Source organism: Limanda limanda, chromosome 8 (genome assembly GCF_963576545.1).
Source record: "Limanda limanda chromosome 8, fLimLim1.1, whole genome shotgun sequence".
NCBI lineage: Eukaryota > Metazoa > Chordata > Actinopteri > Pleuronectiformes > Pleuronectidae > Limanda > Limanda limanda.
The window spans coordinates 17,612,204-17,721,797 of NC_083643.1; the positions used below are offsets into that span (position 1 = coordinate 17,612,204).

The following is a 109,594-nucleotide window of genomic DNA, read 5'->3' on the forward strand; positions in this document are numbered from 1 at the left end:
AACAAATGTAAGTATATTTAAAAACTAGAATAACCCTCAGTAGAGCACATACCAACACCAAGGCCTAACAAGCTGCACTTTATCTCACACACTCATGGATATCATTTCTGATACATTTTTGAACACCCCTTCCTTTTTTTAAAAAAGAGAAGGGAAATATTTACTGGTCGCCTGAAGTGTTTAATATATTCAACACAAATGTTCATTAAATACATGACACTATTCATGATGACACATTGATTAGCTCACATTCACTGCCCATTATCCCAAAGTTACTATTATTGTTTGATCGGCCAATCACACCTTTAAGAAGAATGTGTCCCACCTAGCAACAGACCTGACCACACCCACTCCCTAAACGAAAACTGTCAGAGGAGTTTCCTAAGTCACTCCTGAGCCTGGACGCCTTGATCGAAAGGTTTGGCTCAGTCAAGAGTGTGCTCAATGTGTGTGTGTGTGTGTGTGTGTGTGTGTGTGTGTGTGTGTGTGTGTGCACAGCCCCAGATGTTTTACATAGTAGCACACCCAGACTGTTTTTTCTGCCAAATTCCAAATAGGATTCCTCTGTGTGTTCAGAAGTTGGCGCCTGTATCAACAGTTTGCAGTGACTGATTTATGTTTTTTTTACCGTTCACAGCGGCTTCATTAAAACATTCAACATGTGCATTTAGTGAACTGAGCAAAACTTTAATCCAACGCAGACGATCTTCATTTAAACATGAGGCATCCCATCGGTTCCCTAACCACAACTTCTCTTCTGTAAAAACAACTTTCCTTGTGTCTTTTTGAAATGACCTCATCCTCTTCAGTGGCAATGTTGAATCAAAAATGTGTTCTTTTCTCTAAGATTACCTAAAATAAATGGGTTTTCAACAAAAAATGTTCATTTATTACATTTAAACTATAATTCACAATGTAACAATACAAGTCTTTCCTGAATCAAAAGTTTAATGAACGGACAAAATCACTGATATATGAGCTACTGAGACATAGGCTGTTCCCGTCACAAACTCAGCAGAGCACATGCGTCCGCCGAGGCCGAACAGTCCCTTTATTCAATCAAGCTGAGAGAGAATTTCACACACTCATAGATGATTGTTCACTAAATAAACCTGATTGTTTTCATCAAGATTAATTGTTCCCTAGGAAATCAGTGGAAATGACCCATACCTCATCCTTCCACCAGGTTTCATGGTTCTCTGTCTAGTAGATATTTTGTAATACTGCTAACTAACAAACACAGAGAAACAAGTGAAGAAACAAAAAGCAAAAGTAATTTTTAAGTGATGTTAAATTCAGTGTCCGACGGCCAAAAAATGAACTTGTTGGCCATGTGACCAGGCTCGTGACAAAGTCTGAGTGTAGTTTTATCTGAAAGGTCGTGTGGGTCAGTCACCGTCATACAGCTGCTCTGTTCACATGTGTGCTAACAGGAGCACAGCAGCAGCAGCTTATAGATTAACAACAGAAAGAAAAGACCCAGACTTTCATGATACGAGTGTACAAAGTGTAGGTTGACAGTTTGAGCTGCTAATCACACAATCGCACAATCTGACAGAGGAATGACAGTGGCTGTTTGTAACTTCAGTACCATGGTACACTGATAAACCCACACTGATCATATGTGATTAAGGTAAGTTTAAGAAATCCAAATAGCTGATCTAAATTAGTTTCTTAAATATTAGTGTGTCCTCAGTCTGATGCAAAAAGCTTGAGATAATCATTAATAAATTCCATGTCGTGGAAGACATTTACATACAGAGATGAATCGTAGTTGAGTTAATTTAAAAAGTGTCTCTTCACATTATGACAATGATGACGTGACGTTTCAAAGTCAGCCCCTGAGATTAGTTGATCGCGATAAAGGTCCAAGAGTAAACTGTTAAATCTTTTGCAAACGGCGACAGGTCATGTTCGCATTAGAGTTTGATTTCCTTCGACGCTATCGCTCTGTTGATCTCCTCCGTCAGCGGGACGTAGCTCTTTCTCTCAGGATCCAGGAAGTACAGACGATCTGTGATTTGAGCCGGGTCGAATCCTTCCTGCACCAAGGTCACTTTCCTCATCTTGAACGTCCCCGTCATCTCCAGGCAGGGCTACAACAACGAAAAATTGAGGAGGTTAGAAGCGTTTCAGTCCAACTTCAGTTTCTGAGCAACACGAGGGACGCACCATGAATCCTGACCCGACTTCAGTGTTTTCCCTACACTCACAGCTCACTCAATAACTTCCTGTCCTCATGTGAACACATTAGCTGCTTTCACACATGCACTGAACTCTGGGGAATTTCCAGATTTCTCTGTTTTTAAGAATCCCCTGCTGCGTTGTTCATGTGAGAAAGAACTCAGGAGAAAGTCCGGATCAATATGTGCGGACCTCCAGCCTAGTGCATTATAATTCACCCATAATTTATTTGATAGGAATTTGACAATAAATATTAATTCAAATTTAAACCATTCCAATATGAATAGTAAACCTTTAAAAATAATGTCTAGCATCTTTTTAAGTATAAAATTTCCATGGAGACAATGAAGCAGCTTGTATATTTCCTGAGAGGCTAAATCTGAGGCTAAAATGATGTGAATACTGTAAGGGAAATATAACAGTTGACCATAATAATCATGTTTATTTCCGCTTTTGATTGATCATGATTGAATCTCTAGACACAGTAAACCTGATTTTCTGTGTCATAATGTAACCTTTATCATGCTGCCTCTTGTACTACTGAATGCATATTGGCCTGATTGCTAGACTAGGCATTGTTGTATTCATGTGATCAAAGGATCTCAACCTTTCCTGTTTAACAAACCCCCTCCAGAGTGGGAGGGGTTAGCCGAATGTATATAAGAACTGAACTGTTTTCTATCTGGGTGCATATTACAAACTAAACCCTGTGGTATGCACCATGCTCGAGCATTAAAGGTGATGATACTGTAAGAGTTGTTTGAGACTCGTTTCTTCGTTGGTAGTGGGATTGTAGAAATTGCCACGACAATACACAGGAAAAGTTAACCCAGACTCATCGTACATTCTGATCAACTCAGAGCTTAGCAGTAAGAGTATATTATATTAGAAATTCTACGCCGTGTCTCAGGAGGACGCAAGACCCAGAGATTGTGCGGACTTTCTCTGCCTGGAGCCAATGTGATCTCTGCAGTAGAATGAAGACGTTACAGTCCAGACCCAGTTCTGTTGAGTTCCTCTGCAGGTCATGTTGAAAGCTGCTTTAGTGAGCTAGTCTGGTTAGAGGAAGCAACTTGAACTGAGCTTTCACGTGTAGTTGCATATAGATGATCAAGATCAAGAAGAAGCCAATAAGCAGCAGTAATTAAATATATATATCGATTTTCATTTTACCTGAATTCTGATGAATCGAGGTCTGGCGTATCCTGGGAGGTTGTCGACCACCTGCTTGTAGACGTCTGAGCAGTCAAAATCTTCTCCTTCCTTCAAAGTGACAGCCGCCATACCGATTCGACCTTCATGACCTTATCAGTGTTTGATTCACAAACAGGAAATCTTGTTAATGTATCGTTCATTTATTTATGATTACCTTCAACTTAAGAGACACATTTCTACAGAACATGAGTGTTCTTTTACCTTTAACTTCAACACCATAGACGTTTGCTTCAAAAATGCAATGAGCCTTTGTGAGATTGTCTGCGACCTCTGATGTGGCAACGTTCTCTCCTTTCCATCTGTAATAAAGGCACAGAGAAAATGTTTCTTCAAATAAACAGCATGTTGAAACAGCAGTGTTGCAACTCGGACACATGATCAATGATGAATCCAGGGTCTTTGGTCATTTTGAATCATTACCATACCCATGACTTCCTTATTGGTACTGAACTGAGACAAACTGTGAATATATCTTATTGTGCTGGGTATGAAAAATTGGCTGAGTAGTCTAAACTTAGACATTTTCCAAATCTTGAATTAAAATGCTGTAATCCAATTATGTCTATTATCTGTAAAAACAATAACAAAAGATGAATTGTTACTTTAAAATTGTATGTAGCAATGATGCATTATCCCTAAAAGGACTGTCCACACTGAGCGGTCCAACCAAACAGAAAATGAATCTGAAATGTCCCTTCTGGTGCGTGGCCCTCTCACTAGAATAATGTGGACATCATCAGTGACATCACACCAAGTGCAATTTAAAATAAATAGGGGGATAGGGTCTTGAGATTTTCGTCTAAAACACATTTTATAGTCAGGACTACATTTCCTCTGCACCTCAGTCAATCGGATGAATGGATGTCGATAAATTCAAAATTAAAGGAGTCGGCCAGAGAGAAGGATTTTTCTGTTTTGTAAAATAGATTTGTTAAAAACAGGATCATCCTTTAAGAAAACCAAAGCAAAAAAACAGATCGATAAGTACCTAAATCGATAAACATACCTGAAAGTGTCACCGACTCGATCCTGGAAGTACACAAAGTTCTCGTGGTCAAACCGGAGCAGATCCCCCGTGTTGAAGTACATGTCGCCCTTTTTCATAACGTTGTGGAGCCTCTTCTTCTCGTTCTGTTTCTGGTTACCAGCGTATCCAATGAAGGGAGACCTCTGAGTTATCTTTCCCACCAAAAGTCCTGTCTCACCTGATAAGGAGATACAGGAAAAATAGTCATCAGAAATTTCCATAGAGCCACAGTGACCTCATGAAGTGGCACACCAGGAATCCAAAGGGTTAGTGTGAGAGTGGGATGTCCACTCACCTCTGGCTGCTTCGATGCACAGACCCTCAGAGTTCCTGACAGGCTCCTCGTTCTCAATGTCAAACTTGATCAAAGTGTAGGGGAAGAATAACTAAGAGAGAACAGAGACAAAATTCATCAAAATTTTAAATTATAGTGAAAATCCTTGCATTTGATTTAATAGTTGATTAAGTTTTGCTTTGCTTAACAAGAGTCTACAGTGATGTCGCTCTGAGGCTCTTTTGAGCGAAATGCTAATGCTAGCATGTCCAAAATAAAAAGGCTAACGTTTAGAGGGAATAATTCTCTGCATCTTAGCCCACATTTGCTAATGAAGCTAGTGCTCAACATGAAGAACAGCTGCTGTTGGGAATATCATCTCTATTGCAGGTTTAATCCAAACTAACAGACGTTTAAATTAAAAACATTGTTTAAAATTTTTTAGAAATTAATGTATAAACACAGTGTTCAGTATGGAGTGTGGCCCTCAAACAATGTTGGTCAGTGGCCCTAGATAAGAAAAAGGTTCAACCCGGGTCCCCTGTGCTAAAGTCAGAGATTACCAGTATCATTGCAATTCATCCTAAGGGGAACATGGATTTCTGGACTAAATTCATTAAGAGTCAGAGGAAGTTGTTAGGCTTCATCCTCTTGGGACCTTGAATGTCTATTTAGTGTCAATCCATCCGGTATTGTTGAAACATATCAGCCTGAGAGACGGACAGTGACCGTCCCTGAAGCCACATGACCACCATGACTAACTTACCGTGTGGACAAAATTGAGTCGCCCCACCGCTCCGATCTTGGACGTGTAGTTGATGAAGCCGATGTTTCCCTCTGTGGCAGCGTACAACTCTCTGACTTGAATGGCACCGAAGCGATTCAGGAACTCCGACCAAATGTCTTCCCGGACTCCGTTCCCGATGGCGATCTTCACTTTGTGGTCCTTGTCGTTGTCCCTCTGCAAACAGTGGCATCACTTCTGATTAGTAAGAGACACAATTAAAACAGGTGGTGATTTATGTAACCTCAAGTTGGCCCCGTTACCTTGGGCGTGTTGCAGAGGTAGCGCATTGTTTCACCGATGTACTGCACTACCGTCACGTTATATTTCCTGCAGTCGTCCCAGAACTGAGAGGCAGAGAACTTTCTCTTCAGAATCACGGTCATACCTGCAGCAGACATGACGTCACGCAGATTATACAGCTTTTATCTCACTGCGAACACAATCACCTTTTTCAAAGCCTAAATTCAGCCGTGTAAATTATTTTATTCTTCTTCTCATGAGACGATCAGATCACTACCTCTCTCAATGGCTCCTGACATCCCGATGAGGAAGCCTGCGCTGTGATACAGAGGAAGATTGATGTAGAAGATGTCGTCTGCGGTGATCCCGCACGCTGCCTGGATGAAGGAGGCGGCCCAAACCCTCTCATGGGTGACAACCGCTGCTTTGGGTGAACCTGCGAAGGTAAAAGAACAATTAAACATCTCTGGGTTTTGAATGCAACAAATAGAGGGATCTGTTTTTACAGTTTCAAAACATCTATACATAGATGAACCCACTCCTTCAGTGTGACCCACCTTTCTGCTGTTCATTCACTGTACTGGGTATATCTTTTAACTTTTTCTATTCAATTTACTCTAAGAGCAGGCGATAACCGTGAGAGTCACAAACTCCTCTGCATCAGGTTTTGGTTGTGCACAGTTAGTTTCTTCTGGGCTTAAAAGGGGAAAGAAAAAGATGACCCCGGCCGCACTCTAATGCACAGCACCAAACAGTGAAAGTTAACAACTAGCCGGTGAATGTGGTGGAGCATTCAGCCGCTAAAGAGCAACATATTTCAAGCCGGAGTTGTTGTTGGTGGCAAGAAACAAGAATCCAAATACACACTGATATCGCTCCTCGTCTGCTGGATGTGTAAATAACTAAATAACACGTTCAACATGTCCGTAATAACGTGATAAATGGCCACAGCAATCAAATTAACCAAAGACAACAAAGAAACATCTATATGTGTTGCGCTGACTGTGGCCATCATTTCAAAGTGTTTCATATAGAATTTTTGTAATTGTGAACGTCACTTTAACATCACAGGATTATCAGAGTGCGTACATCAAACCCACACAGTAGGAGTTATAAAGTGTACAAATATTGTGTAAACCAAACATTACTTTGGTTTGATTGAGACATCTGTTGCATGTTTGCCTCCTTACTCTTTTACTGGAGATAGAGCGGTTCGTCCACTTAGCAGAAGGTCGGTGGTTCAATCCCCATCCCCCCATTACATCCTGAACCTGCCCCTGATGGCTCTGATGTGACTGTGTGAGTGATGTGTGATAAAGAAAGTGTTGCACATAGATTCACTGTATGGAAAGTGCTTTGACTGGTCACTAAAAATATATAAATACAGACTATTTATAATTTTCTATTTGGTTAAATAGATGCATGATTTCTAACAGTGTGTGGGGGGAGATTGAGTCCTGCTCTAACAATCCAGCATCAGAGTTTCCCCGTGGAGTTTATGACCACTAGTCGAGCTATGAAGCAGCTTTTTATGAGTGGGTCCCCATTCAGTTTGTGTTGAGCACAATGACACATTATGCAAAAAGAAATGCAGACATTTTCTTATTTGTTGTGTTTTCAGACAAAGTATCCTGGTGTACCTGTGGTGCCTGAGGTGTAGATGTACAGAGCTGTGCTCTTTATATTGACATTGGCTCTGAGGTCCCTGGACAGAGGCTGGTCTGAGGCCTGGGAGATCTTGTCAGACAAAGACTGTATGCCCTGGACATGGCAGCTGTCCGACAGCATATACACACTGATCCCCTGCTCCCTGAGGGTCGGTAGAACCTCCTCCACAGCGTCCTGCAGCTCTGCAAACATAGAAAAGCCTTCAGCTCCATTCTTATATGTCGGAGCGCTGTGTTGCACAATCCTGCACATGTATGCCTGCATCACGTTACCTCGGGTCCCACTGGGATACGAGCACATGGTGCTGGCAGCTCAGCTCAAATGCATTTTTCAGTAGTAAAACTCCATGAGCCATAGCGAGTGTGGAAAACTGGAGTCCTGAGAGCAATGTTTCCTCAAATAACCTCGATCTGCAAGAGTGAATGTGGAGCACACTGACTGAGTCCTGGCAGGAGGTGAAGGGATTAAAACTAAAAACCTCTTTACTGGTCTACATTCTTCTTTGCTACTTTACAATAACACGGCTCAGGTTGGTTTTTAACCTGAACTCGAAACGCAGCAGAAAAAGGAGTATATTTAAATTGTATATTTATTTATATGTAAAATATTTACTTGTCAAGGAGAGACTGCAACAAGTTGGATTAAATCTGTGTATGACATATCTCCATGGAACAGGTATCTGCTGTGACTCATGTATATATTTTAAAGTTTCTAAAAAAACACAAAATAATAAATCCCTACAATCCAAAGGAATTTCAGTTTTTATCTGCTTTATTCGACACTTTACTTCTCACTTCTGGTTCAGACTAAAATAAAGAAATCATTAACAGCCTTTCCGCAGAGTTGTTCATGAAGTCTAATCAGCACTGCTGCAGTTACCTTCATAAACACATAACATGCTATATGAACAGATATAACATATACTAAAAACATACATGTAATTACACACAGGTAACAGATAAATGAAACCAGACATGTCTTATCTTCGGTCGAACAATACGATCTTTCAGTCTGAAATGTGCACAAGGGCCCAAATAGACCCATATACATATATAAATTATTTTATAACCTTTTGTTTTATTGTCTTGTCTACCTCAGTCTGGTTATCAGCTGCTGTAACAAGTGAATATTCCTGGCGTGGGATCAACCAAGTTTTATCTGATCTTGTTCCTTCAAATTAAGTTTTAACAGAAATACATAAACTCTATTCTAAAACCAGGGGATTCATAAAATGTCTGAATACTACAAATAATTCAACTGATCTATAAAAATCATTGATCAGTTATTTCTAAAACTCTTTGCTCATAAGTTGCATAACAGTTTCTATCTGATCCTCTGGGGTCAAAGAAGTTTTTCTACTTTCAAAGAATTGGTCACCAGTTACTGAGGGTTCCTTGAACTCAAACACTTCACCCACCCGTCCATCAGCATAGTGGTGAGTGGATAATGAGTGAAGTTTCCCAGAGCAAATTAAAGATGCATCATAATAACTGACCCCCCCTCCGGACCCCTGGCCCTCTGTCCTGCGGCCCTGGCCCTGGTCTCTCTCCTACCTGGGGACGTGATGATGACCCTGGCCCCAGAGCAGGAGAAGCAGTGCAGCAGGGACGTGGACCGGATGTTGAAGTTCAGCAGGGCTGAGGGACACCCCAGTTTGGACAAGCCGAGCCAGATCCACACGAAGCTGGGCTCGTTGGGCAGGAACAGGGCCACCGCGTCCCCCTCCTGCAGCCGGGCGGCCGCCTGCAGGGCGCGGGCCACCTGGTTGCTCCGCTTGTCCACATCTCCGTAAGAGAAGTCCCGTCCCTCGAAGCGCAGGAAGGTTTTCTCCGGGTGTCTCTTGACCGCGTCCAGGAAACAGTCCAAGATGCTGTAGAAACTCTTGCTCTTCTTGTACTTGATGAGCCGGACGCCGAGTCGGAGGCTCCGGAGGATGTACGTCAGGTCCGCGGCCCAGTACGGGAAAAGTGCTGTGATGACCGGCAGGGCGAGCAGAGCCAGGCCGGCCAGCACCGTGAACCACATGTACATGTTGCAGCTCTGCCAGTGAGCTGGCTCATGAGTGTGTGTGTGTGTTAGTGTGTGTGTGTGTGAGGGGGAGGAAACCCTGGATATTTGTGACAAAGTTCAGCAGCACCCCCCCGCTGACCCCTCCCTCATTCCGGACGGAGAGCGGGTGTTCGCCCCCTTTTTTTGCACTTCACTTCTTGCAGTGTTTGCCCGGTTCTCATGTTGTGTTGTTCACCTGCTGCTGGGGGGGGGGGGGGGGGTGAGCTCCTCCGCAGAGAGGAGACACGGAGGACAAGAGACAGACACGATGAGACAAACTCACCCCATCCACACTGACTTACTTACACCCGCGACACCTGCAGGCCAGAGAGAGAACTGCACTCGGTGTTGTTTTTTAGAAGGACGTCGTGAAGCGACAGCAGCAACCATTCTGATTTATGAGGACAGACACACACAGTCGTGTCTCCATGACTGCAGAGGACATTACATTGACTTACATTGAGTTTCTGGAGACTTATTCGAACCTTAACCATTGTTACTACTTACCTTACCTTAACTTTACCTTAATCTAACCTTAACCTTAGATTAAACTTAACCTTAAAACTTAAAACCAGGACCTCAGAGATGAAGTTTTGCATCAGTAGGACCAGACTGGTTTCCCAATGAAGTGTACTGGTCCTGTCAATGTCAGTGCTGGAAAAGGCCAGAAAAACAAGGGCAGGAAGGCACACACACACACACACACGCACGCACACACAGACACACACACGGCTCTTAATGTTCAGCTAAACCACAGAGAAAGCCAAGAAAAAGAACCACATATTTTACACTTAATACTTTATGTATTTAACCCGCTGGTTAATGAGGCTGCTCTCCATGTCTGAGCTGCTGTCAAACCAACATCTGGGTCAGCGTGCTCCCAAACAGAGGGTCATGGCTGTTGTGTCATGTTCAACCCTCTGTCGTGCTTTACAGACACAGATGAGGATTTGTGTTGAACATGACACAACAAACCAGTCCCGTGTGGTTATTTTAAGAAAGTCACACGAGTAATTAAACTCAACGTGTCATAAAGTCTGCAGGACTTAAAAAGTCGCCTTTCGACATTAGCATAGATTAATGAGCCCAAAATAACAGACTCTAATATTTGCAGGAAAAACATGAGGTATCAGTGGTGTCTGAAGTGTGAGTGTGTGAGAAATTAGTAATTTAGTCCACATTAATAATTCATTTCTTTTTAAATTTAAAGGGGACATTTTAGAGCATGTGATATCTTTATTTTAACTTTGACTTAGATATTCAGCTGTGTCTTGCAAAGCATGGGTTCAGATCTAATAAACAGTATAGGAGGAAAATAAGAGATAGTTTCATTGCTTTATTTGATTCTTTTAAGCACAAGAGGACATGTGTGACGGTGTTGGTCATGGTCATTTCTGTGTCAGATCATCGGCCCTCAGTAGAGGGAGGGACGTCACAGCAGACTCTCATACAAAGAGAGGTGTATTGTATCCAGGCCAGCGATGTCCCCTCCTACACTGACAACAGGCTCAACAGAGCACAATGCACCGAGAAGGGGCCGTTTTGTCAAGAGGCTCACAGCTCGGTTTTCTTCAACAGGAAAAACTTGCTTGTTGTTTCATCGGAAGCCAGATTGTGACTGCAGCAGTGTGTAAGTGTTCTGTATATATGTCACTCGCAGCTCAGTGCAACAGCATCAAATGTGTGATACAGAATCATGAGGGGATAGTTGTGAAATGATTACAGAGGTAGAAGAACAAACATGGCGTGAAGATAAATCACAACCCAGCATCTCTCAATGGTTTTTCCTAAATATAAAAGAATCTTTCATATTTTGATTTTCCCTGATGTCACTCCATTGAAGATGTCCAGGGTTAGTGGGATGTAATTCCTCTCTTTCTCATCCAGGAAGTAGAGTGGGTCTGTTATTAGATTTGGGTCGAAGCCCTCCTCCACCAGCTTCCCCTTCAAATACTTGAACGTGCCCGTTACCTTGATGGAACTCTGCAACAAAATGATTTAATTACATGAATTAGTAAATAAATCAAGCACTCAACACCACAGAAAGAATCCATCCACTTGTCCTATGAGCTGTAACTGGGTGAGGGGCGGGGTACTTTCTGGATGGGTCACCAGAGTATCACAGGGCGGACAAACATTTGAAAGGATTTTAAATGACTGAGGAAAATGCACCTGAATCCTGATAAACCGTGGTCGTGCGTAGGCTGGCAGGAAGTTTTCAACGTGTTTAAAAACATCTGCAGAGTCTAACTTCTGTCCGTCTCTTAAAGTGACAGCAGCCATCCCAGCCCTGCCCTCCTGACCTGTAACAGAACATTAAATCAAGATACACAAGAAATCAGTTTACTGTACTGATTTAATGTGCATAATCATACATAGTACATGTAGTGACATAATGGTACCCCTGTTATCACAGCTCTTAAAGGGGCACTCCACCAATCTTACTTATAAACATCAGTAGGATAGATAACCTGTGATAAAAGATGTATAATTTGTTGTCAAGCTATGGGAGAGAAAATGACTGTAAGTCAAACCCAGGGTGTGAGTGGGCTTGTGACAAAATAAAACACGTTGTATCATGGGAAATGTAGGATCCAGCGTTTTGACAATTTACTCATACTGGGAACTCAAAGAAATGCTTTAAACAAACTAGTTTGTACAATTTGCCTTCTGACCTCATTTGAGGGTCAAAATGTTTTTCTGAACCTCAACACACCGAGTCAGGCTTTTGCCCGGAGCCCTCAAAATCTCTTGAAACACTCCTGCTTTTCGGTGTTTGACAACATGACATCACTTTGAGATATCTTGACTATTAAGTCGTAAATATACTCCGGTGTCTTCCAAACAAGTTCTAGTCTTTTTTCTTCACCCGTCTCTTGCCAGCCTCTCGGATCTTGTGGCCAATCAGACTTCAGCGTCAGTCCACCAGTCCAGACGCACTTCAGTGTTTGAAAGTTCACTCTGATCCAAATCGTACGTTGTAACATGTTGCAATGTAGGTTATCTGTCTGTGTTTTGAACTTTGCTCTGCCTGTGTCTTTTTTGTCCTCTCTGGTAGATTTTTTAATTTACATGAACTACGCCCGATCCCTGGGGCGAGGTCGTCTATTAGCACATCACGGTGGGACTGGGAGAACTTGAAACCCAGGATTAACTTGATCTCAGTCTGGTTTCAGAGTCTAAAACCAGTGATGCGATCAGTATGCACATAAAACTGCTTTTATTGGTCAAAGTTTACTAGCAGGGCATTGACTTCCACACACTGACAGATTCTGTGCAAACAAGGGTTCACCAGAGGCAAGGTCCACTGGGATTTATAACAAGAGCTGTGACCTTTTACCTGAAAACAATGTGTCTGGTCTGGAACATACACACAGAAACAAAACCAACACGTGGAGCCCACATTTAACTTGCTCTGTAGTTACCACAATGTAGTGATTTATAGTTAAACCTATCAAACATCTTGGAGAGAATACACAATAAATCTGAAGTGGTCATTAGGTTGGTTGTAGCCTTCATAAACTGAGAAGGAAGAAAAACGAAATTCCCTTTCACTTTGAAATGAGCAGATACTTGTTGATGTTCCCTGTTCATTTTAGTTATAATCAATTATTAAACAGTAAGAAGTGACTTAACATCTTGGTGAACTATTAACATGAGTTCAGTTGGGGTTTGTATAGTTGCACAGCGCCAATAGATGGCTGTAAACAGATACATAAATAGATTATTATTAGATATGAGTAATTTAGTTTTCGTAATTATTTTGTCAGATCAATATTGTGTGAGACAAATGAGATAAAACCAACATTAATTCAATTTTAAATGTTGAATGTTAAATTAATTATTATTTCATTATTTTAATTATTTATTTATGTTTTATTTTATTAAAATATTAAATGCCTGCTGGGGCTTTTCAGATTTCTGAAACAAGGTATATGTTAGGGATAAAATAATCAATTCACTGATTTAATAATTAATTAGGGTTAAATCATGAAATTAAATGTCCTAAAGATTATGTGAAAGGATTCAATTTACTCACTTTATACAATTTTTTTGATTAATTTAAGAATTGATGATTTGTTTACGTCATTAAAACAAAAATGCCAAAGAGTTCTAATAAGCAGCCTCTAAAATATGAGCACATGCTGCTCATCAGTTTAAAGTTATTGTCGAGTGAATATAGTGTTGAATAAAGTGTTTTCAAATCTGAAGACGGCATATTGGTTTTTAAGAAGTTGTGATTTTCACAAAAACTAAATGAAATTAGTTGTTATTTGCTGCCCTGATTTATTCAACAATTTCTGCTGCTGCGTCTGTTTGAGGAAGATGTCCAGTGAGAATTACCTGGCACTTTAATTCCGTACACGTTGGCCTCCTTGATGCAGTCGGCCTCCGTCATGACGTCAGCCACCTCAGTTGTTGCCACATTTTCTCCTTTCCATCTGATGACGATAAAAAACAAATCTTACAGGCTGCGTGGCACCACGAGGTTTCAACTGCACGTGACAGAAACCCAACCTGAACGTGTCTCCGACTCGATCGTGAAAATAGATGAAATCCTCCTCATCGACTAGTAGCAGGTCGCCAGTGTTAAAGTACACGTCTCCTTTCTTGAAGACGTCGTGCAGCTTCTTCTTCTCTGTCTGCTGCAGGTCTCTGGCATAACCAAAGAACGGAGTCCTCATTGATATTTCAGATACCAACAGTCCAGACTCACCTGAGGGAAGAGGTACAAACAGGAGAAGTTGCTGAGGTGACCCCACCAGTCTCTTATGGGGTCATGTACAACAGAGACCTAGATGCAACATACTGTTTAAAGTAACAATTATAAAGTGTTGTGGGGCACAGGGATCATTCAGATGTATGAATGTATAAAATCAACTTAAATATTTTTAATAATGTACAGATTACACCGAGGTGAAAAGTGTAAATGGAGAAACTCATAAATATCTGTTACCTTGACATGTCTGATCTTTTTTCATCAAGATCTATGAACTCTTCTCAAAAAATTGTCGAAATCTCAAACAAACATTTGATGGGTTATTTCCTGACCCATAATGCATCCTTCCACAGTGTTTTTTGTTTATAAACAAACAAACAAAAGACAGTACCAGAGTTTTTCTACATAATGATCCAATAATATTTCCATCTTTATATATTCCGGTGTCTGAATGGTATTATAGACTTGTCCCATTTAAGGACATGTAGTTTAAATATGTAAGTATTGACCTTTTAAAAGCCAACCAAGTGTAACTTATAACATTTTAATAGTAACCATATCATTCATGGTACTGACCCACCTTTCGCAGCCTTTATGCAGAACCCAGATGAATCCCGCACAGGTTCTCCTGTCTCTACGTTGTATTTGATCACACAGATTGGGAAAATCATCTGCAAGACAAAAACAGCAACGATGTTGATGAACACATTTTACTTCATAATGTAGGATATAAACATGAACTGTTACCCTGTTGAGGAAGGAGTCTCGCCCCACAGCGCCGATCTTGCCGGTGTAATTGTGCAGAGCAATGTTCCCTTCTGTCGCTCCGTAAAATTCTCGGATTTGGATTTTCCCAAACCTGCTGTTGAATTCTCTCCAGACATCAGCTCGAATCCCGTTGCCCAGCGCGAGTCTGACTTTGTGGTCCCGATCGTTGGGTCTCTGACAGGAAAGACGGTAGAAGAACATCAGAGGTGACAGTAGCTGCGTTAGTGTTGGTGCTGTCACAGACGGTGCGTACCTTTGGTGTGTTGCAGAGGTAACGCATGATCTCACCGATGTACTGTACGACAGTAACGTTATATTTTCTGCAGTCGTCCCAAAACTGAGAGGCAGAAAATTTACTCCTCAAAGCCACAGTGATACCTGCACACAAACAGCAAGGTGACAAACAGCCACCATGGAGGAAGAGGTGGGGGACATTTTTTAAATGATATATATTTTAATATTTTCTTAGCAGAAAAATCTGATTTGTTTCTATTGTTTTATAAAAACATTAAAACTACCACCGTTGTAATCTGATGCACACAATGAGCCCATGTTTACCACTCGTGTTACAGATCTGCTCATTTGAACAATAATGACAGCTCTTCTAAAGTGAAGCCACAGCGTCTTGGTTGCCCCCTGGTGGCTGGATAGAGTGCAGGTCATTAATCCCCCCTCCTCCATGGTAGTGTGTGGGACATGGACTAAACTAAAACGTCAAAGTACACACGTCAAATATATTTTTCTGTGATTTTAGGTACTTCTTATCACACTGATCTTTTTTGAAAAGATCCTTCTCCCAGTAAGTTTGGGTTTAATTGGTTATTAGATGCTATAAAATCATGGTTGACATCTGAGACTGAAGGCCGGCGCATGCTTCTGCGTCGTCAGGGGCCCGCAGGCACGCAGCTGTAACGCAGGACTCGTTGTCATTCATGGTTCTCCAACCGTTGCGCGTGTTGCCATGCAATTCCCCGCCAGAACACTAGGCGCAGTAATGTTTTTTGTCGAAGTCAGCTCTTCTTCGTGTGTTGCACGAAGAAGAGCGATTTATTTACATCGCCATGGCGGCTCCGCAGAGCCTTTTTCTGGCGGAAAAATCCGCCAGTTAGTGACGGGTTATACTAGTGGACATAGTGTTGGATCTCTTCTGCCAAGTGCTCTTCTATCTGGTCCATATTCGTTCTTCTAAATCTTCCGTGGTTTCCGGGCATGAACCGGAAATGCGACTCCGGAAATGATGTAGTCAGCAGACCAATCACAGCCCTCGCGGCCGGGTGACGCTTGCGGGGCTTTGCCGTCTAGTTAGAAAAATTGGCCGCCGCACGTAAGGACGTAGGAAGGGCCGTGAGGGGCCCGGAAGGGCTCCTGCGTCTCCGTTCCCATGAAAACGCAGAAGCATGCGCCGGCCTTGACTCGTGATTGGCCGAGTACGTGAATGGGCAGGACCTTGATATCGCAGCTACCCCCTCCTCCCCACCGCCACTGGGCAGACTCTAGCTCCAAATGAGCGAGATGGTAGCGTTCGTATCAGGGATATTTTCATTTCTGGACAGTGGGAGTAACTGGGGTTGTGTCATCCATCTTTATATACAGGCTGTGGTTTGAGAGGATTTTAAAGATGATGATATTAAACACAATGAGTGAGTACGTTGCATTTACAGTCTCATTACTTCCACTATGAGTGACAGAGGCTGGACGCACCGACCCTTTAAAAAAAAAAAAGTTTGTCTTAGTTTTGTTGACAGTAAGTAAAGTAAAGTAAGTAAATGTCGAATAACACTTTAACCTCCTCTTTGAATTAAATGACTGTTCAACCCAGAGGTGTGCATACCTCTCTCAATGGCTCCGGTGCAGCCGAGGAAGCCGGTGCTGTGATACAGAGGGAGGCTAACGTAGATCACATCACTGGAATTCACTCCAGATGTGCGCTGAAGCCAAGATAAGACCCACAGCTTGGCGTGAGTGATCACCGCTGCTTTAGGGAGACCTGGTGAAAAGAAGCCAGATGCTGCATGTAGCTGACATGTCGCTGTGGGATCACACATGTAAGAGCCTGAAGTAGCTCACCTGTTGTTCCAGATGTGTATATGTAGGCTGCTGGACTGTGCAGGGTCACGTGGGACCTTAAATCCTTGGACAGGGGCTCAGAAGAGGCCAGGCTCATTTTATCTGTGAAGCTCTCCATGCCGACGGTCGTGCTCGTGTCAGACAGGATGTAAACAGTGACCTGCTGCTCCAGCAGACTGGGCAGGATCTCCTCCACTGCCTCCTGCAACTCTGGAGAGAAAACCCAAGGAGCTTGATCGTTCTCTGACACTCAGAGACTTCAAATAGTTGAAGAAGAATGTGATCACATTCACAGTGGACAGCGTAACATTGTTTTTTGTAAGAGGCCACAAATCAAAACCTCTGGTAATTTTCGTATATATAACAAATCATATTATATAACGTATTCAAACATGCAGTAGGATTTGAAGTTAATGTAAAGTGCAACTAAACCTAAGTAACCTAAACGGAAATACTTAGGTACAAGTACCTAAAGATTTTAAGTAAGTTCAGTGTTGTGAGTAGCTGTACATACTTTCTACTAAGCTCCTCATTAATGTGCTGGCCTTTGTATTTGTATAAAGTGTGTTTGTCACCATTTAATATCATTATTAGGATTATTCCATGTTTTTAATCAAACCTCATCATTACTCCATGCACATCACACATGTTAACAGAATCAACCATTAATCTGATGATTCTGACATGTCATTAAAGTACATGTGCAACTCCTGAGGATACAATGACCTGGATGACTGAGAGTTTTCACACTTCATTTAGTCACATTGTACAGACGACTTTATGAATCCCGTGCTCATGATGCATCCCAGAAGTTTATGAAATATAGAGATGAAAAGACAAAGAAAGTGCTTTACTGCAGCAGCGGAAATCTTTATAACCTGGCTCCTACAATCAGTCACTGACCGACAGAACATTAATGAATGATTTACATCCTCATTCCCAAGTTTTAAACCCATTTTAAAATGTTCCCTTATTAGAAAGAGGGGTTTAGGGCCAGGCAATAAAGAAATATCATCAATAGAATTTTTATAAATAACAATATAATAAATGTTCAATACATCCTGATAGAGCTTATATTTTATGTAAGTTCAGTGAGGAATTATCTCACAACATTCACTCAGGAACAAAACTTTATCTTTACAGTGAACAGAAATAACAATGTTACATTTGTATGATATGATATAATATCGACTGATATATGATCATTTTTTATTTCGAATTTAATTCATGGCTGTACTGCCCAGCCCAAATAAAGTGTGTATTTTGTAAATATTATATGCATATAGTTGGAAGATAATAAAATGTCACACATATAACTGATTCACTTCAGATTTGTCAAATGTTTCGCTGTTTATCAAGTTTTTGTCATAAAAAACCCCCCACAGCCTTTAACTCAGGATCTAATCACAAACTTAAATCTAAAACTAAATAATAATGGGACATATATTGTGATAATTATTGATATTGACATTTTATTTTTTTATCTTGGTATAATTTTTGGTCATATAACTCAGCCCTAGTTTGTATTTAACTTAAGCTGCCTCAGGATCTGGAATCACTGATTAAATACAGTGTTTGTGTGCACATGGGTCCTGAGCTCCACTGGGTGTTTTACAGGCTGCAATGAAATTAATAAACCTGACATGTTATTTATATTTATTAGGGCCCGAGCACTGACAGGCACTGAAATTGTAAGGATTATTATTATTATTTTCAGGCAAATGGATTGGCTATGAGGGCTTTAACATGCTCAAATTCTTACCAAAATTAGCAGAAAATTAGAAAGTGGTGAAAATTTACTTTTTTTTTCTTAATTTATATATTTTTTTTGTATTATTTAATTAAAAATATATATATATATTTACCTCCTGCTTGCGCCGAAGCGGACTTCGCACTTCCGGTGCAGAAGCAGTCTGCGCACATCCTGCGCAGTAGTGGACTGCGTAGGATTCATTTGATTTCATTTGATTTCATTAAATTGATCTTTTCAATTTAATTAAATTTTTATATATTTTTGTTTTTAAATTTACATAGTTTAGGATATTGTGCAATGTATAGGTGGTTGAAGTTCTGTCAAATTTAGGGGATTGCTGGAGGATAGATTGTGATCATTTTATAAACCTCTGGTGATGGAGGCTGTGGGTCAATGTTATAAATATTGTCTTTGAATGTTAAAATTAATCTGACTTATGCACCTGCAGCAGCCACCAGGGTCGAAGCTCCGCAGCAGCTGAAGCAGTGCAACAGGGACTTGGATCTGACGTTGTGGTTGAGGAACGCGGCGGGGCATCCGAGCTTCGCCAGGCCGAGCCACAGCCACAGGAACACGGGCTCGTTCCCCACGAACATCGCCACCGTGTCGCCCTGCTTCAGGCGGCCGCTCTGCAGGAACACTCGGGCGGCCTGGTTGCTGAGCGCGTCCGCGTCCCGGTACGTGAACGTCTCATCCTTGAAACGGAGGTACGGTTTGTGCGGGTGCGTCCTCACCGCGTCCAGGAACCGGTCCAGGACCGTGTAGTGGTCCCGGATGTGTTTCAGGATCCGGCGTCCCGTTTGGACTTTGCCCAGCAGGTGTTGGAGGTCCAGGTGGAGGTAAGGGAAGCGGAGGAAGAGGAGGCCGAGCAGGAGCACAGCTGCACACAGGGTCCAGAGGAGCATGGTGATGTGTGGAGGAGTTCCGTTAGAGAGGCCAAGTTTCAAAGTGAGGAGGGAGAGGAGGGTTGGTGAAGGTGATGAGGAGGAGGAGACAAACTGGTTATAAATCAACACAGCTCCCACAGGAACTGGAATGACTGATTTACACTGAGATCATTTACTCATATGTTTTAAAGGGAGAAATCACTCTGCAGGATTCTGTAGTGTGTTCAGTCAGGGGTGGACTGGCCATCTGGCATACCGGGAATAATCCCGGTGGGCCGTTGACCCAATGTGGGCCGGTCTGGTCCGCTATGTTGTTGTTTTGTTTTTTTTCTCTTCTTCCTTTCTAAATTCCCTCCAATTGGGCCGGCCAATTGGCTACAGAGGGCTAGCAGTGTGTTGCCAGCATCGACACATATTATTGGTCTATTGTTTGTCATTGTCAATCAATCATGGGCTGACAGGCTCAGAGAGCCCCGACAGTGCTGTCAATCACATCACAAACCGGGGGCGGGGGGGGGGGCGGGACCTCATGGCATTGGCGGGGGGAGTCGCGGGACTGGCTGCTGCTGAGACAGAAACTTAACTTAATGGATAATAAGAGTAAAAAAACGCCCGGGTGGCGCTGAGAAGCATCGGGAAAAAAAGCTGAAGTCTCTGGAGGTGGAGGCTGCTAAATGTGCCAAACTGACGGACCTATGTGGTGCCGGGTTCACCAGCCCAGCAGCAGCAGGTGCGCCGGGAGACGAGCGAGGAGGACTCGACAATGATGAGTGAGTGGAGGCAGACATGTGAGCGCGCATTTTCAATTTTCAATACATTCTCAAAACTGGCTCGTTACTTGAGCAGCGGAGGTTGGCGTCGCACGCCTCTACCCACGGCGCACCCCCCTCTCTCTCTCACTCTCTCTCTCTCTCTCTCTCACTCGCTGCCCCCTCCCTCCTGAGATGTGCAGGTCCGGTGGCGTGTTTGCCGTTGGGGGGGGGGGGGGTGCAGCGCTCCGCAGGTTCACCTTCAGAAATCTTGTTACGACTTTTACTTCCTCTAGAATAGGATAAGAGATAGTGTCTTATTTTGTGTGCCTATAGTATAGTGGTTATACTGTGGTTTATTAATGTTCTTGGGCAGACACAAGAGGCACTTGTTTATAGTTAATTAGAAGTTCAGATGCACTGGTCCATTACTATTTGAACCTCAGCATCTAGGGTTCAAAATTGGTAAAATTATACATTATATGCATATTGTTGTTGTAATTTTTCAGTCAGTTGAGATAAATCTTGAGGAGAAACATTTTGGGTTGTTTTGTGTCTGTATAGACCTACTATAAAAAGCACTTTGCATTTTTAATTTTAGTTCTTGTACTTTTGATACTTAAGTACATTTCAACACCAAATACTTTTGATACTTAAGTACTTTTAATATGAGCTACTGTAAGACATTTAGAAGACATAAGTTACGTCAATTTAATGGCAGATGTGCTCTGCTAATTATGTGGGCCGGTCTGAGCCAAATAATGCCCGGGCCGTTTTCGTTTTGTTCTCCCAGTCCAGCCCTGTGTTCAGTAGTCAGTGTTCCTCTGTGGTGTCGTTTCAAAGGTTCCTCCTAAACTCGTGGATATTATTCCTAGATGGGGGTTTGCTGTGTTTCTTTTTTCCCCTTCTTTTTTTGGTTACGGCGTTTTGTGTTCACCCTACAGTTGTTTAATAAAATACTTGTTTTCTTTAAACGCATCCTACTGGCTTCTTGTTTTTGGCCCAGTTTATTTTTAAATCGTTTGTCCCTCATGCACCAGACGTCTTAGGGACATAACACAGTAACACACACTCATAGATATTAGTTCTGTCAGGGAAATGTACCATTCGACCACAATATGATCATGTTTATTTCCCCTTTGATTGATCATGAGTGAATCTCATACAATGTAACCTTAATCATGCTGTATCCTGTACTGATTGAATCTGGGCCTGAATGCTTTAACTAAAGAATTGTTGTTTAGATTTCATCAGAAGATCCCACCCTTTGACTTTGTAAGAACCCCAACCAGAGTGAGAGGAGTGAGCCAAAGTTATAAAGACAAAGAACTGTTTCCCAATCTGTGTGTATATTACAAACTAACCTTTGTTGTATGCACCATGCAGTGTTTCCCCTAGGTTTACAGCTTTGGGGGGGGGGACAAACACGGACACAAAAACTTAAAGGAATCATGATGTTAATGTGTTTCTTTTAATGATTTTGAATTGACATTGGATTTCGGCGCTGACAGGCTATTCTGTGATGCTCAGACGTCATGTGTTTGTCCAGGTTGTCCCTTCTGTAGGACTGGCAGGGAGACTATAAATGGCCGGGTCTGGTTTCCCCTCACAACTGCCTGTTTATGCTGTCTACGTATGCGACATAACATTCTTAAAAACAGTGGTGTATAAAGTACTTGAAAGCCATACTTGAGTAAAAGTACAGATATCTTACTTGAAAGTGACTCCGGTTAAAGTAAAAGTCACCCGTCAGAAAATGACTTGAGTTAAAGTCTTAGAGTTGCTCATATTAAATGTATTAAATGTACTTAAGTATCAAAAGTATCTGGTGTTGAAATGTACTTAAGTATCAAAAGTAAAAGTACAAGTACCAAATTTTATTTCAACTGACTAAAAAATTATAACAACACTATATATATAATGTATAATTTTACAAATTTTGAACCCGAGATGCTGAGGTTAAAATAGTATTGGACAAGTGCATCTGAACTTCTAGCGACAACAAAGAATCAACACAACAGAATAAACAAGTGCCTCTTGATTCTACCTAAGAACACTAATAGACCAAATTAACATTTTGTGTCTATTAGCTGTATTTTGCATTTTAACTGCCTGGATGTTTACCTGCCCGCCAGCTTGTCCACACATCTACATGTAAGCCTGTTTATTTATCATTAGACTATCTTCACTGAATGGGCCTGGGGTTGTGTTTGCATTTGTTTCCAGCAGGGTGACAATACACCTGTAGGGTATCTTGCCTGTAGGGACGACAAAGTGAAGACACAACCCTGCCTGAAGTGGTACACATTAGCCAGTTTGTACAATATATATATAAAGACTCAACAGCTTCTAAGTTGTGTTGAGTCAGCACAAAGGGCGACTAAGGATTGGAATTGGCAATATATAGATATATAATATCTTTGCAAAAATTATATTGGCATTATAGTGAGTGGAAAACTGGGCCTGATTACCCAGGGTTCCATTTGGGAGGTCCATTAAAAAAATGAATTGTGTGCGTGAATATGCAGTAGTAGTAGTCCATGACACAGTGTTTGTTTTTGGTTGTGTTGGCTGAAAGTTGTTTTTGCGTTTGCTTATATAATTGGTTGTGTTGTTTGTTTTTCCATCTGGACTTGTTTTAAATCTGTTTGTTTTGTGGACATGTAAGACTAAGTAGACACGGCTAACCAATGATAGTCTATTTGCCAACAGTTTTTGTTTAAACCAACTACTTCCAAAATTTTCTTTAAGAAAAGTTAACCACTTGCTGCTTCGAGCTATGTATTTATGTGCAGATGTTGACACGAAGCAGGAAAGGGAAAACTAATGTGAATCGAAAAAGGAATACCTTCAAAAAATTATGTAAAGTCACCTAATAAAAGCCCTCAAAAAGCCAATTCATTTGCCTGAATAATAATCCTTACAATTTCAATAGGGCCACATGGGCCTTCTAATAGCTTCAGATCAGGGACTTGTGTCTGTCCTTGTTCTGTTAGATCTCAGTGCAGCATTCGACACAATTGACCATCAAATTTTATTAGAGAGACTAAAACAGTTAATTAACATTAAAGGAACGGCCTTAAACTGGTTTAAATCTTATTTTGCTGATCGCTCCCAATTCGTTCAAATCAATGATGAGTCATCGGTGCGCACCAAAGTTAACCATGGTGTCCCACAGGGGTCTGTGCTCGGCCCACTTTTATTCTCATTATATATGCTTCCACTAGGAAACATTATCAGGACACACTCGGTAAATTTCCACTGCTATGCGGATGACACCCAGTTATATTTGTCAATAAAACCTGATCAAAGTAATCAATTAACTAAACTTCGAGCATGTCTCAAGGACATAAAAACCTGGATGACCCGCAATTTTCTCTTATTAAACTCAGATAAAACAGAGGTTATAATACTCGGCCCTAAACACCTTAGAGAAACATTATCTAATGACATAGCTGTGCTAGATGACATTGCCCTTGCTTCCAATGACACAGTCAGGAACTTGGGAGTGATCTTCGATCCTGATTTGTCCTTTAATAGTCACTTAAAAGTCATTTCTAGGACCGCGTTTTTCCACTTGCGTATTATCTCAAAAATCAGACATGTCCTTTCGCAAAAAGATGCAGAAAAAGTAGTCCACGCCTTTGTTACATCGAGACTGGACTACTGTAATTTACTATTATCAGGCTCCAGCAGCAAGTCGTTAAAGACTCTGCAGCTGGTCCAAAATGCCGCAGCACGTGTCCTGATGAGAACTAAGAAAAGAGAGCACATTTCTCCAGTATTAGCATCACTACACTGGCTTCCTGTAAAATCAAGAATAGAATTTAAAATTCTCCTCCTCACCTTCAAGGCCCTTAATGATATGGCACCTCTTTACCTTAAAGAGATGTTAGTTCCATATCAACCTACTAGAGCACTCCGATCCCAGAACTCAGGTTTACTTGTTGTCCCTAAAGTCTCTAAAAGTAGAGTAGGAGCCAGAGCTTTTAGCCATCAAGCCCCACTCCTGTGGAATAATCTCTCACTTTCAGTTAGGGAAGCAGACACGCTCTGTTTGTTTAAAAGTAGACTCAAAACCTTCCTTTTTGATAAAGCTTATAGTTAGAGGTAATTAGTGCGATGTTCCAAAATTGATTAAATGGCAAAAACCCCTGATGATGCTAAGACGCACAGGGAATTTATGACACAAGACACACGGAGCTTCTCTTTCCTGCTTCTCCTTCCTTTTCTCCATATTTATCACATCAAGATAATTCTTATCTCATCAGTACATGTTACTAACTTGACCCCTTTCCCGGAGTTTCTGTGCCTTAGCGCCCGCGGATGCAGGGCCACAGCTGTGGCCACACCATGGATTATGACTGTGGATCGCGCGTCAGAGGTCGCAATGGTGGATCCAGTTCGGTGGATTCTGTATCGTGCCAGCTGATCGTCGTTGTAATGGAGGATCCTTTGTCGCGTTGGCATCGGATGATGAGGGACCACGACCGAGGCGGCAGCTGATAATGGATTCTAACTGGCGGCGGTGGACAATGACTGTGGATTATAGTGGATCCCATCCTGATGCTGGATCGTGGTCTTGCTGGCTGCTGGCCAGAGACTGTGATTGCAGCGGGACTGCCTGACACATAGTACTGAAAAATGTTTACCCTCATCGATGCTGCTAAAAATCCTGATGATGTTTTCTTACACCTGACATCTATTGCACTTCTGTCCGTCCTGGTAGAGGGATCCCTCACCTGTGGCTCTCTCTGAGGTTTCTACATATTTTTACCTGTGAAAAGGGTTTTTAGTAGTTTTTCCTTACTCTTGCTGAGGGGTTAAGGACAGAGGATGTCACACAATGTTAAAGCCCTATGAGACGAATTGTTATTTGTGAATGTGGGCTATACAAATAAACTTGATTGATTGATTGACATGTCTGTCAGTGCCTGGGCCCTAATAATAAAGACTGAACCGAGCTCCTGCAGGAGCGAGAGAGCGAGAGAGGCGCTCCGTGCGTAAAGCTGCACGTTCCGCCAACCTCCGCTGCTCAAGTAACGAGCCAGTTTTGAGAATGTAAGAAGTAGAAAGTACAGCTATTTGTGCTCAAATGTAGCGAGTAAAAGTTAAAAGTCGTCAGGAAAATAAATACTCAAGTAAAGTACAGATATGTGAAAAATCTACTTAAGTACACTTAAATAACTGAAAGAACACCTGAGTAAAATCCACAAAAGTCTAGGGCATGTTGGAGTCCAGCTGACCCATGTCCTTTGTAAACCTGTTCAGAACTCTTCCGATGGGATTCGTGTCAAAGAAGCGCACAGGCGCTCGGAGTATGGACTTGAACATTTGGTTCTTATGTTTATCTCGTCTACACGAAGCCCTTTCAGGAAAACACGGAAACGCTGCAGTGGAGTGGTTGAAATCGCTGTAAAGACGTCATGGAGCATGCGCTTAAAGTGAAAGAAGACTAAAGTCGAGATCCTACTAGCAACCTTCCCATAACGACTTCTCTACCACCTGAAATCACTGTTACAATAGCAATCAAACAGGACTAGTTAGAATAGAGCACTTCGCCATAACCCTCGTTTGTGTTAAGTTACCGTTTTGAAACTTCCGTCTATAATAAAAATCTTTTCACGTCAGATTTGCCGGTTTTGAACAATGGTCCGATGAAAATAGATTAAATAGTGATAGATGGAAGGGACGAAGCGGGGTTAATAATGGTTCAGGCTGAGGTTCCGAGGCGAGGTGCGTTCACGGTAAAATACAACATGCGTAGAAAGCAGAATCGCGGGCTGACCGGCGCTGAGAAATGTGCTTCCCGTGAGAACAGCCAGGCGCCTGCGCGCTGGAGAATTGCGCGGCCCGGCGCTTCGGCGTCCGGTGTAATACTTAAGTTATCAAGATCAGTCTTGTACAACCAGGGGGAGTATTGCCCCTCTTACAGCCAAGCTGGGTCAGAACCTGTCATCCGGTGGTGACTGAGCAGATTCTTGTCTGGGGCAGGGCGTGCAACACGTGGGCTCTTCTCTGAACTCGGACCCGGAGCAGGAGAGCTCCTCCGGCTGCTCCTCGCAGGAGAGCTCCTCCGGCTGCTCCTCGTAGCAGAGTGGCTGTTACCATCGCCACCTGGGAGCGCGGTTATTTTTAACTGCTTCTCAGGTGGTTCATGCGACATGTTTTCAGGTGGATGCTCTCTGTCCGCTGGTTGCTCACCTGTGTGTGCGCGCACGTGTCTGTGTGTGCGCGCATTTGGATGGAACTCCGCCGTGCGCCATACAGAGAGCTGAGGAGAACTCTAACCGCGCGACCATGTCGAGACAGAAATGCAAACTATAGACCTGTTTTATAGGTAATGTAACTTAAAATGATTTATGTAGAAATCTGGCGCCATATTAAAAAATAAAAAATAAATAATTAACTTGACCTTCCAGGGGGGGCGGGAGGTGCCGTTGGGGGGGGCGCAGCGCCCCCCTAATAGAATGGTAGGGGAAACACTGCCATGCTCTGAGCATTAAAGTGTGACAATACTGTAAGAGAATTGTGTCTCGATCCTCGTTGGTAGAGTGGGATTGTAGAAATTGCCACGACAGTTCCCTAGTAAGTCTGATGTCAACAAGATCTATGAATTATTCCCTTACAAATCAGTGAAAATGACAAATATATATATAAATATATCACAATTGTAAAGTGATTCTGGATATGTGCAGATCTATGGCAAAATATAATGGATTTTTCCCAATCCTTTCACTGAGTTTCATGAAAAATTGCTCAGTTGTGTTTGGTAATCCTGCTAACAAACAAACAAACAAAATAACAGGCTGGGGTCTTACAAAAACTCATCTCTTGTATAAACAATATTTTAGATTCACAACAACATGGTTTGATTCACAAAAGAAAGATTCTCTCTTAATTTGCAAGAAAACAATAAGGTTTATTCAAATGAAATAAAGCAATATATATAAATATAAAACATTCATAATCTATGCACAGCATGACATTAATAAGACAAACATATTTACAAAATATAAAAACCTAAAACAAACTAAAATCTAAGTCTGGGAGAAAGATTGAAAAAACTGTGACATAAGCTCTGAGTAGACGTTGACTTTATCTAACACTCGGTGGGTTTATGGAGGCGAACTGCCAGCACCTCATGCAAGGTGTCACAGGTTCCAATTCATGCTGAGGGCAGAGCTGCGACTTTAGACCTGAAGACATTCTTTTCAAAGTGGACAAACCCCTGATGTACGTATCAGCTATATCAGGAAAGAAACACCTGAACACTCATGGACATTAACCTCCATCAGGTAACACTGATATTCATAACTAATTTACTAACTTATCACGGCTGTGTTTATCAAATCTCTCGGGCCAACAGAAAGACACTGAGCACTAAATAATCTCACAGTTTCTGCTGCTCCTGCTGAGGATGTGAAGAGCAGCACGGTGTTGGCAGTGTTTCAGGACAGACCTGCAGCTGCGCTTTATTTAAAACGGGACTGAAATGTGATGGAGAGAGAGAAAAAGAGAAACGTTTTTGGAGTGTTGCCTGAGGTGACAGATCGTACAAAGCAGAGAGAAACTCTGGTTCTTTTACATTGAAAGAAATAGTTTGACATTATGGACAAATATGCATGTTTGTCTCTTGTCAACAGTTGAATGTTGAATATTAGCAATAAAAAAAAAAGCACTAATGAAATGAAACCAGGGGGGACTCACAAAGTGAACACCCATCTGCTCATCTGCATCTTTCTCATTGAATCTTATTTTAATCTCAGTCAATAAATAGTAAATTAAATTTATTTCTTATTTAGGACCAGCAGTTAAAATATACGGGTGGCTTCTGTTACCTTTTGTTAACAGTTTCCAGTCTTTAAACCAAGTTAACCAGCTGCTCACTGTAGCTTCATGTTTAGCTTACAAACATGCTAGTATCAACCTTCTCATCGAACGCAACAAGTGATTAAATGTGCTCGCCAATATGTCAAACTATTCCTTTAACGATCTTAACACAACACAGACATATAAAACGCTGCAATCAACTTAAAAGACAAAGGTTCTACACTCATGTAAACTGTGTACACTGCATTGAAGGCACTATTTGGTTATGTAAGTGAAATCATCCAGTCAGTTTTGACTACTTAATATTTCCCCTCATATCTGCCACTTTGTATTTTTGTTGGTATAAGGGACTTTCAAAGCCGCTGTCCTGCTGCCGCTGCCTCAGCTCGGAGAACAGAGGCCTGGAAGCTCCTCTTTGCTGCTGCTCAGCCTCAGAGCCGGGGGTTGGCTCTCTGTGGGTACTTGTCTTCACACTGGGAAAGTTTAAAGTCTGGGTTTGAGGCATCTTCTTGGCGATTTCATTATAAACTGTCAGGTCGGACGCATCCGGGGAGAGACCACTGAACGCTTTAAAGTCGCTGGCCGATGTCACAGAGACAGAAAACGGCTTCACCGGTTCCACTTGCCTCCCTGAGAAAGAGAGTCGGGGAACTGGGAAGCTTCTGTCTGAGTCGCTGCTGGTCATGCTCCAGTCCGTGTGTTTCTCACCTCTCACAGGAGCCTCATGGACGAGAAAAGCTTTGCTCTGTTGCTCGGAGTCCGGGTGGTGGTCGGCTCCCTGCAGGTACAGCTCCCTGCTCTTGCTCCTCGCAGACGCACCGACTGAGTTCACCTGGGATGGAGGCGCCCTGGGATGAGAAGAGGTCGTCTGTTTGGACGTTTTGTGGGAGAGAGGGTTCGTGCGAGCAGAGGTTTGGGGTTTCGTGGCTGCGTCCTCTGGGGCGTCCTCCTTCCCACAAGAGGAACTGTCCTGGTGGCTGGAAGGTTTAGTCCTGTCGGCAGCAGCTGCTTTCTGCTCTGGGTCAGCTGACGTTTTTTCTCTTCTCTCCTCTGCTCTGATGTCAGAAAGCTCGGGTAGGGTCGACGGGTTCATGTTGAAAGCTGCGTTTCTAACTGGAGGGCAATCTGCTAACAACGAAAACACATCAACAAACATTGATATTTTGAGAGAATAATCCACAGTAACACAGCCTATGTACAACAGGACTCACTTGGTAAACTGTAGGTCTTTCCAGATTTACCTCGGACAGGCGTCTCCAGCACTTTAGCCATGGCCGCCAGCTTGCTTGCTGCATTCATTATTTTCTTTTCAGCTCTGCAGAACAGGAGAGGATCGATACAATTAGCCTGAGGAGCCACGATGAAGCAAGCACACAAACTTTAACAAACAAGTATGGCGTCTTGCCCTGTGGTTTTTCCTCCATCCTCCAGTAGCTCCTGCAGACAGGTCAGATAATAAAGCCGCATCTTTCTGGCCGTGTCCTGTCGCTCCCTCTGCACCTCCATGCGGATCATCTCTGCTGCTCGCTCCCGACTCTCCTGGAGGTAACGCAGCATGTCCTCTGTCAAAAAATAAACACAATCACAGGCCGTGAGTTTGATTCCATCACAGGTGTAATATTGTAGATTTACCACTTATTAATGGTGTCCATAAGAATCACATAACTCCAGAACAGATATCACCTACAAGAAATAATAAATCTATGAATGATAACAAACCTCTGATCTTTTCTACAGTCATCAAATATTGCTGCTTCATCTCATCCAGGCCTTGCTGAAGATCAGAACTCCTGCAAAAAAGAACATTTAATCTGTTGGTATTGCTCAACTGAAATTCATAAACACAACTAATGTCATCTATGAATGTTACCAACACCATCCTCATCCTGAAACTTAAGAAATTGATTTATTCCACACTTCAAAAAAAGCCTCTAGTTTAAATCTATTAGTTTCAGTTTCAAGTAACATAGAATGTTCTACTTATACTAAATATCTATAAAACTCTTATCTGACTGAATGATTTGTGGCAGCCACTTGCTTTACTTTGTCTCAATTTGTAACAGAATAGGATTAAATGTTTGATAACATCACATCACTCAAATGAAGGCAGATTGATATATTTTATAAACTAGGAGAAGATGGGTTTTTGCAAATTACTGCAATAAAATACTGCAAGGTTTTTGGGTAAAAATAGAAAGTGATTATTTTTTGACACGTTTGTATAAACAAAATATAAATGGTAACCATACAGTGAGAGAAACCATTCATACATTCATTAAGACTTTACTAAATTAGAATAAAGATAATAAAAACAGCACAAACCCTGACAATTCTTTGGCTTTCTTCACTTCCTCCAGCTGCTGCAGATGTTCCTCCTTCGCCTTTTGTAAGCTGTGCTCATGCTCGTCTGCGAGAGATCAGGCATCTCATCAACACAAAGGCACAGGTGTAGTTGAGTAATACATTTGAAATGCATAGAAATGTACCTTTGAGGCGCTGCACTGTGGTTTTGTGTCCTCGAACACTGAGCTGGAGTTGACGGCAGGTTTTCTCCAAGTGTCTCTGGAGCTCCTGGTTTTTCTTCTGCAGTTTACTTGAAGTCTCAGAGCATTCCTTCCTGCAACGAGCCGACTCCTTCCTCTGCGACAAAGAGCCTGGACAACGTGGACAATATCGTTGAGGACATTTGTCGATGGGAACTTTTATATAGTCTAATCAAATCTGTTAATACTGAATCTCAAATGAACAAAGTACAAATGTTTCCCAATGCCATGTGAAGTGAAAAGACATGACATACTCAGCATTTTGTCCATTTCTTGTTCATGTTGTTTCTGTGTTTCTTTTAACACACGGATGAGTCTCTCCTCACTGATCTGAAGGACGGAAATGAAACCATGAAGCAGCCCAAACATAGCACCGCATCACAGACACAATCAGAGAAAACGATGGCATTCAGTAGAGCACAGTCCCCTTGAATACCATCAAACGACCCCACATTTCACAGACTCATAGAAACCAATCTCCAAAATGTTCCTGCTTTTAAAACATAAACAATGTCATATTGCTCAATGTTCAAAGTGAGAAACAAATCCTGGATCCGCCCCCTGATCCGGATCTGAACCAAAATTGGATTGGCTCTTCCCAGACTTGTACCATTCTTCCACCATGTTTGGTGTTAATCCATCCAGTAGCTTTTGTCTAATGCTGACAATGGTGGAGAGAAATATTGACAAGTGATTGGAGCAGCATATAACCACGGCTGCACTCTGTGTTTGGCAACGACCTTTGTTTTTATGAAGATTAACCAAATTAATAATTTCCCAACACATCCTCCTGAATTCTTTACAGATTACCCCACTCCATTCATCGGTAGACGACAGATAACCCAATAACAACTCACTTTCTTCCACTCCTTCTTGCTCTGGGATATTGCCCTGCTGACCACGTCTTTGCAGGATGTTTGGAGGACCTGTGTTATTGTTGTCTCTGCTGCAGCCTCGCTGGTCCTCCTGGTGTTGTCAGTGCCCTGCTGATCAGTTTTGGGATCTCCAAGAAGTTGTGCCTGGACATGTGCCATTCCAGATTGAAGCTCTGCCAACACCTCCTCCCTCATCTGCTGTCTCTGAGTCAGCTCACTCTCAGCGTGCTGACATCTCCACTCCTCTTCTCGGACACTCAGAGTCTCCTGAAGCTTGGCCTCCATCTGCAGGAGCAGCTCCCTCTTCTGGAGCTCAGCGTCCTCTCTGGCTTGCTCCAGCTTCTTGTGCTGCTCTTGCAGCTTGGTGTGATACACCTGCTCACTGCGGAACTGAATGGCGGAGATCTCCTGCTGTTTGTCTCTGTTCCAGACCGCTCTAGCTCCGGCCAGCTCGGCCTTCAGCAGGGCAGCTTGTGCTCTCCTCACTTGCTCCACCTGGCACTGCAGTGTCAGCACCTCCTCCTGTAGCTCCTCCAGCCTCTGCGCTCCAGAGCTCTGCTCCTCCTGCTGGTTCGTGTGTTTCTTATGCCAATGCTCCTCTGCCACCCTCAGAGCTTGGGACACCTGGAACAATTAAAGGATTGTACATGATCACAACAGAAAAGCCAGATAACAACATTTGTTTACTCACAGATAGAAAACATCATACTTGTTGTTCAGTGTGTTTTTCTTGCAGTTCTTCCCATTTCTCTTTCTCTGTTTGGAGAGAGGCTTGATATTCTGGTAATGAAGTCAAATCCTCGACCCAGCGATTGTAGGCCCTGGTCACTGCACCTTCAACCTGTTACACCATCACAGATGTATAAGAATTATACATGTAAAACACAAAGTAGTAAATAGCATTAAAAAAGCCAAGTACAGCGGTATTGGTTTGTTGTTTCCAATTGGTCCCACCCATACAAAACTATAAGATAAAGCAGATGTATGATAAAGACAACTCAGTGACCTGCTTAGCCATGTCCTCCAGATGATTCTCCTGAAGCTCTCTCTGGACTTGTTTCCTGGCCTCCTCCACAGCCTTACGTTTGACTTTGTCAGCCTCCAGTTGCAGCTGTTGTTTCAGGGCGCTGAGCCTGGAGTCCAACTCCTCAGGAGTAGTCGTCTCACTGATGCCCTCGACCTCCTCTGTTTGACAGGTAACCTCAGCAGTCTTTCTGTGCTTCTCCCTCCTTTCCTCCTCCATCTACACAAAAGTAGGAGAAAAACCTTCAGGTCAGAGATGAAATTCTCATTTGGGAGATAAGGGAGCTGACAGTGATTGTAGGGAATCATACTTTTTCCACTTCCTCCCTACATACGGCCTTGGCTGAGGCTACATGAGAGTTCACCTGCTGCTGGATCTCAGCCTCCTTCTGTTTGGACCAGAGAGCTTTCAGTTGGTTTACTGAGGCCTGATGCTGAGCATCCAGCTCCACCCTAAGCTTCTCCACAGCTGTAACACTCTCCTCTCTCATTTTTTGCTGGGAATAAAACCCAATCAATCATAAATGCTTCAATGTAGCTTTGTGTGATTTCTCATACACATTATAGGATCTTTTATTTTCTTACCTCAATATTTCTGATCACAGCCTCCTCCTTCTCCCTGTTGTGTATTCTTTCTTCGACCATGTCTTTCTCTTTGCAGACAGATATATAACATTCTTGTACAGCCAACATCTTATCATTGGCCTCAGATAGATGGGTCCTGTACAGGAAGACATGAACACTATTAACAAGTTGCAAAGGTTTAAAGTTGACTTGGATTCTCAGTATCAGGGCCTGAGGACGTACTGTAACTGTTGGATCTGCTGCAGGTGTTGTGCAGTCAGCTGTTCAACCTGAGCATCATGTTCCAGCATGAGCTCGGTTTGGACCCTGGTCACTACGTCATCCCTGTACTGCTGATGAATCCGTTCAGATCTACATGAAGAAACAGAGATTGCCTACATGAATCAACACAATAGATAAAATAAGCAGTATGTGATCAGCATCCCTGTGTTTCACCTCTGAGCAGCCTCCTGCTTTTCTTGGTCCAGCTCCTGGATCATCTCCCTCATCTTCGAGCACAGCTCCGCGTTGGCAGACCTCACCTTCTCCTCACTCTGTTTCAGCTCTTGATTCTTTTTCTCTAGCACCTAAAATTCACACAGAAGAAGTCTTTCAATATTTAGTGCAAAAAGAAAGACCATTATAAATGAGAATACCAAAGACCACAAACCTCCACTTGTTCCTGCAAGTGTTTCTTATCTTCCTCTAGTTTCACAAACTCTTTGTGAGACTCCCCAGTCATGTCGAGATGTTTCATCTGACTTTTCTCTCTGACCTGTGAACATAAATGAGTTGTTATGATCACTTTACATATTAGAGCTATTTCATCTATTACAATTAATTTGTACCATGCAATTTATTCCAAGTTTTAGTTCGCTATTCTTGTGCGTCATGGAAAACGGTTTTATTAGGTTCCTCATCTACCTTAAATGTCAGCAGTTCAATATTAATATAGCTTGTGTTCATACAGGGCGAGTCCTTACCGAAGAGCTCAGCTTGGCTTCTTCTAACTGACTGCTGAGTTCATTTACTTGGCTCCGACAGTGCTGAAGCTCCTCCTGCAGCTGAGAGATTTTCTGCCGCTTCCCTTTCAGACTACTCAGACAGCGCTGCATCTCCACACGCAGCTGCCGCGAAGCCTCGTCCTTGGGCAGCTTGGAGTCTGACAGATGAGCCAAGGCCGGGCTGATGAAACAGCATAGCATAGTTAGAAATTTGTTGTTTCACAGAAAATACTTGCAGTCATTGCACAAAGACAAAAAGACGCAGGATGTGAAGATAATCAGAGGCCCTATAATGATTCCAGCGTTACCTTTGGAGGATGCCATTTTTCCTGCTCATTTTCTTTAATCCTAAATCCACACAGGAATCAGACAGCTGATGATCCCAGTCACTGTTCAGATCTAATGCAATAACGCCATGTTTCACAGCAGATTCATACATAGTGATCTGCTCCTTCAAATCAGCCAGGTCCTCCTTCAGGGTAAACATGTACAAATAAAAAAGATTTAATTTGCATGTAAAACGTTTTCAGAGTGGTTTTATTTGTGGCAGAGAACGAGAGAGCAAACCTGCAAAGCTTTGTTCATGTTTTCAGTCAGAGCCTTGGCTGATTGAGTCTGTTGAAGTTTAATTTGCACCTGACTCATCTCCTGCACTGAGGCTGAAGAAAAAATATCAATTAGTATTAAGCAAAGTAAAAAATATGAGCACAGAAGTTAATTTAGGTCCACAAACAGACGCCTTCACTCACTTGTCTGCAGTAGCTTAGCACATTGATGCTGACTCTCCTCCAGTCGCTGAGTGAGGCCGTTGATGACTCTTGCCCTCTCAAGCTGCTCCTCCTCTCTCTGGCACTCCAGCTGCTTCACCTGCTCTCGTAACCTCTGACTGAAATCAGTCTTGCAGGATCAATACAAAGCCGTTAATGTTTATGACTTATGACAATGTCTGATGAACACCCTGTTCACACATTAATCTCAGAAAAACCACAGACCTGTTCATGCAGAGCCTGAGAGGAAGAGTCGATCTTCTGCTTCAGGGTTAACAGTGCAACGTCTTGCTGTTCTCGGATGATGGTGAGGTCCCGGTCGTGCTGCTCTCGCACTCTGGACAGGTTGTCGGAACGACAAAGCTCCAACATCTGCTGCTTCATGCTGTCCACTGCAGCGTCCGCCACCCGCTGCTTCCTCAGGTTCTGCAAACAAAGTAAAACTATTGGACAAAAGTCTAATCTTTAATCAAAATTTCACTGTAAATATTAACGCTCTCTCCTTGTCTCAGTAAGGTCTGCAAATGATTTCGATTATTTGATCCGATTTAAATTTCAAAGGTTTTTATATTCTGAAGCTGACAATACTTTCAAATGCATTACATAAATACTGTGTGACGGATTATTGTCTTTCTTCTTTATTTTTTCCATAAACTGAACTTGGCTGATAAAGATGGTTGTAGTTTTTACATATATCTGACTAATCTACTGCAACAAGCTTAAAGAAATTACAGAAAACCTGATATATTACACACCATCTTGTATTTTGCTTTAAACACTTATGATGTGGTTAAACAGTGGCGTGTGTCAGCACAGAACTCACCTCATGGTCTCTCTCAGTAAGGACCTGTATTTGCTGCTCCATAGCCTTCACTCTATTTTTCATCTGCACCTCTTGCTCCTTTACCTCTTCAACCAATCGACTTGATTCCTTGAGACTTATTGCAAAGCCATCCTTTTCATCTATTGATAAGAAAAATGACAATGCCCTCGTGAGAAGCACATCCAACAAAAATAAGGATTCAACAGGCCAGTGCAGGATTCACCGATTCTATAGATAGCACAAGCCCACTCAACAGCCACAAGGGGGCAGATGAATGAGTAAAGATGTATGATCTTATTTCATTATATCAATCTCAATAAATTATAAGTTATGTTCTGCAGTCAAGTGAAAGGCAAAGCCCACCCCCCATTTTGCAGGTACAAACTGTTTAAACATACCTTTGACAATTGCAAATTGATGCTCGATGTATCTCATATTACGCCTTGAATCTTCCAGTTTTTGCTCCAAGTCTTCAATTTGTCTCTGCTGAGCTTTGTTTAAAATCTGCAGCTGAGCGAGTTGCTCCCGGTCAGAAGTTTCTGAAACACAGCACAACAATGTAAATACAACAAATCAAGCATCAACCGCTTATTTAAACAGCGAGGAAGATATTTAATATCTCTGTGTCATATGAGAGGGGGTATATTATACAATAACAATTTGGGTCTCCAGTTTCACAGTGGTAAACTGGGATTTATCAAGGGCTCCGTGTCGTTATGTCTGTTTAGGTCTATTTGTATCACAGTTTTGATTTCAGGTTTCAGAGTCTTTAAACCCCGAATCTTTAATGCTTCCACACAAGGATTTTAAAGAAGTCACTAAACACTGAGCACAGATTTTCCCTTCAGATTATTGTGCAGTAGATCAATTAAATGTGTTCAGTCTGGAGGAGACTCACAGGTAAAATTAAACCATGGTTAAACCCCATGTTAGTTTATATGGTTGGTCCACAGAACAACTCGACTGTTAATGAAGACTGTTACACTCACGTTGTGTCGAGTCGAGGAATTCTCTCTGCAGAAGGTCAAACTGAGCGCCTTGGCGAGCGAGCTGTGGGTTAAACATCTTTGGCTGGTGGGCAGGATGGTGAGGATTGTAACTGGCCTTGTACTGATTGGCAACATTGTCTCCAGCTCCAGGCTTCAAATTCAGAGAAACAAAGACACAAAACGAATAAGGAGAATGTTTGAAACACAAATATATCTATATATATTAATAACAAACTTAGTCAATATTGCAAAACTTCATAACTGCACGAAATACAAGCTTCCGGATATTAAAAACATAATTTTTGAATTATGAAATAAAAAATGATGTACAATATGTAAAGGACAAGCAGAGAGATATTACTTTGGATTCAAATGAAAAAAAGGAGACTAGTGACTTCAACTGTTAAATTTCTATTATTATTTATTAAAATAATTATAGGACATGATAACTCATAGCAGCTCTGTGGGACATTGTTTATAATTTGCGAATAGATAGAAAGCATGTCCTTAAATTGAGAAGAAATCCCTGCTATGAATTATCAAAACATTGAAACTTTTATTCTTAATATGACACATGTAAAACCCTACTGTTACATTGGCAGTTTGCATTCATGAAATAGTCAACTCACCTGAAATTGGTTTCTGGTATTTTGGTCCCCAAGGTTTTGCACGTCCCTGTATCCTCCGTCTCCGTTACATTCCACGTGGTTATTAGATTCTTGAGAATATTGTTTAGACTCATACTCTGTGGAGAAGTCATTGGTCTCTATAGATTTATCTGTGCCCATGCTTGTGTACGTATAATCTCCTTGGGGGAACTGGTGATCCCCTGACTGCTGGTTCCAGGTGGGAGGCAGAGGTGGCCTCTGCTGTCCATTAATCTGATCAGCAACATCCTCGTAAGTGTACTGGTCATGAGAGCCCAGATCATAGTTGCCGTCATAGTTCTTCAGGGAGACATTGACAGTAAGAAGGATTTTTATTCTCCTTTAGATGTTCAGAAAATAATCTGTTAGTAAAAACAAACTATAACTGTACCTGCTCATGAGAGATTGGCTTTGGAGGATTTGACCATTGCTGAGTCCATGCTGATTGTGGGCTGAGTAGAGAGGGACAGAGAATCAGAATTATTATTATTATTAGAAGCTGCTTGTCTGATACCACAGGCAGACGTCACCAAATCTGAGATGTCTCGTGTGACAGCAGCATCCTCATGTGTGTTACCTGTTCCTGGTGTTTTTATTGCTGCAGGTAGAGTACTCAAGCTCTGGGGTGGAGTCTCTGCTGTCCTCCAGCATGTCATCAGGCAGGTCTGTGAGCAGTTTGTGCAGCTGTGGAAAAACAGCAGAAGGAAATGAGTCACCATGGTTGCTCAGCAACTGAGTTATAAAGTAACACTGATTTGTAAATAATGAAAAAAAATCACTAACCTAAAAAACGGATAGCGCGTCAGGGGGTGTGTCTAAGTTTTGATTTAAAGTGATCAGTGGTTACTTTAAAGTTAATAGATATAATAATTTTGTATTATTCATAAGTGTGCACTCTTGATTTGTTATTGTGTGTTTATTTCATTCTGTAATCAAAGCTAAAACAATTCATTATTTGATTAGTTACCAAAAATTGTAAACGTAGCAGATTAATTAATCTATCATTCAATAATAAGTAATTTACCAAGCAAATTTTACCACGATTCTGATAAAAGCTTCTTAAATGTGGGGATATGGTACTTTAACATTAATCAATACTGAGGGGTTCTTGTTACAGCCGTAAATAAAACAAAGCTTTACCCAATCAACATCTTGTTCTCTCAGTGTTAAAACTGCGCTCTTTGACTTAAAGGCAAAAGGGAATCCAGAAATAGAAACACACACACACACACTTGCTTTTCAACCAACCATGTGAGCTAGAACAAGCACAGCCATTTGCACTTACTTCCCTTAACGACAGTTGTATATTCCTCAAATCCTCCACAGTGTTCAAAACAGAAGGACCCATATTATCCCATTTACACATTCAACAAAGATTGAAGAAGCAGTTCTTCTTCAGCTGTGAAGCCACATGATAACCACATAGCCTTATCCTTCTGCACTGAAGTCCGTCCGTGAGAACCGTCCAAAAGGTCCCTGGCATGTTGTCAGCGCTCAGTGGCATTCTTGTGTTTTGCTCCCAAAGAACTCCATTGTTTTGTCAGACATATAGGAAGGTTAACTGGAGCAGAAACAATCATGTTCCACTTGACCAACATGTGAATAATAAGCAGGCTACATCCAAAGGGAAAAAATCCATTTAAGAATTAAAATACTAAATCTAACAGGTGGCAGCCACCAGGCAAGACAACCAGCAAACAGCTTTCTTCATGCTTGCTCTACTCAAGAAGCAGTGGGGTCAGACGCATAAGCAAGGCAACCTAGAAAGAGAGAAAGTAGGGAAACCACAGGGCAGAGCTAGTTTCAGCGTGACACACCTGAAAAGAGGCATTTTCTCTGCGCCAATAATAGCTCAGGTTTATGGTGCAACAGATGTGTAGGCGTGGATAATAACACAGCAGCACGCCCCTCAAGCTGTCAAGCTGTGGAGCCGGTGGACTTGGGAAACTCACATGTGCACACCTCAAATGCTTCCCCATACAACAAGCCTTTTGTAAAATCTCCTGGAGATAGACATATACACACACTGTATATATACTGTAATCTGGCATATTGAACAACAGCTAATGTTTGACCATGTGAAAATCTAACTCCTGCAGCTCAAACAACCCGGATAGCTTTAAGAAAATCACAACAGCACACAACCACAGTACAAACACATAACTGTTACACACATGTTAACCCAACATCTCTACAACGCTCCAGCTGTGAATGTTTACCGCACCTCCTGCTCTCTGGCATAGTCCTCCTGGTCGTACTCCTCCTCCTCATGCTGGGTCTGCAGAGCGGCACTGTCAAAGTCGATAGACATGGTGCAGAGCCTGCAGGTGAGGGGACACACAGGCTGCAGGTGAGGGGACACACAGGCTGCAGGTGAGGGGACACACAGTCTGCAGGTGAGGGGACACACAGCCTGCAGGTGAGGGGACACACAGTCTGCAGGTGAGGGGACACACAGCCTGCAGGTGAGGGGACACACAGCCTGCAGGTGAGGGGACACACAGACACAAAGCAGAGTTAATTAAGGGACATCAGGAACTATGTAAAACTCTGCTCAGGATGTGTGATGGTGTGAGATCGCAGGGCTCCTGGATGGTGGAACTACAGGTTGTGGTTAGGGTGAAGCATCATTACATAGTAAGACTCTGGTTAAAAGTCTTCGTCACAAAACCACCTTCTTCCCAGCCCTGTGATCTCAAGCCAAACACACATCTGATTTTGTGTCGTCTGAACTTAGCGAACACGAACAGGTAGCTCCACATCCGCTGTGGAATCAGGACTCTTACCTTTCAGTCAAACTGGAGCCTTCTTCTTCTGTCGTGTTCCTTCAGGGAAGTTGCTGTGAATCCACTGCCAGCCAACACACATGTGTTTACATTACGACGCGCTGCTGCTAGCTAACTAGCTAGCCTGGCCATGTTAGCTTGACTTAGCAACAACGACTACTACTAACGTTTAAACATGACAACCGCCATGTTTGAACATGTCCGCAGAGCTCGTCGGGTAAAGAGAGTTGTTCTCGATAAGATAGAACAGGTTGGAAGCCGCTGAGGGTGAATTCGACCGAGCAGGAACCTGTGAGAGGAGTCACACAAACTGCGGAGACACACAAACTGCGGAGACACTTTCTTCAACAACTCGAGGATCGCCCACTTTGAAAAGCCGCGCGCATTAGCAGCGGCAAACCAGGACACAGCCACACGCACACACGACTCTACGAAGGTTACCTAGTCTCCATGGTAACAACGTTTTGTAATTGTGGGTAATGAAGTCACTGCATTTACTTACTTAGATTAACAGATAATTGATATTATTATAACCCCCATTTTTGACGTCATATTGTCATAATTTAAAACCTTTGATTTGTTTGATGTTTTTTTTCCCCTTATCTTCTAATAACTTTAGGAACATACAGATATTCAGCTACAGGCTAATAAAACGGTGCATTATTGTAAAATTCATTTTGAACATTAATATTGTACAATATGAAAGTAATGTTCAACACTGACTTTTAAATCTTTACAACACAGTCAAGTCTGTCAAAAATTATAAAAATCTAGAAAAATGGACAGAGAACTACTCTATTTACAAAGCTGTACATTTATAAGTATTAATGATAAGTGCTCAGCAGAGAAAATATCCAGCTGACAGTACAGTTAAATAAACAATCCTATACAGAACACAATATTAGTTAGAAAAAAGAAATCATTATTTACATACGTTATGTCAAAACTTATACATAACATGAATATAAAGGAGAGAAAATCACAGAAAACTCGGTGAAATAGTTTTTCCTTGTGTTCATTGAAAAGTTGATCGATCATTTGGACAGTTACGTTACTTTAGTAGAGTAAACGTGTTGTACACTCAGGTTGTACACATCATTCATGAACTCTGCTGCTGAGCTCAGCTGGTTTTCGTCTGTTGCGGTTCAACATCCGGGATCCTCTTGTGACAGTCAGCTGACCACCAGCACCAGGATGTGCCAACAGCGCTGAGCTCTGCTGTGCGACGACCGGAGCTCCGCTGATCGTCACTGTAAAAGTGGAGAAATGGCAACGAACCCGCCGAAGTTAAAGACCAAGATGACCGGAAACGAAAGGTGAGTGTTAGTGCTCGTTGTGCGAGATACAGAGGAAGAGAAGTGTGTCTGAGAAGTCGTTGATCAGCTGATTTGTATTTGTGTTGTTCTTCCCCTGCAGGCTGCAAAACCTGAAGAATACCTTTGAAAAGAAATATGGAGAATCACCTCTCTTCTATGCATATGCACCAGGAAGAGTGAACCTGATAGGTAACTTCTTTTTGTATAGTTTGTTAGTTGTACAGTTGTATAGGTTGGAGTAGGTTGAGACAGATGTAGCCTTTGAATGACTTAGGACTTGAATGCTTATTTTAACATGGTGTTGTTTATAAGTGACAATTAATGGCTTTATTTATAGTGAAGGAGTTGGTAACAATGCTTATAATTATTATTTTAAGGCCTTAAACAATATAATTTGTTCAAGTTTTACTACAGATCTTTACAAACATACATATACAAGTGTGTAAACGCACAAAAAGCAGATACTTGCAAAGCAAGTGTCTTACTCAAGCAGTTTAGGGAATGTTACGATCTGACACCAGTTTGTATTAATTGTATGTATCTGATCTATGAACAATGAATGAATGACTTTATTGATTTCACCGTAATTTACAATTTATTGACCTACTTTAAAAGTTTCCCTCATTAGAAAGTTGACGTAATGATCCTCCCAGACCACGGCTACATGTGAGCAGCTGGTTGGCTCTTAAGATCTGCAATGAAATTATGTGTTCTGTATCAGAGCATTAAGTTTACACCAAGAAAACACCTGAGGGAATTTTAGTTTGATAATAAAATGTATATATATGATAACTGAATATTGATAATTGATATCAATATTCATACGCTGAGCATAAATATTGATAATTGATATAAATTGATATCAATATTCATACTAGTTAATATATTAACATTATCCTCATCTATTTCATGTTTAACAGGAGAGCACATTGATTACTGCGGCTACTCTGTGCTTCCAATGGCCATTGAACAGAATATCCTCACTGCAGTGTCAGTGAACACTTCAGGGACGATCCAGCTGGCCAACGTGAATCCTCAATTCAAGTAAGACATAAACACTCATCATTCAGACCAGTGTTGAACTTTTACATGAAGTCGTCACTTTTGAAGTGTTATTTCAATGGACATCACTGGTAAATTGCTAATAGCTCCTCCTACTTCAGTGATTGTAATCACTATAGCTACCTTCAGTCTATATTTGGAAGTCACAGGTAAACAGCTGAAGGGACGTCTATTTTTTCCACCACTGTGTTGGAAATGGCTTCAGAATCTCTCAAGTGACATTTTTGTTGATCGGGTATATAATCCTCATCATGAGCATTGTTATCAGTGAATGCTTGTTGTTTCTCACTGTGCAGGGATTTCACTGTGTCGTGTTTGGAGGACATCGTCATTGACAGAGACAATCCAAAGTGGTACTATTATTTTCTCTGTGGAGTTAAAGCTATCCAGGTAAGACATATTTTATTCTTCTGACTCTTACAATGAAGAATCTAGTAGTACAGTAATGAAATTATAGTTTATCATGAAAGTTTTTTGTTCTGTTTTACAACTAACCCTCCTGCTGTGTTTGTCTGAGCAGGAGAAGTGTGGGATCGCCCGTCTCTCTGGGATGTCGTGTGTCGTCGATGGAACCGTTCCTCCGAGCTCTGGTCTGTCCAGCTCCAGTGCCTTAGTTTGTTGTGCCGGGCTCGTAACAATGGAGGCAAATCAGAAATCCCTCTCTAAGGTAAAATCCTTTAACTTTGAATCATTTCATAAATCTACATGGTAAAAAAGTAGGATTTCTAATTTCAAAACTAACCTCTGTATTATCTTTAGTTGGTTCTTGCTGAGATATGTGCCAAGTGTGAGTGCTACATTGGAGTAGAGGGAGGAGGCATGGACCAGTCCATATCATTCCTGGCTGAGGAAGGAACCGTACGTTGCATACACACCATTGATATTTACAATATAACCATGTTTGAGGTACAAAGGTCCTGCCATATAAGTAGTGACTTGGACGAGTATTTTAACAACTTTTTCAATGGTCTGTCAGGCAAAACTGATAGAGTTCCAGCCTCTGAAGGCCACTGATGTCAAGCTCCCAGATGGCGCCGTGTTTGTGATCTCCAACTGCTGCAAGGAGATGAACAAAGCGGCTTCCTCTCACTACAACATCCGTGTGGTGGAGTGCCGCATCGCCACAAAGGTACAGTGATCCAGGAGACTGATTCTCAGCCTGACTCTGGGAGTGGTCTATGTGCAAGGGGACAAATACATTATACAATTTAAGTTTATTATCATGTCTCTTTGTTCAGATGTTTCTCAATTTGTTTGTTGTTGATGCTTAATATCTCTAGTTACAGTGCAGAGAATAGAGGTAATTTGTGAACATCAACAAGCTTGTACGTGAGTAAAAATGTGTTTTTGACTGGTTCTGACCCCAGATGCTGGCGCAGGCGCGGGGTCTGGACTCGAGCAAGCTGCTGAAGCTGTCTGAAGCTCAGAAGGAGCTGGGAGCCTCCCTGGAGGAGATGCTGGCCCTGGTGGACGAGGTGCTGCATCCTGAGCCGTACACCCGAGAGGAGATCTGCAAGGTGCTGCACATCACCTCTGAGCAGTTCGCCACGCAGCTGCTGAGCGCTAACACTCTGCATAGTGAGCAACTCGGGAACATCTTTGTACTTGTATTTTTGATTCAGAACTAAATCATATTCAATGTTGGAAGAATTAGTTGATTAGTAGATTCAGAGAACGTTATTCAAGGAAAGATCTCCCTGTGTTTGCCTGGGCTTTCTCCGGGGACAGACACTACACTTAGGTTAACATGGTGTGAATGTGAGTGTGAAAGGTTGTTTCTTTCTATATGATGACCCTGTGAAATACTAGGGAGCTAACCCTCACCCAATGTCAGGGGGCATTGGCTCCAGCTAACTCCGTGACCCTCAAAGGATAAATGGTATAAAGAGAATGGATGGATAGATAATCAATGGCAATTTTGACGGTTGGTTAGTTTATTGAAGTCAACAATCAAAGAATCTAAATTAACTTTCCAAATTCCAAAAATGACCTCTGTCATTGTGAGGAGGTTTTTAGTTTGTTTTGGGCTTCTGTTAAGATATTTGTCCTTATTTTACACATTTTATAGACTAAAAAAATAATCTTTATCATGATCAGATATTCAAATTATAGGTAATGGCAGACTTTATTTTATTAACATTAACGTGAGTGACATTTTTGTACATCAGTATTGTGATATCTCTGTTTCAGTGACGCACTTTAAGCTGCACCAGCGAGCCAAGCATGTGTACGGTGAAGCAGCGCGGGTGCTGCGGTTTAAGGCCGTGTGCGACTCTGAACCTGCAGAGTCCCTACAGCTGCTGGGAGACCTGATGAACCAGAGCCATGCGAGCTGCAGAGACCTGTACGAGTGCAGCTGCCCTGAACTGGATCAGCTGGTCAGCATCTGTCTGTGAGTACAGACCAAAACTCACTGCAGTCATGGATCTCACAGATTTACAATCTGGACACGATGAAATTAGACATTTGCTAATCTAGTAGCTGCTTCAGACACCGGGTTAACCCTAACCCTAATCCTAACCCGGTTATTGTGAATACTGGTTCACTTGTTGCATCCCAGTACGGAGGGTGAGCCACGGTTGGGAGACTCCGGCTTCCAGGCTGCAAAACTATTCTCTAATACAAAAGAATAAACTCAGAAATGCAAAAACCAGGTAATGACAGCAATTACCGCCGCGTCTGTCTAAAAGTAACTGATTAAAATTTGGATCTGTATCGATGGGAAGACCCAGTCTTTTTTTCCATTTTCTTAAACTTGGCAAGATCGGGGCATCAGCTTTGGTGGAGACACACGCTCACTGAGCATCCTTCTACTTTTTATGCTATAAAATAAAATATGATCAGATGTACAGTGTGAGACAAACTATGCATATTCAACATTACTGCATGTATTTATTTTCTTGTAGACCCATGTAAATAGACAAAATATAGGTATAAATACAGGCACTGTAAATATGGTCTCCATGGCAACATTCTCACTCTGGCTCAAAATTAGCTAGAGAAGCTTCAAGCATGGCTTCCCATTACTGTGGACTTTTCTTGTTGCAGAGTCCTGTTTGTATAATTACTCTCACAAAACTAATGATGATCAGCCTCAGCTCGACTTTGTATGTAGTGTTAAGCAGATGTGAACACAATGAGCTAAGAGGATGAACATTAAAGTGTGAAAAATTTGGACGAACATGTTGTTAGTGGATACTTATCTTCTGTATATTTAGTATTGGCTGGTCGGTATTAAATAAAGCTGTGTCTGTCTGCTGTGTACAGTGGATTCATAATATCATTTGTTTTAACTTGCTGTCTTTATCGTGCTCTCTCCATGTTTCTGTCTTTCGTTACGCATTCTTCGAAAATTTGTAATCACATCATCAAAGGTATAATTGGCTAGCTACATGAAATCGTGTAACACAGCTTTTTCGTGTTTCTCTTGGTTACAGGAAGTCGGGGGCTGTGGGCTCCCGGCTGACGGGGGCCGGCTGGGGCGGCTGTGCTGTATCCATGGTTCCCAATGAGAAGGTGGAGTCTTTCCTACACGCTGTTCGAGAGGCTTACTACCTTCCTGATCCACGCAGAGCAGCGATAGAAAAACAAAGTTTGTTTGTGACCAAGCCGGGTGGAGGAGCTGCAGTTTTCCTGGACTGAATTGGATAATACTAAAGCTGTTTGTACAGCGATGAATAAGGATCAAATACACAGCTCCAGGGAAATGAGTGCCTATTTTTCCCCCTGTTTTCTTACACTTGAGGTGAAGGCACTTACAAATATAAGGATGATAAAAAACGTAAACCTAAGTTGGTGTTTCATTTGACTGCTTTGTGGATAATCTGGAAATGAAGGGCCAAAAATGTATTTCACTGGTGCAATATCTTTAATTGAGGGAACAATGCTTTTTTTAATCATAAATGTTTGACCATTGTAATGATTTTCTATCACTGTCTCATTGTTGGCATCAGACTGTTTTCCTCTAAAGAGAAATAGATGTCAAATAAAATAACAAAAACATGTTTAATTTGTGCTTTATAAAATCGTCTTTTATTAACGTGTGGGATCAACATTATGTAGTTATCATGACGATGTTTAAACATGAAGAATTAAACATGATGAATATTTTCAGGCTTTACATGTCCATCATTTGAACTGCCTTACTAAGCCATGTTTCTTCAGCTGTTGTGATGGTGAAGTTAAAGGTGTGTGAGCCTTTGGGGGAATCAGAATGAAAAGTCCTGATGACAGGATCGCGCCCATCCTCCCTTGAGCTTCTGCACACGATCATTTTTTACTTCATTAGAGTGACACGGTGATGGTGGAGGCTCGCTGGTATAAGGCACATTCTCCTGCTCTGTACTGAATGTGAGACTTGGGGGCCATGGCAGAGGTATGCGCTCTATTGAGTGACATTGTAGTTCGTTCATTAGAACCAAATTGAAAATAAAAATCATATTTGGAATTTGATTATGATGAACTGTGAGGAAAGAAATCGTTGCTTTTATGAGGGTTTTTGAGAAGATGTCAGAAACACAAGGCACAGCACATTGAATACAGCTCTCAGAATCATTCTACCACGTCCTTGTCCACAATGCTGTGAGTTTTATGAATCCCATATTTGAGGTCATAGTTTGTTCAATGGCGTATGAAAGGGCGAAATATGAAGTCATTAAAATGTAACCAGAGATTTAAACCGTAGCTAATTTGTGCTTATCACTATATTCAGCAGCTTTATTCAAGTAATTACACAAACCTCTGTCTTGGTAGATTGAGGTGAATCTTTCAACGCATATGCCTTCCCAGACTGAAGTCTATTAATAAACTTTGTTTTTGCTTGTGTTATCTTTGTATTACAACTTGGTTAATGGCAACTAAATGTTTAACTCAAGGTGCTGAAATGTGCCAATTGATTTTTGAAAAATCTGACAAGGACATGCCATTGACATAATATAGAAAAAACTCCAACTGCTTAAAAATCAAATATGATCAGTTAATGCAGGATGACCTTGACAACAAATTGCCGTCAATTATTCTGAAGCTGCTGTTGCCAGACCAGTTTTTATAAATGAGTTGTGTTTAGCTCGATACAGTTTAGAAACGTATCTGTTTAAATTAGCCTTTCACATTCAAGAGTGCACATGACTCACCTTGATACAAAATGAGGTACATGTGTGTTGTTGGATTTGAGTATAAACTCACTCACACCTTGTGCTTGGTCTGTGGGATCCGTTTGTTTATGGTATCCTACAGTTTATATAGTGTTCATGGAGCTCAGTTTGTTGTGCTGATGCTGTTACGGAGTCTTTAACGTTCTGTCGCTCTTCTCCGGTGCTTCTGTGCTTTCATCAGAGATGCAGGAGACTTCGTTCTTTCTCTTTAACACATTTTCTATCCAGTTGGAGCTGTGCTGTGTTCTTTCAGCGGAGCAAGCGGTGGACACCCTGCTCGTCCTCATGTTCTTGCCTGAGGTTATCAGCTCTCCGTAACCCTGCTGGTGGGAGAAGGCATAAGCAGAGTGACGGGAGCTCGTCCTGCGACTTTGCCTCAGGTTCTGCTCCTGAGGCCGTTGCCTCTTTCTGGACTGTTGTTGGTGACGAACCTGTTGAAATACAGCAGAGGTGGAAGAACTTAGATACAAACCAATACCACAATGTAAGAATATTACTTTACAATCATTCTGCAATTCTTGCTTTGAAAATCCTATTTAACTAATCTTGCAAAATGTTATTAAAGAGTAGAAATAATAATTCTGCAGAAAAAATGTCGTAATGACAGATGACTGTTCATACTGATACATCAATGTGTAAGCAGTGTTGTACTTTTGTAGCTGATCGAGATGGAGCTAATCTTTCTTGATACAGTTAAATGCTTAAACTCTGTACTGTAAAGCGCTTTGAGTGGTCATCAAGACCAAAACAAAATCACCATTACTTTTTACCATGAGATGATAAACGGATTAGTAAGAAAAGTTTCTGGTTGTGTATTTATTATTTTGACTTAATCCTCTAATCTTTGTTTTTATGCCTGCGACCGGAGACTTATGTTTCCAGGCTGTTGGTCTGTCCATTCCTTTCTTGTGAACATGATACGTCCACGACACATTTCTTAAATTTTTGTACAAACGTTCAGTTTGACTCAAGGATGATTTGATTTGACTCTTGATTGATTTGGAGGTCAAAGGTCACTGTGCCCTCATGAAACTCAATATATGCATAAAAGTTACTGCACCTTATCTGTTGGAGTTGGGAAGAGGTCTATTCTCAGGAAGCTGACGACTAACCCCGGCACCACACACACAACAGTGGTTAGCAGAATGACCAACCATACGCTCTTCTCTGACAGACAGTTACGGGCCGTGCCTGAGGAGACACATCTAAATTTATTTGTACTCAATAAACATGCATCAGCTTTTATTATCTCACAAGTATCACAATGAATCCAACATACCTACGAATGGGAAATTACTGGGAAAGATGCCGAAGATTCCGTTGCTTTGCATCGCAAATAAAATGACAAAGTACAAGGTCAGACTCCCCCATATGAAGAAGTGATTGACAGCTGTCCAGTAGTGTGTGTCTAGTCCAATCTAAAAACAGACACATGCGTCATAAACACAATTAAAGTCTTAATCTTATTATAATCAGGGCAACTTTTTGTTTCTATTTATAGCCGTACCTGAACACTCACGACTATAACCAAGGATGTTGCTATGGTGACAGCAAAAGCTTGTTGGTCGGAAAAGTGGGAGCCGTCCTCTTTCACCATGACAGAGAAGGCTCCGTAGGGAATAAAGAAAAGCAGGAAGGACGTGGACATCCCCTGCAGCGTGCACAGGAAAAACTGACGCTTGTTAAAGAGGAGGTTCTGTTGGCCGGGTCTGTACAGGCTCGGGTGGCGAAGGCTGATGTAGTCGTTGACGTCCTTCAGAAAATAATGACAGCATGAGTGTTGTGTATTTTATATCGTGGTGAGGGGGAAAGTGACGTGTTGAGGTTGGTTAGTGCCTGGAGAAATAGGCACAGGAGGTAATACGAATATACAGGGTTGTACTGTAGTTTGGGTTGATAAGGTTAAAGGTTCTAGTCAAATGTAAGTTGAAGTCGATAGTTATAAAATATTCCTGACTCAGCAACATCTTTGAAATTAAAATTAAAATAAAAGTTGGCACAAGGGTTTACCATTGGAGACTTCAGAAAAAAAGACTTTTAATTTATTAATGACTTAATAGAAGGCGATGATGTATAACCTTCATATATTCTTACCTGATCAAAAAGTCCCATTGCCAATACTGGCAAAGATGTGTAGACTATATTGAAGAGGGTTATGAACCACTGGTCATACACAGTCTGTGGAGAGAACACAGTGACAGTACATATTTAATTCAACATAAAAAATCCAGAAACTTTCAGAGCAGAGCGGCCTCATGATGTATTGGCCATATTCTCACCTGAGCTGAGAAACCACAGAAGAAACCGTACCAGAAGTGGACCAGCGTGAAGGCAAAGTTCTTGTAGAAGAAGTAACACAGGAAATGACACATGCGGAAGTAGGACCAGCGTCCGTGCACCAGCAGGAGCCGGCGGAGGTACCGAAACTGAGCGAAGGAGTAATCTGACGCCAGGGCGGCCTGCATCCCCTCCTGACCACTGATGCCGACACCGATGTGAGCAGCTGAGGCACAGATACACAAAGTATGGTTCACCAACACTAGAAAGTAAAACATTGAACATCATTGATCGTTGAAATATTGAAATATTCGTGTTAAAAAGGTGTAACCTGTGATTCTAAAGATTGAAATTGGCTGATACACTTTTCAATCTGTTACTAAAACACTTAAAACAAATATATATGTGACTACATGTATTATATTCATATGGTTAAAATACACTGTATATTGTCCTATTGCTCGCCCAGAAAGGTCAGGTTCACCTTAGGAAGAGTGCACCTGAATCCCACACAATAAATGCCACAATACTCCTTTTCCTAATTAAATCATTTTTTTAATTAGGGGAATTTATGTCTGTTGAAGAAGGAGATTTTTGGCTGCCATCTTTGTTTGGATTAAGATTCACAGCATGGCAATGGTCTTGGTGTGTGCAGCAGTAAAGAGACTGGGGCTCCACTTAATGTCGCTGCTCCTGTTCAGTCTGTGTCAGTGTCAGACTCAATCATTTAAGTGATCGATCCTGATATTTACTCTTGATCATGCTGACGTCATTGGCTCCGTCTCCTATGGCCAGGGTGACGGCTCTCTTGTGCCTCTTCACCAGCTCCACCACCTGAGCTTTCTGCATCGGAGTCACGCGGCAGCAGATGACGGTTTTACACAAACAGGCCAAGTCCAACAGGACGTGCTCCAGCTGTGGCTCCAGAGCATGAGCCTGCAGGGAGAACACACACTCATCATACTTGTAAAACCTGTCATTACCATCCTATAACATCAACCCCCTGTAGAGGCCACTCCAGGCAGAAGCTGCTGAAGGCATCACTTCCATCGAGCTGTTGTGCGACATGCACACTGCTCAAAGCGTGGCGAGGGAGCAGCTCCTCTGAGGAAACGGATGTTAATGAGAACCTGTAATAGCGTCGTGGGCCCTCAGCTGCACAGCAGCTCTCTGCTCATTACAGACTTAGCTCCGTCAGCAGATGCAGAGATGCACGACTCAGCAGACAGCAACACAAACAACTGTTTAATTGAGTAAAACCTGCGAGCTAAAAACAAGCATGGGGAAAACAAGCACAATAAAGAAGAGGGTTATCATTTCACTTAACGTAACAATTCTGAGTATCTTACCAAACTGTGTCCATTGATGACTAAGGCGTACTCTGCTATAATGTTTTCTTCTAACACCGAGTCTGCAAACACGTCCGACTTCTCAACATCTCCTGCACTGCCGACTCGACTCAGGCCGAGAATGTGCTCCTTCGCACTTCTGACAAGAGAGAAGAGCAGGTGAACATGCAGGTCCAAAACTCTGAGACCAGCCTCCAGGGGTGTTTCACGGAACTTTAGGGGACCAGGGCAAAAGGGACAAGGGGAAAGCCTCCGCCCGAAACAGAATTACAATCTTCAAACAATTATTTTATCATCAAAATTATAAACAGAGTGCAGACTGTGAACACACATATAAATAATAGTAAAGTAGTAAAGTTAAAGTGAAATTCTCCACCACCATGCCAGGCACTTCATACACATGCATTCAGCCCCCGTTCAGACTTGTGATCCTATCACGAGTGGTCAGAGCTAAGTACAGATCACCCAGGTGCATCCTGAGATCTGACACCAAGATTGTCCTCCGCGGGGGCCGTAAACCCAGTGGCCTATCAGATTCCCTGCTGTGTCATTAGAGGTTAAAGGATAAATGGATAATGTGTCACCTGAGCTGCTGCTGCACCTCCAGCAGAGTGTGGCCAGACATAACAAACACCTCGTTCATGTCCTCTCGCAGCATGTTGCAGGAGTAGCCGATGTTCATAGCAGTCTCTGGAACATCACACACAGTATATATCAGAGCTGGGTAAGCAGGTAGTAAAGTTGTTTGGTCAATAAGACAATTACCTAGTTTGTCTCCTGTGAGGACCCAGATCTTGATGTCGGCCAGATTTAGACAGGCGATCGTTTCTGGGACTCCTTCCTGTAGCTTGTCCTCTATTGCTGTGGCTCCTAGAAGCTTCAACCAGAACAGCAGTCAGTCTGCAGACACTAAATGAGTTCGACCGATTCAGGGATGTAAAGGAGAAGTTGTCGATTTTACCTTCAAGCCCTGCTCGATCTCCTCGTAGAGAACCGCCAGCTGATCCTCCCGGTTCTCAATCACAGTGCCGGCGAACAGAAGCTTCTCCATCCAAACTTCAAATTCCTTCTCATCGAGGTCTTTGTAGGCCAGAGCTAATGTCCGGAGGCCTTCTCCGCCAAATTCCTGCAGGGGGAAGAAAAGTCTCAAAATCTGGTGTCCAACTAAATAAAGCATAATAATTTATGTAATGTTGGGATTTCAAACTTTTAGCTATAGGTTGTGTCTGATTGAACTCCAACCAAATAAAGATAGAAGCATTTCAAATTATATTTGAAATGCAACACCTCCACCCTAGCTGCTCTCTCCTCTGCCTTCTCCTTCACCCACACACCCAGACCCACTGGTAGGGGTGGGGGTACAGGTTTACTCATTTCCCGCAAATGGAGTTTTTCTCTCTACTCGCTTCCACTTTTTACCCCAACGTCTTTTGAATTTCATGCTGTGACAGTTACTCATCCGGTACAATTAACTATTGCTGTTCTCCACCGTCCACCAGGTTCTTTGGGAGATTTATTGGAGGAATTAGACGTCCTCCTGTCAAACTTCCCAGAAAATGGCCCTGCACTTATCCTTCTGGGTGACTTTAACATCCAGACAGACAAGTCATCTGATCTTTTACTTTTATTGTCTTCTTTTGCTCTCTCACTCAGTCCTTCCCCTCCTACTCACAAAGCCGGTAACCACCTTGACTATATTTTCACCAGAAAATGCTCAACATCTAACCTCACTGTAACCCCACTTCATGTCTCTGACCACTTCTTTATCTCTTACTCTCTCCCACTATCTCAAAACGTCAACCCTACCACATCAACAGAGTCTGTACCTGTCCGTCGCAACATTCGTTCCCTCTCTCCTGCCTCGCTAGCATCCTGTGTTTTATCTGCCCTCCCTTCCACTGACTCTTTCTCACTCATGCATCCTAACTCTGCCACAGACATTCTCCTCTCTACTCTGTCCTCCTCTCTTGAATCCCTCTGTCCTCTCACGTCACGACAGGTCCACCACTCCTCCCCAGCTCCGTGGTTGTCTGACTCGGTGCGTGCCGACAGAGCCATTATGCGAGCATCAGAAAGGAAATGGCGGAAATCTAAACACCTGGACGACCTGCTCGCTTATCAGTCTCTTCTCTCCTCTTTTTCTGCCTCTATTTCCACAGCCAAAAGCACTTTTTACCAAACTACTATTCAATCCTCATTTTCTAACCCCAAAAAACTCTTCTCCATCTTTTCCAACCTCCTCGACCCCCCCAGTCCCCCTCCTCCTTCCTCCCTTCTACCAAGCCACTTTGTCAACTACTTTACAGAAAAGATTGATGACATACGCTCTTCTTTTTCTGATCCTCCTTCTAAAACCACACTTCCACCAACTTCATCTTAATCCCCTTCGCTCTCCTCTTTCACCCCTCTGTCTCCCAATCAAGTTCTTACCTTGGTAACCTCCGCCCGCCCGACCACCTGCCCCCTTGAACCCATCCCCTCACATTCTCCAGTCCATCGCTCCTGACCTTCTTCCTTTTCTCACCCATCTTATCAACACTTCCCTCTCAAATGGCTGTTTCCCTAATTCTCTGAAGGAGGCAAGAGTAAATCCTCTCCTGAAGAAATCCACCCTCGACCCGTCTGCAGTAAATAACTACAGACCTGTCTCTCTTCTTCCCTTTGTTTCCAAAACTCTAGAACGAGCAATCTTTAATCAACTCTCCTCCTATCTGAACCACAATAATCTTCTTGACCCTCACCAGTCTGGTTTCAAGGCAGGTCACTCAACTGAGACTGCCCTTCTTGCTGTCTCTGAGCAAACTTCACACTGCTAGAGCAGCTTCTCTCTCCTCTGTCCTTATCCTTCTAGACCTCTCTGCTGCATTTGACACGGTGAACCACCAGATCCTGATCTCATCCCTTCAGGACCTGGGTATCTCAGGCTCTGCTCTCTCCCTGCTCTCTTCCTATCTCAAAGACCGCACTTATCGGGTAACTTGGAGAGGATCTGTTTCTAAACCTTGTCCTCTCACTACTGGTGTCCCTCAAGGTTCTGTCCTGGGTCCTCTCCTCTTTTCTTTGTACACCAACTCTCTCGGCTCTGTTATTCACTCGCATGGCTTTTCCTACCATAGCTATGCTGATGACACCCAACTAATCCTCTCTTTTCCTCGATCAGAAACACAGGTAGCAGCACGAATCTCTGCCTGTCTGACTGACATCTCTCAGTGGATGACCGCTCACCACCTGAAGATTAACCTTGACAAGACTGAACTACTTTTCCTTCCAGGGAAAGACTCTCCCACCCACGACCTGACTATTAACTTTGACAACTCCGTGCTAACCCCCACTCACACTGCTAGGAACCTGGGTGTGACACTCGACAGCCAACTCTCCCTTTCTGCCAACATTACTGCAACAACACGATCCTGTAGATTCATGCTATACAACATCCGGAGAATACGCCCCCTTCTCACTCAGAAGGCGGTGCAGGTTCTGGTCCAGGCCCTGGTCATCTCACGCCTAGACTACTGTAACTCCCTCCTGGCAGGTCTACCTGCTAGTGCCATCCGACCTTTGCAGCTCATCCAGAATGCAGCAGCTCGACAGATTTTTAACCAACCCTAAATTCACTCACACTACTCCGCTCCTCCGCTCCCTTCACTGGCTACCAGTGGCTGCCCGCATCTGGTTCAAAACACTAGTACTTGCGTACCATGCTGTGAACAGATCAGGTCCAGTTTACATCCAGGACATGGTCAAACATTACACACCAGCACGTTCACTCCGCTCTGCTTCGGCTAATCGGCTCATTGCTCCTTCACTGCGAGCTAAACACTCGTCAAAATCACGACTGTTTGCTGTCCTAGCTCCTAAATGGTGGAATGAGCTCCCAATTGACATCCGGACATCTGAGAGTTTACACATCTTCTGCAGAAATCTAAAAACACACCTCTTCCGACTGTAAAAAAAAACAAAAACTAACCACTTTTGAAACTAACACTTTGGTAGCACTAAAATGGCACTTACCAATAGCACTTTGTAGTTTTGCTTTATTTCGAAGAAATTGTACTGTCTTGATTCTTGTTGTTCTGGGTTTGTTCCCTCGGGGTTGAATGCACTTATTGTAAGTCGCTTTGGATAAAAGCATCAGCTAAATGAAATGTAATGTAATGTAATGTATATTTGTACTCTTAACATAAAAGATATGAGTAGTTTTAGCTAGATATAAGGCCTTCATACAAATGTTTTTAATAACTGTTGCTGCTTAGTGTTAATAATGAATCTTTCACTTGTTCTCATTTCTAACTTCTGATATTAAAGGCTTATTCCCTTGAATTCATTCAACATCATAAAGAGTTCCAGGAGCTGTCTGATAAAGTCCTGGAGGTCAGACAGAGTGACGTTGTTGACTTAATGTTGTATGTTGCTTTGGTTTCGAGGATCCGATTGAAAATTTTCTTTTGCCCGTCATGGCATCTGCTGAGTGAAGGCCTTTCATAAAGGATAGACTTGCCTAGCAACTATCAGAGTAGTAACGTCATTGGGAGTGTCTCCCTGTTCACTTCCGTATTCCAAAAGCCAGGAGGATGGATTACGCCTGCGCACTTCCGAGGAGGAGGAACGAAGATCTACTGTTATAAAATAGACAGGCGCCGGATGTTCAGGGCGCTCTGACATATCTAATGTGTGGAAGCCCATTGCTTTGCTGTAACCTGTTCATTGCTTTTCTAAATAAATATTTGATTGACCAAACTGAGTTCAGCTCATCTTCTCTTAAAGGATAAACGATCACGCTTTGACAGTAATTATAATCTAACTACAGTATAACTATGGCAGATGACATGTCATTGTACAATCTACAATTTCTGAAATGAGTTAATACAGATGCATGGTGCATATTGCATAGTGCACTTATGTCACTGAGTTATTTCCATCCAAACAGCACTTACACTGAGATGCTCTGAGGTTGTGTACATGAGGTCTTCACTGGATGGATCCAGGCGTTCGAAGATAACAGTGTCGGCTCCTTTGGAGTAAAGTTTAATTTGGCCTTGTGGATTTCTCACTGTAAAACACAGGAAGAGAACAAACTACATTAGTTAAGAAATCACATCTTATTACCCTACAAAAAACAAAGAATAACCCTGAGATAAAAGACTGCAAAAAAAATGTATTTACATAAAAAACTGAATCTGCTATTTGAAAATAAGGATTGATTACTGACCACTGTACCACTGTCTGGTAAGGCTTTATAAACTGTAATTAATGGCTCTATTAATGGTTAATAAATCATTTTACCAATGCTTTATAGATCAGTTAGTTATTAACAACAACGTTTGGGTTGCCAGGTTGTGGAAAATCCTCTTTGCCAGCCCTTGTGCTCAGGTAAACTCCAAAATGAACCCGTCACGTGTAAATGTTAATTAATCATCAATAAAGGCTTCAACAACTAGCCACTACACATTTGTTATGAATATTAATACACTGTTTTTGAAAAAAATAATAATTCCAGATGTCCTGCAGCTCTTTTCTCAAAGGTCAGAGGCTCAAAAGCTCACCACATAATAAAGCCATTAATCACTGCTTTATAAACCTTTTGTAAATTATGCCTTATCAAAAAGTCATACCAAAATAAAGATGTTAGAACTAAGAAGTGGGATTCATTTAATTTTTCTGATTATTAATCTGCATGAAAAGATACTTCTGAAACTACAACAAGCACATGAACTAGAGCATTGCTGTTAAAAGTGAAGACCTAACCAATGACACTCATTCTCTTGCGCACGTTGTTGAAGTCCAGTATGGCCAGCAGCTGGTAGGTGACGGCCCGCCCCATCTCACACAGAGTGATGGATTCTGGGGTTCGAGCCCGGAAGACAAACCCAAAGTTCCGTGCCGCGGTGACCAGAGCTCCCTCATCCGGTGACTGAGCCTGGTACACTAGATGTCCTTCATGTTAACAGAAACATCGTTCAGAAAGCACCTTAATAAACTGAGTGGCTATGGGCTATTATCACTTCTACAACTCCTGTGTGTGTTTGTGTTTTACCTTCGTTCTTCTCCTCTGGCATCACCGTGTGGCACAAAGCCAGCAGCCTGAAGAACTCCTGCACAGCAGGATCCTCCAGCTTTACAGCTTCCACCAGGCTGCTGTCGTAAAACTTAAACTTTCGGTCACATAGAGGGTTGAAGGAAAAGTCCACACATGCTGTTCTCTGAGGGGACATTCTCACCATCAGCATGAACGATAGAAAATTAATATAGTATCAGAGAGTTTGTAAATTAGCTACTTTAACTTAATTACCTCTGTGTTTTCCATCTTTTGGTCAAATTCATCATAAACATCACCTACGAGAGAAAAAAATGAATGAGTTGAACACCTTTGTCAAATATTACAGAAATGCTGCGCTGCCTGTGTGATTGTTGTTTTTATATACACTTCTCAATATGGCTTTTAAGTCTGTATTAAAATAGATGAATCAGTTATTGAACACATTATGTTTTCATGAAAAACATAATAAAAGCATCAGTTGTTTCCAGTAGAGTTTTAATGATGTGTTTCATGGAAGGCTTTGCAGAAGTCTGAAGAAACCATTCTGCCGTTATAAAAATGTCCTCTAAAGGTAACTGGATACAGTTGCTATAAAGGGAGGCGTCTCATGATGTGATATATTTTTAGATATCAGCAAGTCAATGTGGTCTTCTAGAGGTCTGATGGAGATGTCTCCACTTAAAACAATTAATCAAGTGGAAAATTCCAAGTAAGTGGAATTAAAATAATGTTTTCTTCCTCTATTTTAAAGAATTGTGCTCTAATATTTGAGTTAATTACTTCTTAATCCCAAAGTAAGCCAATCATATACATTTTCAAACAGTAATATACAAGTTGTTTAAGAGTATCACAGCGCTCCGTACCATACGTCTGTCCATTAATGGAGCACTTGTTGAACACCATGATGTTTTGGGTGAGGGTGCCGGTCTTGTCGGAGAAGATGAACTGCACCTGGCCCAGCTCCTCGTTCAGGGTGGTGGTGCGAGCTACAGCTGCAGTGTTCGTCTGACCGTGGTACATTCTCTTGTCCCAGTTAATGAAGTAACTGTGACCGAGCCGCAGGACCTCCACACTGAAGGAAAGGTCATACAGCTCATTGTATAATACAACTTATACATGTTTATTTTTTCAAAATAAGATGTCCCCTGCTTGAACAGAGTGACCATAGAGCTTGAGCATGAACCGTGATGACATCTTTATTGAGATCAAGTGGTTGGATCTCATTTCAAAAGATACTATCTCTGTTGACTGATTGACTGAAGAACAGCTCATCCAGGAAACCTCACAGTTGACACTGCACGTCCTCAGACCAGCAGCTACTCACACACCAAGTCGATTGAATGAGCGGTCATTGGGAAAATTTTAATTAACACACAAAGACAGAGAGAGACTCCTCCATTTATTAGTAGGATGATTAAATAAAAAACTTTTGCAGACAGGTGCATGTTCTTTGACTGTACCTGACATACAGTGAGATGGGCACAACAGTGTTGAGGTTGATGATGTAGGACCAGAAGGTGAGGAAGCCAGAAAAAACAGCGCTCCTCTGAAACTCTGTCCAAGGCAAGAACACCTGGAAGCTTCTGCCGATCCGACTCTCCCAGATCGTGTTTCCAATTGCCATAATAACTCCCATGCAAATGAGGAAGGCAAAGATCTGAAATACAGAATCAGCATTTAATATTGATATTGAAGGTTGTCTCTCATAGAGGGGACTATCATAAAAACTGTGCTAGACTCTCAGTACACAGACACGTCTGAAGCGCTTCTTCTCGGGCTTGACTGACATGTCCCTCATGTTCTGATTTGTGTTGTTGTCCCCACTCTTATGGGACAACTTAGTCTTACTATAAATGACCTCACATAACTAAGCTGGTCAAGTTAACCAGAACACATGAAAGCACATGTGCAGGTGGGCTGAGCCTTTAAAGGAGACATGATTTTAAATATTGGTTGCTCGTTGAAAAAGTTTACATGCTCCAGTGTTCAGAAAACCAAACACTCTCCTCAGAATGTCCATTGCTGGAGCTCCTCTTTTCAGTCTCTGTCCGAAAAGCTTGGTTTTTGCTACTGTTTCTTTAAGAAACCCTCCCACCTCCCAAAAAAGCTCAGTGTGCTCTGATTGGCCCGTTGGCTCAGTTTGTTGTGATTGGTCAACTGCTTCAACCACTTGTAAGAAATTTCAGCCTCCGTTGGTGCTTTACCTGACATTTTTAGGGGTGAGTGCAAGACTAGACGCATTGTGTTATTGTTAAGTAAAGGCTGTGCGACTGACGCAGCATTTCAGGAGCTTCAGACCGCCCCTTTTGATGAATTGAAAAAAATATAGTGTGTACATTTCCATGAAGAAGCAAACTGCGGCTCACCCAAAGAACCAGAGTGTTCATGAGTTTGTCAATACTTGTTCTCTTAAATTTAGTTATTCCACAGTTCTGCATCAGTTTGGTTTGCAGCCCTGTTGAATAAAGAGGAAACATCATCAGTGAAGAAAGAGTCTGAGCAACAGGAGGGTTTGTGGGAAATTTAGAGAGAGAAATACACAAGAAAAACAGACACGGCTCATGGATGTGGTGAATGAAAAACATTTAAATATCTTACCAGCAAATATCACCATTCCAAAGCAGCACTCAGTGTTTCTAAGTACACATCCTCGCAGCAGCATCCTGTCATTATCCAGAGGGTATTTATTGTCTCTCCAGCATAATGTTCCAATGAATTTATCCAGCTTGTTGTTTGGTGGCTCACAAATGACTTCTCCTGAAAACCACAGTTAAAAGAGTTCCAGAGAACAACAGTCAACAACATGCATTACAAAAAATGGACATACTTAATCATACAACAATAAAATGTCATAAATGAACATACAGCAAAAATGTACATGAATAAATATTCCAAACATCATCTCACCATCAAAGTCCATCAGCTTTGAAACATCTCCCAAGTCTGAGGTGACGGTCAAGGCCTGACGAACTTTCAGATTTGTCTCTCTGTGAGGGGAAAAGTGGAAAATAGGAAATTCTTCTAATGTGACATATAAATGTAGGACTCAAACTGTTACAGACACATTTTTGACATTTCTCATATTCTCACAGTTTCCATCGTCACACTATTGTATCACGTTTGATCGTTTTACTTTTTTAAAAAAAAGCCAGTACAGCACTTACCCATCTAGCTCTGCCGTCTCAATGTAACACAGTCCATTGGGCTCACTGCTACAGAGGAGGAGGATGTCTGCCTGAGTTTAAAACCAATATGAAACACTAATGAGAAAATGCAAAAGATCGTTCACCACTGAACCTGAAAGAGCAGCAGCCTATGGATCCTCCAATCCCTGCATTATATACCGACATGAAGACACAGAAATTAACCTACTCCAATAAATTGTTTCACAAATTGAAAAAAAGGAAATTCGACACTCTGAGTGTTTCATCTAATTGGTATCACTGCACACAACACGATAGCACAATTTACTCACGGCAACAAACTGATTATTCTCTAGTTTGATGATGTCCCCCACTCGAACATTCATCCATTTCTCATTCTGCAAACTTGGGAACAAGAAGCACAATAACATACAATTAAACTCATGAAATGTCGTTGAGAATAAAAAGTATACGATCATTTGTGCAGGTGATTTGAAAAAATTTAGAATGTCATACCTTCCCCTGATGAGAACCTGAGACTGACGGTTGTTGACTTGCTTGTCGTTCTTATGTCGGAACTGAAATTAAAGAAGTGAAAATGACCATGGGAGATATGGGAGGAGCGTTTAGAAGAGATTACAAACACAAACTGATCTGGATGAACTAACGTAGTCGTCTGTGGCGTCCTTCACAGCTGTGATTAGCAGCACCAGCAACAGAGGCACGATGGTCGTGAACCAGGACAGGGAGGATATCGCTGGAATAAGCTATGTGAAAGGAAAATCTGAGGTTAGTGGGTTAGGGTTAGGGAAGCAGGTTTTCTCTTCACGGACACAGTTTATCTTACCTGCAGTATCAGCAGCACTATGAAGTAAGCATTGGCCACTCTCTGCAGCTGCTCAAACAAGTTGAGGGGCAGGAAGGTGAGGATGTTGTACTTTGAGGTTTTGATGTGATTGTCCTGAATAATGATACATTACGAAATAAAAGCAGATCAGCCTGAGCTTGTGGATGATGCAAATAAAAAGCGTTGTTTTGATGTTTACTTACAGCGTATGAGAACTTGTCAATGTAGTCCCGTGCATTGGCTTTCACGTGGCGTTCCCTCTCTACATACAGAGAAAGAACCTTTGTTAATGTGAGGAACCCTGCAGGTTTTCTGCCATGACGAGTCAACACGTCTGCTGGGACAGATGCTGTTCATGTTTCAAGCTGCATATTCCTACTTTCACATGATCTGTTGCAGTTTCTTTGTCTCCCTCATGTCCTCAGGTACGTATTACTTTAGACACAGTTTTATTAAAGGCCAATCTCTCATACAGGAAGGGGACTCAAAACAGACCAAATTTAAAGAGAGATCATCATCATCATCAATCATCATCATCATCATCATCATCATCATCATCATCGTCCACATCATCAACATCATCATCATCATCATCACTACTTTCTGATATCAGAAGCACTTCCAGCCTCAAGTGCTAATTTTAAACAGCTTCAAAATAATGTACTGTATGTTGTAATTTGTGAATTCAAAAAGCTATTTGTATTGTCTACTATTAGAGTTCTTTCACATAGATCGCATCATACAACATTTTTAATGGGCATATTTGTGTCTACAGTCAGATAAATAAACATGAATGACCTTAACACTCTAAAATGGGAGATGGAACCCGCCTGATACTTCACTGAAGACTTCATCCACACTTAAAGCTTTGGCATTCATCTCATGGCTCATACGTCAAGGTGATGCATTAGGAGCCATTGTCATGCTCGACCATGCTTTTTAAACGGTCCCAAGAGGAGGCATATTAAATGATACAACCATTAACTTTCCACATAAAGTGACGCCTGAAGGAGCTCAGCGCTAGATCAGTTGTTTCCAAATTACCTTAAATCATTGTTGAATTATGCATTATAGACATGCAGAGATGCTGCAACAGGACAGAGCCTCCCACAAAACAGACTGCCCTCATCCTCCTATCAGTTACTATAACAATCAATTATTTAAAAAAGGCTTTTGTTGTTTGAAGGCTTCACTCTGCTTAAGCATTTGATTAGAAGATGCATCAATGCCATGTTTTTTTTCTAATAAAGCACAAAGTGATTAAATTCTGATTCCTGAAGGAGTTTTGCTTATTTACAAGAGACTTCAAGTCCGAACAGCACTGGGATATCATGCAGCGGCAAAATTAATCACAATTGCCTCAGCAAATATTGCTGACCACTGAGACTCAACGTTGATACAGTAACAAAAATAACAATAATTTTAACAAATGTGAACAACTTATTAATGTAAAACCAGATTTATTTTTCCTAACGTATTTTAGATCATTGACGAAAAAAACTTCTACTTCTACAACTACTTCTACTGCTACTTCTTTATGCATTAACTGAATATTGCAATATGTTGTTTATCTATTGTAGTAACATTAAATATAGGCTACAGTAAAGGACCTGCTCCTTCTTAATAAAAAAAGAAAAAATGTATGATTTTACTTTGTTGAATAAATGAAATGAAATGAATAGAGAATATGTGTCTTACCAACAAGAGTATTTCTCCTCCAGAATGCCATCTTATCCTGGGACCTCCTGCTCCTTGCCCTAAAAGACACAATAACCATCTATCTGACTGCATATAATAATAAAAAGTGTGCTGCTGAGCATTCTACAGAGGAGCACAGGTGGAGTGGATGTGTTGGAGGAGGAACGAGTAAGTCTGTAATAATCTGAGGCAAAGGAAGCAAAGCGGTGTCTGGTTTCTTTTGTCTTGAGACAAGCTTCAGCAGCAGATAAATGCCCAGTGAGCTGTCTCCTTAGTGAAAAGTACAAACATCCCTCAGTCATTTTTTAAGGAGATGGTTCTCTTTGCGTTTGGTTATATCATGGTAATATTTCTGAAGTCTGCCTCAATTTCTCCTTTCCTTGAATAAGTTTGTCACAGGCGCATCCTTGTGTTTCCTCCATGTATCCTCTGGTTCACCTGCATTTATTCCAAGTATCACATTGTGGAGATATCTCCTCAAAAAGCGCTGTGTCCTCCCCCTGAATCTAAATCACCAGCCGGAGTCATGTAAGCGGTTAGAGAAGAAGTGAGAGAAAGAGAGAGAGAGAGAGAGAGAGAGAGAGAGAGAGAGAGAGAGAGAGAGAGAGAGAGAGAGAGAGAGAGAGACAGAGACAGAGAGAGTGACTGCAGACTGTGAAAATGGTGCAGGAAGACACCAGCGTCTCAGGCTGGAGCTGTGTGTGTGCGTGTGTGTGTGTGAATGTGTGTGTGTGTGTGTGTGTGTGTGTGTGTGTGTGTGTGTGTGTGTGTGTGTGTGTGTGTGTGTGTGTGTGTGTGTGTGTGTGTGTGTGTGTGTGTGTGTAGCAGCAGGGGACTGTCAGATTGGACTTGACCACTGTTATTTTGGGAAGCTTTCTTTCAGAATTTTTCTTATCATTCTTATTCATATTCCTATTCTTATTTTTAATTTTTTTTACTTCTTATTCATTTTATATAGTGGCAGTAGTAGAAGTATTGATATAATAAAGAAATTAATAAATAATAATAATGCTAACATATTTTATTAGAGTATGGTATTTATTTGGCACTTTTCAAGATGAAGCACAATGTACAGAAACACAGCACTGAGTATAATGATGAATTTACAAGTATAATGCTGTTATTAATAAAATGTATCAAAATAAATCTTGGTTAAAAATAAACATATAGTATAAAATATGCTAAATTAAGGTAGGTGAAATTAAGTTAAGTAATTTGCAAGTTGCAATGCAAATATATAAGATAATCTCATATGAAGTGAATATGTTCTGTATTTCTCTAAATTTATGTAAAGGCTCATATCATATGAATATATAAAACTATCCAGAAATGAATCCAAAAATATTTGGGATATGAACGTCATTCTTTTGCACATTAGGCTCCAGAGCGATCAGACGAAGCCACGGTCAGTACACCGGCTCAATCATCACTTTCAGCTGTCAATCATGAGATGACAGTTCCTATAGCATCAATTAACTCATTAAAACCAATATTACCAGGACAATTAACAGTTGAACATATGCCAGAAACCATGTTTGAGTTATTTGTAATGAACTTTCTAATTTCAGTCCATGTCACATCAACCAACATAGAGTAGGCCGGCTTTATAACCTATACTGCAGCCGGCCACCAGGCGGGATTAAGAAACTTTGGATTCCCTTTTAGGAAGCAGTCTTGTATGGAAGCCATTTCCGCCACTGTGATGAAAAAAAAAATGAGATGCTATCTCATAATTATGACTTAGCATCTCATAATTATGACTAAGCATCTCATTATTATGACTTAGTATCTCATAATTATGACTTAGCATCTCATAATTATGACTTAGCATTTCATTATTATGACTTAGTATGTCATTATTATGAGATAGCATCTCATTATTATGAGATACTATCTCATAAACAAGGCTTTTTTTTTTTTAAGTGAATGCAATACGCTTCCGTACATAATAATGAGATACCAATTTTTTTTTTTCGTCACAGTGGCGGAAATGGGCTTCCACAGTCATGCCATCTCATCTGATCCAGGGATTGTCCCTCTGAACTACATTTCCCGGGTGCTCGGTAACACACCCGACAAGCTTGAGGACATGAGTTTTCAAGAAGAAAGAAAGAAAGAAAGAGTGAAACAGATGAGATGTTTTATTTATTTATAAAGCTGGGATGTGTTTAAGTTAAGTCTGAAGCTTTCGATGGCTCAGATAGTGGAGGGGGGCGTGGCCTACACTGTGAACTACACTTACCGACACAACTCGTTTCCTTCATTCCTGCAGTTACAGGAAGTTCACCCCGGGTTGAAGTGTCTGCGGGCGGTGACAGTCCTGCTCGCTGTTGACAGGAAGCAGGCTGGACTCACTCTGCAGGCTCCTGACAGGATTGTGACTGAGTCTGCAGCTGCACCAGGAGACGAGGTAGGTGTCAAACAGGTGGTCTCTGTCCACGTGTCCGTCCTAAACTCGATCTGAATATCCCGTTAAAGCTGTCTAGGCATGTGACGCAGGCTCGGGGGTGTTTGTTACGAGGCGTGCAGAAGTAAAGGTTCACCTCAGATTTGGATCCATAACGTATCATTCGACTGAAGGGTTTTTAAAGTATTTGTTTAAAAAAAAAAAGCTCAGTATAAAGAAGTATTTTCCTACAAATAATCAGTGGTATTTTTTATTGTGTTTGTCCTCAAACTCATCTTCTCCTTATCAGCACATTACAGATGATTAGATATAAAGGCGTGTGCTGAATGTCACACGTTTATTACTTAATCATAAAGTCTCTTATCTACAATGGTGATAACCAGTAATTTCCTGTGATGAGCATAAACCAGTGAGTTCAGTTTGTTGACTCTTCTGCTCACAGAGAACTATATATCAGATTTGTTGCAAACCAGCATGACTTGCATTTGTTGTCTGGACACAGAATGGCTGCTCTGGGTCGTCTGAGGCAGTGCCGCTCCACTGCCAACGCCATCTCTAACTTCCACACCAGCAGCCGGGTCTCTGCCAAGGAGCACTACAAAATGCTGGTGCTCGGGGGAGGCAGCGGGGGCATCACGATGAGTGCCCGGATGAAGAGGATGATGGGAGCCGGGAACGTCGCCGTCGTAGAGCCCAGCGAGGCAAGGATGCACTAGTTTGTGCCCTAGACCATAATACAAACTGCTATGTATAAAACTTTGCTTTCAGATATCCTGTAGAAAACATAATACTATCTTCTGTCATACCAAACTGCTGTTTAAGTCTTTCTTTTGATTTTTTCCCCAGATGCACTACTATCAGCCGATATGGACCCTGGTAGGTGCCGGTGCAAAATCTCTAGCCTCATCCGGTCGACCCACTGCCAGCGTTATGCCTTCTGGAGTGAAGTGGGTGAAATCTAAAGTTCAGGAAATAAACCCAGACACAAATACTGTCCGCACAGAGGATGGAACTGAGGTATGTTTAGGGAACTATAACAATGGCTGTGTACACATTGAAGTTATTAAAATTGCTCAATGATCATCTAATGGCTTTTGCACGGAAGCCGACCATCTAGCCCTGTCTTTCACATTGCAGATCTCCTATGAGTATTTGATTGTGGCTCTTGGATTACAACTGCATTACGAGAAGGTGAATGAATGCTTTTGGTCTTTTGCAGCTTTATATACAGTAATTACAACTGCACTTATGTCACAGGAAACTTATGGTTTTCTTAAACACAGATCAAAGGACTACCAGAGGCGTTCGACCATCCAAAGATTGGGTCAAACTACTCAGTGCAAACTGTGGAGAAAACATGGACAGCTCTGCAGAACTTCACAGAGGGCAACGCTGTGTTCTCTTTCCCAAATACTCCTGTGAAATGTGCCGGAGCGCCACAGAAGATCATGTACCTAACAGATGCCTTTCTCAGGAAGGTACTTGCATTGCCGGATGTAATAATAATAATTTTCTTTGTTTTCCATGATCGCTCAGATTTCATCAAGATTTCTTTTTATTTTCAAGACAGGAAAAAGGGCCAAGGCCAATATAATATACAACACATCCCTCCCTGTGCTGTTTGGCGTCAAGAAATATGCTGACGCATTGTGGGAGATTGTGAAAAGCCGTGACATACAGGTGAACCTGAGGCAGAACCTGATTGAAGTGCGGGCAGACAAGCAGGAAGCTGTGTTTGAAAACCTTGACAAACCCGGAGAAACGAATGTCATTGAGGTATTTGTGTTACTGTACCTCCTCATTATCTTAATATACGGTGTTGTATAGACTACTTACTTATGTGGTTTGTCATTTGCTTTGTATTTAAATCCTGAAATAATAATGCAGTGTTTTTGTCTGTATAGTGTCTCTATGGTATCAACATACTAGTTTATCTTTTGTTTCAATTTTCACCTGAATACTTGACACTTTCTGAGAAGAGACCAGAGTAGTAAAGCCTGACTGTCACTGTTCTTCTTCATCAGTATGAAATGCTTCACGTCACACCTCCAATGGGACCCAGCTTGGTGATTAAAGGCAGTCCACTGGCCGATGAGGCCGGCTGGTTGGACGTCAACAAGGACAATCTCCAACACAAGTCGTATCCAAATGTGTTTGGGATCGGAGACTGTACCAACCTGCCAACGTCCAAAACTGGTGCTGCTGTCGGTAAGTGATGATTGTGTCACAAGTGAGAACATTGCAGCAACACATAACTGGAAAGTACACTGTTGCTGCGTCCTGTTAATCATGTTTTATCTACCGTTAACTGCCGGTTTATTTGGAATTGATGGTTATTGTGTCCTGCGGTTGAATTACACAACCAACTGCACCACACCCTGTGACACATGTAGAGATTGACTGGCTCTCCCACCTTATCAGTCTCAAGTTCACCTTGTGTTTAACGAAGTGGTTTAACAGATTGGTACGTTCAGATACTGATTCAAGTTTTTAGTGTAAACAAGGTAACTTGCTGAACATTCCTACTTAACTAATGTCCTAACAAAGGTAGGTTTCATTATTGTATTTCAGTGAGCTCACTACAGAAGTGATCTCTTCTGGCTCCTGATGGGGACTGAAGATTATTGTGCAACCTATTTTCTTTTAAACATAACCTTGCTTTCAGACACGAACTCCAGAAAATGTCTGGAAAATTGGGTCCGGAAGTTTTCTGGAGTTTGTTTTCACATAAAAACAACGCAGCTGGAGATTGTTGTTACAAACTCCGTTGCAGTGATAACATGTTTTTGTTTTAAACATATCGATGCTGGCTATTATCTCCAAAAGCTCACGAATCTTGTTGTCTTTCCAAGATAACATCACCATTAGCGTCGCCTTCGCAAATGGCACCAGAGATATAATTGTTTTGTTTCACTTATGCCTCTGTAACAGGTATCAACATGCTCACTCACCTGCTGTGAATTTTCCCAACAATTTCCTGCTGTATTCTCACGTGAGCTGCTGGGACATTTTACTTGGGGGCTGGGAGTAAAACTTCCAGAAAGTGTTCAGAGATACTGAGGATTTATAGTAGTGTGGCTCTGTCCTTTTATTGAAGAGCCCACTAAAACTACAGTCAAAGCATCTAGTTGACGCTTACTTCAAAACAAACGACACTCCAGATACTTTGTTTTGAAATCTCTATTGAAACTTTCTTCTTATAGTGGAAACTAAACAGATAAAATTAGTTCACTAATCTATTAAAGATCCGTGGATTGGAGTATGAGCATACTTGAAGACTATTGTGCTCCTCACTCTTTATTTTCATTAAAAAAAAAAAAAACAAGCACAGTTAGCACATTAACCCTCCAGCCAATCAAAGGCCAGAACTGTCTATACTCCCAGTCAAGTCACGGGCTGAAATTATTTTGGGGAACTGTCTTCTCATCATCATCAAATGAGGCGTTTTTTAGAAAACAAATATTTCACTAACAAATTACTTTCCTTTCCATTACTCTCCTTTATGTCCCAACTACCTGCACAGAGCTGGTGAACCTGAATTTTGCTTTCATACACCATAGGCGTGAAATGAGCTGCAAGACAGTACTAAACATGGAATCATTACCCTCCCTTGACATGTTCCAACATCTTTTAAAACAGTTTTCTTACAACAATGTCATTGTACGTAAAATGTCTGTGTTAGGGTGTTATTATGTGTTATCTCTTCCTGCTTGTATTCATCTATGAAACTTTTTATTTAATTGCTGCTCATCTCAACCAGGACTCCCTGTATCCCAATGGGACCATCCTGGTTAAATAAAGGATACATTTAATTTTAAAAGTTTCCTCAAGGAAAAATTTATAGATTTTTTTTCTCTAAAACTTTTCTCTCATTTGTAGCTGCGCAGTCTGCCATCCTGAACAGAACCATCAGCAAAGTACTCAAAAAGGAGAAGCCAGATTGGAAGGTGAAGTGCCACGTACACATCAACTTTGAACTGTTTTATAACTTCCCTGGTGGAAGTGTCTCTGTTACCAAATGGGCGTATACATGATCCATGATGTTGTTTACAGTATGATGGCTACACGTCATGTCCGCTGGTTACGAGCTACAACACCGTCATGCTGGCAGAGTTCGACTACAACGGAGAACCACTGGAAACGTTCCCCATCAACCAGGCCAAAGAAAGACGATTAATGTACCACATGAAAGCTGATGTAATGCCTCATCTCTATTGGCACGGGATGCTCAGGTATTTATACACTGTGGTTGAGCAATAACGTGTTGATAGCTTGTAGTACTGAATCATTCTAACACATTTACTACTTCTCTCTTAATTTCTCTCACATAAGGGGCCTGTGGGGTGGACCAGGACCATACAGGAAACTCTTTCATCTTGGGATGAAGTGAAGCTTCATTATCAGTTACCAAGTTCAGAGTTACGTTTCATTATATGACATCTAGTGTGAAAAAAGAAAGCACGAAATTCATAATACCTTAATGGATAAATAGTGATTATTTTTCTATAAGGGATTTTCGTGGTTTAAGTGTAATCCTACATCCTAAATTGTTAATGAAAAATATAAATATATACTCAGAATAGTATTGACCTTGTACTTTATGGTGTTTTAAATCGTATATTAGCACAACAATATCGATATTGATATAGTGCATAAGGGTTTGTTTTTCTGTAATAATTATTTTATTATTAGCTGCTGACTTCGATTTTTGGTTGGACTCTTGATTAATTCATTATTATACAGCCAGTTTGTTTCAGCGTCATGAAATTCACCTTGCAGAGCCTAGAACTAAACTGACATTTGGTTTATTAAAGGTTTGTTGTTAGTTGCGTGTTGTTTGAAAGACAATGCAACTATGTGTTTCAGATAATCCATGTTGCCGCTGACATGAAGCCATGAGACACAAAATAAAACGTTACCTTCTACACCTTGTACCAGGGGCAGGACAAGGGGGCATCTTTTTTTTCTTTTTTTTTTTAATAAACAAACAAGTCACTCACTAACTATTATAGAGCTTTTATTTTGAAAAGTTGTGAACTTGGGTCCAAAGACTTCTGAAATATCTGACATTTCAATTTATGATAAAATAACAATAGCTCAGTGAATCATTCAAGCGTATACATATACCAGTAATAAAGCAAATTCAGCTTCATTTTTATGAAAAACACCACTGCATATAAACTATGTAGGATGAACGCAAAGTTTTCTAACTTCACTCTGCACCATAGACGGTTTATAGGAAGCTCTGCACAAACTGTCCAGCACATAAACAATAACAAAGTGATTTATATTCACAAACGTTCTTTGCCACACTAATGTAAAAACTGAGATAGCGAGTTAGAAAAAAATGAACAGATCATGAAAAAACAGATCATACACTCCATGTAACATGGACTGCAGGTGCACCAGTGTGAAGGTGCAGTACCACCGCAGCGCCAGCAGGGCCCCGCTGTGCTAGTGAGCCTCGGTGCAGCTGCTCGCTCTAAAGCCATTTCCCTCCGCTCTCCGCCACGTTGGTTCCCTGACGCGCGGGTCGCATTCTCCTGCGTTGTGTTTGTGAAGAGGCGGGAAATGGCGTCAACGCACAGACACGGTTGATCTGTGAGCAGCCGCCGAGCCACACTCACCGCTGCCAGCGACACCCACGGCCCGACCTCCGCCCGCTGGGCCGCCACGGTCCCCGCCGAGAGCCCATCACGCTGCCGCAGGTCTCCGCGAGCTTTCCGGGTCATCGGTAAGCAACAAACAGCGTCAACATGTCAACAAAAAGAAAAGGGTTCGTCCTCCGCCGCTGCTACATAGCAGCTAACGTTAGCCTAGCGAAGGGGGCGTAGTCTAATGGCTGAACATAGTTATGGAGGCAAACAAAATAGCCACCGAGCGGGCTAGCTGTCATTTAGCTTTGTACCAACAATGGATTCGTGGGTGGTGTGCGTGTGAAACCCACGCATGTCCCGGAGGACAGGTGCGGGGACGGAAGTGAACCCTGTCACCGCTTTGCTTCTGCTGCCTTTGGCGTTTTGTGTTAGCCTGGAAGCTAACTACACTGTAGCTTCCTGCGCTAGCCACGGAACCCATTGACAGCAGCCGGTCCACGGGGCGATGGATCCGAGGTGACCGCTGACATGAGCGGACATTACGGCCACACACACATGGGAGCACGGCTACACACAATGGTAGACGCTGTGGTCCGTGACGGGTGATAGCAGCAGGTGGCTAATGCTAGCGCTAGCTGTTGTGAACGCAGCCTGTCCGATGTTACATAACGAGAGACAGCGGTGCCGTGAGGTAATCACATGTGGATTAAATACAGTTACCTTACAAATATGCAGCTTTATTGACCAAATGTGAAAACACCAGCTTCATTTGAACACATCTGATGTTCACACCTCAGAGTTACTGTGTTGATCACGTACACTGACAGGTGTGACTCATCTGCTCCGGACGTCAACTCCTGCTCTGAACTTTGTTGTGACAACCAAACATGAGAGGATTTTAATTGATTTGATCATCAGTTTCAGACAATCCACTGTGACGTGACTGAATGTATTGATGCATCAGTGAAGATATCACTGTGATTATTCACAGTCTGACAAGTAACGAGAGACTGGAGTTCAGAGGTGTTCCACATTGTTTGTTTGAGGTCATTTAAAACAATGCTAGTTATTTGTATAATTTCAATCTATTCTTATTTAAGTTGTATAGTCACATCTGAATCTCCAATAAATATATCTGTTACCGTGTCCGAGAGCTGTTCGGTCACTAAGATAATCTATTTTAATTAATTTCTGTCCTTATGTTGGTGGAATGGCTGTGAGTTATGCTTTTATTCAACAGAACTGTTTTTTGCCAAATATTACAAAGGAAATGTACATTTAAATTATAGCCTTTTAAAGATTATAACCAGGCAGTCAAACATAAACGCTTATATTCCAGCAAAAGCAGGAATGGTAACTTGTGGCATTGACGAATGTTTGGTATCAAACCGGTAAAATTATTTCTATTTGTGCTGTATCTTGCAGTTGTGCATTTATTTTGACCTGTCTGTGACTTAAAATACAGAAAGATTATTCATTGATCTTTGCTAAGTTTAATTGTGAATTTGACAATAAGTGGAAAATTTGAAAATTCTTACCTATGTTTGGCTCTGCTCGTTGTCATTTTTTTAGGGTACATAAAATACATAATAATAATAAAAATTATTTTATTTCATGACGCCCTTCTAAACAACCCATAATACATATATAAACACATATCTGTTGCAGTTCAATGCAACAACTCTGCCATAAATTCTACAAAGTCCATAATGATGATTTATTGTTGACATTGTGGCAATATGTAAACGTAATAAAAAAAGAACTGGAAACAACTGCTGTTTATTGAATGTTGTCATTCTGTATTGAATGTCTTGAATTATTTCCAATATTCAATCAACATTTGTCTTGATTTTCTTTTTCCTCCTCAGGTTTTTCTATGTGACGGTGGAGAATGATGAGGCTGAGAGTGCGTAAAGCTCCTCAGCAGCCAAACTTAGGGCGTCGAACCAACCCAACCCCGGCCAAACGGAAACACTGTGAAGTGGAGCCATCCTCGGTGAGAGGTCGAGGCAAAATGCAGAAGAATGAAACAGGCTTGTTCTCCACGATAAAGAAATTCATACGTGGAAATGCTGTCAAGGTGAGAACACATCTGGATCCACCGCTGCTCTTGTGCAATTTAGTTTGTACTCCTTTAAAGTGATCATACGCTGTAAGATTACACAGACACACACTCCCGGTTCGTAGACACAGAGCAGCTCTTCAGCCGTATTTTTTGCTGATAAAGTGAAAGTGTGACTCACATGAGTTGTGTTGTGAGACCCATGAACTTCAAACACAACCAACATTGTTTCCCACCAGGCTTTTTACAAGTTTCTGTGAACTTCTTCTGTATTCAGTTTGGCAGCTGTTGCACAAAATAATAATAAATTGTTAGCCACTTGTGCTTATTTCAATTATTTATTTTACTTATGTTAGTCAAACTTATGTCAACAGCACAAAGTCCAGAACATAATGAGAATTTATCTAAAAAGCTAAACTTTTTCCCACTGAAGAATTTGCACTCCTTTGTCTATAGGTCCTTTCAGACATGCACCTCAGTCCTTCTTGACAATTTAACCTCCCGGGTCACTTTTACACAAACTTCTTTCTAGATCTCACAAAGTGAATCCCATTTTTAGCCTGAATGTTTTTATTTAACCAGAAGGTCGGTGGTTTGATCCCAGTCTTTCAACGCTTCCGTCTTCCAGGTGCCAAAGTGTCCAAGTGGCAATATACTTAACCCCAAGTGTCATGTGCATGTTTTTGTGAGCAGACGTAGTTTGTAGACCAGATAATAGTCAAGAGTTTCTCCTTGTGAAAGATCGTGTTGTGTGTGACCCCGGTCTCATGTTGTATGAACTCACAATGACCCCCGATCACATGGCCGCAAACTGAGTAGTGATCAGACAACTTTGAAAGTTATGTCCTGTGACTTGTGACATCTAAAGAGAGCAATTTAGTGTGTTCTTGTTTCCTAACAATTGTTGTTTAGTGAATTATGACAGTTTCCCAGAGTTACGATGACATTTTCATGTCTTTTCCTTCTTTTTTTTGTCCATCCCTTTTTCCTCCCACAGGTTGAGCAGGACATCCCCGCCAAGAGGAGTCGTATCGATTGTAGTGCTGATAGCAATCTCATCACTTCAACACCACAGACTAGAGGCCTTTCCAATAAAACCGTCTCCAGAGTTTGCCGGAAAACTCCAACTAAAGGTAAGTCAGTCCGAGTAGGAAGTGTGATTTGGTTCAGCTTGACTGCAGGTTCACAAGTTGAATGGTTACAAAAAAAAGTCACCATATACAGAAAATTATACCTTTGTTCTTGGGGTTAATATTGAAGAATTGTCTTTATTTGTTTTATTTAATTATTTTTCAGACACAATGACGTGCAGCAGTAAACCCATTAAACCAAATGGTAAACTAGAGGCCCCTGTTGAGCCAGCAAGCAGCCCAACACGCACCACCCTGCTGGGAACCATCTTCTCTCCCGTCTTCAACTTTTTCTCACCAGCGACGAAAACCGGTAAAGCAAAAATAATCCTCAGATACGTGTCCCAAACCATATAGTTTCGGAAAGATTACAACTATAAGGACTGCTCTTTCCTTTTGTGTTCCCTCTTTTAAGCCACTCCTGGTTCAGACTCTCCTGGCCAAGCGATAGAGGCAGAGGAGATAATGAAACAACTGGACATTGAGCAGGCAGAAGAAATGCCCAGCAGCACTCTCACGTCCACAGAGGCCATCACGACGTGTCCCACCGACCCCGTGATGCCGCCGAGGCTTCAGATCTCCTCTGACTCAACCATAGAACAAGCGGAGATTGTCACTGAAACCGACATGCCCCCGTTAACAGGTAGGACCGCTCTAACATCAGTGTTTCCCCTACCATTCTATTAGGGGGGCGCTGCGCCCCCCCAACGGCACCTCCCGCCCCCCCTAGAAGGTCAAGTTAATTATTTATTTTATTTTTTATTTTTTAATATGGCGCCAGATCTCTACATAAATCATTTTAAGGTTACATTTCCTATAAAACAGGTCTATAGCTTGCATTTCTGTCTCGACATGGTCGCGCGGTTAGAGTTCTCCTCTGCTCTCTGTATCACGCACGGCGGAGTTCCATCCAGATGCGCGCACACACAGGTGAGCAACCTCCCACCAGCGGACAGAGAGCATCCATCTGAAAACATGTCGCATGAACCACCTGAGAAGAAGTTAAAAATATCCACGTTTTTTAAACGCTCCCAGGTGGAAGATGGTAACAGCCACTCTCCTGCGAGTAGCAGCCGGAGCAGCTCTCCTGCTCCGGGTCCAAATTCAGAGAAGAGCCTGAGTGCTGCACGTCCTGCCCCAGACAAGAATCTGCTCAGTCACCACCGGATGACAGGTTCTGACCCAGCTTGGCTGTCAGAGGGGAAATACTCCCCCTGGTTGTACAAGACTGATCTTGATAACTTAAGTATTACACCGGACGCCGAAGCGCCGCGCCGCGCAATTCTCCAGCGCGCAGGCGCCTGGCTGTTCTCACGGGAAGCACATTTCTCAGCCCGCGATTCTGCTTTCTCCGCTTGTTGTATTTAACCGTGAACGCACCTCGCCTCGCAACCTCAGCCTGAACCATTATTAACTGATTATTAACCCCGCTGCGTCCCTTCCATCTATCACTGTTTAATCTATTTTCATCGGACCATTGTTCAAAACCGGCAAATCTGACGTGAAAAGATTTTATTTATAGACGGAAGTTTCAAAACGGTAACTTAACACAAACTAGGGTTATGGCGAAGTGCTCTATTCTAACTAGTCCTGTTTGATTGCCATGGTAACAGTGATTTCAGGTGGTAGAGAAGTCGTTATGGGAAGATTGCTAGTAGGATCTCGACTTTAGTCTTCTTTCACTTTAAGCGCATGCTCCATGACGTCTTTACAGCGATTTCAACCACTCCACTGCAGCGTTTCCGTGTTTTCCTGAAAGGGCTTCGTGTAGACGAGATAAACATAAGTACCGGATCCAAAAATTATTCCGGATTCCGGCAATCCAGGTTACTTATGGAAGTCAGTAAATACATACATTACATACATACATATATACATGCATGCATAAATAAATAGATAGATAGATAAATTACAGTTCATAGAGAATGAATAGGGGATTATTTCAGTTTTCTTTTTGGTTTTAGGCAGTGGTGGGAAGTAACAAAGTAGAAATACTTTGTTACTGTACTTAAGTAGATTTTTCACATATCTGTACTTTACTTGAGTATTTATTTTCCTGACGACTTTTAACTTTTACTCCCTACATTTGAGCACAAATAGCTGTACTTAGTACTTCTTACATAACTGGCTTGTTACTTGAGCAGCGGAGGTTGGCGGAACGTGCAGCTTTACACACGGCGCAACTCTCTCTCGCTCTCTCGCTCCTGCAGGAGCTCGGTTCAGTCTTTATTATTAGGGCCCAGGCACTGACAGACATGTGGCCCTATTGAAATTGTAAGGATTATTATTCAGGCAAATTAATTGGCTTTTTGAGGGCTTTTATTAGGTGACTTTACATAATTTTTTGAAGGTATTCCTTTTTCGATTCACATTCGTTTTCCCTTTCCTGCTTTGTGTCAACATCTGCACATAAATACATAGCTCGAAGCAGCAAGTGGTTCACTTTTCTTAAAGAAAATATTGGAAGAGGTGGTTTAAACAAAAACTGTTGGCAAATAGACTATCATTGGTTGGCCGTGTCTACTTAGTCTTACACGTCCACGTAAACAAAACAAACAGATTTAAAACAAGTCGAGATGGAAAAACAAACAACACAACCAATTATATAAGCAAACGCAAAAACAACTTTCAGCCAACACAACCAAAAACAAACACTGTGTCATGGACTACTACTACTGCATATTCACGCACACAATACATTTTTTTAATGGACCTCCCAAATGGAACCCTGGGTAATCAGGCCCAGTTTTCCACTCACTATAATGCCAATATAATTTTTGCAAAGATATTATATATCTATATATTGCCAATTCCAATCCTTAGATGCCCTTTGTGCTGACTCAACACAACTTAGAAGCTGTTGAGTCTTATATATGTATTGTACAAACTGGCTAATGTGTAAAACTTCAGGCAGGGTTGTGTCTTCACTTTGTCGTCCCTACAGGCAAGATACCCTACAGGTGTATTGTCACCCTGCTGGAAACAAATGCAAACACAACCCCAGGCCCATTCAGTGAAGATAGTCTAATGATAAAAAAACAGGCTTACCTGTAGATGTGTGGACAAGCTGGCGGGCAGGTAAACATCCAGGCAGTTAAAATGCAAAATACAGCTAATAGACACAAAATGTTAATTTGGTCTATTAGTGTTCTTAGGTAGAATCAAGAGGCACTTGTTTATTCTGTTGTGTTGATTCTTTGTTGTCGCTAGAAGTTCAGATGCACTTGTCCAATACTATTTTAACCTCAGCATCTCGGGTTCAAAATTTGTAAAATTATACATTATATATATAGTGTATATATTAAGTACATTTCAACACCAGATACTTTTGACACTTAAGTACATTTAATATGAGCAACTCTAAGACTTTAACTCAAGTCATTTTCTGACGGGTGACTTTTACTTTAACCGGAGTCACTTTCAAGTAAGATATCTGTACTTTTACTCAAGTATGGCTTTCAAGTACTTTATACACCACTGTTTTTAAGAATGTTATGTCGCATACGTAGACAGCATAAACAGGCAGTTGTGAGGGGAAACCAGACCCGGCCATTTATAGTCTCCCTGCCAGTCCTACAGAAGGGACAACCTGGACAAACACATGACGTCTGAGCATCACAGATTAGCCTGTCAGCGCCGAAATCCAATGTACAGTTCAAAATCATTAAAAGAAACACATTATCATCATGATTCCTTTAAGTTTTTGTGTCCGTGTTTGTCCCCCCCCCAAAAGCTGTAAACCTAGGGGAAACACTGAACATTACATCAAACTTTGTTCTTGTAAGCTGGGAAACTTCCTTGACATGAGCATGTGCAGAGGCCGCTTATGTGATGGATAATTCATGTATCAGGCACCATCATGACGTGTTCTTACAAGGTTATTTCATGTTTTATTTTCACTGCCAGCAGTTCAAACCTGTGTCAAATGCAAACGGCTGACAGTTCTCATTACTTCCACCAGGGCGGCTCTGTCATTGCCATGTGTCTGTTTGTCTGTAAGCAGGATTATTCAAACACTACTGAAATGATTTTCATGAAAATACATGAAGCGAGAAGGAACCCACTACATTTTAGATCAGATACGGATCTGGGGGACAGGTCCAGGAATTCTCTTTCTGTAAAATGGCAAAATAGGATAATCACAAACAAGCAGACAAATCAGTGGCGCACCTTCGCCTCCCGTTTATTTCCAATCTGTCCAATGGAGGAGGTGAACTTTGACCCACGATATTCATTCATTTGTGTATGACTGTGCCCATAAACGTATGCAACCCACCCCCCACCCCCTCGTGCCCTTGTAGTTATAAATGAGGTGGACAAATTAATAGAGACCAGTCAGTCAAGTCAATTTGACAGATGTTAACATAGTTGTAACTTCCGCTTTATGCTCAACGATGGAACGTCTGTGTTCTTTTCCAAAAGTAAGAAATAACTATAAATAATAAATATGATCATTTACTAATACGACCTCAGAATTAAGTTTTTTAGAACACCAACCTGTGTGGTTCACTCCAGGCGTTAGATGAGGGCAGGGAACTCAGTGGACTCAACACAGTAGAAGTCTTTACACATCATAGATCAAGGCTAAGGTGTTGAAAAATGACTTGTAGAAGAGATGGTTTGTGAGTTTGATGGATGAAACCAAGTCACGATGATGAAAGTATCCAAAGTGCTTCACTGGAAGATTAAGGTGAAAAAGGAGGATGCAATGTTTAATAGTTACTGCTGTTGTAGATCATATTTGTCTGAGTGATAGAGAAATAAAGCCTCAGGAACACGCTTCATGTTTTCAGAGGGACTGATGAAAGCTACACTCAACGAGAGATTATTACTGACATCTGAACTAATTCTTCCTTCTCTTGTCAGCAGCTCCTGGTTGTATGCCAGGCGTCTGTTACCCACACGCGTTACCCTCAGCTCCTCCTGAAACTACATACGATGAGGACTGGGAAGTGTTTGACCCGTAAGTAGAGCAACTAATTTTAAACCAGCACATGATGATCATAACCAGTAATTTATGAAAAACAATACAAATTTGCTGTTAAGTCAAAATCTAATGGAGACAGTTTGGTTTAATCTTTATACTCAGGCTTCTGAACGCATACTGATCACACCTTTTGAAAAAATTCAAAATTTTACCACTGGATGGCAGCAGAACCTTGACCTCTTTTCTTTTTCCCCACAGTTGATTGACTCATCTAAGAAGATAATGTTATGATATGATGATATAATCTATCATAAGATGATGTTATGATAAATTATGTTATAATGATAATAAGATCTTTTCAAACCTTTTCAAAAGTATTAAAATCATATCTAAATTGAGTATTTAATTACCCGCCCTTATTGTTCACATTTGAGCCGGATGACCAACACAATTTTAAACTGACTTAAATGTCAAAGTCAATATAATTGTCAATTCCGCTATGTACAGGACATAGAGGTGATTGAAATGCCTTTTCTCTCTGATCCCCGGTGTTAACACAGTACCACATAGTCAGCAGTCAAAAGGCACAGGGTGGATAGAATTTAGTGAAAGTGTTTCTTTTTTCTGATATTCTTTTTTACACTCTTTGTTTCCTCTGACTCCAGGTATTTCTTCATCAAGCATGTGCCTCCGCTGACAGAAGAGCAGTTAACACGCAAGCCAGCGTTACCTCTAAAAACTCGCAGCACGCCCGAGTTCTCTCTCGTCTTAGATCTGGTAAGAACCGACAGCACTGACAGGTTTCCTGTGCTGTATCATGTTATTTCATATAAACTGAATTTAATGTGTTTTTCATACTGTTTTTCTTCTGTCAGGATGAAACTCTGGTTCACTGTAGTTTGAATGAGCTCGAAGACGCAGCACTGACTTTCCCTGTGCTCTTTCAAGATGTCATATACCAGGTACTAACTGTTTCAGGTAAATCTCCAATGGAAAAGTTTCTATTTTCTTGCAGCTCTGATTCAATTTCGTTTGTTCTTTTTGAATCTGAAGGTGTATGTTCGGTTGAGACCCTTTTTCCGGGAATTTCTTGAGCGCATGTCTCAAAAGTACGAGGTGAGGTGTCCCCTTGTTACAGTTTTTCTTCAGTCTGACCAAGTTTACTTATTACACATTTATTGATGCTGTCTGTTCAAATTTCAGATTATTCTCTTCACGGCTTCAAAGAAAGTCTACGCGGACAAGTTGCTGAACATCCTGGATCCCAAGAAACAGTTGGTCAGGTGAGTGAAATCACAAGACTCTGAAGTGGCTTGTGTTGCATATGATTTTGTTGTTCATCCTGTCCGTTGTCTGTCTTAAAAACACAACTTTCAGTTTCCTAAAAATTACTAAACAAATCTTAAGTTTTGTTAAGAAGTTGTCAAATATTTTATTTTTCCTGACATGTTTTAAATATTCTTTATGTGCAAGCTTAGCAAAAAGAGGCTGAAAAATATCCAGTATTATTGATTCGTTGATTAAATAGATTCTTAATAAATAGATTGGTCCTTCCATCATGTCTTCATAATTTCCTGCTGCTTATTCAGCTATAGGCCATGTTTTTAATGATACATCATTATTATTTTTATATATTCTTTGTTGTTTTGTACATTTATTTAAATTCAGTTTAGTCCACTATTTGTCAGCCTCATTCCCTGAATCACAGAGGGTCTAGTTCTGTTGTTTATGTTTGTTTGGGTAAATCTAATATAACAAGCTGTATTATTATAATTTTTTAACGTCTTCTTTCTCTTTCTCTTCCTCTTCAGACATCGGCTATTTCGTGAGCACTGTGTATGTGTTCAAGGAAATTATATTAAAGACCTAAACATTCTCGGACGGGATCTTTCCAAGACGATAATAATCGACAACTCACCCCAAGCCTTTGCTTATCAGGTAAACCCGCCAAGGAAATCTTTTTTCCTCCTTCTCGCAGTGTGTGGTTTTTGAGTCACAGTGATCGAACACATTTGTGTTTTTTAGCTTTCCAATGGAATCCCTATAGAGAGCTGGTTTGTGGATAGAAATGACAATGAACTTCTAAAGCTTGTTCCGTTCCTGGAGAAGCTTGTGGAGCTGGTAAGTGTTTTCAGTTTCAACATTTTGTCTTTTGTCCAGTTAGATTAGCAGCTTACCTTCCTCTGAGGTGGATGAATCGTCCACATCCCCGGCTGATGTGAGAAAAACATCCTTGCTGATCAGCGATTTTAATTTGTAGGTCATGAAGTTATCATGTCTAGGTTCCAAAGTCTCTATGATTAAAACATTACAAATCAATACTTTATTTTTCCTGTGAAGTGAATCAAACTATATTTCTCTCTATATGAATAGTTGGTGAACGTCACAAATCCTCTTAAATTATTTGTACATTCGACTTAAAAACTAAATCTGTCGTTCAAGTGTTTCTTTCCTGTCAAGTTGTGACATCATTTGCGTGAACCAACATCTTTCACAGTTGACATTTTACTTCCACGGGTCATCGGCAACTCACCCAAGTTTAAAGTAAATTGGATGAAGATGGAGTTGTTTCGAAAATTAATAGACAGACAGACCAAACACTTTTCTGGATTTATCTGTAACCGTGATTTTTCACTTTGAAAGCAAGTGCAGTCTGAAGTTTCTGCCCAGTGGGGGGGGGGGTAAATATATAAACAAAATATTATGAACCCACCTGAGTATACTGCCAAGATACATGAGGCTGAATCAAAAAGTCAGTTTCCTTATCAAATGATTTCAACTGTTCTCTCACTCTGTCACAGAACCAAGACGTTAGGCCGCACATTCGAGAGCAGTTTCGTTTGCACCACCTCCTTCCTCCAGACTGAGGACCTCGTGTTCCTCGTTCAGTTCCAGATTGTATCAACTAAGGGGAAAAAAACAGACTCCTTGAAGGATATATTTGAAGGACTTTTGTTCGAAAAGAATTCATAACCATTGTGATCATTATTTTTTAAAAACCATGCAAAAAAATTGGCCGCTATGTTGGAGTCAAAAAGTTTCTGGATGTTTTTATACGTACGCAGTCGAACGCGCCTCAGAACAAAGCGACCTGCTTGCGGCGGTGAGTTCTTCCCTTTTCACTCGCTTCTTTTTAGTGTGACCATGAAGAGGGCGGCCTCCTCTAAGGTGTTTTGTCTCTTCGGAACATTTTGGACAAAAAACTGAATGTCATGCAGTGTTGGATTTTACGGACTTTGTTGGTTTCAGCCTGACCTTGACCGGCCAGTCAAACCTGTATAATATTCACTCTATTGAATTGTAAATATATGTACATATATACCTTTTTTTTTTCTTCAAGGTTTTTAAGTCGTTTTATTTTCACTTTCACAGATTTTAGTATGTTTACTTTGATCGGGTTTCTTTTTTAAAACCAACCAACTGTTAGTGTGTTTTGTTTGAAGTTGTTGATAAACTGCTGCTTCTCTGTTTGTATGCCTGCGTTTCTCCTGTGATGCTTTACTCCATTACATGCAGTCGTCTGTATTAAGGTGCAGTTTTAAAAAAAAAAAGAATTATCTTTGGAAGGACAATGTTTCTGAAAAGATATTTTAATGTATTTTAAGCTTGAAGAGGGTCTCAACTGAATACAAAGCCATAACGGCGGAACAATACTTTTTTGGAGGGAGATTTGTATCTGAGAGTCCATCTCCGATCTCAATACGTCCTCTTTGATGACGGGAGGTGAGGGGTTGGGGCTAAGGGGAAGGGGGGGTTCAGGCATCTTGCACTTTGACATCCAGCCCTTTGTAAGTTGATGTTAAAAAAAAAAAAAAAAATCTCGTCACTTTTTCTATGGGGGTGTGCATCACCTCGATTTGGTTTGTGGGAGAAAAAAAAAAAGATGAAATTGTAGCACCAGCAAATCGCCGACATGTTTGCTTCGAGATCTTGTTTTCCAAGACGTCTTGTATGTGGGATTCTTTATGATGTAGGAGTCACAAGTTTTCTTGACTATTGAATGATCACTCCTGTTGTATTCAGTGTTACTCAATGGTTTCCTTCGAAATAAATACATTTTTATACGACTGAGCTTCCTGCTGATAATTTAATCGCACAACTTCGGGTATGTAATAATTATTCTTGTATAGCAAAGCATTTACATGAGAAGTGGACTGAGCTTGACCTTCCCTCTGGACCCTGGCATCACAATCTCAGTTGTAAGGTCGCTCATATGTTTTGAGTTTGAGCTTTTGACCATTGTCACATGTTCTTCACCAATTTGTCTGGTAGCTTGAAACTTTAGACATTTTAACTTCACTTCCACATGATCACTTGATAATTTACTTACATCTTAAAGATAAAAAAAAAACCTCACCTTGATTAGATTTTAATGACCTTGTCAACATACAAGAGACAAATCTTCGAGGAGTAAACAGAAGTAATAACCCAGATTGCAGTGTCTGCTGCGTCTTAAAAGGTGATTAGTTTTCCTCGTTTGTGCTGCAGGAGTTTGAGTTGCTACAATCAGAGCTAATAGCTTTGTCTTAAAATGGTAAATTTGGTGGTAAAAATGCGATATCTTGGGCAAATATTGTTTGTTATTGGTAAATTGTCTAATCTCTTTAATGCCGCTTATCTGAGTCCAGGTCACATTCATTGAATACATGTTATTACTAAGAAGTAGGCCTATTGTTACAGAAAGAGCATCTCATACTTCCATATTATATATATACAAACTGAACAGTAGAAGCTGTGCCTTTCTACACAAAATCATATCAGAGCAATCAACAAATTCAATCATGTTTCAGAATTTTTAAAAGGCCAATTGTATTATTATTATTATTATAACAATAATGGGTCAGAGGCCTGCAGCATCTTTTAACCTTAAAACATTGTTTATCTGCTGTGCTAAATAAAAAAAAAATGTCAAACTGATAATTGAAATACTATATTATTCAAGAAAACCAGGATGGTCAGTAATTAGTCAGTTATGCTTCCACACTGTTACTGAACAAAATAAATTGTTTGCGGAAAGGAAGGCAGATTATATTGAACTTGACAGACGTCCAGTAACAGTGGCCGTCTTTTATTGTTACCTCCACACGCTGCCAGCTTTCATTGAGAGATAGGAAGCTTGAGACGATAACCTATCGAAGTCTACATCCCATTGTTCTTTGAAGAAATAGGTCATTGCCAGAATGTCAGTGTGCACTGAACTGGCCCCTCCAGAGGTCACTTGACTCCACACACAAAGGGGTCCAGTCTTCATCACTTATTTCAAAACAAATCACAGTCTTGATAGTGTGAAGATAAGACGTGGGGATAATTAACTGTGTATTTAGACTAAATCCACCCAGTGAAACCCCCCCTGCCCTCATCCATTGGCTGCTGGTGGGGGGTGGAGGTTGGTGGATCGTAAACTATGATGCTTCTCTGGGTGCTGACGTTTATAAAAGGTGCAGACGGGTGCTGCCACCTCAGGATAACTTCAGGTCTGCTGAGGATGTGGATGCTCTTCTTGCTGGGTGCCCTGCTGGGAGCGTTGGGATCAGAGGAGACGCCCTCTGGGGCCACTCAGCAGCTTCAGGCCCTTCACTGCCCGCCCTGTGAGAGGATACACTGCTCCACCCGGCGGGCACTGAGGCTCCAGTGTAAAGGTGGTGTCACCACGGGTGTGTGCGGCTGCTGCCCCGTGTGTGCCAGGACAGAGGGCGAGACCTGTGGGGGGACGTGGGACTATCTGGGCAAGTGTGATGAGGGACTGGTGTGTGTTTACCAGGACGCAGCAGCTGACAAAGCAGAGGAAGAGAGCAGAGGCCTCTGTCGAACAGGTGAGATTATTATCAGTATTAACCTCTATTACTATCAAGCTTCTTGGATTAATAATTGTCACTGTTTTAATTCGTCGTAGTGAAGCATTTTTAATGCATTAAAGACGATGTTTTTATAAAGAGATTAAGCATTGGCTCAATTTAGCATCATAAAAAATGTATATATAACCAAAATGTTCAGTAAGTTTTAAATGCAAATCTGAAAATGTAAAAGAATGTAAAAGTATGTAAAGAATGTAAAAATGCAATAAGGAAAAAATGCAAAAATAAAAAAGTATGCAAAATGTATAGGTAAAAATAAAATATGTACAAGTATAAAATAATGTTAAAATATACAAGTTCGTGAATGTAGTGTATGAAAAAATCCAAAAGTATCTAAAAGTGCATATAAATATTAAAGTCTGAATTATGTAGCAGAATTGTCTGTTATTTGTTTTTTATTATATTGTTAAATTATTATTAATTAAAATATAATATGTGTTGTAATTTGTTGAAGATGAGTGAGGGGAAGTTTATTTTAATCATTTAAATACAATTTTAATTTAAGTTGATTTAAGCTACAGCAACACATTTTTAAACCTAGATTGATATGAGCTGCAGCGTCACTGGTATAGCTGTAAAATAAATCTGGTAAAGTGAAAAGACCGTAAAGGGGTTAAACAATAAAGTGGCGGAAAAGGAAATATTCAAACTGTATTTAAACCTAGTACAGTAAATGTACTGAGTTATATTTGTCTGTGTAGTGGGAACGCTGCCAGTGTAGTAAACCTTGTTTATGAGGTGTGAGCACTGATAGTGTGGTCAAGGCTTCCTTTGAATCAAAGGTTCCTGCTCACAGTTAAGCCGTCATTACGCATCTTATCTCTCCTCGGTGAAGAGTTGTCACCGTTATTGATACAGTATCCGATTCAGATGATTCAAGGTTTTCACACTTTGTTGTTGCTCAGGAAAAGATGTCAATACAGATCCTCATGAAGTGCACAACTCACTTCTCATGTGTTTTTTTTGTGCGCAGTGATTGAACCATTGGATCCAGAGACGTGTCACCCAGAGTGCACCAAGGAATTCTGTCAGGCCCATCCGTCTGACATCTGCTCTGCCAGGTGACTGAAGGACTGAACTCAACAAACCCTTCATTTGTTTTGTTTTCTCAAGGTTAACAGAATTCTGACTCTGCTGCTCTGTAGATCCGTGTCTCTGGAGAAAAGCTCGTGCCAGGGCTCTTGCCAACACACCTCCTGTTCAAGCTGTCTGCTGCTGAAGCCCCCAACGTGTCCTCAGACCTGCGGCCCCTCGGATTCCACCTGTCTGCACCGCTTTGGGAAGTGTGTGCACCATCACCTGAAGGCAGCTCACAGTCCCGTGTGCCACAGCGACCTGCAGGTAGGTGGGAGAGAAGCAGGAGCGAGCTACATCCTCATCAAATAAAGAACTGGTATTTCTACAGCCTTGAAACCGCTCCTCCATTGATCCAGCTCTGTTTCTCTCTGTAGAATAATCCTGAGGGGAATTTTGTGTGTTTTGTCCCGGCCTGTGTGAACACACCAAGTCAACCCGATGCGTGAGAAGAAGAAATCCACAGAAGATCTTCAAACAGAAGATCTTCACCAGCTTATGTAGCACGGTGAAAAAAGGCAGCTATCTGTGAACTTTGTATATTTCATTTTATGTAAACCTGAGTGTAATCCTGTGAATGAATGTGTATCTTAAATAATGAGAAATAAAAATAAATGTCATACTGTACTCGATTGTATTTATTTGGTGGAGACGATGGTGAAGAGAACAGATGAGTTGAGGTACATTGTTTTATTTGTGTGGTGAGTTTTATGATTTGAGAATTTAGTTTTCTTACACAGTTACCTATATGGTATGTGGGAAGTGATCAATATCGTAGCAATAAGCACCATCTTTGAAAAAATTGTGGATATTGATAATTATCATTCTAACAAGGTTATAAGTTACGTTGAGGATAAATGACGAAAACAGTCAGAAGGAATGAAATGCAGCCAATTCATTACAGTCAATTCTTGAGATCTGTGTTGGGACTCAATCTCACAATGGCCCATAATAAGCAGCTGTCAAGTAATGGCAAATAATGACATTAACTTAGTGTCATATACATTGCTGCGTGGCTTTAGAAATGGAAGAATATTATTTATTTTAATCATATAAACAAGGTTACAAAGGGTGAAGTAAAACAACACAGAACAAAATAAAACAATATTAGAGAAAACATCCGCAAAAACAGTTAGAAATCAGGTATTACGAGGTTTTCCTATAAAATACATGTTTTATGCATTGATTTCAAATCAGATGAAGAGCTTGCAAGTGTAATTTCCTCAGGCAAAGAGTTCCAGGGCTTCAGTAACCAGCCTTGAGTCTAGAACTAACAGCAAGTGTTGGTTAGATGATCTTAGACTGCGGCTTGGGGAGCATAGGGAGTTCAAAGCTCCCTATCAATATAACTGGTGATCAGATCACGTGAGCTTTACACGTTATTAAAGAAACTTCATAAGAAAACTAAAATTAACCGGCAGCCACTGAATGGACGCAAGAAGAAGAGAAGAGGTTTGAAAGAGTTGGTCCGTCTGTCCACCACAGTCTGAAATAAACAAACTAAACAACTTGGATAATGGCTTGTCATTTAAATTCAGTCCCTCTTGACCCCATTAGGATTCAATCTGATTATGAAACTATTGACATCAGACTCAGTTGTTGACCGTTCAGCTCAAAGCAGCGTCAGGCCTTAGTCCCAAGCATGTCTCCCTCCCAATCTGGAATAAGACAAAACAGTGCAGAGATTTTCATATCCTCAAGGCAGAGAGATGAAGTGGAATAAAGCAGGATCTACAACAACAATACAGTGAATGAACTTGTGGTATCAGTGCACCACTGTGTCTCCTCAGGTTTTCTGACCTTCTCTGGTTCACTGCAGCAGGAGTGAAGTGTCTCAAGTCCCCTCTGCCATCGCGGCCCCCCTGATAGTTGATGGTTATTGAATAACAGATGGTTTATGAGGCAGCAATAGTGAAGTGTGTGTACAGAAGGGGAATAAAGCGTGGACCAACAATGGGCAGTTTGTTCTGTGTCCTTCAAATGTGAGACGTTTCTGAGGACGAGAGGGGGTTTATCTTTGGGGTTTCACAAGATACTGTCGCTTTTTATACCAAAACAAAGGCCTGCGCTTCCTTTGATCTTTTTCACCCGTGAGTCAGGTGCATCAGTGACGTACTCATTGAATAATAAGCATTCGATCAGGGCGGAGAGGGGGACTGTGCAGCTCCTAGTCCGACTTGTGTCTGAATGAACAGGAGAACATGTCAAAGGAGGGGATAATAGTTAAATACAAGGTTTAAAAGTAGTTTTCAAACCTGTGTAAAATATGCACTAATATTTTATGTACTAGGACATTTCTATTTAATGCTAAATCTTCACATATCTTCCGGTTTGTGTGAATTTTTCATTCCACCTCTCCATGATTTCAGCTGATGACATGTCCTTTTACAGTGCTGCTACAGTCTAACTACCAAATACTCTTCTATTTGTTCATTCTTCTCTGTGTGTACACATCCTCATATCAGGTGTCTATTAGAACGACGGGATCCATCACCAAAGCAGGCCGCCTCTGTTATCAAGCCCATATATATCCGCCTCACTTCATTTTAACTGATAAAAACACTGGATAACAAAGGACTGTCAGCGTGCCAGCGGTCATAAACGTGCCCTGTCTGTGGCAGCCAGCCCCTGTTAAAGAGTGAAGACGACACAAAAGCCTGGAACAAACGAAAAGTACAGGAGATTGCTATGAAAGAGTGGCCTTCAGGTAGATTTTGATGTAAGGGGAAGAAGCTGCAGAGAACTGAATAACCTCACTCATATCCTCGAAACGATATCAATAAATATAATAGCAGTGACAGTAGACAACTCTTCAAATATGGCTGCTGCTGCAAAGTTGTTGCATATTGTAAAATGTGGATGCTTTACATGTGTCTTTGACAAGCAGCACAGATGATCTGTACAATAACTCTAGTTTATGATGAGCCCAAATATTAGTGTCACTAGGTCAGAATCTGAATGTAGAATATGATCACCATCTCTCCTTCTGATCCTGAGGTGTTAAATAATGATTTTCAGAAAAAAGTGGAGTTGACCTTTTGACTATAAACTGTCTTTGTTTCATTTGCAGCATTAGTCTAACATTTTGTCAAGCTAAGTGTATGAATTCAAATTCGTTTTATTTTGGGAAGTAAGAACTGATGTTGACCTTGGAACTACAAGTTCTTATTGTGACAAATGTAACGATGATGTTCCTGATATCTTATATGGACAAAAGTATTGGGACACCTACACATTACAACCACAGGAGCTTTCACATCCCTTTCTAACCATTAGCATTAATATGGAGTTGGTCCCCCTTTGCAGCTTTAACAGCTTCCATTCTTCTGGGAAATGTGTGTCAGTGGGAATTTTTGCCCATTCATCCATAAGACCAGGGGCGGCTCCTGGTACAGGGGACATAGGCATAGGGTGAAAAATGCCGAGAGGGCGGCACAAGAGACTGAATTATTATGACGTGACACATGCAATGTAAAACAATATATTAACGTCACACTATCATCCTCTAACCCCGGGACGCACCGGAGGTAGAAGCGCCGCAAAAAGCGGTCCGCCTCATTTCCTCGCCCAAAAAATTAAATTAAATTAAATGAATAAAAAAACAATTTATTAATTTAATTTAATTTAATTTTTCTTTTTTATATTAAATTTATTTAAATTTACATAGTGTAGTATATTAAGACATTCAATTATCTGAAATAGTTTTAATAAAACATGCACTTGTCAAAGTGTAGGTGTGCTATGTCTTGAAAAACAGCTTCGGATTCCTATCACTTGTGCACATGTACCAACTTTCTGGAGGCCAAGTATGAATTACGAAATGTGAGAATGGATTTAAAAAAAAGAACTGTAGTTGTGTAACAGTGTATTGTATATAGGTGCATCATTGTCAGCTGTATAGCCAGTCACAGTTTTTAAGTGCAATATTGAATTAGCTTGGACCCCTAAAGAATGTGTGTGCGTGACAGTTTGCGTGTGTATGTTGGGGGGCGCCAATTTGAAATCTCGCCTAGGGTGCCAACATTGCCAGGGCCGGCCCTGCACAAGACCATTTGTGAGGTCAGACACTGATGTTGGACAAGAGGCCCAATCTCCGTTCTAGCTCATTCAAGGTGTTTGATGGGGTTGAGGTCAGGGCTCTGTGCAGGTTTGTCTAGTTCTTCCACACCAAACTGGCCCAACCACGCCTTTATGGACCTTGATTTGCGCACTGGGGTAGAGTCATGCTGGAACAGAAAAGCTCCCGGCCCCCAGTTTCTGTGATTTGATGCCGGAGGAAGGTTTGTAACTCAGTTATTGATTCAGCAGAGCATCTAATTCTATGAGCATTTTAGAACGACCCATTCTTTCACAAATATTTGCAAAGGCAGACTGCATGGCTAGGTGCTTGATTTTATACACCTGAATTCAATGATTAGGAGGAGTGTCCCAATACTTTTGTCAAAACAGTAAATGATAAATAATGTTTGGGTGGACAGGTGGAAAAACACAAAAACATAATTTTTCTAGTTAATGAAGCATAAAAATGAGCATTTAAAGTGGAACAATGTTGTTATTGCCTGATCTCCAGTCTGGCATCAGGAGTATGTCAAGTCAATATAATTAGGTAATGAGCTCCTCAGTGAAAAACAAGTAAAAAGGCGTCTAATTGTCTGTCACTAGAACGTTCACCGTGTGCAATGGTTAGAAGAAACCGACCCCAGAAAACCTAAACCACACAGACACAGAGCTTATTTATAAAACTGAATCTTTACTAAACAATACAAATTACAGAGGAAATTTGCATAAACTTCTAAAAATGCTCTTCTGACACTTTCAACAGATCTCAATACACAGTAGCAGCTATGGGTGCTATTTGAAAAGATATGTTATCTTCGTATATCAGTAATCTGAGCTACTTATACATAAATAAAGAAGAGAACATTTTCGAAGGGCAAACAATGTAAAGGTGCATCTTTGCTCGGGCCTTCGGTCAGTCTCGGATCAGGAAGGCACCGTGGATAAAGCAACATCCAGACCGTGTGTCCCGGTGTCTCATCACCTGAAGAGTCGGCTCCAAAAGGAAACGAAGGTGTTGGAGTTAAAGGCACCGATGAATATGAGCAGCAGAATGTAGAGACTCATCATGATAGCAAAATGGTGTCGCGTGAACCAGGACGAGCTGCGGGAATGTCTGAAAAGAAAAGCAAAGCAGCCTGGTTTCACAACTGCAGAGAAAAGTGCACTCATTTGTTTCCAGAAAAATATTTCTTTTGAACAATTAATCATATTTAATAAGAAAAATGTTTCCCGTTTTCACTATTTTCCGAAATTAAAGTTATTTGCAGATTAATTGATAATGAAAACAATGTCGTCCTATATTTCAGAACAGTTTTCTACAGGGCAAACATTTTAAATATCATTCACAATAAGATTGAGATTTTAGTTACCCTCTGAGATGTTAAACATATATTATCCTTTTAGTTTAGTTGATCCGTCATGAAGCACTACTGACATTGAAACAGAACTTCCACGTATTTTCTGTTTTTAAAATTTTTGTCACAGGCCCAAAGAAATGACTGTAACTACTTACAAACTCAAATACAGCAGCTGATTAAATAATCACTCAATAATAAAAGTTCCTTGTGAGCCTGGTTTTTAAGGTGTTTATTCATGTGTTTAGGATGATTTGAAATATTTAAAAAATCATCACAAGTCATCATTAGTGACTCCACTGCTAGAGATGGTGCTTGGGACCGGGAGCTACATATCGAACATGGCTAACATAGAGAGGAAAACTAGTTAGCAAACCATGTGATATGTTAAATGAAGAACGAGCAAGAACTTTGTCCTTTCGTAAAGATCTTAATTTGTTGTTTTAAATAACTTATCCATACTTTTTGTGTGTTTACATCCTTTGCCACCAGTGACAAATAAACTATTTTTGACCTGTGAGACTTTTACCTGGAAAGGTGCCTCTTCTGAGAGTAAACCAGCAGGTACTTGACTCGCAGAAGCTGATTGTTGGTGACAACAAAGTACTTCTGTGGTACGTCGCCTCCTTCACTGTTCTTTGCTCTGGAGCGCTGACGGTCGATGGTTTCGGAATCTGAAACAAGTGTGAGGTTTTGATATGCAGCTATTTAAAACGTGTATGATTCATGTTTCCTGAATACTACACATCACATGGGATTCACACCTTTTTTCTTGACCTGGCACTTAACATCTGGATGATCAATGACTTCACACAAGGCAACGCAACTGAGCAGTGAACCCAGGAGACTGTCTTTCCAGCTGCTGCTATGGGGACTATAGAGGACAGCCATGCTGAGGTCACTGGTGAGGTAGGTCCCCTCTCCAAACACTGAGTTCTGTGCATCCAAAAACAGTAATCAGATTACACAGATGTAAGTTTATACAGTCCGACACAGCCAGGCATCTTTGATTTCCACCTGGCCTTTCATCCTGTACAGTTAAAGAAGGTACTGACCTTGTTCAGGTGACAGTGCAGCCCGTTGTGAATGATTGAGTGAAAGTTCTCCAGTCGGCTCCCGTGGAATGCATAGAAGACGTCTCGTCCTGCCCGCGTCTTCTCGAACCTGGCGTTCAACTGGTCACAGTAATCCACCTCGAAGAGGAAGTCTGGCACAGGCGCAGAAATCCCTTCATTTTCTGTCAAGCTGCACAGTTTGGCATACTTGTGGAGGTCAGAGAAACAGACTGCCATCAAAACAATAACCAGTAACAGACGCTGTGATTTCTGTATTTATAGGTGTAATGATGTACCTCATCCTTCTGCAGTGTCTTCACAGCAAAGCTGTTTGAAGAGAGAATCCAGTGTGTGAGAGCCAGATGATGATCTGCCTCTCCAGGTCGCAGTCTCACCAACTCTCTGACACCAGGCAAAGACTTCACATCTCCCAGCTACAGAAAAACAGAAACTGTTTTAGTGCAATGGTATACATACGTTTCCCTTTCGGTGAAATTAAAACTGTGTTGTCCGTTTTTCTTAAACTGAGTCATCATCTCTGCAGTCATGTCACCATCACAGATTACTGTATCATCTTGAGTATGACACAGAAACTAAAATGCAGATGTGTAATGAATATATATATTATATATATATATTTTTTGAATATTTTTCATTGTAAATTAACAATTTTGCACTCGAGTATAGAGGTGTGTATGTGTGTGTGTTAGAACATTGCATGTGCAGCCTCTACTGTTGTCTTACAGTCATTGAGCTATACCTGAGAAATTAAATCTCAATTTTCCTACATGCCAGTGTTCTATAATATTAATAGTCTTTCCTTTTTATTTATTACTTGAAGCACTGTTGTTTATTGTATGTTCAAATATTGTTTATAAATGAGTGTGTACCCATCATCTGTGTTGTTTATATATTTGAAACATTTTTTCAACTACTTGTTTTAAATGTGGCTGTTTGTGTCTTTTTGTTCACCTTTATTTACTGACACGCTGCCGCCTTTAAAAGCACATTACTGCCACCAAGTGTCCTGTACATGTGTAACATGCCACTACCTTTCTCATTATGTGCATATGCAGCTTTATTAAAATAAACTTAAATGTCACGCAATGTTTATCTGATGTAGTTGTTGCTTCATTGACAATAACAAAAAACTAGGTTGTTTAAAATGCACATTTGTAAAAAGTTAAGCAGAATTATATAATGTTCAGAAGCTAAACATGTTTCCTACCAGCTCCTCAAAGTCCTTATTGTCATCACTTAGGTATCTGGGGGGAAAGGGTCGGAGCAACGAGTCCCGCTTGTAGTTCTGTGCAGCCGCAACAAACAGGCTGCAGCGGAGGTCTGCTGCAACCGGGTCTCTGTGCAGACAGGAGCACACCAGCTCTCTGACGGCTTCGGTTGGGAGCGGAGGCTGCATTCCCAGCTCTGCAGACAGAGGAGATAAGATAACATATTAGTGAGAACAGCTGAAACACTAAGTTAACACTTCCACATACAGTACTGTGCAAAGATTTATCGGAGTAAAAGCAGCATGAGGATGTTTTAAAAAATGAAATGGTTTTATGTATCAATAAGCGTCATGCAAAGTTACTCAATGGTTTCTTCTGTTTCTTGTCTTTTTCATGTAATCTCAGACTGACTCCATGACAGTGAGATCAAGTCTCTGTGGAGGCCACACCATCTGTCGCAGGTAGAGTCGAGCGATCTTTTCCACAGTCAGATCCTCCTGTTGTAACACTGTGAAACGGCCAAAAGACTGTCTATGATCTCCTCCCTTCTTTTTCAATATGTGCAAGCATTTCAATACTCAATCTGATGGTTATATTATCATTTAATGTATTAAAATCTCAGTAACAAGAAATGCCCCAACACAATCTCCAGAGACCAGAGTGGCATTTTCAAATATTTAGTATATTATCAAAAAAGCATAGAATACTTGAGAAGCTAGTCATTAAATATTTGACCTTTCGGCATCTTATCTTAGTTTCTAGTCTTCTCAATCCTCTTATTCTCTTACTTTAAAACACAAGACATTTTCTAATGGTAACACCAAAGACTGTAAATAATGAATAAGGGTAGCACACACTTTGGCATTGAATCATGTTCTTCTCTTGAACCTGATTATCAGACATCCAACGAAATTATTATTAATGAATTAAAGTAAAAGCATTTTGTAGGTGATTAATGTGGAGACCAATTTAACCAGTTAATGTAAGGCTGAAATGACTCAAAATTAAATCCTGGATACCTCTGCAATTTACTTTCTCCATTAGCTGATTGATTGTTGTTTTAATATGAAAATAGTGAAAGTCTTCACACTTTCCCAGAGTTTCACCCTAACGTTACTGCAGCTACAGGTGGAAAAAAGTAAATAAAAGTAAAATAAGAGGAAAAGGCACATTGTCGAGAGTTCTTTGGAATATTTGCATAAAAAAAAAAACTTCTGAATTTTCTGTCAATAAACTATTCACTAATTGGTTCAGCTCATTTTATAAACTATAAGATGATCAAATCTATCACAAAGTTTGATAGAGTACATGTCCAGTATATTTGTGAAGTAACAAGAGCTGTCAGTGCAGTAAAGTATTTCCCTGACATGCAGTGCAGTGCAGGTAGAAAGTAGCATGAAAGGACAACACTCAGGTACAAGTAGGTAACAGTTGTACTTTAGTGCAGTATTTGAGTAGCTGCGTGTTGTGAGTCAGGACTCCACTAAAGGTTTAACGTTAGCTAACATTAGCAACATCGCTTTTTAATACTTGGCATTAGCTGGGTCGACGCTAGCTAACGTTAGCTGAGCTACAACAAGTGCACAGCTGAAGTATCTGTCGTCGAATGAGGTTACTGACGATAAATATAGATTTGTCAGACCACCATGTGACCCTACGTGTTTCGTAAACACACCACAGACATGTTTCATACGACAAAAAAAAAGTTGAACCTGGTTATTAGCTCTTACCTTCCGTCCTGCTCCACTCATAACACTACAGGAAATGCTAACCTTAGCTTCAGGCGCTGCTGTGTTCATGTGGTCTAGAAAAGTCGGAAGTTTGGAAGCATCGGGAACGGAGGTACGTCAAATACATTCGCTAAAGGAAACACGTTGGAGTCGAGTCAACGCATTGATATTAGAGTAGAAAATAAAACTAAGAAACGTGGTTAAAATAATAATATACAATTTGTGTAGGTTTTCTCCTGCTCGTTGTATTAAGGGGCTCTGGAGTATCCGAAGAATTCCAATTTTTCGAGGAGACGTAAAAGCAGCATCCATCATAACTTTAGTGATCTCCCCTGAACTACCAGTTTACCAGGAACACCCAGCTGGAACTAACACAACAGTTCCGTGATGAATCCTCCCTGTATGATGGTTGTAATGATCTGTTTTAATCAAAAGAGTATGATTCAACTCAAGGAGAACTTCGAAGGATGAATTATTGTATTTCGAAGGATTTGTATTTCCCTTTTGGGCCTTTTCAGGGCCTAGACATGCTCAAATTCTTACCAAAGTTTGCAGGAAATTCAAAACCACAAAAAGTAATTGTATTCTGGAGTAATTTGAAATGGGCGTGGCAAAATGGCTCAACAGCGCCATCTAAGGAAAAGCCCCTCAGTCAGCTTTCACCGATCTTCACAAAAATCATAGCCCAGGTGTATCCTGATTAGACAAAAAAAATGTCTAGCTGTGCAATGGGAAAAACGCTACAGGAAGCCCGCCATTTTGGCCACTTTCATCAAACGCTATATTAGTGGCGTGGCGTAAAAGTTCATAAATTCGCCGTTAAACACGAAATAGCTGCAACTTCAGTGTTCATGCTTCAGTCTCCCTAAAAATACATTTGTGTAACAAAAGCACCCCACTGAAGATATTTATATGGTTTTAAGGAATGGACGCGACAAAATAACTAACTAGCGTCCCCTAAAGTGAAGCCCCGGCACTAAGATTGGCCGACATGTTCAAAAATCAGGGACATTTGTCTTTTCATGACAAACAAATAAGTCTGATGAACTTGTCCTCTTTCATTAGATCAACTTCAACTTCTGTGAATGTCATCTCAACAAGATGGAGATATAACTAGCTCGGTTTATATGATTTCATCACACGGTGTGACCGTGGCGTGGCGTGACATTTCGATGATTTGCCACAAAATAGGGATTTATTATAACTCCTATGCATTGTTCTTTCAGCCTCAAACCTCATTCACACATTGACAGTCCCGTGCTGATCCAATCCATATCAATATTGACTCATCATAATAGTGTCACCTGCTGGCTACAGGAAGTGACATGTTTTAAACTTTGATGAACCGCTTTTGGCTGCTTTACAATATACAGAACACTTTAAAGGATTCATTAAGCAAATAATTCTTTGTTGTCAGTTTGCTTTAATGTCACGATGGATGTAATGTTATAATCCTTCAATGTCTTAGATGAAAAGATGAAAGATTTATACAATCTAAAGAGAGAAATTAGTGTTTTTGAACTGAACAGATCTATTGGTCTCTTATAGTGATAGCGATAGCACCACCTACTGCCAAAAAGAAGGTAAGCTTTAAAACTAAATTCGATGTCAATTTCAGATGTCAGTAAAATCAAATGCTTGGAAATTCATTCAATGCCACTAATTCCCTGCTGGTTTTATTTGTCATATACTGTCACACCTCTATGATCATGGAACAGGTTTTGAATTTCCTTTTGTGTGGTATAAAAAGTCTTAAGAAATCTGAATTTTACTTGTTTATACATGTAAACATCCTGGTAAACAGGTTTCCCCCTCTTGTATCACAGTGACATTCTTTTACATCAGATCAGATCTGTCAAACATCTTGGAAATAAGGTGAGTCTGAAGTGCAAATCCAAACGTCAAATCACAAAACAGAACAAATGAGAAACCACAACATCAAATCACATGAAGAGATTTTACCTCCACCAAGGAGGTTGTATGTTTGTGCGTTTGTGTGATGGAAGAACTACTTGATAGATTATCATGAAACTTAATGGAAGGATGTGGTATGGATGTGGTCAGTCATGGAAGCACTGATTTTGGTATGGATCCGGATCCGGGGGCGGATCCAGGAATTATCTCTACTTTCCTTGACACTGTGAGATACAGTGTTTCTCAACATTTGTGTCGATTTCTCAGAACACAACTGATGGATCTTGATGAGAAAAAAATCAGGAAAGTTTAGTGGACTGATATTTCTGAGTGTGTGCAATTAGGTCGAGATCCAAATAAAAGTCACATTCTGTCACATGAAAACTTGAAAACATAAAAGCAGTAATAGGACAATAAAAAGAATTGAAGAAGTATACATGAATATGAACACCATAAATTAATATATTATATACACCTAATAGTAGCTAACAGGCAGCCAATCAAATCCGTCTATTTGAGGCCTCTTCGTTTTCAACACTGTGGAGAGCATAGATATATAGTAGAGAGCAGAGCATCACAGAGGGGGCGGGCCTTGGTGAAATTCTTCTGCTCTCTGATTGGTCGTGTCGGACCAGCAACAAATCCCTTGTTATGTTCCTTGAGGCCCCGCCCCCATGCTCCCACCCTGGCGGGGAGATGCGTGCATGAAAGGAAAAGCTCTGACGTCACGCGACCGCCTCTTACTCCCGGACCGACCATCATCTGAGGATAAAGACACTTCATCTGTCCCATCGAGCGCCACGTTCCTCTGCTGTGAATCCGTAGGATGCTTTTTAAACGAACAGGGATTGTGGCGACATTGTTGCACTGAACGGGCGGTAAGGCGCTTTAACCATTTTCCATTCATTACTCTGCATCCAGGGAGAAGAGAGAGAGAGAGAGAGAGAGAGAGAGAGAGAGAGAGAGAGAGAGAGAGAGAGACAGATGGGGGGAGGGCAAAGGGATTCAGTGTGTTAAATAAAAAAAGATTATCTGGCTTCAGTGAATCATCCAAGTCTGTGTTTGTGCCGATCATTGTCCGGAGGATGATGGAGAAGAGGAGGAGGAGGCGGCGGCTCCGTGTCGCACAGGCTGAAGGACGCTTCTCCATCGTCTGTGAGATCACGATGCTCTAACGCAGCATCCCTGCCATCGTCCCGGAGAATCACACATTCCGGACAATGCTCGGATCACTGTGCATTAAATCAACCAATGTCAGTGCGTTTGGTTGTGGCAGGGGTCGCTTTGATTTGTGGGAGAATGATGCCCTTCAGAGCAGCTGCCACATCCTCCATCAAGAGGGTGGATATGCGGTTTGCAAACATAATCAAAATGATTTTTAGGGGAGTTGATGTCATCAATAGGAGGTAATAGTAATAAAACTAACACCTGAAATGTATGGTCCTGTCTATAATCTCTATAGGCCCGCTACACGCCTATTGTACCCACATAGGTTATGAATGGTGATCACGACAAGGCCACAGTGGTAGTCAGAGCGAGCACAGACCCACACAGCTGTAATACGTGGTGGAGAAACCCACCTTCATCACGTCGACCCAATGAATGATGCTCCCAGATGTGTGGATGCCCTCAAAGGCTTGGGCACCACCTCGGATCAAATCATGAGGAGATTCAATGTCGTTTATTGTAATGAAGACAGTGTGTGCATGATGCTCCACAGGGAGGAGGCCTATATAGGACTGTGGCCTGCTGGCTAATAAGGAAATACATGTGCATTTAATAAAACAGCTCTGTTGTTTGCAGTCTGGTTTTCAAGGCAGCTGGTGTTGAAGTTTCCGATTCTCTTTTGCAACTGGAGGGAAATACTGAGCGGTCATCATGGCAGGTAAGATTGGCTCCCTGCTCAGCTGCTTCATGCATGTGATGTAGGGTGTTTGGACAGTGCACAATCACCCCATGTTTTAGGCTCAGTTGTAATATCATGACTAAGTGTGAATTCAGCGTGTGTGGGCAGCTGTGCTAAACTGTGCCTTTGTATCGTAGAAAACAACTTCCCACCCCTGCCTCGATTCATCCCCCTCAAGCCATGCTTCTACCAAGACTTCAATGAGATCCCAGACCAGCGTCGCACCATTTGCAAGAGGCTCTACTACCTGTGGATCTGTAAGTGTGCCTGCAGTTAGAGCTTGTGTGCCGGCTCCTGGCTCACAGGTTGGATTTGTGTGGCTATATGAGCTGTTAACCTGTGCACCGCTTCTGATCTCTCATGTCACTTTGTTTTACCCTAAATATTATGAGTCAGACAGTCCCCAGTAGAGCTGTGGGACCAGACTGACTGGTCTCATCACAGGGCACGCAGCCAAATTCATCTATTTCTTTCCATTCTTTTTAGCATTTTTTGATGTGACACATTTGCTATTTGATGTGGTATAAAAAAAAGCAAATTGATACATATTCTCTGGTTCCTGCTATGTGAGGATCTACTGCTTTTCTATGAAAATGCACTTTATTTTGGTCTGTTGTTCTTTCAAAACGAGACATATTGTATTCATAATTTACTGCATGATTTTTATTATTACATAGTGTGATAGAAATCTGGAGATACAAGAGGCTGGAAACAACAAAGTTATCTATGTGTATTTAATAAGGGGCTTTCTGCAGAAAGGATCAACACAGGGAAACCGCAAGGGTCTCAGAGTGAAGATGCAGGACAGTCAAATACATGATCTTTTATAGGAGGACTAAGGCCATCTCTCTCAGCCAATCCAGACTGGTTCTGTAGGCGCAGGGAGAGAGCTATCTTAACACAGACAACTGATTTACGTGTGTTTCCTTTGGAGATAAGCAGAAATACATTCAGTTCTTTGGGGAGTCTAAAGGGTCTAACAGTTTTCAGATCATACACAGTTCAAACAATTAAAACTGTCCAAGCCATAAAACATTTGAACAGTTTGTATATGTATGTAGAAAGGTCATAAAAGCCTTTAGACAGAGCTACAAAAACTTACTTTCCAACTACAACATAGGTTTCACACATACTTAGTTAATTTTTCCATTACAATAGATCCAATGATTAATCATGAATCAATCAAAAATCTGTAAATAAACAATACTTTGAGCCCTAGTTATAACAGTAGATAGTAGTAATGTTTCAAGTTGTGATATTCTCATGAGCATCATGGTATCTTTTTCATTAACACTTAGGTTCTGCCATTTGAAACCAAGAACGTAAGTCTAGTATAAAAATAGAATAGTCTATACGTTTGGTACTGGTTGAGTAGAAATTGTGTGCTGTGTGTGCTAAATGAACTGTAGCTTTGAGTATTAGCTGAAATTCATTGTTTTTTTTTTACATGTATTTTTATTGGTTGTTAGACAAGATGTACACTGTCACACATGTTGCAATATTTCAATTAAATTTCTTTTTGTGTCAATGTACAATGAAACAGTAGCATTTTAACAATTTACATTTTTATATTTTTATAAACCCCATCCCACCATAACATTCCCTGTGCCACAAAAAAAAAAAAGAGGGGGGGGGGGGAGTTCTCCTAAGATGAAAGCGTTTGCGCTTTACGTTAATGCCCTATACTAATGAGAGGGGAGAGTGACAAGTTTGTCAAAATAGACCAGTAAAGGGTCCCAGACTTTGTTGAATTTTCCGGTTGATCCTCTAAGAAAGTATTTAACTTTTTCAATTTTTAAAAACATCATCATATCAGAAAGCCACACAGATGCCTTCGGTGGTAATTGTGATTTCCATTCCAAGAGAATTCTCCTTCGAGCAATTAGAGTGGCAAAGGCAATAACATTTTTCTTGTTAGTGGCTGTCGCAGTGTCGTTACCCCTTACCCCAAATATAGCCATTAAAGGGCTAGGTTGTAGATGTAGGCCAAAAGCAACATTCAAAATCCCAAATATTGATTTCCAAAACTCTTCCAACTTGGAGCACGTCCAGAACATATGAGCTAGGTCTGCGTTAGTGGCTTTACAGCGATCACACGTATCATCTAGTTCAGGGTATATTTTTGCAAGCCTGGCCTTACTATAGTGAGTACGGTGGAGAACTTTAAATTGAATCAGATTGAGGCGTACACAAGAAGAGGTTCCATTTACACAGCTAAGAGCTCTAACCCATGTCTCGTCTGAAATGGCTGTTCCTAATTCTTCCTCCCATTTTGTCTTGATGTCTTCGATTGATACACTACTAAACGACATAATTGAATTATATAAATTAGAGATTTGGCCCTTCAAAGTTAAGGGAATCTTTAGTATGACATCTAAGTTTGAACTTTCCGGTAATTGAGGGAACGATGGGTTGTACGTTTGAATAAAGTGGCGTATCTGAAGATATTGGAAAAAACTGGATTTAGAAATAGAGTGTTTTTTGGCCAAATCCGTGAAAGTAGGAAAAATATTATCTATGAAAAAGTCCTTGCATGTAGTAAGACCCATAGTGTTCCATTGTATGAATGTGACATCAAGTTCAGCAGCTGGAAAAAGGTGGTTATTACATATGGGACTTAGCATAGAAAGAACAGACAATTTAAATGTTTGCCTGAATTGTATCCAAATTCTTAGGGATGAGCGCACTACTGGGCTTGAGGAAAACAGTGATGGGGAGAGAGGAAGTTTTGTTGTTAACAGTGCAGGAAGTGATGACAGATTACAGAGCTTTGCCTCCTCACTGCACCAACCCGTGTCTGGGGCCTGAAACCAGTACATTATTTTTTGCAGATTCGCTGCCCAATAATAAACCCTGAAATTTGGGAGAGCAAGCCCACCCCCTTTTCTCGGTCTTTCAAGCAATGTTTTACGAAGTCTTGAAGATTTACCTCCCCATATGAAACTTGAGAGTAGGGCATCAAGTGAACGGAAGAAGGATTTTGGCAGGAAAACTGGGATGCTCTGGAACAAGTATAAAAATCTAGGCAACACATTCATCTTGACGCAGTTGATTTTCCCAGCCAAAGAAAGGCAAATAGCACTCCATCTCTGGAGGTCAGATTTTAGTTTCTCCATTATAGGTGTGAAGTTGGCCTTAAACAATTCAGAAAAAGAAGGGGTGATATTTATTCCCAAATACTTAAAACCTGAATGTGATATACAAAATGGCAAGTCTGTGTCTGGAATCTGCTTTGCCTTATCATTGATAGGGAAACACACACTTTTTGAATAGTTAATTCTATAACCTGAAAAACCACCAAAGTCAACCAGAATATTCAAAAGTTCGGATTTACAGGATAGCGGGTCCGTTAAAAATATTAAGAGATCATCAGCATACAAGGAAGCTTTATATTCCATCTCCATCCTTCTAATGCCATGTATGGATGGTGTAGTTCTAAGTTTAATTGACAGGGGCTCTATCGCTAAAATGAACAGTAATGGGCTAAGTGGGCAGCCTTGACGCGTGCCCCTAGATAAAGGAAAATACTGTGAACTTAATTTATTAGTGACTACTGCAGCTTTAGGAGATGAATATAATAGACGAATCCAGGACATAAATTTCGGCCCAAACCCAAATTTGCCCAGTACAGCAAAAAGATATTCCCATTCTACTCTGTCGAATGCCTTCTCCGCGTCTAGGGAGACCACCACCTCTGGTCCTCCCCCAGACGCTGGAGAATGCACCACATTCAGGAGTCTACGAATGTTAATGAATGAGTGACGGCCTCTCACAAAACCGTTTTGATCATTTGAAATTATGTCTGATATTATGGTGTTTATTCGAGAGGCCAGAATTTTAGACAGTATCTTAACGTCCACGTTCAGTAAAGAAATAGGCCTATAAGAGCTGCAATCCACCGGGTCTTTACCAGGCTTCAGCAAGACTGTGATGAGAGACTCTGTGAGGCTCTTTGGGAGAGCTGTCTGTTCAAACGAGTGCTTAAACATATTGAGAAGCAAGGGGATCAGTTTGAAGGAGAATTTTTTATAGAAATCGACTGGGAAGCCGTCCGGCCCAGGGGCCTTCCCGCTCTGCATGTCCTTAATTGAGTTATCTACTTCCTGTCGGTTTAGAGGTCTTTCCAGGTTGTCCCTTTGTTCCTGTGCAATTGTTGGAGTATTCAGGGTTTCTAAAAAAATAACCATAGAAGAAGTGTCCTGAGGGAATTCTGAGGTATATAACTCAGAATAAAATGTTTTAAAGGTATTATTAATTTCTTGGTGATCAATTGTCAATTCTTGAGGTGTTTTCCTAATTGTTGATATGAGTTGGGCAGACGACTTAGCCTTTAACTGGTGAGCAAGTAGGCGTCCTGCCTTCTCCCCATGTTCATAAAAGAATGCTCGTGATCTTAACAAGTTATGTTCAGTCTTTCCAGTAGATAATAAATCATATTTTGCTTTCAGATTTAATTTTTCTTTGTATAGTTCAGGCATTGGAGTTGTTGAGTACTGATGATCAATTTTAAGAATAGAATCGATGAGCTCCTCCTGTCTTTGTTTTCTTTTTTTATTACGTGAAGCCGAAAATGATATTATTTGTCCCCTCAGTACGACTTTTAATGTTTCCCATAGTATGGATGGTGATACGGAGTCATTCTGATTGGTTAAAATGAAATCATCTATTGCTTTAGACATGAACTGACAAAAATCTGCATCTGAAAGTAATGCCGTGTTAAGTCTCCAAGCTGGCCTTGGTGGGCAATTAAGTGTAAAGCCAATATCAAGGATGACGGGTGCATGATCAGATTCTACAATAGCAGAGTAGTCTACAGATTTCACTGAGGGAAGAAGACGCCTATCAATGAAAAAATAGTCTATTCTTGAATAAGACTGATGAACATGTGAAAAACAAGAGAATTCCTTTTTGTTTGGATTCAAAAATCTCCATGGGTCAATACAGCCAAGGTGCGTCATAAGACTTAAAAGAGCTCTGGACATTTTGGATGAAGGTGCAGATTTGGGACTTGACCGGTCCATGGCTGTGTCCATCACGCAGTTCATATCACCGCCAAATATTAGATGATGAGTATTTAAATCTGGTAATAAGGTGATTATCTTCCTGAAAAAATCTGCATCATCCCAGTTGGGGGCGTAAATACTAACCAAAACCACCGGGGTGTGATAGAGACGACCTGATACTATAACATAACGTCCCTGGGGATCTGAAATTTTTTTTGAAGCAGTGAAGGGTACTTTTTTATGGATTATAATTGCAGCACCTCTAACTCTGTTACTAAAGGTTGAGTGGTACACCTGACCTATCCAGGCCTTTCTAAGCAAAACTTGATCCTGTACTCGTAGGTGCGTTTCCTGCAGAAATGCAATTTCAGTGTGCAACCGTTTTAAATGTGAAAAAATTCGCGCCCTTTTCACTGGGCCATTCATGCCTCTGACATTCCAGCTAACAAATCGTACTGCAGACCCTCCAGCTAAAGTTGTGTTTGCTCTATTCATAGCTTAATAAACAAGCGGATTGGGTAATGATACGGCTGAAATGGATGGTGCTGTATAGCCAGATCGGGAGAATTTAAAATGGAGAACAACGGGAGAAAAAAATAAAATAAAATAAAATAAAATAAGAAAATAAATAAATGAAAAAAAAAAAAAAAAATGAAAATGAATGAAATTTATTGTTATTCAGTTCTGCTGAGTTATCATTGATATACACGTGTGGGTATATCTACCATGGCTGTTTTATCCTAAGTCTGTCATGTTCTGTTCCTCTTTGCTTCTCCCCTGCGTCGCTGACAGTGAACAGCGCCACACTGGCTGTGAATCTGATTGGCTGTCTGGCCTGGATGTGCGGAGGTGGTGGAGCGACCAACTTCGGCATGGCCATCCTGTGGCTCATCCTCTTCACCCCCTGCTCCTATGTGTGCTGGTTCAGGCCCATCTACAAGGCCTTCAAGTGAGTTGATTCCAGTCTGACCACACACACAATGTCTGCTTCTGCTGAATCACATCACTCAGGACATTTGTTCTTCTCTCTGTGCAGGACAGACAGCTCCTTCAACTTTATGGCTTTCTTCTTCGTCTTCATGGCCCAGGTGGTGATTAGCATTATCCAGACTGTTGGCATTCCAGGCTGGGGAGTGTGGTAAGAGCTTTCAGTGTATTGTTAAATCAAAAGCAGATAATTCATTCAGATTGAGTAAATTTAACAAGATTAATTAAAAACAATATAACCTTTACCTTTGACCTTTTAACAGTGATTACGTCCTGTCAAACAATTCTCCAAATATGTGGCTACCACTAATGCATCATTATATTTGTGATTTGTCATAAGTTTGTGACGATGATGTTGACTCTCTTATTGCCCCCCCCCCCCAGTGGCTGGCTGGCTACCATCACCTTCTTCAGCACCAACATCGGGTCAGCTGTGGTCATGCTGATTCCCACCATTATGTTCACTGCAGTGGCTGTGCTCTCCGTCATTGCCCTTACAAAGGTGACCTATTCTGTACATGTCTACTTTTTCTCAGGAAAACAAATTGATCTCAGAGCAAAAAGTATAATTTCACATCAACTTTTAGACTGTAGACTCTGGTTTATTTTTAACAAAGGATAGTAAAATACTTTGTCGATCACGACTCTCATTCGCTGTCTTTTATAGGTTCATAACCTCTACCGTGGTAGTGGGGGCAGTATGGGTAAGGCCCAAGAGGAGTGGACCACCGGGGCCTGGAAGAACCCCCACGTGCAACAGGCGGCTCAGCAGGCGGCCATGGGCGCCGCGCAGGGCGCCATACAGCAGGACCAGTACTCAGCAGCTCCCACCTACAACTACGACGACCCAATGTAGGACAGATGCGGGGCCAGGCTGCCGAGTGGTAGAGATATAAAAAGGGATCAATTAACACAAATAAGAACTAGGTGCCCTTCATTATGATACTGTACAAGCTGAATTCAAAACGTACAATGTAGAGGAAAGTCATATTTGATGTGGAATTGTACTTTATTGAATTTTGAGTAAATCCTTTTTATATTCTGTTCACATTTAAATCAGCCTGTTATTAAAAAGCTTCTTTTAAATCTTTTTTGCTGCTCAATTTTAGCTGGTCAGTGTGTGTGTTGCTTTTTAATGGAGACACATAATATAGCTAAAGCTAATCCCCTGAGCTTCATCAGTTTATTTAGGTCGGTTCATCTTTGGTCAACACAGGGTGACTTCTCTGCCTCCGCCTGAAGCCACACATTTAAAAGACACATTTTTAATATGTTTTAAGAAAATACAACAGCTATTTCGTAAGCATGTATACGTCACCAAATGCTAAAACAATTTTGCCCCTAGTTATTAGTGTAGGTCAGCATAAAGACTATCCAAATATTACAAAAAATATACAACTCAACGAAACAAGATTTAATATGTTAAATAGTAATCAAATATTGATTGATTGGTGAGCTTTAATGTTTTTTTGCATTTGGACAAAGCCTAAAATGGTTATTTACAAGTTCTGTGTAAACAGTCTAGTAGTCGGATTTATCATACAGACATGAGTGGAATTGATCTTTTCATCCAAGTCTTAGCAAGAAAGCGAATAATTCCTATAAATTATTCCTTAAAATTTGTGTGTATTTAAACTATGAGGCTTTTTTTTTAGGGGAAAAACTTTCCTTTAAATACATATCTGTATGTTAACCCTATTCTTTTAAATGAAAATGAAAAAGTTACATTTTACCAAAATTTGAATCAGAATAAAAAAAATAACCCAACTGCATTTTCAGTTTTTAAATACAGTAGAAACAGTTTACACTTCATGTTTCAATGACCTGCTTTATTTCTTTCCTTTTCTGACAACGATTCCATTAAATTCAGAAAATGTCACATTCTCAGGAAATTTGTGATAGCTGGTTTTAAATTCTACACCTGTAAAGCCCTTAAAGTGTCAACGTCTCGTGCCGTTGTCTCCCTTCTTCACCACTATTTAACCCTTCTGTGTTTTGGTGTGTTCGGTTTTGTCGTTACCTCCTGGTTTCGTGTTGAGCAGGTTGATTTCAGTTAAAGGAATTATCATTACAATGATCAGATGAAGCACATGCAGTATTAAGGATTGCAGTTCTTTGGATAAAACATTCCAAAGTCATTGTTGTACAGGTCAAAACGGACAGAAAACCAAAATGCTTGCAGGCTGAACAATACAGTAAATATTAATAGTCATTGTTGTCGGTGGTCATAGCATTGAATTAAGTGATGGATGTTTCCTCCCTTGGCCAATTCTTCCACTAAACCCCTACATGTAAATGCTTAAATGGCTACTTGTTTCTAAAGCTCTGGATTTCAGGCCTTAGTGTGTCATTTCGTGGCTGTCGGTGTTATTCCATGAGTAGGTGTGATAATGAAATTGATTTAAAAAAAAAATATATAATATAAAATTCAATACAATTATTTAAAGTGAAAGTGAGAGAGCCCTTGTGAGGCCTGACGTGTTCGAAAACAGCGTCATGAAAAAGTTCGTTTTTTTCCGCCTTGTGTCACTTTAACTCTTCAACACTCAGTAGATGGTTATAACAGTGAAACAGTATTAGACTTGAAAACAAATGTGAAGTATCTGAATGCTCGTTATTTCAAAACCCGTGAATCGTCTCGTCGGATCGTGATGATGTGGTATTCAATAGGCTGTTTGTTGTTTTCCTTTTTTAGGTGTTTTTTGTACCAACCCTTGTTTTTCTTTTTTTGATGATATGTGTGTGAGTGTGACGAACATGTTCATTGCGTCTTTCCATGTCTGTGGAAAACTAGTTTTTTTTATTCAATTTCTTTGGTGAAAATCTTAAGTAATGTTTGCACTGGGTTACCTCTTGACATCAGTGCAAACCTAATTCACAGTGAATCACAGTGTAGCAATGCTAACATGAATATATTATAAACAGTAGAATTATTAGGATTGAGAGAGGTTCTGTTGTGCGGGCCTCAAATATGGAGACAAATACTACCAACCATAACATAAAGGGTTATGAATTAAAAAATGAAACGGGGGGCCTGTTTTTTCCAAGATGGACACCACTAGTATAATTTTACAACTGCATAACATTCTCACCAGCAGATGCACATACAGTAGTTATATTAGTAAAACATACCATTCACATGCTCATCTGTTAGCAAATGCACAACGTTTAGCTCTAAAAGTGTAAAGTTATGCACAAAGACGAACAAAGAAAATCTCTGTTGCAGCAGTATAGTTATAACTCGTGGTGGGTGTTTGGATCAGTCTGCCACATGTGCATACAGCACAGTCAACGTGTTTATGGAAATTGCAGCTGTAGTTGTCGTGTAGCAGGAACGTTAGTTTACTTCATCTCATGTCGCTGTATCAAAGCTTCTGGAAGCCATCTCCCATTTAACTCCCTCACGTCCCCACATGTGCTGTATGTTGTTTGATATGTATTATTGCCATTTACTACATCATGAGTAGATATAAATATATAATTACATGAAATGAGGTAAATATTTGCTGTGCATAAACAAATGGGAACTTGCTCTAATTATGCGAATGAGGAGGCTGTGTCTCCATGAGTGAAGTCAATGAGGAATACATTTTTGTGTATTACTTTTGTATTATTTGGTCTTACCCTGATAGATATTAAAGAGTTCTTGTTGCACCTGGTTTTGTTCTTGAATGAGTTTGCAGATATTAGTCCTCTATACACACACACACACAGTCAGTATGTATCCTACATGGCTGAAGATGTAGTAGAGGATCCATGTTTTCAGATAATCGGAAATGAATGGAGTAACAGAAAAAAAATGTGTAAAATTATTTGTTATTCATTTATGGAAAACTCTAAGCCATTCAGCATATAAGGAAAATAAAGGTTTCAATACATTTTTCCTCTTACCTCGACCAAATGACAGCTATTTCCTAGGATGATGATATTGTGACCAAACTATATAAAAATAAGGCATTCATTTTAAAGCTATGCACTAAAAACCTGACTAATTATGAGTCTTCAATATGCAGTACATGTGCAGGGCTGTAAGACAGGAAACGGTGTGGGTGTTAACTGTGTAACATTTCTCACGCTGTCATACAAAATCAAATCAGTGAAAAAACTTGATTGTCGTTTAACCTTTGGTGTAAAGTGACAAGAGTGGTTGTTAATATTATAAAACACGATATTTATATGA

The 109,594-nt window shown here is 41.0% G+C and overlaps 10 protein-coding genes across 14 annotated transcripts; 5 read left to right on the forward strand and 5 right to left on the reverse strand.

Moving 5' to 3' along the window:
- Positions 1-866: 866 nt before the first annotated feature.
- On the reverse strand, positions 867-9,476 carry zgc:101540 (hsFATP2a_ACSVL_like domain-containing protein). The gene is made up of 10 exons (XM_061076914.1): positions 8,949-9,476; positions 7,368-7,577; positions 6,005-6,163; positions 5,748-5,872; positions 5,467-5,661; positions 4,722-4,812; positions 4,406-4,604; positions 3,601-3,698; positions 3,358-3,488; positions 867-2,096 (listed from the first exon to the last, which is right to left on the reverse strand). Exons 1-10 carry the CDS (start codon positions 9,424-9,426, stop codon positions 1,920-1,922), a joined length of 1,863 nt encoding a protein of 620 aa, XP_060932897.1. The 5' UTR covers positions 9,427-9,476; the 3' UTR covers positions 867-1,919.
- A 1,289-nt stretch (positions 9,477-10,765) lies between these two features.
- Positions 10,766-19,807, reverse strand: LOC133009703 (long-chain fatty acid transport protein 2-like; the record flags this gene model as incomplete). The annotated part of the gene is made up of 10 exons (XM_061077240.1): positions 10,766-11,427; positions 11,617-11,747; positions 13,789-13,886; positions 13,963-14,161; positions 14,745-14,835; positions 14,912-15,106; positions 15,186-15,310; positions 16,764-16,919; positions 17,000-17,209; positions 19,195-19,807. Coding segments are annotated over 10 exons (1,995 nt in total), but the record flags the coding sequence as incomplete, so codon positions are not given.
- A 7,604-nt stretch (positions 19,808-27,411) lies between these two features.
- On the reverse strand, positions 27,412-39,886 carry cep152 (centrosomal protein 152). Its single transcript, XM_061075809.1, is given in 26 exon segments — positions 27,412-29,346; positions 29,433-29,783; positions 29,941-30,011; positions 30,544-30,628; positions 30,708-30,875; positions 31,019-31,094; positions 31,622-32,263; positions 32,349-32,480; positions 32,646-32,882; positions 32,974-33,159; positions 33,248-33,383; positions 33,470-33,598; positions 33,683-33,813; positions 33,897-34,001; positions 34,210-34,411; positions 34,539-34,702; positions 34,798-34,889; positions 34,980-35,127; positions 35,223-35,423; positions 35,821-35,960; positions 36,219-36,359; positions 36,810-36,960; positions 37,439-37,756; positions 37,848-37,908; positions 38,034-38,140; positions 39,681-39,886. Coding segments are annotated over 26 exon segments (5,091 nt in total). The 5' UTR covers positions 39,768-39,886; the 3' UTR covers positions 27,412-28,516.
- A 1,545-nt stretch (positions 39,887-41,431) lies between these two features.
- On the forward strand, positions 41,432-46,730 carry galk2 (galactokinase 2). Its single transcript, XM_061076131.1, has 10 exons — positions 41,432-41,558; positions 41,659-41,747; positions 42,479-42,602; positions 42,917-43,010; positions 43,141-43,287; positions 43,380-43,478; positions 43,597-43,749; positions 43,988-44,198; positions 44,811-45,012; positions 46,058-46,730. The coding sequence occupies exons 1-10, from the start codon at positions 41,509-41,511 to the stop codon at positions 46,260-46,262; spliced, it is 1,374 nt and encodes a 457-aa protein (XP_060932114.1). The 5' UTR covers positions 41,432-41,508; the 3' UTR covers positions 46,263-46,730.
- A 1,168-nt stretch (positions 46,731-47,898) lies between these two features.
- atp8b4 (ATPase phospholipid transporting 8B4) lies at positions 47,899-63,155 on the reverse strand. The gene is made up of 27 exons (XM_061077241.1): positions 63,125-63,155; positions 61,630-61,688; positions 61,427-61,540; positions 61,248-61,346; positions 61,096-61,157; positions 60,912-60,984; positions 60,601-60,671; positions 60,344-60,423; positions 60,035-60,193; positions 59,803-59,891; positions 58,897-59,093; positions 58,300-58,508; positions 57,689-57,732; positions 57,434-57,599; positions 57,145-57,333; positions 56,334-56,449; positions 52,361-52,525; positions 52,165-52,276; positions 51,984-52,089; positions 51,400-51,538; positions 50,803-50,986; positions 50,053-50,276; positions 49,868-49,951; positions 49,281-49,526; positions 49,053-49,191; positions 48,834-48,964; positions 47,899-48,204 (listed from the first exon to the last, which is right to left on the reverse strand). Exons 1-27 carry the CDS (start codon positions 63,153-63,155, stop codon positions 47,899-47,901), a joined length of 3,594 nt encoding a protein of 1,197 aa, XP_060933224.1.
- A 2,251-nt stretch (positions 63,156-65,406) lies between these two features.
- sqor (sulfide quinone oxidoreductase) lies at positions 65,407-70,534 on the forward strand. Its single transcript, XM_061076060.1, has 10 exons — positions 65,407-65,534; positions 66,034-66,232; positions 66,378-66,548; positions 66,669-66,722; positions 66,815-67,009; positions 67,098-67,307; positions 67,556-67,739; positions 69,411-69,478; positions 69,585-69,763; positions 69,864-70,534. Exons 2-10 carry the CDS (start codon positions 66,035-66,037, stop codon positions 69,919-69,921), a joined length of 1,317 nt encoding a protein of 438 aa, XP_060932043.1. The 5' UTR covers positions 65,407-65,534; position 66,034; the 3' UTR covers positions 69,922-70,534.
- Positions 70,535-71,019: 485 nt separating this feature from the next.
- Positions 71,020-82,972, forward strand: ctdspl2a (CTD (carboxy-terminal domain, RNA polymerase II, polypeptide A) small phosphatase like 2a). Of its 3 annotated transcripts, none has more exons than XM_061076749.1 (13): positions 71,020-71,265; positions 72,997-73,208; positions 74,188-74,323; positions 74,487-74,633; positions 74,736-74,963; positions 79,187-79,283; positions 79,913-80,024; positions 80,123-80,209; positions 80,301-80,363; positions 80,451-80,530; positions 81,059-81,185; positions 81,273-81,368; positions 82,049-82,972. In XM_061076749.1, exons 2-13 carry the CDS (start codon positions 73,020-73,022, stop codon positions 82,112-82,114), a joined length of 1,428 nt encoding a protein of 475 aa, XP_060932732.1. In that variant the 5' UTR covers positions 71,020-71,265; positions 72,997-73,019; the 3' UTR covers positions 82,115-82,972. The 3 variants fall into 3 exon arrangements, with proteins under 3 accessions (XP_060932732.1, XP_060932734.1, XP_060932733.1); XM_061076751.1 differs by having other exon boundaries at positions 79,190-79,283; XM_061076750.1 differs by lacking the exon at positions 71,020-71,265 and adding an exon at positions 71,500-71,819.
- A 1,760-nt stretch (positions 82,973-84,732) lies between these two features.
- si:ch73-330k17.3 (IGFBP domain-containing protein) lies at positions 84,733-86,753 on the forward strand. The gene is made up of 4 exons (XM_061077169.1): positions 84,733-85,060; positions 86,076-86,163; positions 86,248-86,443; positions 86,554-86,753. The coding sequence occupies exons 1-4, from the start codon at positions 84,733-84,735 to the stop codon at positions 86,623-86,625; spliced, it is 684 nt and encodes a 227-aa protein (XP_060933152.1). The 3' UTR covers positions 86,626-86,753.
- Positions 86,754-90,906: 4,153 nt separating this feature from the next.
- On the reverse strand, positions 90,907-95,659 carry parp16 (poly (ADP-ribose) polymerase family, member 16). Of its 3 annotated transcripts, XM_061076405.1 has the most exons (8): positions 95,605-95,659; positions 94,237-94,382; positions 93,874-94,070; positions 92,942-93,079; positions 92,646-92,852; positions 92,355-92,526; positions 92,120-92,264; positions 90,907-91,349 (listed from the first exon to the last, which is right to left on the reverse strand). In XM_061076405.1, the coding sequence occupies exons 3-8, from the start codon at positions 94,060-94,062 to the stop codon at positions 91,214-91,216; spliced, it is 987 nt and encodes a 328-aa protein (XP_060932388.1). In that variant the 5' UTR covers positions 94,063-94,070; positions 94,237-94,382; positions 95,605-95,659; the 3' UTR covers positions 90,907-91,213. The 3 variants fall into 3 exon arrangements, with proteins under 3 accessions (XP_060932388.1, XP_060932389.1, XP_060932390.1); XM_061076406.1 differs by lacking the exon at positions 94,237-94,382 and having other exon boundaries at positions 95,605-95,658; XM_061076407.1 differs by lacking the exon at positions 95,605-95,659 and having other exon boundaries at positions 94,237-94,570.
- Positions 95,660-99,396: 3,737 nt separating this feature from the next.
- On the forward strand, positions 99,397-106,270 carry scamp5a (secretory carrier membrane protein 5a). The gene is made up of 6 exons (XM_061077242.1): positions 99,397-99,403; positions 99,520-99,681; positions 105,220-105,376; positions 105,464-105,565; positions 105,799-105,916; positions 106,082-106,270. Exons 1-6 carry the CDS (start codon positions 99,397-99,399, stop codon positions 106,268-106,270), a joined length of 735 nt encoding a protein of 244 aa, XP_060933225.1.
- The last annotated feature ends 3,324 nt before the right edge of the window (positions 106,271-109,594 follow it).

Coding starts and splice junctions, on each gene's coding strand:
- zgc:101540 (XM_061076914.1), bottom strand. CDS start 9,426: ATGTACATGTGGTTCACGGTGCTGGCCGGCCTGGCTCTGCTCGCCCTG. Junction 5,662..5,747: donor ACCTCTGCAACACGCCCAAG/GTAACGGGGCCA, acceptor CACTGTTTGCAG/AGGGACAACGACAAGGACCA. Junction 3,699..4,405: donor CGAGTCGGTGACACTTTCAG/GTATGTTTATCG, acceptor CCTTTATTACAG/ATGGAAAGGAGAGAACGTTG.
- galk2 (XM_061076131.1), top strand. CDS start 41,509: ATGGCAACGAACCCGCCGAAGTTAAAGACCAAGATGACCGGAAACGAA. Junction 43,750..43,987: donor AGTGCCGCATCGCCACAAAG/GTACAGTGATCC, acceptor TTCTGACCCCAG/ATGCTGGCGCAGGCGCGGGG. Junction 45,013..46,057: donor CAGCTGGTCAGCATCTGTCT/GTGAGTACAGAC, acceptor TCTTGGTTACAG/GAAGTCGGGGGCTGTGGGCT.
- atp8b4 (XM_061077241.1), bottom strand. CDS start 63,155: ATGGCATTCTGGAGGAGAAATACTCTTGTTG. Junction 52,090..52,164: donor CCTCACAGGAGACAAACTAG/GTAATTGTCTTA, acceptor GTGATGTTCCAG/AGACTGCTATGAACATCGGC. Junction 49,952..50,052: donor TCTGTGGTTTCTCAGCTCAG/GTGAGAATATGG, acceptor TTCTCTCCACAG/ACTGTGTATGACCAGTGGTT.
- sqor (XM_061076060.1), top strand. CDS start 66,035: ATGGCTGCTCTGGGTCGTCTGAGGCAGTGCCGCTCCACTGCCAACGCC. Junction 67,010..67,097: donor CAGATGCCTTTCTCAGGAAG/GTACTTGCATTG, acceptor TTTATTTTCAAG/ACAGGAAAAAGGGCCAAGGC. Junction 67,308..67,555: donor GAGAAACGAATGTCATTGAG/GTATTTGTGTTA, acceptor CTTCTTCATCAG/TATGAAATGCTTCACGTCAC.
- ctdspl2a (XM_061076749.1), top strand. CDS start 73,020: ATGATGAGGCTGAGAGTGCGTAAAGCTCCTCAGCAGCCAAACTTAGGG. Junction 74,324..74,486: donor CCGGAAAACTCCAACTAAAG/GTAAGTCAGTCC, acceptor ATTATTTTTCAG/ACACAATGACGTGCAGCAGT. Junction 74,964..79,186: donor CGACATGCCCCCGTTAACAG/GTAGGACCGCTC, acceptor TTCTCTTGTCAG/CAGCTCCTGGTTGTATGCCA.
- si:ch73-330k17.3 (XM_061077169.1), top strand. CDS start 84,733: ATGTGGATGCTCTTCTTGCTGGGTGCCCTGCTGGGAGCGTTGGGATCA. Junction 85,061..86,075: donor CAGAGGCCTCTGTCGAACAG/GTGAGATTATTA, acceptor TTTTGTGCGCAG/TGATTGAACCATTGGATCCA. Junction 86,444..86,553: donor TGTGCCACAGCGACCTGCAG/GTAGGTGGGAGA, acceptor TTCTCTCTGTAG/AATAATCCTGAGGGGAATTT.
- parp16 (XM_061076405.1), bottom strand. CDS start 94,062: ATGCAGCCTCCGCTCCCAACCGAAGCCGTCAGAGAGCTGGTGTGCTCC. Junction 92,853..92,941: donor AGACACTGCAGAAGGATGAG/GTACATCATTAC, acceptor GACCTCCACAAG/TATGCCAAACTGTGCAGCTT. Junction 92,265..92,354: donor GTGCCAGGTCAAGAAAAAAG/GTGTGAATCCCA, acceptor CACTTGTTTCAG/ATTCCGAAACCATCGACCGT.
- scamp5a (XM_061077242.1), top strand. Junction 99,682..105,219: donor GCTCTACTACCTGTGGATCT/GTAAGTGTGCCT, acceptor CGTCGCTGACAG/TGAACAGCGCCACACTGGCT. Junction 105,917..106,081: donor CCGTCATTGCCCTTACAAAG/GTGACCTATTCT, acceptor TGTCTTTTATAG/GTTCATAACCTCTACCGTGG.